Source organism: Myotis yumanensis, unplaced genomic scaffold (genome assembly GCF_028538775.1).
Source record: "Myotis yumanensis isolate MYYU_CA2020_CCGP unplaced genomic scaffold, mMyoYum1.0.hap1 SCAF_3, whole genome shotgun sequence".
Taxonomy (NCBI): Eukaryota; Metazoa; Chordata; class Mammalia; order Chiroptera; family Vespertilionidae; genus Myotis; species Myotis yumanensis.
In genome coordinates, this window is record NW_027223754.1 from 13180779 (window position 1) to 13324957 (window position 144179).

Here is a 144179-nt window from a genome sequence, read left to right on the forward strand (position 1 = left end):
AGAGAAAGATCCCTTTATTCTCTGAAAGCCGTTGCAGGCAGATCGAACAGCAAAAGACAGAGCTGAGCTTTGGAAGCACTCCTGAAAATTATCAGCAGTGGCTTCTGAAGATTTTAAGAGAGAAAACAGAGAAGTATAGATAATTATGTATATTCATGAAAGCTAAATATCCATGTGACATGGAAGTGGAAAGGACACTATAGAATACAGACTTAGTTCATGCTCTGTCACTGGCCAGGTGACCCTAGATAATTTTTTGAGGAGTCTTTAAGTTCTCTCTTTTTAAAATGAAGAGGTTTTGCTGTAAGAAGAAAAGGGTAGGAAGTATGTAAAATTACTATAAAGTAAATGATATCCACTTAGCTACAATTCCCTTGGCTATAATATAGAGCTCCTAGGCTGACATCCCATAATGATTCCAGGAAACTTCTGGATAGGAATTTGCTTAGTGAAGTTTGCTCAGACTTAAATTAAGTGACACTTTTATCACTTTTAAGCTTATTTAAACTACATGGGTCTGTCGCTTTAATTCTGAAGCTGCACTTCCCTAAACCAAGTGCAATGTACATTCATGTTTTTTAAAAATATCTCTTAGAAATGAGTTCACATTCAATTTTTTCCTTAACTGGTATTTTTCTGTTTTTTTATGAAGACATGAATCACAAGGAAAGGGTAAAGTGTTAATATTGCTTTGGGGAGTCAGCTGAGCTTGCAAGGAAATTAGTCATTAGTATTTTGTGCATACTCTACCCCATGTACTTCCCCAACTATCCAAGAAGCGTGACTTTTAGGGCCTGGGATACACTTTCCTGCCATTTGACAAACCTTGTAATTTTGTGTTGAAAGCTGAAAATGAGGGAGTGCCGGGCAGGTGGCAGCAGTAGATCCAGTGGAGCGGTCAGGGCTGTGGGAGGGGAGCAGGGGAGGTGTGTGGGTTTATTTCTGGAGTCTCTATTTTCCTTTATTAATCAATATGTCTATTTTTATGCCAATACCATGCTATTGTGATTACTATAGCCTTGTAGTATAGTTTGATATCAGGTAGAATGGTAATTTCAACTTTGTTCTTCTTTCTCAAGATGGCTGAGGCTATTGGGATTTTTATGTAAAATATAAAATTTTGGAATATTTGTTCTAGTTCTGTGATTGAGTTGAATATATAGATTACTTTAGGTAGTATTGAAATTTTAATGATGTTAATTCTTCCTATCCATGAACATGGTATATGCTTTCACGTATTTGCATCTTTCTCAATTTCTTTCTTCAGTATCATATAATTTCTGAGTGTAAGTCTTTTACCTTGATTAAATTTATTCCTTTTTTTGATGAAATTATAAATTACATTGTTTTCTTTTTCTGATAGTTCATTATTGGTGTTTAAAAATGCCATCAATTTCTGAACATTAATTTTGTATCCTGCTACTTTTAAAATATATATATATTTTATTGATTTTTACAGAGAGGAAGGGAGAGAGATAGAGAGTTAGAAACATCGATGAGAGAGAAACATCATCAGCTGCCTCCTGCACACTCCCCCCTGGGGATGTGCCTGCAACCAAGGTACATGCCCTTGACCAGAATTGAACCTGGGACCCTTGAGTCCGCAGGCCGACGCTCTATCCGCTGAGCCAAACCAGTTAGGGCTCCTGCTACTTTACTAAATTTATCAGTTCTAGTAGGTTATTTATTTATTTATTTATTTTTGTGTTTTAGAGAGAAGAAGGGAAAGGAATAGAGAGATAGAAATATTAGTGATGAGAGAGAATCACTGATTGGCTGCTTCCTGCATGCCCACACTGGGGATCAATCCTACAACCTGGGTACTGAGCCTGCAACCTAGGCATGTGCCCTGATCAGGAATCGAATTGTGACCTCCTGGTTCTTTGGTCAATACTCAACTGCTGCGCCTTGTAAGCTGGGCTCTAGTAGGTTTTTGGTGGGGTCTTTAGGATTTTTGTGTACAGTATCATGTAATCTTTAAATACTGACACTTTTTCTTTTTCCTTTCCAATTTGGATGCCTTTTATTTATTTTTCTTGACTGATTGCTATGGCTAGAACTCCCAGTACTCTGTTGAGTAGGAGTGGTAAAAGTGGATGTCCCTGTCTTATTCCTGATATTAAGGAAAATGCTTTTAGTGTTTACCCATTGAGTATGATGTTGGTTGTGGATTTGTCATATATGGTCTTTATTATGTTGAGGTATGTTCACTCTATTCCTACTTTGCTGAATGTTTTTATTATAAATGAGTATACACCATGCACAAGAATAAATTCAAAATGGGTTAAAAACAAATGTAAAACTCAAAATCATAAAAATATTAGAAGAAAACATAAATGGTAAAATCTTGGACATTTCTCATAGCAATATTTTTTTCTGAGCTACCTGCTCATATAAGGACAACAAAATAAAAAATAAACAAATGGAACTATATCAAACTAAAAAGTTTTTGCACAGCAAAGGCAACCATCAACAAAATGAAAAGACAGTCCACTCAATGGGAAAACATATTTGCCAATGATACATCTGATAAGGGGTTAATATTCAAAATTTATAAAGAACCCAACAACTCAAACCCACCCCCCACAAAAAAGATAACCCAAACAATCCAATTTAAAAAATGGGCTAAGGACCTCAATGGACACTTCTCAAAAAAAGAACATACAAATGGCCAATAGACATTTGGAAGGATGCTCAACATTACTAATGATCAGAGAAATGCAAATTAAAAACACAATGAGATATCACTTCACAACTATAATCAGAATGGCTATCATCAATAAATATACAAATAACAAATGCTTGTGAGGATGTGGAGAAAAGGGAACCCTGGTATATTGTTGGAGGAATGCAAATTGGTGCAGCCACTATGGAAAATAGTATGGACTTTCTTCAAAAAATTCAAAATGGAACTGCCTTATGATTCAACAATACCACTTCTGGAAATACATGCATTGAAGCCTGAAACACTGATTTGAAAGAATATATACATGCCTATGTTCATTGCAGCACTGTTTACAATAGCCAAGATTTGGAAACAGCCCAAGTGCTCATAATAGACTAGAGGCCCAGTGCATGAAATTCGTTTGCGTGTGTCTGTGTGTGTGTGTGTGTGTGTGTGTGTCCCTCAGCCTGACCTGCACCCTCTCCAATCTGAGAGCCCTCAGGGGATGTCCTACTGATAGCTTAGGCCCGCTCCCCATGGTTCTCTTCTCTCTGTGGGGCCCGCCTGCTCCACACCGCAGTGACTGCCAAGCAGGCCTTCCTGGGTGCTGCCTGCAGGCCAGACTTGCCTGCTCCCCAGGTGCCCTGGCGACAGCCAAGTAGGCCATGCTGGGAGCTGCCTTCCCCGGGAGCTGCCTGTGGGCTGCGCTAGCCTGCTCCTGGGTCGCTGTGGTGACAGCTAAGCAGGCCGTGTTGGGAGCTGCCTGCAGGCATGCTTGCCTGCTCCTGGGTCGCTGAGGTGACAGCCAAGCAGGCTGTTTTGGGAGCTGCCTGCAGGCTGGGCTTGCCTGCTCCCCAGTCACTGCAGCAATTGCCAAGCAGGCCGTGCTGGGAGCTGCCTGTGGACTGCGCTTGCCTGCTCCTGGGTCACCGAGGTGATGCCAAGCAGGCCATGCAGTGCTAGGAGCTGGATAAAAAAATCTGTTGTACATTTACACAATGGAATACTACTCAGCCATAAAAAAAAGAAATCATACCTTTTTTGTAGCATGGATAGACCTAGAGGGTATTATGCTAAGTGAAGTAAGCCAGTCAGAGGAATAAATACCATCTGAACAAAATAGAGACAAACTCTTCATAGAGAGAACAGATTGACAGCTGTCAGAGGAGAGAGGGTTGTGGGACTGGGTGAAACAAGTGAATGAATCCTATATAATAAAGAGGTAATATGCAAATTGACCATCATACCCTCGCACAAGATGGCCGCCCTCATGTGGTCAAAGATGGCCACAACAAGATGGCCAGCAGGGGAGGGCAGTTGGGGGGGACCCATCCTGTAGGGGAGGGCAGTTAGGGGAAACCAGGCCAGCAGGGGAGGGCAGCTGGGGGGGGACCAGTCCTGCAGGGGAGGGCAGTTAGGGGAGAGCAGGCGAGCAAGGGAGAGCAGTTAGGGGTGACCAGGCTGTCAGGGGAGGGCAGTTGGGGGCTATCAGGCTGGAAGGGGAGGGCAGTTGGGGGTGATCGGGCTGGCAGGGGAGCAGTTAGGTGTTGATAAGGCTGGCAGGGGAGTGGTAGGGGGTGATCAGGCAGGCAGGCAGGTGAGTGGTTGGGAGCCAGCAGTCCCAGATTGTGAGAGAAATGTTCAACTGCCTGTGGGATTGGGCCTAAACCAGCAGTTGGACATCCCCCGAGAGGTCCCAGACTGGACAGGGTGAAGGCTGGGATGAGGGACACCCCCCTCCCCAGTGCATGAATTTCATGCACCAGGCCTCTAGTTAAGCAATAAAAAAAAAAACCTCATAGACATAGTAGGAGGATTACCAAAGGTATAGGAGGGTAGGTCAGGTAGAAGAGAGTAAATAGACAGGTGATGTATTATAGAATTGTACACTTGAAATCTATATAATTTTATTATTCAGTGTACTCTAATTCATTCAATTTAAAACATGGTTACTTTTCTGCTCCCTGTACCAGAGGCACCCAGTGATTTTTTTTTTTTTGGTTTGTTTTTTTGGCTTTTCACTGTAAATACCTGGTGAGATTTTTAGAGATAAAGCCCATGAAAGTGTGGGGATGCCCCTAAGACTGCAGCCCTTAGGAGTCTCCCACTTCACACACTAGTCCTCACTCAGCCTCCAACGATTCAACAAAGTGACCATTTAAGTGTTCTCACCAGTTTATGCTCCTGTTCAAGCCTTCTGCTCCAGGTAAGCTAACCTCAGCTCTGGGTCTCTAGTCTCCTTTCTGAATTTGGGTGGTACTTTGCCCTGGGACCTCAGTTCTCTTTAATGGCTCCAAGAAAAATGATTAATTTTTAGTTTGTTCAACTAATTTTTCTTGTTAGAGACATGAATGATGACTTCCAAGCTCTTTAGATGTTGGGGCTGGATAAAAGTCCTCCATGCACTTTCTTCTAAAAACTGACAATCTGCTGAAGTGCATTGATTCTCAAAGAAAAGTAAACAAGTACATTGGTCCTTCCACCCCACTGAGTGTTGCATTTTACATTGCAACATAGAAACATAAATTTAGACCTAGATTTCATAGGTCTATAGTTTTTAAACAACTTTTGAAGTATAATGCATATATAAAGTAAATTTTAAAATCCTAAAAAAATACTAAACCCTTAACAATATCAATTTATGATTTTGTGGGTGAACCAAAGCATTTTTGATAGGCTTGGTGGATGATACTGCTTAGTGCTGATACTAAGTCTGTTTCTGTATTTTAACTTCAATAATATTTGTGTAGGAAACTTCTATTCATATAAGGTTATGTAAAATGTTACAGATAACATCAAGATTTTTCTCTTTTTCTATTTAGAATCATCAAAAGCTCTGCTAGGATGCAATTTTTCAATATAAATTTCAATGAGATATGTTTTGATAGTTACATAGTGCTTTATATTCACATAGAGATGTGTCTGTTGCAACATTATTAAAATGTTTAACTCACTATATAATCATTGCTTTGAATTCAGAGTATGAAAAAATATTATCTTTACAAATTTATCACATAAATACTTGGTATCATATACCTTACTAGAGGCCTGGTGCATGAATTTGTGCACCAGTGGGGTCCCTCGGCCTGGCCTGTGGGATTAGACTGAAACCAGCTCTCCCACATCCCCCATGGGGTCCCAGATTGTGAGAGGGTGCAGGCCAGGCCGAGGGATCCCACTGGTGCACGATTTGGGCCAGGGAGGGACACAGGAGGTTGGCCAGCGACCTCAGGAAGGCTCCAGGGTGTGTCTGGCCCATCTCACTCAGTCCTGATTGGCCGGACCCCAACAGCAAGCTAACCTACAGGTCGTAATGTCTGCCCCCTGTGGTCAGTGCACATCATAGTGACTGGTTGACTGGTCGACTGTCTGCCCCCTGGTGGTCAGTGCATGTCATAAGGAGCGGTTGAGCGGCCTTAGCATATCATTAGCATATTATGCTTTGATTGGTTGAACAGACAACTAGACACTTAGCATATTAGGCTTTTATTATATAGGATAACTAATGACCTGTTGCATTTTGGGGCATACAAAAGTATCTCTTAATGAGTGTAAAATATATCTTCCTTTGAGTTCAGAATGCATGACTTACCACAGTGAGCCCTATGAGACCCTAGTCAGTTCTTCCAATCCATTTCTCTCTTTGATTGTAAAACTTTATCTGAACACTGGGGATAATGTTATATAGCCTTCACTCTAGTCTAGACACATCTGTCCACAGGCAACAAAAACAAAGTCATTGGAATCCCATGGCAGTAACTGATTGTAAAGCCACTATCCCGATGATCTGGAATATGTCCATGTTTGTAGTTTGTTTTCAATATAACATTTCTGATAGAGACCCTCTAATAATGCACACACTGATCTTAGACTGAGAAAAATGTATATTTTTCCAAGATTTGAAATCAGACTTAACTGGGTTTGAATACTAGGTCCGATGACTCATAACTCTCTACTCTTGCCAAGTTTGCTTAATATCTCTAAGCCTCAATATCTTAATCAGAAAGATGACCTGGCAAAGTTTCTGTGAAATCAAATGAAACAATTAATATAAACTTCCAACTCCTTAGATATTCCCTCTGTTCTTCCAATTAATCATTAAGTTGACTTGAATATATTTTCTGCATGGTTACCTAGTAAGGTATCTTACATATAGAAAAACCTAATGGAGAATACCATGTAATATATAATACAATACATTATGTATTACTTTTACATACACACACACACACACAAAGAGAGAGATGGGGCTTTATAAATGCATAATTTCATTTTTGAAGAATGTGGAAGTAATCAAACAGAAGTGGTTAGCATTGTGAAAAGAAAGATATACACATAGCAACATTACAGAGACATGCTAGAAATATAGCCTACTCTGACAAAATTAACCCTCATTAGGCTAGAAGTTTGTAAAGTTGGTGCCTTAGCTTATTTTTCCCAGTCTGACTTTTCTAATAATGAAGTGTTGACAGGGGTATTCAAGTTTGAGGTTTTTCAAATTCCAGATTTTTTTAAAGACCCAAAAAGGATATTTTATATGTACATCTAAAATAAGATTTATACACAAATAATTATAAAGGAAATAGAGTGAGTTTGATGTTAGTGTAAGTTCCTCCTCACTAAGAATTTCGTGATAAACTTAGTGTGGTTAAGGAATAGCCCAATAGCCTACTGCAGGTCAGCCTTGATCCACCTCAGTGACCCTACTTCTTGTCTGAAGCTACCTGGCTAGCCCTCTCTCTCACAGCTTACCTCAGTGTCTCTGTTACTATTACTATTAGCCTTTCGCTTGAAACCTCTATAATTTTATTAACCAATGTCACCCCATAAATTTAACTCTTAAAAAGAAGAAAAAAGTGTATGGGACCTGAAGTTAAATGTTTGGATTTGAATTCTGGCCCAACAATTTACGAGGGCAAACCATTTAAACTCTGAGCCTCATTTTCCTCATTACTAAAATGAGGACACTAATAGTACCTATCTCAAAAAATTGTTGTAGCCAGGCTGGCCTGGCTCGGTGGTTGAGCATTGACCTCTTAGCCAGAAGGATACGGTTCAATTCCCAGTCAGGGCACATGCCCAGGTTGCGGCCTTCATCCCCAGTGTGAGGCGTGCAGGAGGCAGGCGATCAATGATTCTCTCTCAAAATTGTTGTAAAGATAAATAAAACTACAGGCAAACTTACTATGTGGTTCATGGGAAATATTTTTTAAAAGAATTTACTATTAAAATGCCAGGTGGATTTGAAAACAAAACAAAACAAAAAACAGAGACATGGATACATGGAACAGACTGACAGCTGTCAAAGGGAAGAGAGTTTGGGGGACTGGATGAAAGAAAGTTAAAGAATTAAGGAAAAAATATATATACATAACACATAAACACAACAGTTTGATGACAGCCAGAGGAAAATGGGGGGCGGGAGTAGGTGGAGGTGGGCAAAGTGGGGGGAATGGGACAAAAAAGACTCTTTGCTTGGGGGGTGCACGATGCAGTATGCAGACGATGTTTTATCAAGTTGTTCACTTGAAACCTGTATGGTTTTGTTAATCAGTGTCACCCCAATAAGTTCAATAAAAAAGGCCCTATCCAGTTTTGCTCAGTGGATAGAGTGTCAGCCTATGGACGCAGGTTCCTGCGTTCAGTTCCAATCAAGGGCATGTACCTTGGTTGCAGGCTCCTCCCTGGCCTGGGTCCTGGCTGGGGTGTGTGCAGGAGGCAACCAATCAATGTGTTTCTCTCACATCGATGTTTCTCTCTGTCTTTCCCACTCTCTTCACTCTCTCTAAAAGATCAATGGAAAAATATCATTGGGTAGGGATTAACCAAAGAAATAAAAAATAAAAAAGGAAGCAATTGAAATATTATCTAATCTTAGAAAAATAAAAATGGCTGTGTGATACTGTTACTTTCTCTCTCAAGCACAGTGCACTGTTCCTGCATTCTTTCTTGCAGGCATATTGTCTTTGGAGAAGATAGTATTCTGTGGTACTCAAGGACATGGCAAGATTATTTTGGCCATTTGTGGTAGAAAATATGATCTCTCCCTGTTTAGAGCACTAAGAAGTGCCTATGGAATATAAACTGAACACCTTTCCCCAGAAGAATTAGATCTAAAAATTAGCTTCATTAATGTAATGTATGCCTTTTATGTTTGTCACACTGGAACTTCTTAAATGTGATCAAGCAAATGAGATGAAAACTGCAAACTCAGGGTGTTAGAAGGTGAAGGACGTATCTTTCCTCCGACTCAATGCTTGAGACCGCCTTTCCTGCTCTCTTCTTCTTGGGAAATAAATAATTGGTTAGGTGCTCAAAAGACATCTGTAGATAATGCCAACATCAGTATAAACAGAGCCAAAGTGAGCATTGTTATATTATTACTTTTACTTAGTATCTGTTTCCTTTCCTCATGTGTTTTGTGTTTGAAGCAAGAGATAAGGATGTAGGGGTGGGAAAGGTTAAGAAAAACAAATCACTTGCCCAGCCTGCATGGCTCTGGTTGAGCGTCAACCTATGAACCAGGAGGTCATGGTTCGATTCCTGGTCAGGGCACATGCCTGGGTTGTGGGCTTGATCCCCAGTGTGGGTTGTGCAGGAGGCAGCCAATCAATGACTCTCTCATTGATATTTCTAACTCTCTCTCGCTCTCCCTTCCCCTCTGAAATCAATAAAAATATATATATTTTTAAAAAGAAAAACAAATCACTTAAACATGGAATTTTTCATCAAACTTACTTTGTATGAAAGAGGATATGAGGAGAATCCTCCTATCTAATAATAGAGAAACATGGTAATTAACCGTAACTTTGCTACCCTTCCCATTGGCTAATCAGCGAGATATGCAAATTAACTGCCAACCAAGATGGCGGCTAGCAGCCAGGCAGCTGACGCAAACAGGAGGCTTGCTTGCTCCAGTGACGGAGGAAGCCAAGGTTCCCCGCCTGCCGCTGCTGGGCTCTGAGCTGCTCTCTAAGAAACATTGTTGCAAATATTGAAGCTAAACAAAACCCAGAAACCTGCTTTCAATCAGCCAGGATATCAGAGCTGGAGTCGCAACAAAGTTTCAAATACAGAAGGTAAACAAAGCCCAGAAACCTGCTTTCAGCAGCTGAGGTCTCAGAGCTAAAGCCGGCTCTCAGCTCCAGTGACAGCCATAGAAGGTAAATAAATCCCAGAATAAAAAAAAAAGAAAAAAAGGAGAGGTTGGGAGCTTCAGTCACCCGCCAGCCTGAAAACGGCCCTCAGCCCCTCACCCAGACTGTCTAGGCACCCCAGTGGGGACCCCCACCCTGAAGGGGGTGTGACCAGCTGCAAACAGCCATCATTCCCTCATCCAGGCTGGCCAGGCACCCCAGTGGGGACCCACACCCTGAAGGGGGTGTGACCAGATGCAAACAGCCATCATCCTCTCACCCAGGCTGGCCAGGCACCCAAGCGGGACCCCCACCCTGATCCAGGACACCCTTCAGGGCAAACTAGCCAGCCCCCACCCGTGCAGCAGGCCTCTATCCTATATAGTAAAAAGGTAATATGCCTTTCAGCACCGGGATCAACAGAGCAGCGAAGCCTCCCAGCACTGGGATCAGCAGAGATGCGAGACCTCTTAGCACCAGAATCAGCTGAGCAGTGAGGCCTCACTGCCCCTGTGTCAAGCAGAGCCTCAAGGCCTCCCAGCACCGGGATCAGCGGAGCAGCGAGGCCTCCTGGCCTGGGATCAGTGGAGCCACAAGGACTCCCGAACCCGGGATCAACAGAGCAGCGAGGCCTCCTGCACCGGAATCAGCAGAGCAGTGAGGCCTCCTAGCACTGGGATCAGCGGAGCCACGAGGCCTCCTGGGCCCTGGAGCAGCATGACGGGGCAGCGCCCAAACCCCCTGATCACCCTGCGGCTCTGTGTGTGATGGGGCGGGACCACAACCTCCCTATCTGCCCTGCTCTGTTTGTGACAGAGGAAGGCGCCTCAACCCCCTGATCAGCCCTGCTCTGTGCCTGATAGGGGGGAGCTCCCCAACCCCCTGATCGGCCCTGCTCTGTGTGTGACAGGGTGCGGCGCCCCAACCCCCCCCATGGGCCCTACCCTGAGCATGACTGAGGGTGGCATTGCAACCTCCTGATCTGCCCTGCTCTGTGCATGACAGTGGGGAGCTCCCCAACCCCCTGATCGGCCCTGCTCTGTGTGTGACAGGGTACGGAGCCCCAAACCCCCTGATGGGCCCTGCTCTGTGCGTGACAGGGGGCAGCGCCCCAACCCCCTGATCGGCCGGCTCTGTATGTGACAGGGGTGGCACCACAACCCCCTGATCTGCCCTGCTCTGTGTGTGACAGGGGGTGGCGCCGCAATCTCCCCATCGACCCTGCCTTGAGTGTGACAGGGGGCGGCTCCCTAACCCCCCAATCGGCCCTACCCTGAGCGTGACTGAGGGTGGCATCACAACCTCCTGATCCGCTCTGCTCTGTGCATGACAGGGGACGGCGTCCCAACTCCCCAATCAGCCCTGCTCTGAGCCCGACCAGGGGCTACGGGGCAGGCACCTAGGGATTGGGCCTGCCCTCTGCCACCCGGGAGTGGGCCTAAGCCAGCAGGTCGTTATCTCCCGAGGGGTCCCAGACTATGAGAGGGCACAAGTGGGGCTGAGGGATACCCCGCCCCCGCCAGTGCACAAATTTTTGTGCACCGGGCCTCTAGTCCTATATAATAAAAGCCTAATATGCTAATTGTCTGGTCATCCAGTCATTTGTTCAACCAATCAAAGCATAATATGCTAATGATATACTAAGGCCACTGAGCTGCTCACTATGACATGCACTGACCACCAGGGAGCAGACAGTCTACCAGTCACTATAACGTGCACTGACCACCAGGAGGCAGACGCTCCGACTGGTAGGTTAGCTTGCTGCTGGAGTCCAGCCAATCGGGACTGAGTGAGATGGGCCGGACATGTCCTGAAGCCCTCCCACGGTCCCACCCTGGCTGGCCAACCTCCCGTGTCCCTTCCCACCTTGATTGTGCACCAGTGGGGTCCCTTGACCTGGTCTGCACCCTCTCGCAATCTGGGACCCCTTGGGGGATGTCAGAGAGCCAGTTTCGGCTCAATCCCACAGGCCAGGCCGAGGGATCCCCCTGATGCACGAATTCATGCACTGGACCTCTAGTAGAAGATAATAGAGAATAGGAATTTATAGAAGGCATACACATCATAAAAAGGGAGAATTAATCTTCCATATATTCTATTCCTTGTTATAATAACCCCTGTTTCTTTTTCATCTTACTTCTCTTTTTCTTTTGTAATGTCCTAGATGGGAAGACAGATTTAGATTTTGCAAACTTGTACTTTGGTGAGAGTATGATTGAAATGCATTGTTAAGAAAGATTTTCAACACTCAGTGTGTCATTTCCCTTCTTCATGTATCAGATGCTGAAATACTATGTGATAAAGATTTTACATTTCAATTGTAAAAAGTGGGAAGTGGATAAATCAGTTCAGCCGGTCCTTAGGACAAACAGTAAAGTAAGTTTATTTTAATGTTTTTCCAAAATTCTATTAATTATATGTGTCTCCTCTATGTCTGGGTGTGTGTATAGGATGTGTGAGATATATATATGTATATACACAAAATTAATCATTTCTAGTAGTTCTTTTATTGTAGCACTAATAATTTGGTTTGGTTGTTTCAATGATAAAAAATAGAAATTTGTGCTAGATGTTCCATGAATGGAAACTATATGTGTGTACATAGAGATATACATGAAATATACTAAATACTTTGCAGGTTAAACTGGTAAGAAATTTTGAGCATATAACCGTATATTTTGTTGAAAAATATTGGCTTTATTCACAATATGATTAAATTTTTTAATTAGAAACATTTCCTTAATTTTCACATTATACTTGTGGCTTTAATTTAATATCTTTTATTAGCTTTACATGATAATGTAAGAACTATTGGTTGTGTATCTATCTATGCACTTCTCTGGACTAGCCATAGGGAAATATACACTCAAAATATAAAATACAGTTACTATCTTCAGGAAGTTTATTATTTAACTTGAGCACCTTAATATAATATGATTAATGTAATATAAAATAATATAATTAATATAATATAATATAATAACATATAATTTGGGTACCTTGACTAGTGTGAAAGTGTACAGACAACTGCTATGGAAATATTGGAGAGGCCAAAATTACTTCAAAGAGAGAAAGGACTATTAAAAAAAATGTTCATGAATTTGTTAGAATTTAGATTCATCTTAAAGAATGTGTAAGATTTACACAGCATAAAATGGGGATTAGTGTTCTGAGATAAAAAAAAAAGTTATAGAACTGAGATTATAAATGCTTTATGCAATAGTTAGAAAGCTGATTTTCTGGAATACACACAAATCTAAGCTTCCTCACTCCTTAGTTCTACAACATTAACTAGTTATTCAAACCTTTTAGGTCTTGGCTTTCTAGCCTTGTAAAATGGAGACAATACTGCTCTAACTAATGGAGCTGCTGTGAGGATAAAATAGAAAAGGTACAGATAAAAAGGAATTGTTATTTTAAAATAAAGGCTATTCATTTTTTGATGGTTGTCTGTGTACCAGGCAATTTACAAAAATTATTTTAAGTCCTCACAATAAATCTTTAAATTAAAATTATAATCATATTTTACATATATATAGAAACTTCAATAAAATAAATTAAAATATTTGTCAAAGGTCACATAGTTCAGAAATTGCACAACCAATATCGAATCCTAGACTTTATACTAAAAAAATGATGCTATTTTTCCTTCACTACCAAGGATGAACTTCAGTCGTGCCCGGCACAATATAGTTATGTCCATTTCTTACCTTAATCCCTTCTATGAACACATTTCTTAAGTGTAGAGCTATTGGTTTCTCAAATATGTTAGTTATTTTCATTTTTTACACATTTTTTAAACTTTTTATGCAAAATCAAAGTTTTTTTTTTAATAATAAAAGTTACAAAGTTATTATTTACCCCAAATCTTAAGGATAAAGTTAACCTTAAGAGTTTGATGACAAGTCTTAATAGGAATGAGGGAACATTGGGGGGATAAGGACACATTTGTAATATCTTATTCAATAAAGGGAAAAAAAAGAAGTAAGTCTGCATAAAATATATATTGCATATAAAGAGTTTATTCATATCTATATAAAGATCTCCTGAGGATGTATAAGCAATTGATATGAATAAACAAAACCCAAGAAGAAAAATAGTTACATGGAAATATCTCTTACAAACTAATAACAAAAAATACAAATAACAGCCATGGTGAGGTATTAACTCTTATCAAAGTCAAAATGATTCTAAAGTAAATATTATTGCTGACTAGTGGTGAATTTGTCTTAATATTGTCATACTCATATTTGACTGTAATCTTTGTAAATTTGTATGATCTTTAAAAAGAGCAGTTAGGCAGTAGATACCAAGAAGTTTAAAATAGTTTTTCTGCTAACTGGTAGTTTTAACATATAGTGAATTATCTTAAAATAACATTTCAAAAGACGGCAGATATGCAAATATTTACATTATCTATATTAGTAAATATTGTCCCCTAAAGGAGGAGGGGAAAATTAAAAATAATTACATTATAGAAAAAATGACTATATAAATAAGATTCATATATTTAAAAAGTTATTGTGTAGCTCATAATTATAAATTAAAAATTATTTGAAATATAAAATATTGATTTGATTTTAAGGGAAATATATAAGACCAAATGATAATGTCATTATGAATCAACTAAGTAACATGGATATTTTATATAAAAGACTCAAATTTTATATAAAAGTATGAAAGTATATTTTTCTTATATTAGGACACAGGATGCTGGAAACTTCCCCCCACGATAATATTGTTATCGTGTTTTTATTATAAGTAAACAAAAGGAAAAACGTAAAAGGCATGTTTCCAAACAAGTTAACATTGAAATGCTTTCACATGGATTTCCTGTCGTAGCTTCTGTAAACTCTTCACCCACTTTACTAAAAGCTGATATTGCAGAGATGTGTTTCAGTTCTCATGAGAACACGCTTTTAATAGATAATACAAACTCAGAAGATTTCAGTCCTTTGTCAGTGCATTGACATTTGGTTGGACTTGTAACTCTATGTGAAGTTACTTTTTCTCTTAACCTTGAAAATAACATTTAAAGGCACATTTGAATTGTGTAAATTGTTAACTGGCTGCTAACTTCATATGTGTATGTTCTTTAAAATTATTTAAAAATTGTAATCATAATGCAGTAAAGAACTGAAGTAATCTAGTAAATCTAATGAATGCGTTTGAGGCAAAGTGGGAACTTTGAGGGTGAAATATCTTGTTTCAGTTTCCTATTTACACACGATTCAGAGAAAACCTTTTCATTTTCTAGTATATAAACGAAAAACTAAAAATTTTCACAATAGTGAAATACAAACTTTGCTTGAGGCATAACCCTATATATGAAACCTAGTCATCTTGCAAAAAAATATTCTTTCATTAATTTATGAAATTTCTTATAATGTATTTGTGTACTTAATTGGACTCTACCAAATGTAAGGAACTTTCTGGTCATTGAACTAAAGAAATAAACACTCCTGAATCATGGATCTAACTTGGGTGAAGGGAGACAGACAATAGACATGATGAATAAAAAAAATGTATTTCATTTCAGTTAGTGAAAATTTTTTTGAAAACCAAAACAAAAATTAAGCCAGGAAGGACTTGAGGAAGTAAAAGAGATATGTTGTAATTTTACATATGAGGCTCAAGAAATGTCAGTCTGTATAAGAGAGTGAGGTTTTAATGGGGAGCTGAGTGAGATGGGAAGGTGTTCACAGGTTTTGAGCAGTGGAGTGACATGATGTGACTTGTTTTGTGAAAGGAACACTCTACAGGTAAATGGAGAATAAATAAGGATATAAAATGGAAATAGTAAGAGTGAAGCTGAGAGAGAGACCAGTTGAGAAAGATGATGGAGCTCCAACCAGGATGGCAGAAGGGAAAGTGACAATAGATTGGATGTGGAGTATGAGATAAGGAAGACCCCTAGATTTGGGTCATAAGGAAATCCAAGTTGTGATGCTGTTAGACCATTGCATATGAGGTCTGGAGTTAAGAGGAGAGTTCTGTACAACAGACATCGGTGTTAGAGTCATCAACCAGCCTTTAAGTTTGTATTTGAAGCAGTGAGGCTAGTGAGAGCACCAAGGGGATGAATAATACAGAAAGAGGACAAGAACTGAGACCTGGCACAATCAATAAAACTTACCTCAATGTACTATCTCGGTGCAATCTTCAGTATCTCTTCTCAGTAGAAGAGCATGAACATGACCAGATTTCTGGTTTACACACTCAAGGCCTGTCATTTTTACACATTTACTGTTTCTTGGTTTCTCAAGAATTTCTTTCTTTATCATACCAAATTCCATGTAGCAAGCAGCTTATGGATGTCCTTGCATGCCTTGGAATACTTTGTCCTATTCCTTGACCCAGCTTTCTTCTAGTCTAGTGTCAAAAGTTCTTCCTTACCTTTAATGCTGATTCTTCTTCCTTTGATTGCTCATTAAATATGTTTGTTCTCAAGTTTATGTTCTCCATATTATGTTCTCCATTTTTTCCTGAAACTTATTTTCTGTTTGATTTTTTTCTCCTAGTATTTTTTAAAGTATTATATTTTGATGCTTGCTCATCAAGTCTTAATTTCCTTCTCTTTTTAAGTATCTCTTGGATTCTCCCCTTTTATTGCCAACTCTATTTATACTACCCAAGGAGCCTAGCTGTGGTAAAGAAAAATGAGCTTAAATGAAAAAAAAAAAAAAAAAAGCTGGAATAGAGTGGAAGGAAGGGAGGAGGAAGTCAGGAGTTGCCGTGCAATCAGATATGGGTCTGGTGGATGAGAGTGAACTAGAATAAACCCTGACCTCTGGTTGACATGACTGTGCTGGGCCAGCATCTCTATTTACCTTTACATTTGACTTTTCCCTGTGTGTCTCTCACATAAAAATAGAAATAAATGATTATAATAAACAGATGATATAAATAGATATATGCCAACACCAATAAATCTTGGAAAAATAAAAATTAGATTGATGTGGAAAACACACCGTTGTAGCTAATTATATTATTTTTTTTTTCTGGTAGCTGGTGGCTCTGGGGTGGGTCTAGGCTTTCCTATGAGCTATCCTAACCTGACAACAGCCTCCCTTTCCCATCCCAGACCTCTACTTTGTCCCTGAGGCCAGAGGTGGCTGTGTAGTGTACAGTTGCTGGTTATTTGTGAACCTCAGCTGATGAGGACCCTGGCTCTCAAGTGGCTCAGCCCTCAGGTCCCTAAGTCCCACAGTCAGGCTCTCTCCTTCCTCAGGTTCACATGCCATGTGCTCCTGAAGGGCAGGCGCCAGACTCTGCTCAGGGATGTACTGGAAAGAGCATGGACTGTAAGTGAATGCTCTACTATCTTGGACAGGTATGAGCTCTCTTCCTTCAGGCAAATTACCTGCCTTATGAACCCCAGTTTCCTCATTTATAAAAAGAAGAAAGTCATGTTGTAGTGTGAAATGAAAGGACCTATGAAGCAAAGAATTAGTCAGCCCAACGTCAACAGTGCTGAGGTTGAGAAACCCTGGTCTCTCCTACCATCCTGACGTCAGGGAAGTGGCGGAGGACTCTGGGGGTGCCTGGGGCAGAATTAAAACCTGTCTGGTTCTTTCTCCTGATCTTGATGTCTCACTATGTCATAATGGTATCAGTCCTATGCAGCAAGTGTGTGATAACCATCTCTCTGTAGAATAGAAATCTCTCCTAGATTAGGTATATATCTAACATTTCTTATTTCTAAATGGATGCTCATGAGGTAGCCACCCCTGCATAGTGAATTAGCCCCCCTGCAGAAAAATTATCAATGGTGATACTCAACGTTGACATTTGCTTTGAATCCTTTATCAGATCCACATAATTATTTATTTTGTAGTACAGTTTCTTAAAACATTTCTATGTATTGAGATTATATCCAGAAGTGGGATGTCTGTTCTATGAGTCATGTTTTGAATATTGTTTATAATCAGATGCATTATAATTTTCTTTGCTTCCCTGTGGAGGGTATATATTTTCCCTTAAGAACTTTTCCTTAGCTAAAACGTATTAATTACACTATGTATGGAACATAAGTAATTTGGAGAAAAAGAAAAAACACATATGTACCCTCCACCCAGTTCTAAAAACATTTGTTTGGCCATATTTGTTTCCCTAGTTTAAAAATGAATGTTAAAAGTATAGTTGAAGCCTCCCATTTTATCCTTCCACCCTCAAGTTCTCCACTAGGCCTTGAGGTAATCAGTAATCCAAGGTTGGTTTATATCCTCTCCATTCATGTTTTCATACCTTTACTATGTATATAACCACAGGACATATACTACTTATGTGTGTGTGTGTTTTAAAATTCACTCCCATCAACCATGAGAATGACTGAAATTAGAAAGACTGAAAAAACAAGTGTTAATAAGATACAGGGTGACGGGAGTTCTCATACGATTCTAGGGAAGCAAGTTGGTAAAACCAATTTGGAGAACTGGTTGGGAGTCTCTACTGAGAGTATGCATACTTCTGACCCAGTGACTACTAGCGAGTGTACCCCAAGGAAATGCATGCACAGATGCCCCAAAAGAAAAGTTCAAAATGGATCGTAGCGGCACTGCTTGTAACAGCCCCGAACTAAAAAAAGTCCCAAGTGCAGATGACCCATAGAGTGCATAAATGAGTCGTGGCAGATTCATACAATGGGACCCAGCAGAGCAAAGGGAATGGACAGACACAGCTACATGCTTCAATAGGAACATTATACATATCAGAAGCATAACATGAAACCAAAGAAGACAGACACTAAATGAGGACACACTTTTATCCCATGTACGTACATTTCAACAATCGGTAGAACCAATCTATAGGGTTAGAGGTTACAATAATTGTTACCTCTGGAGGGATATAGTGAAGACAGTAAAGAGGCCTTCTGGGGTGCTTGGTAAGGTTTGATCTTATTATCAGGGTGCTAGTTTCAAGGACATGTCGCTTTGTGACAATTTATTGAGCTAGTGTTTATGATTTGTATGTTTTTATGTTTTTACATTATTCTGCAGTAGAAAGTTACCTTTGCAAAAAACCTACATCCATGATATCATGTGATGATATCCTTCTACAATTTGTTTTTCCACTCAACAGTATGCTTTTAATATGTATATACCTTAGCTCATTTGATCTAGTTTGTTTATCTGTTATATCATTGTTGGTTTTTGTTATTGTTTTTTTTTTTTTAGGATTGTTTTAAATTTTAACTTTATTTTTTAATTGTTTTATTGCTTAAAGTATTACAAAGGGTATTACATGTCTCCTTTTTCCCCCCGCCCTTGACAATCCCCTGGCCTCCCCTACCCCCCAGTGTCTTATGTCCATTGGTTATGCTTATATGCATGCATGCAAGTCCTTCAGTTGATGTCTTACCCATACCCTCCTGCCCCCACACCCTCCCCGGCCTTCCTGTTGTGGTTTGACAGTCTGTTCGAGGCAGCTCTGCCTCTGTATCTATTTTTGTTCATAAGTTTATAATGGTCTTCATTATCCATGAATGAGTGAGATCATGTGGTATTTTTCCTTCATTGACTGGCTTATTTCACATAGCATAACGCTCTCCAGTTCCATCCATGCCGTTGCAAATGGTAAGAGTTCCTTCTTTTTTACAGCACATTAGTATTCCATCGTGTAGATGTACCACAGTTTTCTAATCCATTCATCTACTGATGGGCACTTAAGCTGTTTCCATATCTTAGCTATGTAATTATATTATGTAAAGAAATGATTCTGAGCTAGATCAGAAATAAGATCAGAGCTATTTTTATTTATAAAATAAATAATAATTTATCTGGTGATAATTTACATATTTTAGTCTTTTATATTGGTGCATAAGATATTTGGTGCTTGAAAATGTTCTATACACATTGATCTTGGCTGTCTAGTGACTTGCACAGTATGTGAGGTAATGGTACAATAATAATTTGTTGGACTAGCCTACATGAAGGAATAGGTATTTCCATCTTAAAGTTATTGATTGAAAAATATCCCAATACTTACTATCCTATCTACTAAAAGACAAACATGGCAATTGACCGTACCTTTGCCACACCTCCCATTGGCTAATCTGTGAGATATGCAAATTAACCCAACTAAGATGGCGGCTGGCAGCCATGCAGCTGAAGCGAGCAGGGGGTTTGCTTGCTCCAGTGATGGAGGAAGCCAAGGTTCCCCCCCTGCTCTAGCCTGGCTCTGAGCTCCGAAAGCAACAAAGTTTCAATTATAGAAGCTAAACCAGGGGTCTTCAAACTTTTTAAAAAGGGGGCCAGTTCACTGTCCCTCAGACCGTTGGAGGGCCAGACTATAGTTTTAAAAAAAACTATGAACAAATTCCTATGCACACTGCACATATCTTATTTTGAAGTAAAAAAACAAAATGGGAACAAATACAATATTTGTATTTGCATGTGGCCTGCGGGCCGTAGTTTGAGGACCCCTGAGCTAAACAAACCCCAGATACCTGCTTTCAGCCACCATAGCCTCAGAGCTGGAGCGAGCAGGAGCCAGCTCTCAGCTCCAGTGACAGCAACAAAGTTTCAATTATAGAAGGTAAATAAATCCGAGAATTAAAAAGAAAAAAAGGAGAAGCTGGGAGCTTCAGTCACCAGCCAGCCTGAAAACGGCCCTCAGCCCCTCACCCAGACTGGCCAGGCACCCCATTGGGGACCCCACCCTAAAGGGGGAGTGGCCAGCCTGAAAACAGCCATCAGCCCCTTACCCAGACTGGCCAGGCACCCCAGTGGAGACTCCCACCCTGAAGGGAGTGCGGACAGCCTGAAAACAGCCATCAGTCCCTCATCCAGGCTGGCCAGGCACCCAAGCGGGACCCCCACCCTGATCTGGGACACCCTTCAGGGAAAACCAGCTGGCCCCCACCTGTGCACCAGGCCTCTATCCTGTATAGTAAAAGGGTAATATGAAAACTGACCCTAACAGCAAAAAGACTGGGAATGACTGGTCACTATGACACACATTGACCACCAGGGGGCAGACGCTCAATGCAGGAGCTGCCCTCTAGTGGTCAGTGCGCTCCCACATGGGGGAGCTCTGCTCAGCCACAAGCCAGGCTAATGGCTGCCAGTACAACGGTGGTTGTGGGAGCCTCTCCTGCCTCCTCAGCAGCGCTAAGGATGTCTGACTGCAGCTTAGTTCTGCTCCCTGCTGGCAAGTGGACATCCCCCAAGGGCTGCCGGGCTGCCAGAGGGATGTCTGATTGCCAGCTTAGGCCCAATGCCCTGGGGCGCAGGCCTTAACCAGCAGGTGGTTATCCCGAGGGGTCCCAGACTGCAAGAGGGCACAGGCTGGGCTGAGGTTCTCCCCCCCCCCCCCCCCCGAGTGCACACATTTTTGTTCCCCAGGCCTCTAGTATATATATATAATGATGGAGCATCTAGTATTCTAGATCCACCTTTAAAAAGAAAGGGAGAAAAAAACGGAATTCTTTCTCCCAATAAAAGTTCTTTAAACCAAAACAGACCTGTAGGTTCTAAATTGCAAATTTATGAAAACATACATGTGGGAATTCTGAGCAAGTATATGGATAAAAAATAACATTCATTTTGACTTATTGAGGCCAAAATTAGATCACTGTATTATCTTTCTGGACTTGCTACATTTTTTCCTCTTTAAAATACACCTACGACCATCCTTTAAAAAAAAAAAAAACTGTCCCAACCAAAATGTTAGTAACATTCTCTTGAGAGCTACAATGGGATATAGCCATAGGTAGATGCCAGGTGGCCTGACAAGAGGAAAGTGATGCTTGTTAGGAACAGGTGATTGGCAGTGCCTTCATAGTGCATCACAGTCACCCAGCCCTAACATTTGGTTCATGTTTAAGGAAGCTATAAAAAGAATAAGAGTGTAGAATAGGAAAAAAAAATCTGAATTAATGTCAAAACCTATTTACCAAGAAATTCTCTATCAGCAGAAGCCCACTTTTTTGGTTCCCCTGTCTCCAAACTTCTATCTTGTTTAAAAAATAAAAACAAAACTAATATATGAGACTAATAACCTGACTAAACACAAATCAGATCATTTATTCAATAAATATTTATTAAGAATACTTTATATTCTAAATTTATCAATCAAATGAACTGAAGTGTTTCCCAAAAAAAAAGTAGTATAATTTATTTTCATGGAAAATGTTTTTAAAAAGTGATCCTCAGATTGCAAGCTGCAGCATTACTAGAGAGAATTAGTTGGATTTGCAAATTCTTGACTCCTCCACCACAAACATTGGAAACTCTGGGGGTAAAGCCCATCAATCTGTTTTTAATCAAGCCTTTAAAATGATTCTGAAGCATCTTCAAGATACATAGGCACAGATTGTATCATAGAATATGGATTGTACTTCAAATGGTACAAGGATAGCCCAGCCAGTGTGGCTCGGTGGTTAAGTGTAGGCCCATGAACCAGAAAGTCATGGCATCAATGTTTCTATCTCTCTATCCCTCTCCCTTGCCTTCTCTCTGAAATCAATAATTAAAAAAAAAGGTACAAGGACATATTTATGATGCTGCCAATGTATATAATGAGGAGTCCTGAAAAATAAGTAAATAAATACAAGTAAGAAAAGAAAAAACAAAACAAAAACAAAACTAATTTTTTTCTGCAATTCCTAATCTAGTGATTAGATTTTTTTTTCTGCCCAAAGTGATAAACAGATGCCTTGGCAAAAGAAAAACTGGCTCATCAAGTTCTGATAAAAGACCACAGGAAATATTTACTTCAAATTTTGCACAATTATTTTTTCTAAGGGGTTTTATATTTGTTGTTGTTCTTTTCAGCTAAACAACTGTTTTCTATCACTTAGAAAAATATTGTTTTAGCTAAAAAAGAAAAGCTACCTCTCACACACCTACAAACACAGATGTACATGTGTGCGTAGAAAGATATATGAGTAGGTCCTGAGTAAGCCTATCTTACTGTTACAATTAAAACTTATGGATAGGAATAATATACTGATATATATGGTAGATATGTAAATTTAGTTAATTATATTTTCTTGCTTAAATTGAATTTTAATTCTAAAATTCAGTTGGAAACATTTTGCCAAAGGGTCCTAACCATTTTGTATGTAACTAATGTTTTTCCATCTGTTTGACCGAGGTATGGCACAGTGGGATAGCTTTCCCGATCAAGAGGAGGACACGGACAGCTGTTCAGAATCTGTGAAGTTTGATGCTCGATCAGTGACAGCTTTGTTACCTCTGAGTAAGTAGAGGAAGGGTGGGATGCCCGGGGAGGTTGTCCTTAGAGTTATTGACACTATGTAAAATTGGTCTTGTAACCTATCTTAAATATGTATGAATGTTAAAATAAGACTTATTGGATAAACAGGTCTCCCCCTGTCTTGAGAGAGAATACAAAATAAATTTAAATTGAAGTAAGGAAACATTATAATAGATTAAGTTAATCCACAAGATTGATGGAGTTATCTGATTTCTCAGCCACTGGACTAGGTCCTGGAGAGGTCTATGATTGTAGCACCATGAGGGAAGGTGGGTGGGTGAGAAGAGATTAACCAAAGAATTTATATGCATATATGCATAACCAATGGACACAGACAATAGGGTGGTGAAGGCCTGGGGTGCAGGGAGGGGATGAGCTAGAAGGGTCAATGGGAAGAAAAAGGGTACATCTGTATAACTTTCAACAATAAAGATAAATTAAAAAAGAAACTCATAGGTGGTTGGTACTTGTATCAGTTTCTTGTGGCTGCTGTAACAAGTTACCACAAAGTAGGTGCCTTAAAACAACAAGACATTTATTCTCTGACACCTCCAAAGGCCAAAAGTCTAAGTCAAGGTCTCCGCAAGGCCATAGCCCTTTAAAGGCTTGAGGCTCACAATACTTTCTTGCCTCTTTCTAGCTTCTAGTGCAGCGGTTCTCAAGCTTCCTAATGCCGCGACCCTTTAATACAGTTCCTCATGTTGTGGTGACCCCCAACCATAAAATTATTTTCGTTGCTACTTCATAACTGAAATTTTGCTACTGTTATGAATCATAGTGTAAATATCTGATATGCAGGATGTATTTTCATTGTTACAAATTGAACATAATTAAAGCATAGTGATTAATCACAGAAACAATATGTAATTATATATGTTTTTTCCGATGGTCTTAGGCGACCCCTGTGAAGGGGTCGTTCGACCCCCAAAGGGGTCGTGACCCACAGGTTGAGAACCGCTGTTCTAGTGGCTCCGGGTTATCTTTAGCACCGCCCCTTTGTTTGTAACTTCATCACTGCAATCTCTGCCTCCATCTACATGTGGTCTTCTCCCCTGGGGTCTCCATGTCCTCTTATCCTAAAGACATTAATCAGTGGATTAGGCCTCACCCTAATGCAGTATGGCCTCACTTTAACTTGATCATATCTACAAACACCCTATTTCCAAATAAGTTCACATTCGTTCTCAACAATATCTTTTTGAGAAACACAATTCTGAACATAACAGTGCTGAAACAGATGTTTGTACAGGGTACTAGAAGACTTCAAAAGAAGCAGTATTTGACTGTATTTGGAGAGGTCCATTTAAGGTGTGAGGACAGAGGTGCTTTAATTCTGCTAATCCTAAAGCATTTATCAGGAGTTGAGGTAGGTGGGGAAGGAGCCATAGAGATATTTCAGTTAAAGGAAGCAGCAAATGCAAAGTTATAGGACCTTATATAAATTCATACATAGAAAAACCTGAAATACAGACCACAACTGCAAGACATGATGGATCTTATATGCTGTGTTAACAATAGATGGTGGATGAGACACCAATGAGACAAGGAAAAAAGATAACAGTAAAAGCTTTTAAAGGTGGAGATGTTGAGAGATTGACGAAGGAGAACAGAGTCAATGGGAACAGAAAAAAGGCAAAAAAAAAAAAAACACCCATGAAACACGCACACACACAATAACACATTTGAGGGTTTTTAAATTGCAGCCTACAGATAATTTGTGATTGTAAATTGGAGGTAAAGGAGAAGATGACTCCTGGGTTTCAGGCTTAGTCAATCTGGCAGATAGAATACCCCATCTTGCTTGTATTGTGGTTGTTCTTTTTCTTTTTCCTTAGATCTTTCCTTATTGTTTCCCTTTATTTTATTTTTCTTATATTTTTTTGTTTTGTTTTGTTTTGTTAATCCTCACTTGAGGAAATTTTTCCATTGATTGTTTTTTAGAGAGAGTAGAAGAGAGGGGGAAAGACAGAGAGAAATATTGATGTGAGAGAAACACATGGATTGGTTGCCTCCTGCACAAGCCCCAACCAGGGCCTGGAGGAGCTGCAACCAATGTACGTGCCCTTGACTGGAATCGAACCTGGGACCCTTTGTTCTGCAAGCTGATGTTCTATCTACTGAGCCAAACCAGCTAGGGCTTATCTTTACCTCTTAAATTTTTTTCTCCTTTTACTTTCATTTCCTCATAGAACATTATTGAGCAACTAGAGGCCCGATGCACAAAATTCATGCACGGGGAGGGAGGGGGTCCCTCAGCCTGGCCTGCACCCTCCTCCAATCCAGTGTCCCTACACCTTTTTCTTATCTAGCTAACCTCTTCACATTTAAAAAAATTAACTGAAATGCCACCTACTTTAGGAAATCCTCTTTGAACAAATCTCTTTACAATCTGTTTTAAGTATTTTCATAGTATACCATTCTTTTTCTTTAGCAGCAACTGAGAGTGGATGCAATCTGCTTCTCATTCTTGGCTCTGAATTCTTTCTTATTGCTCTTGTAAAAGCGAAGCTTATGCAGTTTACATTTGCCCTTCAAGGGCTTATATTTGGTTCAGTTTCTAGTTGGCTCCTTGCTTTTTTTTTTAAGCAATAAATTTGGGTTGTGATAGTAAACCTCACTTGCAATCAAGCCTGTAGGTCTCCCTATCTGAATATTTCTATAATACCTATCACTTTAGCATACCAGAGATTGTGTTCATTTATAGAAAATAATAAATGTCACCTGATCACTTGATCTTCTAGTAATATTTTATAGCAAGATGTATTATTTTAGTAATTTAACTATTACAAAACTTAGGCGTACAGAAATATATCACATTGAACAATAAAGAATGTCTCAAATATCAAAGCATAGTCCACTTAGGGCCTCCCTTGTTCTATGTCTCAAATATCATAGCATAGTCCACTTAGGGCCTCCCTTTTTCTGTGTCTCAAATATCATAGCATAGTACACAGTTCACATGGAACTCAGCTTCCTTTAAAATAGGGAGAGATGCCATACTCATGAAGCAGCTACTTCCACACAGTTTTTAATTTAATTCATAGCACATATTCTTTGTACTAATTGTTGGAAAATCACCCTAGCAATTGCCTCTGTTCCTCTCTGTATCCTGATTCATTACTGCGCTTTTATCATCCACTCGCTCTAATAAGATTGTGAATTATTTAAGGGCAGAGATCATGTCTTGAGCTTGTGTTTCTCTGTCATGGTGCTTAGATAAATACTCAAATGGCATCCAGTCTGACTGTGATGATAGAGGCCCATGGGATCAGTTACTGGAGACCTCAGATTTTTATTTAAGGGGCCTCACTTGTTCTGTGCCTTTACAGAGGGGTGAGTAGGGGCTGAGGGAATTCGGGGAAACCCAGACAGAATTCTCCTCCTGCAAGATTTTGCTAAGCTGGTGCCCGGAACTGGAGGCGGCTTCACCCGGGACCAGGGGTGGCTTTGCCTGGGCCAGCTTTGTCAGGAAGGACGTCTGGAAGACATCTGGTCTAATTAGCATATTACCCTTTTATTAGTATACTAGTAGCCTGGTGCACGAAATTCGTGCACTGGGGTAGGGGGGTAGAAGGGGCCCCTGAGTCTGGCCTTCACCCTCTCCAATCTGAGACCCCTCAGGGAATGTCCAACTACCTGTTTGTGCCCATACTTTTAACAGATAACAGCTCCATTGTTGTTCCTTTCTTATGCTTAAAACCATTGGAATTAGTAGGTATTCAAAGTGTGTATACATTTTGGGGGAACACCCTGTATATCTCTAGTAAGTTGTGAAAGAAACCAACAGTAGATTTGGAACCCCCAGACAGGGAACCTTGCTCATTCCCCACATGTCTCCCCACTTCACTTTCCACCTTCGTGGGCAGCAGGAGAATCAACATTTTCTCTCATTAATTCGGAAAAGCACGTCCTGTCACCCGTTGCCCGGCAGGAGTGCGCTAGGCCCCAAGCAAGCAAGGCTCAGTCAGGGCAGCCTTCACTCATGGGTGCTGGCACCCAAAGTGCACATTCCTCCTCTACAGTCGCCCCGACAATCCCACTGTTTCACTGAGAGGACAGGATTCCTCTCCGCCTCTGGGTTCTTGATCTTGAACGCTGACCTAAGGCACCTCAGAGAGGGCCGCCCGCGCCCACCAGGTGTGTCTATCTGCACCTGCTCCTGCCTCAGCACCTGCATTAACCCCCCAGAGGTGATCTCGTAGCTGCACTGGCCTCCATGGGAACAGGGCATCACCACTCCGCCCTCTCACTGTCATCTCACAGGCGCCCACCCTCAGCACCCAGAACACCCAGACACTCTCCAAAGGACGTGAGCGCATCAGAGGGGATGTGTGCACATCCTGTGGGGGTGTTAGGCATGCCGGGTTGATGGAAGTGCGTGGAGAGGCGGGGGGAACTTGTGCACACCTTGGTTTGCAACTGTTGCAGGCGTGAAAGGGTGACAGTGTGCTGGGGGATGTTCGCATGCTGGGGGGATGTGCACACCGGAGGCCTCTGGCTTTGCAGATCCGCAGACCCCTGTGGTGCGGCCAGGAGGACATCAGTCTGGCCCACCACGGTGGCTGTCCCTGAAATCCTGCACCTTCTGGGCCAGGAGGCGGATCTTACATAGTCACTCCTGGGCGCTGATGGCTGCCTCCACGCCGTGAAGGGTCACGGATCCGAGTCCCAGGACCGTGCACAGCCTCAAGTACTGACCCCCACCCGGCAGGGTCACAGATTCGGGTCGCGGACTGCAGACAGCCTCCCGTGCTGCCCCCCTGCCCACCAGGTCACGGATCCGGGTCCCAGGACCACGGACAGCCTCAAGCACTACCCCCTGCCCGGCAGGGTCACAGATCCGGGTCCCGGACTGCGGACAGCCTCCCGTGGTGCCCCCTGTCCGGCAAGGTCACAGATCCAGGTCCCAGACCACAGACAGCCTTGCCTGCTGCTGCCTGTCTTCAGTATGCAAATTAGCCGCCATCTTGTTGCTTCAGGGTGGGGGTCCCCACTGGGGTGCCTGGCTAGTCTGGGTGAGGGGCTGAGGGCTGTTTTCAGGCTGGCAGGCGACTGAAGCTCCAAACCTCTCCTTTTTTTTTTTTTTTAATTAAATCTTTATTGTTCTGATTACATTTGTTCCTCTTTTTTTCCCATAACTCCCCTTCTCCCAGTTCCCGCCCCACCCTCCGCCGTCACTCCCCACCCACTGTCCTCATCCATAGGTGCACGATTTTTGTCCATTCTCTTCCCGCATCTCCCATTCCCCTTCCCCGCCCCCCCCCCCCCCAAGAATAGTCAGTCCATTCCCCTTCTATGTCCCTGATTCATTGTAATCACCAGTTCATTCTGTACATCAGATTATTTATTCACTTGATTCTTAGATTCACTTGTTGATAGATGCATGTTTGTTGTTCACAATTTGTATCTTTACCTTTTTCTTCTTCCTCTTCTTAAAGGAAACCTTTCAGCATTCCGTATAATACTGGTTTAGTGGTGATGAAGTCCTTTAGCTTTTCCTTATCTGTGAAGCTCTTTATCTGACTTTCAATTCTGAATGATAGCTTTGCTGGATAAAGTAATCTTGGTTGTAGGTTCTTGGTATTCAGTACTTTGAATATTTCTTGCCATTCCCTTCTGGCCTGCAAAGTTTCTGTTGAGAAATCAGCTGACAGTCGTATGGGTATTCCCTTGTAGGTAATTGAGTCTCTTTCTCTTGCTGCTTTTAAGATTCTCTCTTTGTCTTTTGCTCTTGGCATTTTAATGATGATGTGTCTTGGTGTGGTCCTCTTTGGATTCCTTTTGTTTGGGGTTCTCTGCGCTTCTTGGACCTGTAAGTCCATTTCTTTCACCAGGTGGGGGAAGTTTTCTGCCATTATTTCTTGAAATAGGTTTTCAATATCTTGCTGTCTCTCATCTTCTGGCACCCCTATTATTCTGATATTAGTGGGCTTGAAGCTGTCCCAGAGGCTCCTTACACTATCTTCACACTTTCGGATTCTTTTTTCATTTTGCTTTTCCAGTTGGGTGTTTTTTGTCGAATCTTTGGTTTGATTCTTGTGCTCCTCTGGTCTGCTATTTGGTATAATATTCTTTATTTCAGTCCGTGTATGCTTACTTTCTAATTTCTTTATCGTAGCATCGAGGGTCTCATTAGTTTTCGTGAGGCTCTGCTCAAGTTTATAGCAAGCCCTCAAAATTGCGATTCTTAGCTCCATATCCTCCATTTCTGTCATGTTTCTTTGTCTCCGCATCTTTTATGCTTTCTTGGTGCACCCCCTTGTGGTCTTTGTGCGCAGTCTTGTTCTAGCCAAGCCTTAATTGTTGTAGTTAACACTAGAGGGATTTGACCACCAGGCCGACTGGCTGTAGGAATCAGCTGTGTGGAAAACGTCTGTCTTCTGGGGAGGCGCTAATCTAGCCTTTGCCTGAGGTAATCAGCAAATGGCTGTGCGCAGGGTTTGGGTGGGGCGGGATCAACAGGGCGGGCGGAGGGAGCAGCTATGGCCGCTCTCAGTCCCGTTCCCAGAGGCTCTGCTTCTCAGAACCCCAGCAGCCGCTGCAAACCTCGGAGAGAAAGCTGCCCTCAGGTTCCAACTGATGCCGGATAATCCCACTTCTCCCGTTTGAGTCTGGGTCCCTAGAGACTCGCCCGGATCTGGAGCCCAGAGTCTGAGACTCACTCCCGACCGAAAACGACAACCGCGCCCTCAGCCACCAGCCCGCTTTCTCGCGCACACCTCGGTACCTTTGTATTTTCCACACTGCGCCTCCTCTGAGCCTCGGTTTGCTGTTCTCTTTCCTTCTAGTTGTAGAGTCTCTCTTCAGCCAGCCTTCCTGTGGTTCTGGGTGATGTCCGTTCCGTCTTTTAGTTGTATTTTTGAAATCAAACCTCTCCTTTTTTTCTTTTTTTTTTTATTTATTCTGGGATTTATTTACCTTCTATGCCTGTCACTGGAGCTGAGCGCCGGCTTTCTCTCTGAGGCTCAGCTGCTGAAAGCAGGTTTCTGCCCTTTGTTTACCTTCTGTATTCAAAACAATGTTTCAGTCTTGCTGGCTGAAACCTGGCTGACTAAAGCCGGATTCTGGGGTTTTGTTTAGTTTCTATATTTGTTACAATGTTTCAAACTGCAAGCTCAGAGGCCGGCAGCACAGGCGGGGAAGCTTGGCTTCCTCCGTCACTGAAGCAAGCAAGCCTCCCTGTTCGCTTCAAACTGCCTGGCTGCCGGCTGCCATCTTGGCTGGCAGTTAATTTGCATATCTCACTGATTAGCCAATGGGAAGGGTAGAGGTCGTACGGCTAATTACCATGTTTCTCTTTTATTAGATAGGACTAGAGGCCCGGTGCACAAAAATTTGTGCACTCGGGGGGGAAGGAGGGGTCCCTCAGCCCGGCCTGTGCCCTCTCACAGTCTGGAGATAACGACCTGCTGGCTTAGGCCTGCCCCCGGGTGGCAGAGGGCAGGCCCAAACCCTAGGTGCAGCCCCTGGTCACGCTCAGGGTAGGGCCGATTGGGAGTTGGGGCACCGCCCCCTGTCACACTCAAGGCAGGGTCGATGGGGAAGTTGCGGTGCCACCCACTGTCACGCACAGAGCAGGGCCCATCAGGGGGTTGGGGAGCTCCCCCCTGTCATGCACAGAGCAGGGCCCATCAGGAGGTTGGGGAGCTAACCCCTGTCACGCACAGAGCAGGGCCCATCAGGAGGTTGGGGAGCTAACCCCTGTCACGCACAGAGCAGGGCCGATCAGGGGGTTGAGGAGCTCCCCCCTGTCATGCACAGAGTAGGGCCCATAGGGGAGTTAGGGCACCGCCCCCTGTCACACACAGAGCAGGGCGGATCAGGGGGTTGGGGCGCCATCCTCTATCATCCACAGAGCAGGGCCGATCAGGGGGTTGGGGCGCCGCCACTGTCACACTCAGGGCAGGGCGGATGGGGAGGTTATGGCTCTACCCTGTCACACACAGATCAGGGCCTGTGGGGGGTGGGGGGTTAGGACGCCGCACTCTGTCACACACAGAGCCGCAGGGCGATCATGGGGTTTGGGCGCTGCCCCCTGTCACGCTGATCCGGTGCCAGGAGGCCTCGTGGCTCCGCTGATCCCGGTGCTGGGAGGCATATTACCCTTTTACTATATAGGATAGAGGCCTGGGGGCCAGCTGGTTTGCCCTGAAGGGTGCCCTGGATCAGGGTGGGGCTCCCCACTGGGGTTCCTGGCCAGTCTGGGTGAGGGGCTGAGGGCTGCCTTCAGGCTGGCGATTGACTGAAGCTCCAAACCTCTCCTTTTTTTCTTTTTCTTTTTTTTTTATTCTGGGCCAGCTTTAGCTCTGTCTCTAGCTCTGAGGCCTCCGCTGCTGGTTTGTTTGCGTTCTATAATCAAAACAATGTATAACTCCAGCTCTGAGATCCCGGCCGGCTATATTTGTTACAAAGTTTCAAACTGCTGGCTGAGAGGCCGGCAGCGCAGGCCAGGGGAACATTGGAGTCTGCAGTCACGGGAGCAAGCAAGCCTCATGCTTGCTTCCAGCTGCCTGGCTGCCGGCCGCCATCTTGGCTGACAGTTAATTTGCATATACTCACTGATTAGCCAATGGGAAGGGTAGCGGTCGTACGCCAATTACCATGTTTCTCTTTTATTAGTGTAGATAGTAGGTCCGCGGGTTAGGTCGGAGATCTGTTCCTAGGGCACAACATAACGCGATTTTTGCCATAAGTCGGAACCCACCTAATAAGCATCTACGTCACTCACATGGAGCACATACACAGCAGTAATGAAGTGAAACAGTAAAAAAAAAATTAAAAGAAAGGTAACAATTCCTGATGTTTACTTGTGGTAAATAAATAATAAAAAACATAAAGCACTTATGTACATATATCGAAATAACAGAACTTTTTTTTTTTTTATATAAATAAATGGGAGATGGCGATGTAACCACGAAACGACATATGTCGAGTCCGACATAACCCGAGGACTGTCTGTAGATGTCTGAACTTTTGTTTTTAATTTTGGAGTTTACAATCTGAAAACAAAATTTACTTTTTTTAAAAAAATGAGCAACAAGGCAATGGCCATAGGAAAAATATTTTAATAAATGGTTTTATTAACTTAATCTGAGAAATTTCTTCCTCTTTTATTGAGATTTCTTCTACATCAATTTATCTTTTCCACAATTAGTATCCTTTATGTGAATCACTGTTTATTATAAATTAATAATACTGAAATGTTAATATGTTCTAATATATACAGTGGATGGACTTCATTGATTCATTCCAAAATTTAGTCAAAATGAATTTTTTAAAATTTCTTATTTTACATTTTATTCACATTGTAAGAGGTATCCAAATACAAAGTTATAGAGATTGGATTATTAAAATAAAATTGTATAATCATCATAGTAAATAAATGTTTCTCTTATCTGACTTAATATAAGAAAAAGATCACAATTACATAGTTACTTGAGGGTTTTTATTTGCACCCAGAATATATTCCCATATGAAACAGAAGAATAAAATTGTTTGCATATGTTGGTATGAATATTAAAATGTATCAACTAATGCCCACAAATGAGACAAGTACAAACTGTAGAAGATACTCACTTTTTCATGCACGCTTAGTTCATGGGTGAGTAAAACAAATGTCCACAGTGGTGCCTATATTGGCTTAGTCTGTGATTGCCCCTTCTTCCTACTGAATAAACAAGGACCTATCCCCTCCCCCCCTTTTTTATTTCAGTAGGCTTGGTACTTAAAATATAACTGCAGATCATAACAATTGTGATTAAGTAAGAGGATTATGTTTTCTAACTGTAGTTTGGGCTTTTGTTTTTTAGGTTTTAAAAATGGCCCTGCCTTTCCAAAGAAACTGAAGTCCGTCAAAGCTGCCCTGATTGCCCTTTATCTCGTTGTGTTTATAGTTCTCATACCCATCCTTGGAATAGTGGCAGGTACAGTATTCTAGAGTTCTGAAACCCAGCAGCTCAGCATGTGAATTAGTTACTGTAGAAGCAAAAAAGAAGCACTCAGTGTTTTCTATTTGGGAGATTCATAAGGTAAACTTTATATCACAAAGTGTTCCTCAAATTTATTAAATGAAAAAACAGATTCTTCACAGTTACTCAGTGAAAGAATGGAAACAATGAAATAGAATAGAAAATGAAATATTAAGATAAAATATAGCTGTGGAAAGGATTATTTCAAAAATATATTATCCTCTGAAGTCCTATAGATGTCTAGTGGTGGTCACAAATTTCAAGGTAAGTATTCTAGTTGCCAGTGTGAAAATATGAACATGATCATTTACATTAACAATGCCTAAAATATGAAAGCAAGCCAGTTGTTCAGATAAAGATCTACTCCTAGTATTGAGAGCAGAAAGATATTCCTGTAAGTCTTAAAAAAAAATAATGGCCTACACTTCAGTAATATCTTTACAGTTTATATGGCAACATATTTCATAAGGCCATTATTTAAAACATCTCTAAAAATTAGAACAGTTTACTTGGGCTCAACATAATGTTTTCCAGGTACATATTTCTTTGGAGAGTCTGACTTGAATTGGGGATAGATCTGAGGGTTTCTACAGGGGTGGCTTGCATATAACTCAGTGAAATTTGTAAGTATTATTCCCCTCAGCAGCATTTTTTATGTATTTGATTGGCATTTGCATTTATATATCTTGTAGCTCTCCTTTCTCTATGACTGACAACATGTCTGGGCATATGATCTACTAAGAGATAGGCTGGGAGTAAGATACATTTTTTGTGCACAGACTAATCAGCTTAAAGAGAAAATGTTCCTAAATACAAGGCCAAACCTTCTCTGCTAAGAAGCAATCTAAAGGAATATTCCAAGACAGAGCCAAAATTATGCTAAGAAAGAAACGATAATAAAACAACAATTGTAACTGTAGCTTTCGATTTTAGGCACTCACTATGTTCAGGAACTGGGCTGTAAATTTTCCACAGACTGTCTAAATACACCTTTCCAGTTACTCCTGATAGACATAAACTCACCCTCATTACTCACAAAAGGAGTTTGAGACTGTTCAGTAGTGGAGCTGTAGTGCCACCCACAACACTTGACTCCTAACCTCTGTGGTCTACTGTCTTCCAGGGTAATTGGGTTTTTAGCACAAAATATGATTGACCAATAAAAAACAAAAAAGAGTTGCTGTAATTTCAGCCAGGAAAATATTTTTTCCAGATAAAGATTAACTCCTATTTTGGCCATTAGAAACAAAATAAAAAACAAATACTAATAACAAATGAAATCAATCAGTCACTCAAACCAACCACGGCCATCTAAGGACCTGATTATCTCTCATGAAACTAACTTCCTGGTGAACTCAGGTTATCCGTATGCTGTTTATGTACGTGCTTATCTGTAGTTTCAAAGACGCAACTGAAAGATATTTTATTGTTTGGGATTATTAACAATAAGCCAGTTATGACTGGGTTAATTTAATTGCCTTTATACAAAACATGGTCTGTAGCACCAACCCAAGAGTGCAACTACTTTCTAATAGGCCAGTGCAGAGCATGGACCGAAGTCTGAAAAGAGCTCAGGGTTCTCAGCAAGTCCAGGATCTCTGAGCTATTAGAAAATACTATCGAGTCAACACATTTAATTTGGGGTTGACAATGATTGATCTGAAGTGGTTTTGTTTATTAAAACTATAATAGTACCTATTAAGATTGACAAGAAGTTTAAAATGTTCAAATCAAATAAGTTCATGTTAGCACCCAAATTTATCAGAATAGGGAGATCTTGCCATGTTTATCACTCTTGAATAATAAACAATTGATCATCCATTTACAACTTTAAGTTTTGGATCAGAATATATTCCAAAAAAAGAGCTAAAATGCAATACATATCTTTACTGATGCCAAAAATTGCAATTATAGGCCAAATATGTCCCTGGTAAAATAATAGTAATCACTTTGTTTTGGCAAATATGACTTGGTGGGTGAAGTAAAATGTTGTACATAAAACTCTGCTTAAATTTAAAGTGTCATATCCATGAAAAGATATTCCTTAATTTTAAAATCTATTCTATATGCTCTCTTTTCTTAAAGAACCTACTGGATCACGGCCTTAGTAGAACAGCATAATGTCTCTGGACAATCCTATCTAATAAAAGAGTAATATGCAAATTCACCATCACTCCAACGCACAAGATGGCCACCCCCATGTGGTCAAAGATGGCTGCTCCCATGTGGACACAAGATGGCCACTACAAGATGGCTGTTGGGGGAGGGCAATTGTGGGCAATCAGGCCAGCAGAGGAGGGCAGTTGGGAGGGACCAGGCCTGCAGGGGAGGGCAGTTTGGGATGACCAGACTGTCAAGAGAGGGCAGTTAGGAGTGACCAGGCCTGCAGGGGAGGGCAGTTAGGGGTGACCAGGCCTGCAGGGGAGGGCAGTTAGGGGCAACCAGGCCTGCAGGGGAGGGCAACTAGGGGCACTTGGGCCGGCAGGAGAGCAGTTAGGTGTCGATCAGGCTGGCAGAGGAGTGGTAGAAGGTGATCAGGCTGGCAAGCAGAAGTAGTTAGGGGCAATCAGGCAGGTTGTTGGGAGTCTGCAGTCCCAGATTATGAGAGGGATGTCCGACTGCCGTTTTAGGCCCAATCCCGGTGGGCCTAAATGGACAGTCGGATATCCCTTGAGGGGTCCCAGATCGGAGAGGGTGCATGCTGGGGTGAGGGACACACACACACACACACACCCACCCATGCATGCATTTCATGCACTGGGCCTCTAGTCAAATATAATTCAATATTAATATATATAAATTGTCACTGAAATACTGCATATTCTTTAGCTCAGAATAATATAGATTTTTGGTAGGAAAAGGTATTACCAACATGAAAGAGTAAATGTAATCCATGGAATCAAATATAACTCTCTCCCTAGGTCTTTACACAAGCCCTACAAGCTTGTCTCCTTTAAATGTAAATAGAAAAGTCAAAAAATGCCATCTCTCCAATGATAGTGAGAGAAATGAAGATCTGAAAATAGGAACTCTTGGATTTATGATACAGAGATAAACATTCTTAAAAAAAATAGGGATCAAATTAGTTCTCATTCAGAATTTGGGGAAACAAGAACTGATTTGTTTTTAAATCTATTAGTAAAATGTAACCTTTATTGTCAATCCATGTTGAACTTGATGTCAATTAAAAACCCTTGGTCATATGACATTTTGTTATATCAGGTGTCTCTTTTATATTGTGAACAAGAGTTTCTTTACCCATATAATATAGAAATTGTTTCCAGAATAACTAAAATTATATGGTTGAATAATTATATCCATATGCCTAGTAAAATAAAGCCCAGAGATTACTGTACTTATTGCAATATGGAACTTCCCCCAATTTTTTATATTACACAATATTAATTGCTCCTAATAATCAATGATGTGCATATAGGTGCACAAATCACAGATAGTGAATCCAAAATATTAACAATAACAAAAAATCTGAAACTTACCAAATGCTTATTATGTGCCAGGATATATTCTAAGGACTTCACATAAAATAGCTCATTTAATTATTTGAACACTGACTATTAGTATCCCATTTATATAGAAGTGAAATAGAAGCATTGACACCTTCATTTGCCCAAGGTCACAATTTGTAAAGGAAAGAGCAAGAATTGTTAACCCAAGCAGTTCTAATCCAGAACCTGAATTCTTACCTGCTAACTAAAATAATAATAATAATAATAATAATAATAATAATAATCACCATAAAAGGAAATAAGGGACACTTTGAATTTCAGTCTATCTTATTCCCAGTGTTTTATACTTAGTAGGTGCTTAATAAATAAATCATAGAATTGATGAATTCATAAATGACGCTGTCAATCCAAAAAGTGTTTCCCACACTTAATTTAATAAATGGGATACAATCTTAGTAAGAAATATACTTTTCTTGTACAACTTGTTGATAAATTAAGAAGTATAAAATTATGCACACTTAAAATGGCCTCTGTTGTGGATCATATAAAAATGTAGTCAAATTTAGCTTAATTCAGTTAAGCTAAATGTAAAGAGAATGTAACTAGGAAAATAGGTTATAATGTGTGTTTTTAAAAATTGGGATTTAAGTACATATATAATTTAATACCTATTATAATAATGTCTACAATAGCAACCATTATCAACAGCTTCTTTAAGTACTAGTAAAGGTGGTAAAATCTGTTTTCTCTGTAACTAACATAACATTTTTCATGGATAAGGCACTTAAATTTGAATAGAGTTTTCATGTATGCCATATGTGTGCTATGAGACTTATATGCCTTATCTCATTCATCCTTAGTACCACTGTTGAGATAGTTACTATTTCTAGATCTTTGTGAGGACTTAAGCAAGGAGAAGATAACTAACTTGCCCAGAGTAACCCAGCTAATAATGAGGAATAGAGCCAGTTTCCAGAATCAGGCAGCTTGACGCTGTGTAAACACCAACGTCTTATTTATATAACAGGTACCCTGAGCTATGGGTGGAAACTAAATGTTTTTCATGTGTATTTCATTTAATTCTCAAAAACCTATAAAGATGGTACTATTTCTATATCATCTTTACCCAGAAAACTGACAGGTCAGGTATAGCTGATTATATAGATATATTTTTAAACTATGGGAAGTTAATTATTTTTATTGCTTAGTAATGGTCAGATATGGAAAAACTTATATAATAAAACTAAGAGACATATACTAGTATATGTAGATAAAAGGTATAAATGATAAAGAAAAATATAGAGAGATATGGAAAAATAAGAAAATCTTAACCATCACTGATTAGTGGTAAAATAGTATTTAATGTTTTCTTTATTTTATATAAATATGTATTATTTTTATCTGCAAAGTTAATGATTTTGCTTTTTATTTTTTGAAACTGTAAACATATTATATTGTTCTAGATCATTTCATAAGGATAATTAGCTTGTTTAGAGAATATATGTCTATTTGGAAGTACAAATCAGCAGCTCTATATGTCCCCAAAATATAGTCTTGCTTTTGTAATAATAATATGATAGTGAAAACAGAGTCAGATTTGATATACGTTCACCAAAATGTTAGCATTTAACTTGGAAGAGATTAATGGTAAATAGTTTTTCCCTATTATTTACCTTCTCTAAATTTTCCCTATGAATATATATTTCATAGTAGACAAAGACCAATCTTATAAAAATAATATCTTTTAAAGTAAGAATATTATTTGCCCAATTTTTTGTTCCACCAACTATAAATTAGGCCTGTGTAAACTGAAAATGACAATTCTTTGCCAGCTTAATGATAGGATGAGGAAGATGAACCAACAATTTATTCATACAGTGGATAACACTAATACTTCTACTTTACTACGTATTTTATTATTATCATCATCATTTATCTTGATGAGAGCTAATATATCCAACATGCTAACTTCAGATACTCTGTTATCTCATTTTATCTTAACAACAGACCCAAGGAGTAGGGTACAGTGCACTTTATAATCTGTGGAATCTCTCCTACTGCAAAAGCCAAATGCAACGGTCCAGGAGATTCTTATACGCAGCAATTCAGAAAGAATGGCTTAATCCTGGAATAAATTCTAAAGTAAAGTGGGAATAGGAGACTGTCACCCTCTCAGCAACATGCTACTGTGGATCATACATTGTCTACTTAAAATAAATACCTGATTTGGGAGAGCATTCAGAATGTTAGACTGGGATGATATATGCATGTAAGGAGACAGGCCATGACTCTGCTTATTTTTTGCTTAAATATGCAGCTCAACTCCTAAAATGGGAAAGGAAGAATTGCACAGTTGGTTCAATTAATGCCAATGACTCATCTCAGAGTCTCATGGGAAAAGGAAATGACCGAGAAGAGGATATAAAATTTCGAGAAGTTGTCACAGGAAACCTGAGCAGCATGGAGAAAAGAATCCAGTATATTTCAGATACACAAGCCAATCTCATAGACTCAGAGCATTTCCAGAATGTCAGTGTAATGACTGATCAAAGGTTTGATGATGTTCTTCTCCAACTGCGAACCGTGGCTTCCTCAGTCCAGGAACATGGAAATGAAATAGACGGAATCTCCAAGTCATTAATAAGTCTGAACACCACATTACTTGCTTTGCAGCTCAGTATTGAAACACTGAATGGCAAAGTCCAAGAGAATACAATTAAGCAACAAGAGGTAAGAACTCTCTTATTAGAAGGCCGCATGCTGACACTGAATTCATTTAGCTCCCAGCTCCTCAGAGGAGCAGGAGAGCAAACATTGCAAACCCTGATTGAACATCATCCTACCTACCCAGATTCCTTTCAGAATCTTACCAGGTCTCAGATAGATTTAACTAGTTCCTTTTCCAGATTCCCAGCAAAAAGGAAAATACTTTTCCATTGGATATAGCCTATCAAGGTATTTTAGTATAATAAAACCTGGTATAGTATCTCTTGCGGCTGCCTAAACCAATTCCGAGTTTTAGATGACCTTAGCAGATCTGGGGAGGTGGGCACTCTGTAAATTTTACAATAGACCCCCCAATTTTTTTTTATCCGCATCCCTTACATGGATAACCTTAAAAATCTAGTTTAAAATAGTTTGTCACTCCCAGGAATTATACATAACTTTTATGTGTAAATTAACTATAACTTAAAAATGAAAATTTGAATAATGTATTACATGTATTATCATAATAGCATCAAATATAAAAGACAGAAGAGCAAGATATATTCTAGACCAGTTGTAAGCAAAAGTTTCTTTTTAAAGGGTCAGGTAAATATTTACCTTTGAGACTACATGGTCTATGTCAAAACTACTCAAATCTGATAAAAATAGAGCAGAGAAACAAAACATTATCAAAATAGATAAGGAGGTTTGGTACATCAGAAAGAGAAAAGGCCAATGCACAATGGAAAAAACAAGAAAAGACTTGAAAGGAAAAGTAATAAAGAAAATATAAAAATTATGATTTGGCACTTAACCTTATCATAGTTTGAAAAGCAAATTAAGTATCAAGAATTTATTGTGCCTACTTTTACGCTGCCAAGTTAAATATATTGATAGTGCCAAGAATTTAGGTGCAAAAAGTAGGCACTAATGTACAATTAGTAAGATTTTAAAATGATATCAAGTATTTGGAGAACAGTGTGAAAATATTGAACAAAAAATTTAATATTTACACCCTTTGATCAGATTCTCTTTCAGGACGCTGTCCTATAGAAACACACACATATATATAAAATGATGTTCAGCCCAGCCAGTGTGGTGCACTGGTTGAATGTTGACCTGTTGGCCTATGAGCTAGGAAGTCAATGATTCCAATCCCAGTCATGGCACATGTCTGGGTTGCAGGCTTGATCCCCAATAGAGGTTATGCAGGGGGCAGCTGATCAATGATTCTCTCTATCCTTCTCCCTCTCTGAAATCAATAAAAAATTTTAAAAGATGTTCATTATAGCATTATTTAAAATTGTAAAATATGCGCAGCTCAAAACTCTAATAAGAATCAAATAAACTATGAAAAATACATGCAGTATATTTCCATTAAATTATTAAATATAAGGCAGCCTCTAAGTATTATAATAGGTAGATATATTATTGAGTAAAAATTTAAATATATTATTGAGTCAAAAATTAAAGCATGTCCCAGATCAAACAAGTACTATCTCTCTTGTTCACAATCTCTCTATATATGCATATATGCATGCAGGCATATAAATGCCATTAAAAACAAAATAATAATGAAATTCAAATACAGAGGCAATAAAAATTAAAAATAAGATATTGTTAATATGCTAGTTGAGATTGTATTGAATATGAAAAGCGATCCTGAATGTTCATTTCCACCGGAAAATATGGCATTAAACTTTGTTATTGATATAAAACAATTATATATTCAATCTGTCACATTCACAGAATTGGAATACTAAATTTTACTATAAGTACAGTATAAAATAGTTTTACTTCAGATAATTAAAAATCATATCACAAGTGTTTTAAAATTATTTTATTAGCGTTTTGACATCTATATATTTGGAAATAGAAGAATACCTTAGATATATTAAACTAAGTGGGGAGCAGGGCAGAAGGTGTGAATATTCAGTTGTTCAGTCAAAAGAGGAAATGCTTCAAAACCAAATAATTAATCTTTTAAAATAGTTCTCTAATTTCTGTATTCTTATTCCATAATATTCTTGTAATGTTATATGTATTTTTTTTTAAACCTGGCTTCCAGGGTTTCTTAAGCTTACATATTTTTTAAATAATGGTGTAACAAAAATTGTGGATGCTTGGTTATGCTTCGCAGGAGATGAGTAAATTAGAGGAGCGTGTGCACAATGCATCAGCAGAAATTATGTCTATGAAAGAAAAACAAGCACATTTGGAACAGGAAATAAAAGGAGAAGTGAAACTATTGAACAACATCACTAATGATCTCAGACTGAAAGATTGGGAACATTCTCAGACACTGAAAAATATCACTTTAATTCAAGGTAAAATACCTTCTTTTCTTTCAGAAAATGATATATTAAAATGTAATGATACACATGAGATTTGATCTTCAAAATCCTATGACTTAAAATAGTTTTTGAGCATACATTTACTACAAATATCTATAGAAAGAAATCTTCAGATCATATTAGGACATGGTAAGCTAACAGTCTCCTGGTATCCTTTAAATAGAAAGGGATAAAAAAAAGAAATCTCAAGTTCTAATGAGTCATTGTTCCAAGTTTTCTGTAAGGCACAAAGTTCTCTATCTGTCTATAAATCAAGCTTGTTAATTCTCTTTTTCAAACTTCCAGATTCTTTCTTATGTTTTACACTATTGTATTATTAATTAGAAAAGTTTTTGAACTCTCCAAAAATAAATGAATTTGTCCATTTCTTTTTCATTTGTTTATAAAGCCAGGTGAATTTGCAAATTAGTATTTTTACACTAGCTTCTAATTATTTACATTTTTAGTATTTTTCATATTTACTTTCAACCTTTGGTATTCTTTTGTTTAGGTTCATCTCTCATAAAGAACAAGTCCCAGAAGACTATATAGAGTACATTTTTGTTTCCAATGCTTACAATTCAGAAAACGTAAATAATCTATATTTATAGATATATACATATGCAATAAGAAAGCTTATTTTTTAAATGCAGGGAAATGAGACATACAAACTTCATGTTATCTTTTTAACTATCTTTGAAAAGGAAGTAGAAGAATGAGTCTGGTAGAATGTAGATTAGATACCTATTTCTTGGATTGCAGGGATGTTCTCTTTATTACTGTGCAGTATAGCTTACTTATAGAGAACACGTATATATTCTTTAATAATTACATTAAAATAGATGATAAAGAAAATTTTCATTAGTCAGCTTTCGCTCTAACTACACTTTAGATTTCAAATAAAGATCCTAAACTTTACAAATCCAAATCTAAACCGTTGATTCTTGAGCATCTCACTCTATCCACTCCCAAATCTGTTGCTTTCCCGGTCTTATCTGTTGGTTGTATCATTGTTCAATTTGTTACTCACTCAAACATCTTGGAGACTATCTTTGACATTTTCCTCTCACTCCCTACATCCAATCCATCTATGAGTCCTGTTAACTCACAATATTTCAAATAAAATTCATTTTCACTATCTCATCTGCTACTATTCTAATTCAAGCAACTATACTCCAGTTCAATGTACTCCATCAGCTTCCTAATTGTTTAGCCCAGGGGTCCTCAAACTACGGCCTGTGGGCCACATGCAAATACAAATATTGTATTTGTTCCCGTTTTGTTTTTTTACTTCAAAATAAGATATGTGCAGTGTGCATAGGAATTTGTTCATAGTTTTTTTTTAAACTATAGTCTGGCCCTCCAACAGTCTGAGGGACAGTGAACTGGCCCCCTGTTGAAAAAGTTTGAGGACCCCTGGTTTAGCCAAACTGTACTCTTAATTCATTCTACATAATTTAGAGCAAAAGAGTGCTATCAAAAAATATCATTAGCCTGGCTGGGGTGTCTCAGTGGTTGATAGTTGGCCCATGTACCAGGAAGTTATGGTTCGATTCCAGGTGAGGGCACATTCCAGGTTGCTGGATTGATCCCCAGTAGGGGGCATTGCAGGGGGCAGCTGATCAGTATTTCTCTCATTGAAGTTTCTATCTCTCTATCCCTCTCCCTTCCTTTCTCTCTAAAATCAATAAAAACATACCTATAATAATCTATAATAATAAAAGCATAATATGCTAATTAGGCCAGATAGCCAAACGTCCTTCTGGACAACCTTCCGGACGAAGCCAGGGGCTGTGAGGGCTGAGGCAGCCGCCGCAGTTACCAGGGCTGAGCCCCTTGCACGAATTTCATGCATCAGGCCTCTAGTAAAAGCATAATATGCTAATTAGACCAGATGTCCTTCCGGACGAAGCCGGGGCTGCAAGGGAAGCCCGGGTTGCAGGTGCCGGAGGGTAGCCGGTGCCAGCAACCAAGGAAAGGAAGGCTTACTCTTACATGAATTTCATGCATCAGGCCTCTAGTTTAAAAATATAATTAGACCTTTCCTCTCTCAAGCAAAGATGGTCCAATATCTCCCTATTGGACATGTAAGAAAATCTAAACTTCTACTTGGTCTGGCACCCATCTCCTTATCTGCCCTTATTTTCTAATTTTCCCTCTGTCTAGCTTATAAATCTAGAAGAATGAAAATGCCATTAAAAGCTGTGAGTTAAGCCCAGACCCTGTGGCTCAGTTGGTTGGAGGGTTCTCCCATACACCAAAAGGATTCCTCATCTGGACACATACTTAGGTTGCAGATTCAGTCCCCAGTCAGAGTGTGTGTGGGAGGAAATCAATCAATGTTTCTCTCTCACACCCATGTTTCTCTCTCTCTCTCTCTCTCTCTCTCTCTCTCTCTCTCTCTCTCTCTCTTTCTCACCAATAAGAACATATTCTTATGTGAGAATTTTTTAAAAAAGTGTAAGTTAATAGGGAGGAAGTGCTAGTTTCACCTGTTGCTATCTGCAATCAGCACTAGACTCTCTCTGTCCACTCCTTCTTGGCTCCACTCAAAATCACCTTTTTAGAGATGAGTTCTCCCTTCCTCATTCTCATTCTCATTCTTCTCTCCATCTCTCTATCTTTATTTACTTTAAGTTCCTCATAGTACCTATGGCTATATGAAATTGTTTTCCACTTTCATTTGCTATTTGTTTATTATATATCTTTCAATAGAATGTGAGCTCCAGGAAGTTGGGTCTTGTCTCTCTTACACTCTGTCTTTTCTAGCACCTGTTAGAGCACCTGATATATAGTGGGTGAGCAACTATATGTGTATTGAATGACTATGTGAAACTAGAACTTTTGTTTTCATTTTTAGTACTATCTCGTCAAGTTACACTTTGTAATGGCAATGGCATTCTTCCAAGTTTCCAAGATAGAACATTTAATTATTTTTTATTCTTTCTCCCAAGGCAATTGGTTCTTATGTTCTACCCTTTATATTCTTGTGTAAACTGTTTTTATTACTGCTCTGCAAGACTATTGAAATAGTCTCCCAATCATTTCCTGCCTCAATCCTTCACACTATAATCCTTTCTACATTCTTGTTAGAATGCAGTGTTCCTGAAGGGAACCTAGATTACAAAAAGCCACTCACTGCCTCCTCATTAGACATACAGTATATGTCTCTTTTTAGCATTTAAAGTATTGTGTAATGTGTTTCTTAACTATTTTTTAATGTCTCATGCTCTCCTTTTCTCGTTTTGATCCAAAATATTTCAATTGATTTTACTGTGATTATAACATACCCAGTACTTTCATACATCCTGCCTCGGGTCTTTTCCTTCACTTGAAATAATATCTTTCCTCTTCTATTAGTATCTGAAAATATCTACCATTCAATGTCCATCTAATACGTTAGCTCTTACGTGAAGCCTTCTCTGGTTCCACCATAGTAATACTGCTGCTGACATTTATATTTTGCTTAATATTGAACAGTATTTTTTTCACAGGAGTATTCTTAATATGATTGTCATATATAAAAGTATCTCATATTACCTTGTAGTGAAATGTTAGATCTTCTTGGAAACAATAAGTTCCTTATAATAAAGGACTATTTCTATATTCTTTGTAGCATCTAGCCATAAAATACATTTATAAATAGATATTTATTAAACTACAACCCAGAAATATACACTGAGTGGCCAGATTATTATGACCACCTGACTTTTGTAGGCAAATTAGCTATAATTTCACACTGACGTTGCCAGAGGGCCAGACCATTATAAATAGGGAAGCAGGTTGTTTACCAGTAGAAGTGATTTTTTTCTGAAGATATGGGTAAACAATGCGATTTAACAGTCTTTGAATGTGGAATATATTTGAACGTGAGTGGCCAGATTATTATGACCACCTGACATTTGTAGGCAAATTAGCCGTACACTGCATCATATGGGATATGGAAGCCGAAGGCCTGTTCGAACGCCTTTGATGTCTGCAGTTACCAAGATAAAATGTCTCCAATTCACACAGGAACACAAGGATTGGACAGTCGAGCATTGGAAAAAAGTCATGTGGTGCGATGAATAACATTTCCATTTGCATCATGCAGATGGCAGAGTGAGAATTTGGCGGAAACAACATGAAAGCATGCACCCCACATGCATGAGTACAACCCTTCAAGCTGGTGGGGGCAGTGTTATGGTTTGGGGCATGTTTTCCTGGCATGATTTGGGCCCTTTAATTCGTGTGGAACAAAGTCTGAATAGCACCACATACCTGAGTATCGTTGCTGATCAAGTTCATCCTATCATGTTGATGGCATATCCCAATGGAGATGGCTTCTTCCAACAAGACAATGCACCGTGCCACGGTGCTCGTATTGTGCAAGAGTGGTTTCAAGAACATGAGGGAGACTTTACCTTGCTTAGGCGGCCCCCACAATCACCAGATCTCAATCCAATTGAGCATTTGTGGGACAAAGTTAAAAGAGCCATCAGGCAGCTGGTTCCACACCATCAAATGTCACAGAACTGGACAGTGCTATCCGTCAGGCGTGGTGTCAGATTCCTCACATCACTTTTCAACATCTCGTGGCGTCAGTGCCAAGAAGAATCGCTGCAGTATTGAAGGCAAAAGGTGGCCCAACAAAGTACTGATGGGGTGGTCATAATAATCTGGCCACTCAGATTTATATATCCTATGTTCAAAGGCTGTTAAATCGCATTGTTTACACATATCTTCAGAAAAAAATCACTTCTACTGTCATGGTAAACAACCTGCTTCCCTATTTATAATGGTCTGGCCCTCTAGCAACTTCAGCGTGAAATTATAGATAATTTGCCTACAAACGTCAGGTGGTCATAATAATCTGGCCACTCAATGTATATTTTATAAATTAATGAGTTCTTTATCATTTGTGGGTTGTAGGATCATATCATTACTTTCTGTCCTTTTCTTTATATTAACAATTGCTAAATAACTATAAAAATAAAAGAAATGAAAATGTTTTAATACATTTCTCAGCTAATTATAGTAATTAGAGTTTAAAGGACTAAATTATTAAAATGGTAAACAATTTGGTAGAGAGTGGGGGACAACATGACTTAAGTAGGTGAACACTGAGGCAGGAAGCTAAGAGAAATAAAATATGTCTCAGTAGTGAAAAAAGATAACATAATGCTCACTTGGGAAAATGTTAATGTATTTTTCCAGCACCTAAAAGCAAAATCCAAATATATATATTTCATGGTAGGGAAGAAGAATAAGCAATTGGTGGTATTTAAATTTGGATATTTGTGTGCAATTAATTATTGGAATTTAAAAATAGATTGATGTGTCTTTAGCCACTATAGAGGAAAAATTAATCTCAGGAATAATGGAAGAACAGATGTCAAAAATGAACTCAATTAAATTTGGAATACTATAGCCTAGGCCAGTGGTCAGCAAACTGGCTCACGAGCCACATGCGGCTCTTTGACCCCTTGAGTGTGGCTCTTCCACAAAATACCACGTGCGGGTGCGCACGTACAGTGTGATTGAAACTTCATGGCCCATGCACAGAAGTCGGTATTTTGTGGAAGAGTCACACTCAAGGGGTCAAAGAGCCGCATGTGGCTAGCGAGCCACAGTTTGCCAACCACTGGCCTATGATGTCAGGAAAGAAGGGTTCTAGTTTTGGTTTTACCCAATTAGCTTTAAGACCTTGAATAACTCACTTTCTCTGACCCTCTACAAGTATGTTTGACTAAACAATCTTTAAGGCTTTTCCAGATTAAACATATCTAAGTCGGTGAGCATGAACACTGGAAGAATATTAAAAAGGGGGCAGGTGTAAGTAGTTAGAGCCTACTTAACATTTGATCTCAATATGAGGCAAGATTGAGAACAAAATAAATAATTTGTTATCATAATGATTAGGACATGAAGCATAACTACAAATTTCAGCAGATATTGTTAGTGCTATTTTATCATCTGAGGATTTAAAATAATGATATGCCTGCATTGAGTATCTTCCCCCTGGTGGTCAGTGCATGTCATAGCGACCAGTCATTCCTGGTTGGTATGCCTTTAGGGTAAATTTGCATATTACCCTTTTATTATATAGGACTATAGGCCCTGTGCACAAAAATTTGTGCACTCGGCCGGGGGGGGGGGGGGGGGGGGGGCGGGGGGGCGTCCCTCAGTCCGGCCTGTGCCCTCTTGCAGTCTGGGACCCTTCGGGGGATGACCACCTGCTGGCTTAGGCCTGCTCCCCAGGGGATTGAGCCTAAGCTGGCAATCAGACATCCCTCTGGCAGCCCGGCAGCCCTCGGGGGATGTACACTTGCCAGCAGGGAGCAGACCTAAGCTGCAGTTGGATATCCTTAATGCTGCTGAGGAGGCGGGAGAGGCTCCCACCACCACCACTGTACTGGCAGCCATCAGCCTGGCTTGTGGCTGAGCAGAGCTCCCCCAGTGGGAGCTCACTGACCATGAGAGGGCAGCTTCTGCATTGAGTGTCTGCCCCCTGGTGGTCAGTGTGTGTCATAGTGACCAGTCATTCCCAGTCTTTCTGCTGTTAGGGTCAGTTTTCGTATTACCCTTTTACTATATAGGATAGAGGCCTGGTGCACGGGTGGGGGCCGGCTGGTTTGCCCTGAAGGGTGTCCCGGATCAGGGTGGGGGCCCCCCTGGGTGCTTGGCCAGCCTGGGTGAGGGGCTGATGGCTGTTTGCAGCTGGTCACACCCCCTTCAGGGTGGGGGTCCCCACTGGGGTGCCTAGCCAGCCTGGATGAGGGGCTGATGGCTGTTTTCAGACTGGCCACACCCCCTTTAGGGTGGGGGTCCCCACTGGGGTGCCTGGCCAGTCTGGATGAGGGACTGAGGGCCATTTTCAGGCTGGCCGGCGACTGAAGCTCCCAGCCTCTCCTTTTTTTCTTTTTTTTCTTTTTTTTATTCTGGGATTTATTTACCTTCTATAATTGAAACTTTGTTGCTGTCACTGGAGCTAAGAGCCAGGCTCCTGCTCGCTCCAGCTCTGTGGCCACGGCCTGCTGAAAGCAGGTATCTGGGGTTTGTTTAGCTTCTATAATTGAAATTTTGTTGCTTTCGGAGCTCAGAGCTGGGCCACAGCAGGCAGGGAACCTTGGCTTCCTCCATCACTGGAGCAAGCAAGCCTCCTGCTCGCTTCAGCTGCGTGGCTGTCAGCTGCCATCTTGGTTGTGTTAATTTGCATATCTCGCTGATTAGCCCATGGGATGCGTAGCAAAGGTACGGTCAATTACCATGTTTGTCTATTATTAGATAGGATGATGCATCTGGTTTGTTTCTTCCTCTTGGAGCTGATAAAATTGCTACGTGTTTTGCTTTAAAGGTAGGAAATGGTATTTTTGCCCTGTGCACTCTGTATAGAAGAGATAATACTAGTTAGGATACCTTTAGGTTCTAAAGACATTCTCAGCACCATCATTCTAAAGAAGTGATCACCACATATCTTATATCTGTTTTACTGGGCACAAAAAATTCAAATGACTGTGTAAGTGTTGCTCTAAGTCAATACTCAGGGACACCTTGGAAATTGTGAGGCCAACTAGTCATTAATATTCCCTGCACAGCCCCTCCAATCATATATATATCATACTTAATATTTTACTTGAAAAACTATTCCTTTATTCATTTTCACCTGCCTGCCATTCCCCACATCTCTCCCACTTATCCAAAATTCTCTTTCGTGTCATTCTATTCAGTGTTCAAAATATCCTGCAAATCCCACTCCCTCAATAAAGCCTTTTCAAATATTGCTACCCGTGCTGATCTGACCCTACCAAATATCTGAGTTTGTCACTTTCAACATTGTTTAGGTTGTCTAGTATGTGTGGTTTTGTTTCCCTTGAGGGTATCTGTCATGAGTTATAAGTCCTTACTTATACATTTCCCACACAGTATGGAACTCAATACAGTGAATTATGCCAAGCATGTGCATAATACTACTGTGGGTTTGTGCCATCATTGACTCATTGTCTCTTCTCTGCCCTCAGCTTCTGAGAACCTGGAAGAGTGCTAGGCACACATAAATACTTATACATAATTAGGTTGTCTAATTTAGGGCTGGCTCATTTTTACCAGTATAGGGCATTGCATTACTCAATATGGGTATGCTTCCTTCTTATTTATTCTTCATTATTGTGTAACAAATAACAGACTCTGGATTTACTTATACAGTTGTCTTAACAAATAAGTTCATTTTCCTATGTTTTAAAACTATGATCAGTAATTGTAATTTATTTTTTAAAGGGCCACCTGGACCCCCAGGTGAAAAAGGAGATAGAGGCTTCATTGGAGAAACTGGTCCACCAGGCCTTCCGGGTCCAATAGGTATGATAATAGAAACTACTTAGTCATATACACATCCATGTATGTGCGCAGTGTGTGTATACATTGAAGGGCACATTACCTGTTCCAGCAGCCTAATCACTATAATGTACTGAATGGCAAACACTGATTCGGAAGAAAGTTAAATGCTTTAGCCAGAGCAACCACATGGGGTGGTTCACAAACCTCATAAATGTAGGGAGTCTCTGTACCATGGGCTGAAGACAGTATATGGCAGTGATCTAGGTTTAGATCACATGTGAAAGAGAACATGAAAATCATCTTCACTTTAAATATATTTGTAAGTTATCTGGTTTTTGAGATACAAAAATATTCATTAATATAAGTCAAAAGCAAGTTCGCTTATATTTCTTGTATAGCCCTTAAGTGGAATATATCTGCATAAACCTATGAAATCCAAATGCAAATATTGACTAGAATGCAGGTGATTTTTTCCTGTGCTGACAGACATTCTCTGTATTTTAGTTAGAGCAAAACTGTTTCAAATGATTTTTCTCTGTCTATGTTATAATATTGAAAGCAATATTTTGAAAGAAGATAGTAGAAGACAGAGAAGGCGAAAGAGCATAAACTTTCTTCGATCTCAAGAAAATAAAGAAGACAGCAACAATAACATGATTGTCATGTTATTCTTGGCTAGAAATCAAATACCCACATGTTTTTTGAAAGTGGGGAGTATATTGCATGGTCTAATTATAACGAGATGGTTTGTGCTGACAAAAGTGTCTAAAGATCATGTACTTCATCTTATTTTTCTGTCTTCTGATTATATGAAATACTATTTTTTCCAATCAATGTATTGACCACCCCAGGTGACATCAGAAAAATAATTTTTAAAAATGAAAAGCATGGATTTTACACCTACCTGACCTTTACATCATTGTGTTTAAAAACTCATCATATGAGGTTTATGTGAGAAAAATTTTAAAAATCATTTCTAAAAAAAAATACCTGTGTGCATTTGAAAGTACTGTCAGGGAAGATTCTTTATTCAGAAAAGTCTTTCTACTTGACTAGCATTAAGCAGATCTTAATAATGGTGCATTAATGGCCTAAGCAGGTGAAGTAACCAGTAGTAGTCAGCTGCCAGAGCTGCTATTGTCAGAGGCCTGTCAGCTCCTCCATCACAGAGTACAATTGTCACAGCTTTATAATTCAGCCATAAAAGTGGAGAATGGGTTACAACTTGCCCTGCAAAGCCTCATCTGGGAGCATCTTCTGCAGCTCTTTCTGAACTATGGATGCATGAAACACAAAGAAGGATTTACAAGCCTTAGCTCTAGTTAATACCATAAACAAATGCCATGGCAAAGCTGCTTTGATTCTTGTAGTGAGAGCTTAGTCTGTTGCTGTTGGTACTGCTCATTTACCGGTACACAAATAGGCATTATACAGGCCCTCATAACAGAAAGATTTCATTTGTTGGGGTGATAAGTGGACTCTTTTAGATGGTTAGGTCTCCACTTGGTTTGGTGTACTGTCGCAGAAGTACCCAAGTCATCAGGCATCTCTCTTAATGAATTCCTCCTTCCTTAATTGCCGCATTCTGTTTTGTCCTCTGCCAAATTGCCAAACTGGCCATAGTTGGTACTGGAATAAAGAAGTTAAGAATATATAATGGACTGTCAGGATAATTCTACTTCCTGATTTGAGCAAGTTTATTAAAATTCCACCTACACATCTAATGAAACCCACTAAACTCAGCTTGACAAAGTCAAAGTCACTTAGACTCACACCAATAATATGAAAATCTGAGAAACTTAAGTGGTTGTGCTGGTGGTCTTAAGTAATCAATACCATCACAATTTTACTCATGTACGGGGTGGATATTATGCTAAAATATGCTTTACCTCAAAATAATATGATAGAAATTTATTCAGAGTGTCATTTCCTCGGAGTTATGCCTGGGAGAAGGACCTATTATTGCCTTTTACTCGAGATACTCTTCTTTCCCTGTGCCTGGTGCTTCACAGGCCTCTGTGGATCCCGTGCACAGAAATGCAGTTTCTGCCTTCACAGAACTTACAGTATGATAAGCAATTACATAAGGGTGATGAGTGTCATAATCAAGGATTCCTGATCTCACATGAGATTTTGGGGGGGCCACTTTTAGGGTTATTTCATCACATTGGGAATGCTTTGAAGAACACCTCCTAGTTCCTATAGAAACCTCTTGGTAGCCTTTCTTCCCATTATGGGATCAAAGGGGAGCCTGACCTGTAGGCACAGGAGGTACAACCTTCATAAGATGCCTTGAGGGAGAACCAAAGACTCATTGGCTGCAAAATTCTCATCCACTGGGGCTGTTGACTTTCCTTATGTGGTCTGTATTTTCCACCATGGAATCATGCCTCTGGAGGATAAATGAACCCTAGCCTCATGTTGGATATTGGAGTACAGGAACCATATGGTATCTGACTTTATTTCCAGGCATGTCTTTATTCCAGCCCACTCCTACTGCCGGACTGACCTACAGACGCCCCGCCTCAGGCTTCCTCAGGACAGTGCTTGCTAAATATACATGTTGTGCCAATGAATTAAAAAAATGGCACTGCTAACTTTGTACATATCATTAAATAAAACTAAATTTAGCAGTCTTCACAAAAGGCTGGTGAAGTAATAATTATATTACTATAAAGGAGGAGGAGGAGGAGGAGGAGGAGGAGGGCGAAGAAAGCATTTATCATAAGGCAGGCACTTTTTCTAAGTGTTTTACATGAATTAGCTCTTTTAATAATCACATCAAGCTTGTGATATAGGGACAAATAATATACCATTTTATAGATGCCACGAAGGTTAAGTGGCCTGCCAGAGATCAAGCAGCAGCTAAGAGGCAGGGCCAGTATTTGAACCCAGATGGACAGGACTACAGGTTCCGTGTTCTTAACCAGTCAGCTAGACCACAGAAAGAAGCCAGAATGGAGAGCTAGGGACCCAGGATGTGTGGCTCATGGTCAGACCAGCGTTATATAAACAACTGGATCTCTCTGTCTTCTGTTCCTGCCTCTATAAAATGACAGACTTGAATCAAATGAGGTGTAAGGCCCCTTAAAAGATGTCATAGCTGAGATTCTGTGTAAAATGTACTTGTGTTGCCTGTGGATTAGAGGCAGGTGCCAGATCCTTTCCTCTTGCCACAGATTATTGCAGAGAATTAGTTAATTGACCTAAAAGGCTCAGAGAATCTGATCTCTTGGAATAAAATTCAATAGTGGTGCTTATATGTAGAGGTCACATTTTCAGACATCATTAAACAAACCATTGGGCAATATGGAGTCGGCTTAAACATCCCATAATAGAGGCCTGTCAATTGAGTAATTTCTATCACACGTGCTTTTTTTGAGTATCACACGTGCTTTTTTTATGGATTCATTTGTTCACTTATTGAGAAGGTAACATACTCTCTGGTTGAACAGCTGTATTCTGAAGGTCACTCTGATGTACTCAGTGGGCCGTCATTGGAGAGGCTCTTTCTGATCCCCAGAGGCATTCTCTATTACATTTCTTTGTTTTCCTAAAATTTTAATCTCCAAAATTACCTCCAATGTTTATCTGTTAACTTTGGTACCATCTGTCTCCACACTGGAAGATCTGTTTGGATAAGAGCCTTTATAACTCCAGAATGGGCAGGGACTGGAACAATATGCATGCTCAGTATGTTACGGTTGGATTAATGGAGAAAATGGTCAACATGGGAGTCACCAGTGAGTGGCACTCTATAAAAAGTGAAGAGTGTTCTAAGATAAAGAAAAATAAAAAGTTCAGAGTCAGTTTTTATTTGTAAATTTGAGAGACAGATCTTAATACTTGCAAGTGCAAAGGTCTGACTGCCTTGCTTGGAGAATGAAGAAAGGTATAAATATTAACCTATCAGCCTGTTTTGAGAACTGATGTCAGGTCTTTTTTAGGCTGTATGCTATGTATACAACTATGTATATGCATACTGTGTATACACCATATATATATACACACACACACACATATACTATATATGAAATCTATCTATATATGTGCATATATATATACCAGTATATATACAATATACCAACATATATAACATAGTATATATTGTATAATTAAATAAAATAGAGATGTCCTGACTTTACTAATATTTCTAAACATATTTTATCATTTTATTGCTTTGAATATCTGCTTCATGCCTGTTGGAATTCAACTTTTACACAAGGTTGAATAATACTTCTAACTAATTATAATAATATACTTCTTAAACTGAATATTTCTTAGAGAACAGTTAGCCAAAATTTAGGCTTCTATATGATGAACTTTAAGAAAATATCTTTTAATGAATTAAATATGTATAAGCCCTGACTCCTGGAACTTGTAAACTGGTGGCAGTATATTAAGAGATTGACATTGGCAAAAGATTTATAATTATTTTTTCATAATATGCTTCCCAATGTGCTCTGGGAACTGATAAACATACCTAAAATGGTATTTTTACCATAACTTATCTCAAGCTATTTGATTTCAGATGGAATATTTTATTCGATAGGAAAATATTTGCTTTTATATGCAGTTTTTGTAGTCAACATAGCAGGTTAGAGTGAAAAAACAACTGTGTGTGTGTGTGTGTGTGTGTGTGTGGAGTTACATTGTTGTTCTGGATTATAATGGAATATTTAAAACAATTTCATGAGAGCTAGAGTAATATATTCCAAAACTAGGAGCCTGATTTTTAAAAATAAATACTCTTTGATACTTCTCATTGCTTGAGCTGTGCTTTTTCTGGGCCAAATCTTAAGACTTCAATTTTCAGCTTATACATTTAAAAGTTATCATTATAGTTACAGCAAATCCTGCCATTTGAAGGTTCCTGATTAGATAACATAAGCCCTCTGGTTAAAACGCCAAGACTTTTTCCCCCTGATATGCTTTTATTTGTTTATTGTTATTTATTGAAAACCTACAATGTACTAATAACGTTACTACCTACTGTTTAGATGTAAAATGAATGTTTCTACTTACTGTATAGATATAGTATATGGAATTTTAGGAAAGATACTATTATTTGGAGAGTCAGCTATATCGTATTCATTAATGAAACTATATTGTTTCATTATACTCTGGAGTCTAATTGAAAAATGAATTATTATTTATTTCTTTTTTATTCATTAACCATGCAGGTCCTCCAGGTCTTAAAGGTGATCGTGGATCGATTGGCTTTCCTGGAAGTCGAGGATTCATAGGACCAGCAGGGAAGACTGGGAGGCCAGGTATTACGATAATGTATTTTCTTCATAGAATATGTAAAATAAATACTGGATCATAGGTATTTTTTCAGCTTCTTACATAACAATGGTCATCACAGTATGAATAGTATCCCTCAAATGCAGTATATTTAGTGGTCTGAAACATTTTGAAATTGATTATTATTCTCTTGAGGAAAGTTTCTATGTCCCAAAGGAACATAGTTAAACAACAACAACAGAGGATTTATAAACTCCACACAACCATAAATCACCATGAAGAATGGTATCTATTTTAGAACAAAGAGAGGGGAAAGACTGGCAAAGACAAACAAGCAAAGTATAAATATTGCTTTAACCAAAACCAGCCAAACCCTCTCAAGGTATAGTTAGGAAAACACAGATGAGCCTGAAATCCTATCCTATGCAAGATAAACTGCCTGCTGTTACATATTACTACTTAATAATCAACATTATTCATGTCATTTAAGGTTTATATACATGATGATATTATTTCTATTCCTTACACTAGTCAGTAGCTTAAACTTGAATTATGAACTTTGCACAGACATTTAGACTTGAACAGGTTTATTTTTTCCTAATTTAAAGTAAATTATGACCAAGAGAATATGATCTTTATCATTTTAAAAAAATAGAGTATGTTTTTTAGAATAGTTTTAGGTTTCTAGGAAAATTGCACAGAAAATATATACTTTCCATATGCCACCTATCCACGTACAGTTACCACTATTGTTTTTATTTTTTAAATATATTTTTGTTGATTTCAGAGAGGAAGGAAAGGAGGAGGGAGAAACAGAAAAATCAGTGATGAGAGAATCATTGATCGGCTGCCTCCTGCACACCCACTACTGGGGATCGAGTCTGCAACCTGGGCATGTACCCTGACTGGGAATCTAACTGTGACCTCCGGGTTCATAGGTCAAAACAAAAACTGGCCAGGCCAGTTACCACTATTATTCATAACTTGCCTTAGTGTGGTGCATTTGTTACAAATGACAAACCAGTATTGATACATTATTACTAATTAAAGTTCACAGTTTACATTAGGGTTCACTCTTGGTGATGTTCATCCTATGGGTTTAGACAAATGAATAATTGCATGTATCCACCATTATAATATCACTAGAGACCTGGTGCACGATATTCGTGCAGGTGGGGGGGGGGGTCCCTCAGCCCAGCCTGCACCCTCTCCAACCTGGGATCCCTTGGGGGATTTTCGACTGCTGGTTTAGACTTGATCCCACAGGGGACATCCCTCTCGCAATCAGGGACCGCTGGCTCCTAACCACTCACCTGCCTGCCTGCCTGATCACCCCTAACCTCCTCTGCCTGCCTGCCTGATCGCCCCTAACTGCTCTTCCCTGTTGGCCTTATCTCCCCTAACTGCTCTCCCCTGCCAGCCCGATTGCCCCTAACTGCTCTTCCTTGCCGGCCTGATTGCCCCTAACCACCTCTGCCTCAGCCCCCACCATCATGGCTTTGTCCAGAAGGACATCCGGAAGATGTCCGGTCTATCCAGTCTAATTAGCATATTACCCTTTTATTAGTATAGATACAGAGGAATTTTACTATCCTAAATATCTTGATATTTAGGACATCCTTACCCAGTTCCTTCTGAACCACTGATCCTTTTGCTACCTCCATACTTTTACCTTTTCCAGAATGTCATATAATTGGAGTCCAACTATATGTCATCTTTTTCGAGTGGCTTATTTCACTTAGCAATTTAAGTGAATGCATTTAAAATTCTGCATATCTTTTTGTGGCCTGATAGCTCTTTTTAACGCTCAGTATATTCTATTATATACATGTACTATAGTTTATTTATCCATTCACCAACTGAAGAATATCTTACTTTCTTCCAAATCTTGGCAATCCTGAAAAAAGATGCATTAAGCATACATATGCACATTTTTGTGTGAACATGAGTTTACCTAGAAGTGCAATTGCTGGATTGCATGGTAAACTTGTATTTAGCTTTGTAAAAAACTGCCAAACTGTCTTCCAAAGTGTATGTACCATTTTGCATTCCCACCAAAAGTGAATGAGAATTCCTATTATCCCAGATCCTCAGGCATTTGGTGTTGTTAGTGTTTTGGATTTTAGCAATTCTAATAGGTACGTTGAGGTATTTTTGTCACTGTCAGTGTTTATGGACTGCCAGTGGCATTAGGCTTCGAGGAAAATCAGCTGGCCACAAATATGCAACCTACACTGTCTCTACCAGAGACCTGAGTCCCTGAACTGAATGGTGTATTTAGGCACCAACCATCTCTAAAACCATCCAGCTTTAATCAGGCCTTTTTGGCATCCTGGGAAGAAGTGTTTGTTCATTTGTTAACTTGTTGGAAGTTATCTGCATCACTTAGGAATTGTGAATTTCCTATATGACAAGTTGGGTTCAGTAGAAAAGTATTTAAAAATCTTGAATTTGACAAAATTTCAAAGCTATTTATAGATTCTAAGAAAATTCAAAATAATTCTGTGAAGTGAGAAAACATATTTTATCTGTGAAACGGAATTTTTGGACTGGAAAACGCAGTGCTCCCCCTGGGCAGAATGGTTCCTGGGCTCTTTGTCTGTGTGAATCGAAGAATGAAAACCATGGACGGAAGGTGGTATAGCAAAGGCAGAAATTTACTGAAGAACAAGTACAGACTCCCATGTGTGGAAAGGGAAAGATTCTCACAGCACAGACTCCCACATGGGGTTGGGGAAAGAGTCCACTGAGCTCCTTTTCCCTATGGCTTATAAAGGCTGCAGATCTTGGTCCCTTGATATCCCCTCTGATTGGTCACTATTTCCTTGGACTGGTTACTATAGTAACCTCTGAACTCAAAGGTCAACCTCACAGGGGACATGGGAGGTTTTCCTCTCCTCCTTCTTTATTATTTTCCTATTCCCTTTGGGGTTTCTTCTCCTTCTGGATAAAGGGCTTCCTTCCCTTTATTTTGTAAATATAGATCTTTTGCTGTTTCCAGCTCCCCCATTCTATGGAAATGTGCCTGTTGCAGCTTTTCAGCTCCCCTATTCTATGGAAATATACCTTCTGCTGCTCTGCAGCCCTGTGTTTCTTCCATGGTCCCCTTAATTTCTAAAACCTGCTTTTTTACCCCTAAAAATTCCTGTTTCATCTGTATTCTAAGTTTAAAATTAAAATGGTGTATTAGTCTGCTATGTATCTCAAAGAGCTGGTCATTTACTACTAGAGGCCCAGTGCACAAAATTCATGCGGGGGGGTTGTCACTCAGTCTGGCCTGCCCCCTCTCACAGTCTGGGAGCCCTCAGGGGTGGGAGGCAACCTGGCAATCAGGGGAAGGTGATGCCCCCATCACACCTCTGCTGCTGCCACTGCCAGCAGTGCAAGCCTTGGCCGGCCTTGGTTACCTGAGCCTCAGGCAGCCATGGGCAGCTGGGCAGCCAACATCCAAGGCTTGCCTGCGCCTTGGGCCAGCCCTGGCGGCTGGGGACTGAGGGGACTGGGGGCCTCCAGAGGCAGGTCTGCTGCCCCAGCGGGGCTGAGGGGACTGGGTACCACCATCTTGTGGCTGTGGGCACCACCACATTTGAAGGTGTGGCAGTCAATTAGCATATTCCCTTATTGGCTGTGGGCACTGCCATCTTTGCAACGGTGTGAGGGTCAATTAGCATACTCCCCCTTTATTAGATAGGATCCTTGGCAAACATGGTAATATTTTGTTTGGGACTCTTTCTGGTGCAGTGTATAATGATTAATTTTATGATGAACTAATTTGTCTTTCTAGAAATTTATACAAAAAGAGGAAATGACACAGAAATTTTAGGAATGTTAAAGAGAGCCGGACTGTTCTCCCACCAGTCTGTTAACTTTGCACAACTTTCCTCTGTAACTGGTCAGGGAAGAAGTTAGGAATAAACGCCAGAATAACTATAGCACAAATTGCCCTATTAAAGGAGAAATAGCTTACCTCATTAACTGAGTGCCTACATGGCCTCATATACTGTGCTTGCAGGCGAGGACACAAGACAAGCTAGTTCCCTACCCTTGAGAAGTTATCTTCCAGAAATTTCCTCACAATGACTACTCTTTTTAAAGTTTAATTAGCCCTGGCTGATTTGGCTCAGTGGATAGAGTGTCAGCCTGTGGACTAAGGGGTCCTGAGTTTGATTCCAGTCAAGGGCACATGCCCAGGTTGCGGGCTTGATCCCCAGTAGGGGACTTGCAGGAGGCAGCCAATCAATGATTCTCTCTCATCATTGATGTTTCTATCTCCCTCTCCCTTCCTCTCTGAAATAAATAAAAGAAATATATATTTTTTAAAAAGTTTAATTAAAATGATGATTCTGTAAAGTTTATGTGAAATATCTAATCTTAGATTGTTCATTTGGGGGGTTAAACATTTGTCAAAGTGGCTTGGTCTTGAATTTCATGGGAGCACATAGTTATTCCATATATAATATTTTCTTTGCCCTTTTGGGAAAAACAGGGGTAGTATATTATATATTTGTATCTTACAGAGATAGTACATATTTGAATCCTATATCTGAATCCTACCTCTCCACACAGTTAGCCTCTCTGTGCCTCAGTTTTCTTATCTACAAAACATTGCTAATAAGAGGACCCTATGTTTTAGATTTTCTATAAAAAACAAATCATGGTAAGATTTTGTTTGGGTCTCTTTCTGGTACAGTTTATTTGTAACTTCCTATTGACATTAAATCATAATGATTAATTTTATAAATGAATATATACTATAAACTATAAGTAATCAATAGATTCCTTAAAATGCTTCAAACAATTTTTATCATAAAGCAAGCTGTGTATACATGTTGGTTTTTAGCTATAGCTTTTACAAGTTTTAGGCATTTTTCTACTTTTAGAGCCCTAAAGTTAAACAAATGTCCACTAGCCCAAGTACTTGGAAGGGCATTCATTCATTCATGCACCCAGTCAACACAATTTTGTGAGAGTTTACTGTGTTGCGGATAAATATAGCATAGTTGCTTCCGTCAAGGATCAGGTGACAGAGAAATGCAGAAGCAGTTAGCTCTGATGCAATGTGCTAAGTCATAAGCCTGTAGGAAGCAGGACAAAATGCTATGGGAATGGAGAGTAGAGAATGATTGATTCTGTACAGCAAAACATGTTAGTGTTAGCGCAGACCTGAAATATGCATGGAATTTCTTTGGGTTTGTGGTTCTCAAACTTGAGCAGACACCAGAATCATCTGTAGGGCCTGTTCAAACAGCTTGCCAGGCTTGACCCCCAGCATTTCTGATTCAATAGGTCAGGGATTGCACTCCCAGAAATTCATTCACAGCCCAGTCTTTGGGATGCACCAGTCTAAGGAGAAGGAAAACAAGACAGATAAATTGTAATGGGAATAGAACAACACAGTTTAGACTGAGGTGGAAGATTCCAGGATTCCTGGGGTAGGGAGGAAGGCAAAGTCAAGAGAACAACTAAGATGAATAACCACCAGCCAGCGTGGCTCAGTAGTTCAGTGTGGACCTCTGAACCAGGAGGTCACGGTTTGATTCCCAGTCAGTGCACATGACTGGGTTACAGGCTCGATCCCCAATAGGGGCATGCGGGAGGCAGCCAATCCATGATTTTCTCTCATCATTGTTGTTTCTTTTTCTCTCTACCTCTTCCTTTCTGAAATCAGTCCTATAGAATAAAAGTCTAATATGCAAATCCACCTAATGGCGGAACAACCAGTAGAATGACCAGTCACTATGATGCGCACTGACCACCAGGGGGCAGATGCTCAACGGAGGAGCTACCCCCAGCCCGCAGGCCCCAGGCCAGCCAAGGAGGGTGCCAACAGGGCCCCCCATCCCCGGTTGCCCCGCCAGTCACCCCACAGAGGGAGGAGACCAGCAGCTGCTGTGGGGGGCCGGTCTGGCAAGTGGGTGGCGCCAGGCTGGCCAGGGTGAGTGCCAGCAGGGGCCCCCCAAACGCCCCCTGGTTGTTCCACAGATCAACCCTGATTGCCGGCCAGGCCTAGGGACCCTACCCATGCAAGAATTTCGTGCATCGGGCCTCTAGTAAAAATATATTTTTAAAAAAGAAACAGGAATATTTATTTTTTTTAAAAAGATGAATAAGCCCAAACCTAATTGATTATACCTTAGTTTTGCCTGCTTTTAGGAAAATGGACATTTAATGCCCTTGTACATTATTTAAGATAATGTATGTAAAGGATCTACCCAGAACAGTGCCAGGTTTGTAATAGGGCTTCTGAAATAATATAATCATCATCATCATCAACATTAACATTATATTTGAATTCTGTAGGTTGTTATAAAGTGATATTTTAGATTACTCTGTAATGTTCCGTCTCCATTTAAAGCAAGCATTATGAATTATCCGAATTTTTAAAGTGTCTTTTTTGTTTGTTTGTTTTCTTTTTCTATTTTCCCCCAAGGAAATCCTGGACAAAAAGGCCAGAAAGGGGAAAAAGGGAGTAGAAGCTTGGCATGTAAGTTTATAGTTTCTTGTTTCTCTTTTTTTTTCTGTGCACCTCTGTAATAAACAAGCTTTGATAGTAGCGGTCTGGGCTTGAGGCAACTGCTGAGGAAGAGCTTCAGCACTGATCCATAGAGAGTCTGGAAGTCAGCCCCCGTTTTCTACAATCACAGTGTACTAATTGGAGTAAAACAAGTAGATTAAAATTGTACAACACTTTGAATCTCATTACCCATTTGTGTTTTGGTTTTGTGATGAGCACTATTTTCTAAAAATTCCATGTAGAAAATTGTTCAATTTTCAAGCCAATTTCTATTTGTTGAAGGAACAATTACAGCCACCTTACCTGTTACCTCAGCTAACAGAAATATTAATATAGGAACCTGGACAATCTAAGAACCTTGACAGACTAATTCTCAGGTGGCTGGGGGTGTTTTGTTTTATTTAACTAAAAATGTGAAAAGTGGTATTCTATGTCAGAGTCCTTCAAAACTACAAAAGAAGAGATTTCACAAAAGGAATCTCTGTTCGATGGAGGCTAACCTCATATTGCAAGGTAGAGAATCTGTAAATTGGGCCTTCCAAACTAAATATTAGACGAGATCTTCCATATGCCATAGGCAATCACTGCCTTGGCCAAATCTACACAGATATAATGAAAGGATTATGAAAAGGAATAAGGAATCCCTACTTCTTAGAATTCATGGATTGCTCCCATGTATTCCCAATAGGAGCTACTTGCCATGTGTGTGTGTATGTCTGTGGGAATAGCTGGTACACATACACATGGATCATAATCTTTACCCATGTCAGTATATATGATTCTACATTTTTGCTCTCAGTGGCTATACATTATTCCATTGTACAGCTATACAACAATTACCATAATATATCATTCAATCCACTAGTCATGAGCACTTGAAGATTTTTGCTTGCTTTGATTTGGGTTTAATAAACTATGCTACATAGAGCATTCTCATACATGATCTTGTGGGAATATTTTTAATAGAGAATTTTCCAGAAGTAGAATCAATACACAGATTATGGCAAGTCCCTTAACATACAAACAGATCTAACAGTTTTCCATAATAATTATAATTTAAAAATTCAGTACCAGTTTCTCTGCATTAACAAAAGTAATTATTTTAACCTAATTCTGTGTGTGGATGCCATCTTTAGACAATTTAGCGTCATTATTGTGAATGCCAGGCATTAAAGTATGTGTAACCACATGGCCTTTCTATCAATGTTGCATTGTTGATCTCTTTGCCCTTGAATTGAGTAACACTAGCATTGTGTGGCTCCTCACAGTGCTTTAGTGTTATTCAATGATTATTGGTGTTGTTATTATATTAAGATAGTGAAAACATTAGTATATCTTTTTTCCTTTGATCACTTTGATCTACTGTATACTTTTTTCCCCTTTTTCCCCTTTCTCCTTGTCATCCATTTATTTTCAGTTGAGCTCCTTGTATAACTTACTCTTCCCTATCTTTATGTTTTTCTCTATCATTATCTCTACCTTTGTCTTTGGTTCTTCTTTATCTCCTTTTCTCCTTTCCTTGAGACTTTCTCTGAGCTACTTCACTATGACTGGTTAATCTTGGCAAATACAGGACTTCTTTATTTTGTAGTCTGTAAATCAAACACATTCACACAGTCTTCTGTTGCCTGAGGTTATCAAATGCTTTTTAGATGTGTTCAGAAATGTTTTCAATTTCAGATATTTTCTTGGATGTTTGAGGTTCATGTGCATTCTTTCTTTGAGAAGCATTAAGAGAGATATTTCTGTGTATAAGTATGTATAGCCTTCAGACTCCAGGGAGAGTATATAACTCTATGTTTCAAAAAGAAAGAATCATATACACGAACATCTATACAGTATGTTCTGCTTTTCACTTAAAGTTAATATGGCAGTCATCTGCCCATGTCAGTACATATGACTCTACCTTTTTGTTCTCAGTGGCTATACATCATTCCATTGTACAACTATACCATAATTATCATAATATATCATCCAATCCACTAGCCATGAACACTTGAAGATTTTGTTTGCTTTGAATTGGCTTTAATAAACTATGCTACGTACAGCATTCTTATACATGATTTTGTGGGAATATTTTTTAATAGAGAGAATTTTCCAGAAGTAGAATCAATAGTTCAAAAATAACATGCATTTTGCAATTTGATGGATTCTTGCAAATGGCTCCTAAAAGATTATACCTATTTATTCTATATGAAAGTGCCTGATTCCCCACATCTTCAATTAATTCTGATATGTGAAAATTTATATTAAATTATTTTAATATACAGTCTTATATTTTTTCAGGCATGACTTAAATATATTAAAAATAATAATTAATTTCCTCTTTTATATACGTGTCAGGACCAGTATCACTCCCTGATCATATTAGGGCAGGACCCTTTTAAGATCAGGTGAGTTGACAGGACACCTTCTGCTACCATCTCCTTAAAAGGCCCTTCACCTCTGGACAAGTCACCACTACAGCTGACTCCAAGATCCCTTTGTGGCTCCTCCAAACGACTTTGGTTCCCGCGTGATGCCCAGCTTCCTCACGGCTTCCTCTCCTGGTCCTGGGTGCTGTTTGGGCCTCTGTTATGAGCATAAGCTCATACCTCTCCCCACTCTAGTATCCCACCATCCCCTAGCATCCCTAACTGGTATCCCTTCCATTGTACTGACTGGCATGTTTTCCAACCAGCCCTCAGCGCCAGGCAAGGAATCCTCTGCCACTCACTCATCTAGTGCTTGCCGAACCAATTTAGCCCATTGGGTTCTAAGAGAAATCCCATGGGTACGGACTAAATGTGGGTTCTTTACTTTCAAAAACATGCCTCAGCCAGCAATAGGGATAACATAAAAGAAAATCCATTCATTCATTCATTCAACATATGTCTATCCTATACCTCCTGGAGCTGAACTTCACAGCTAATAAGTTTGCTGTTGTATCTGGCCTTACTGGGCTAATTACTCCTGAAAGACATAGACATGTAAATAGGCAATTATAAAATACAGTGGAACTGTATTGGAGGAAGAACAGGGCTCTATAGGAGTTTAGAGGAGATCAGGATTGTTTAATTCCTTAGGACATTAAAAAGATAAATTGATTTTGATTTGCTTAGTTTATCTTCTTGTCTTCTTACCAAATTACAGCATTTTTTTCAAGTTTTATAGTGAGGTAACAGTTCATTCAACACAATTGAATAAAAAACAAAACTTGTTTTCTTAAATTACCTGGCCATTTCAAGTAAGAATTTTTTTGTCATTAAAAAATAATGCTGATAATTTTTTTAATTCTAAAAAGCTCTTTATATCTTGTGCTATAAATATCCAATATAGATTCTGGAGAAAAGAAATATTTCAGTAGAACTGGAAATATTTTGTGTAGGTGAAGAAAGGGGCTAAAAATGAGAAAGGAGGAAAGGTTAGAAAAGGATGATCAAGAAAAAAGAATAGGAAATATGTAGGATTCCATGTCATTCTTGACTCTCTATTAATAGGTCACATTTTCACAACTCCTCCTTCCTTCAAGGTTTAACACAGAATCCCAGGACTCACAGCATTAGGATCTAGTAGAATTCTGAGTAGTGTGCCTGTATGTATCTCACCACTTCCACTCCCTTCCCTATGAAATGGACGTCTGAACACCTACCTCACAGGGTTGTTGTGAGGATCACATGAGACACTGTGTGTGTGTAGGTGCTCTATATAATGATAAAGTGCTTTAAATACATAAGGTGTAGTTCACAGTGTTCTCTTCTGAACTGATTGCTAGTCCTTGTTGGTATAATGTAGACATTTCAAATCTGTAATTAGAAGGAGTGAAAGCAAAATGAAAATTCAAGAAGCCAAAGAAATGTCATGGACAGAAAGAGAGATTCTAGAAAATAAGATAAGATTTCACATTAGATAGAGCAATGCAGGTGTGACCAGATCACAAATCAAGGAGTTTGAGCCAAGCAGAAGAGCATAAATTATAAATAAAAACAGCAACTAACCTGAGTGCATGCAAGGGGCCAGAAGCTGTCAGGAGAGGTCAGAAAAAAAATGTCAGGCTCATGAAACAATAGTCCAGGCTCTGAAAGACAAAGCATGAGCTCAAGACACTGCTGATGAGAAAGCTGCTGAAGTGTTGAAATAAATGAGGGTTGTCAATGGTACTCTGGGCCTGGGCCTACACGACACCGAAGTCTCAGAGGGTAGGAGCGGGAGAAGGAAGACGAGGGGAGAAATTAGCCAATTGTCAAGATAGTCCTAAATATTACTCGCCAGTTAGTACAAACATCTGAAACTGGTTGGATCTCTTTGTCCATGATTTAGTTGGACAGGACCTCCTCCCCTGCTCTGCACTGGGGAGCAGGTAGAGCCCAAGCAGCCTATTCACTAGCCAGCAGGCCTTGGTCCATGTTGGCCACAGAATGGCTCAGATCCCAGAGATCCCGGGAGACAATCCCAGGGGGGTCCGTTCACAAATTATCTGACACCTCCAACGACAAATAGATTCTTAGTTTGTGGAATACTCACCTGGATCTTCCAAATTAGGGGAGACGGGCTTCTCCTTTTCAGACGAAAATAGAGGCTAAATGCCCAGTTCAAATGCACAAATTATACCAACTTGAACAATGTCTAATGAAAAGAAAGAAAATCTGAACCAAGCTCGAATGCTAGTCACATGGTTTGTCTGCTATGTTCTCACCCTGACTTGGAAGGCTATGTGTTTCAGGCAAGCAAAAGAATTCCTGCCATAAAATTAAACACTGTGTGAGGCTCTGTCCTAAACATACCTGTTACTAAGATGTGGGTTGATAGTATGTTTTGCTGTGCTTCACTGATGCCCATGAGACTATAACTGGGATGTGACTTTGGATTATCTTATTTTGAAACTCATACAATGATATGAATCATCAACTTGTCTTTCACTTGATGTCTACTGAGGACTCAATTCAAACATAAATGAATTCTGGTCTTTCTCAAAGCATTCAAGTGACCAAAGTAAACCTTCTTCTCTAATCACTAAATAATTATAATAATGAGCATTTAGAGAACATTTGCTGTGCACCAGGAGCTTTTGGTGCATTACCTCACTTAATCCTCAGAAGGGTGTTTGAGGTAAGTACTATCATTATTCCCATTTTATAGATTAGCAACTGAAGCTTCCACTGCTAATAAGTGGAAGGGCAGAAACTCAAAGCCAAGTCTGTCAATCTCCAAAGTCCCTGTTTGTAACTACAACTCCATTCAACACTCCCACACTGGTTTTATGTATCCTTTAATGTCAATACCACACATATGTATTATGGAGGGTATGGAGAGAGGAAAGAGGAAGAGAGACAGGTTTGTCATGAGTGTAGTTTTCCAGAATGGGCTTAATAATTTGAAGACCTGAAGGGAATAAAAAGTCATACAGCATGACTTCCATTAGGTCAGATTCCAACAAGCAGTCTCAATGAATCTTTATTTGTGTATGTTTCCATCTGCATCTACTCCTCCACCCATTGTCTGCAGTTTCTCCTCCAAGAATATTACCGAGAAATACAGTCTCCTGGGATGCGCACAAAGCTTCCATTATCAGCAGTGAGAGTTACTTATGTGCAGGGGAAGGAGCCACCTGTTACTGTTCTATCTTTATTTCAGTTACTGGCTCAATTTTAACATTTTCCAATATAATTTGGCTGCTTTGATGTCCCTGTTTTACTGAGTCTCCTTTCCACCTCCTCACTTTTCTCCGTAGCCACGGTTATGACTTAGCACAGCAGAGTGTACCTGAATAGTAATGGCTCCAGGTAACTCAGACAGGTGCTGCCCATTCTCCACAGTTATGTAATGTTTAAAGCTTTATATGATTCTACAGATTGTTGCTAAACACATAGAGTGTTCCATTAACATAATAGACGTGTTCCCTGATGGTGTGTGTAACTAATACGTTTTGTAAGAGGAAATGGAGATTTCAATCAGTAACGGATCCAGCAGTTAGCACTTGTCCTGTTTAGTCCTTAGGCCAGCTGATTCCCACAGAGGCTCTCAACAGAGCCACTTAGAAGGGGGAAATTCATTCCAGCTCCAGCCAGGTCTCCTATACCAGCAAAATCTGAAATTCATCCAGTTATGTGCCAGAATGCAGTTGGAATAGAGAGACCCAATATGCCACTTCCCATTCCTCCACAACCTCAGAGGACAAGCAGGTCTCCTGCCCTTCAGAGAGCGGGGTCCTGCTTCTGATTCTGCATAAACATGTCAGACTAGCACAGGGTCATTCAGTTCATTCCAAGTAAAGCACAACCTGCATAGAGGTTCACAGCCTATCGCCCCCTCGCCCTGGCCTCTGGAAATGCACTGCCCTGCAACATGAATCTTAAGAACAGATTCCCTAGAACAACACGGTTACTTCTTTGCACATGAAGTGTCCAATAAACACCACCCACCTGCGGACTCCTGACCCTTTCCTGGGGTGCTACAGTTATCCCCACTCCTGGTTCCCCAAAATTCTTAACTTCCGGCTTCATCCCTTGCAAAGTAAAATAGGAGCATCCCAGCGACCTTTCAGATGCTCATTCCAGGGAACTATTTAGATCAGTGGTTCTCAGCCTTCCTAATGCCGTGACCCTTTAAAACAGTTCCTCATGTTGTGGTGACCCCCAACCATAAAATTATTTTCGTTGCTACTTCATAACTGTAATTCTGCTACTGTTATGAATCGTAATGTAAATATCTGATATGCAGGATGTATCTTCATTGTTACAAATTGAACATAAAGCGTAGTGATTGATCACAAAAACAATATGTAATTATATATGTGTTTTCCGATGGTCTTAGGCGACCCCTGTGAAAGGGTCGTTTGACCCCCAAAGGGGTCGAGACCCACAGGTTGGTGACCCACAGGTTGAGAACCGCTGCTTTAAAGGAATCCTCATAGGAATTTGTAGCAAAAGGAAAAACACCGGCATTTTTAATGATGTTTTGCGTAATTTAAACATTTTATTTTAAAATAAAAATTGCTATGCTTCTTGCCATGCTTCTTTATTTACACACCTAGCCTTGTCTGGGAAATAATGCCACCTCTTTTCCTTCCAAAGAATTCTTGTCTCTGCTTGGATCCTGAGTTTTTCCTTGACTAACAATTTTAGTGTCTAAAGAAGGGCACACTCATTGTCCTATCAGATGAGGTAAATGCCAAGTGATAGGATAGACAGGACCACCTCTTCTGAATCTCAGGGTGCAGGCAAAAGGACCCTGAAAACATGGATTAACCTCGTTGTGCTGTCCAATAATATTTAGTAATACTCCTGCTAATTGCTATTGGACAGCAATATACTAGGTGAATTTTTCCATAATGTGAAAGACTTAGAACTAAGTAACCATACTATGTTCTAGTATTGTTCTAGCAGCTATTCCCAGGCTATGGAGATCATCTAAATGACCTCTACAGCTTTTGTCATATGCAGATGGCTAGAATTACTAATAACATTCAGAAATTCTGATCTCAGAGATTTAGGTTGTGGTCAGATATATTTAATTTCCAAAAGCTCTCCTTAGGATTCTGAAGGGAAAAGTCATTAAGAAACTGTTTTTAATGTATGATTCTTTTGTGCTGCTATCACCCATCCCAATCATTAGGCCAGAAATCTAAATTATATTATTAATAACAATAACGCTTGTAACACAGAGGGTAACCCCTGTGTGCCAGGTACTTTGTATACCTCCTTCACTTAAACTTCACAGAAAACTATCACTTAGTTTTACCCATGAGGATTTAGTTAAAATCACACAGCCAATACTATATATGTGGTGGGTCTGCAGTTTGAATCTTGGTTAATCTGATTTTAAATTATATCTCTTGGTTCAATATCATATTTCACCATAACCTAACTTTTTCTCTCAAGCCTCTTCAAAGTACATTTGTGAACTAAAGCAATTCTCACAAAAGTCCTGAGAGGGAATTATAGGAGATATAATAAGAATGAAAGAAATAAAAATGAAAAAAGGCAAAATAGTACGTCCAGAGTCATACGGGAAGTTTGTCGCTCAGCTGGGACTTGGGCCCCGGTCTCCTGGTTCTAGTCTAGAGAAGCATGCCATTTTCTGATAAGGAGCCTGCCCCTTCTCTGAAGAATAAACCTTGAGACTCTCCCTTTTGAAATAAAATAGTTAGTAGCTCAACCTCACTAAGAACCCACAGGTTGAGAAATACCATATTTTACAAGTTTTATTTTTCCTTCTGTTATTACCCAAACAAGATATGTCATCCGTGTTTTCTTTTGAGTTTCTAAGAGTATCTAAAAAAAAAAAAAAGTCAAGATTTAAGCTAAGCAAATGGAAGCAATGTTTGCTGGAGCATTCTTTGCTGAATTTTTGTTGGGTTTTTGAGGCATCAAGTGATCTGTCCTTAAATACCTCTGGGCACAGCTGTTAGACACAAGTTATGGCCTCTCCTGTCGAGTGCAGAGGTAATAAAGACCACGCACACTATTGTCTTCTCACAATTGCAATAAGTCAACCTGGTAACAGCTCGCAGAGCTCTGGACAGTTACGAGCATAAACCAAATATAGCGCACAGTGCCGAGGAGAATGGGTACTGTCTTTTCATTTACTTTCCAGTCCAATTCAAGGTACAAACGCTGAGTTACTTTGGAAAATTATTTTCTCTCCATAAAAAGTCAGAAAATCTGTACTGAGTAGTCAGTCCTGCCAAGAACCGGACAGATTTAATGTTAGTGGGCCAAATTGGGACATTTTTCTCCACAAGATCCACAGCTCAAATCCCCTACAGTCTATGCTTTCACAGGTTCCTACAATAACATTCAGAATTAAACACAATGAATAATTCTATCACTACCGTTTACATAGTACTTTACAGTTTAAAAATACAGTTTTTAAAATATTGTCATATTTGAAACCTCAATCCTAGGAAGTAGGCGTTATGTTTGTTTTTATAAATGAGTAAATGAAACCACAAAGAGTTAGGTCACTTATATCTCAACAGCTTATAAAGAGGAACATGAATTCTTCCATGAGGTCTAGCTGAGGCCTACAGTTTCAGAAATCAGAAAGAATAATAATGTAATTTATGCTTCGTTTTTGATGTGAGTTTTCTAAATTAGCATTGTTTCACATATTGATGGATGGCTTGATTATTTTTATGACCTAGGGTTTTAAGTGAAGAGGAACAATTTAAATACCCTACAAATAAGTAAATAAAATTCCCCTTTATAAAGTTTTAAATATTCTCCTCTGTAACTCTAGAAACTAAGACTCACTTAGAAATGACATATTAAAAATAATAAGATTGATTTAAAATTATGACTAATATTCCAGTAAATGAACACTATCCCTTGAAGAAAGCAATGTGCTTTTTGAAATGCAGACCTTTTGATTTAATTGGCATTTTGAAAATCCAGTGGTAGGAGCAGCTTATAGCTCATGACACTCTGAGGAGAACTTACACCAATGACCATGCTCTGCTTTTCTGGTCTCCCTCGATTTTTCAGTTCTGTTTGTTTTTCACACATAAGCTTATTCTTAAACATCACATTCCTATGAGAATCTGTCCAACTAGAGAGGTCTTCTTAAACACCAAGTTCTTCTTTCATCTTAAATATTTACCACTTTATTAGCAATATCTTAAAGTCCTATGTGATGATTCAATTCAAAAACTGACAAATTAATATTGAAAATAATAGCCTTCTGCTATTTTTGAACTTCCATACGTTGAAGTAATACACTCTTATTCATGATTAAGTTCGATTTATTCAATATCATGAGTTTAGTACAGTTTAATTTGAAGCCACAAATTCTCAAACTTTAGTTATTCAGCGGTTGAACTATGGGTGTTCAGTATAATCATGGCTGACTTTGTTAACTAATTTGCAGTGTAACCAAAATATGTACTACCCAGCTATTCTGCAGTCTCAACTCTTAGGGGTCCGTTTGTGCTTTAATATTGAAATGAAAGTGTTTGAGCACCAGCCTCATGCTCTAAAGCAATTTGAGTGATTCCTGTCTAGAATAGTTTGATGAAAACATAGAAAACTTATATTCCTCCATATATCCTCATTCAAATCCCTGCCACCTATGTGACAGTGGGTGTATTAGTGCTTCTAAAAACTCATGGACACCTAAAACCTCAGAACGTGACCTTCTTTGGAAAGAGGGTTTTGCAGATACAGCTAAGTTCATATGAAGTCATTTGGGTTCAGGTGGGCCCTAAATCTAATGACTGACACCTTTATAAAAGGAGGACACACAGAGACACAGTGATGATCCTGTGAAGACAGAGGCCGAGACTGGAGAGTTGCAATTGCAAACCGAGAAGCCAGTAGGAGCTGGGAGAAGGCAAGGAAGGATATGATTTCAGACTCTGGCCTCCAGAGCTGTGAGAGAATGCATTTCTGTTGTTTTAAGCCGCACATCTGTGAGCATTTGTTACCACAGCCCTAGTTTCTCCGCTTTATTCTGTCCTGGGATTTCCAGAATGTTTGTCTCTCTTAACATCCAGAGTCAGATTCAAAATCTGTTACTTTCCTTTTCCAGAGAAATGTAACTTGTTTCTCCAAACCTCTGATATCTGGGTTGTGGCTTTCATCGCTAAGTAGCTCATTCAGATAATGATCTTAAATAGAAAAATCAGTTCCCTTCCTGGAGGAATCTTGCCATATTGCAAGGACGTCCAGGTCAACCTGCAACCATTGTTTTAAATGCCTGTTGCTTTTGGAGCTCAAATATAATAGTTACCATTGTAATATAGTTAACTCTAAATCCCAATTTAAATAAATGATATAAAAAGGACCACAAGGTTAACAATATCATAATTGAAAATGAATTTCACTCCTCAAGTCGTTTTTAACCTCAGTTCTTCACCCAAGCAGCAGTGATAGACACATGCAAAAAGCCCCAGAATTCACATTCTTACCAACTTCTCTTTTCAAATTAGAATGTTGTCTGTCTAATAGAGGTTAGCATATCCCTAATATCCTTTTCCTAACTTTTAAGGAGAGACCTACCTTTATAATTTATTTAGGGTTCATGTATGACTCTATCAACATCTCTGTGAATGTGTTGTCTTCTTTAAATAAAATATATTTCACACATAAAGGAAAGAAGGAGGAACATTCATAACAAATAGCTAATAAATAGTCATTTACCTGGGTTTTAGAGATACTGAAATTTTACCACACAAACTGTAGGGTGTTTTTTTTAAGATACATAATTTTAACTCACATAGTTGAAGCTCTAGTTATGTCTTGCCTCCCTTGCTTTTCCAAGATAAAATGTTATCTTGGAGTTCATATGTTTCTTTCCATTCAGGTTTTCATACATTTACTACATATGTATGTATGCATAAACAATAGATGGTATTGTGTTGTGCATTATCTTACATAAATAGAATTATCTGTCATTCTGGCATTGTTCTTTCCCCTCAATTTTATGAATTTCAGCTTTGAGTCATAGACCTGTTATAATAGTAAGCATTAATGAATACCCAGTCACTACTTATGTTATCAAATTAATCTTAGTTTTTAAAATAATACAATTATATACAATTAGACAAAGATTACATATTCAATTTCTGTCCCAGAATTACTGTTAATATGCTTAGATACTTTCTTCCAGTCTTTTTACACATAAATATTTTGCATAATTGAAATAAATTTTAAATATTAATATAGTCATTTAATATTATATTATCATCTTTTTCCCCATTCTACATGATCTTTTTGACAGTTGTGCTTAATGTCTCGAAAACTATCCATTTACTGTATAACTGCCTCCCTATTTTGAGATATTTAATATATTTCTGTTTTACTTCCCCCTTTAAAAATAAATCTGCAATAATAAAATAAAAATAACCTCTGAACTTGTTAACTTTTACTATATTTGGTGTAATTTCCTCAGATTAAGTTATAAACTGTCTTATAAAATATCTGCTCTATTACATATTTTTATTTGGTATCATATGGTCATAGAAATATGAATGTACTATTTAAATAAATATTTTATATACTGTTTTTATTTTATATACAGACTTTAGAAATTATCATACTACATTCTTCCCTCCAGAACCAGGAAGTAGGAATAGTAAGATTGCCTTTAACAAGTTAAATTGCAATGAATCAGAGCAGAGATAAATGTCAAATCACCTCACTTGATTGAATGTATTAACATATATAAAGGAAAATGTGTTAACCAAAGAGCTTGCTGTCCAGTCCCAGAGGCAAAATCTCACTGCTATGTCTCATTGTAAATTAATAAATTAATTAAACGAAGAATTCACTTATTGTAATTTGACTTCCTATAAAGATTGCCCATGGGGAGAAAATGGCCTTGTCAAGCAGATACAAATATTTCAGTTTTTGAGGCAATTACATTTCTCTTTATAAATTGAATTGACATTTAGTCCCAAGATTCTGTTTAACATTAGTCTGCCACTGAGAGATAAATCCTCTAACCCTACAAAATCAGGTTTTGGAATATGTAAGGCTTTTGATCAGACCTTCCCACCAGACCCTCCTGCCTTGGGGACTTTCAGTAGATAGCCATGTCGTTTTTCTCCATAAAAAAACCTCATGATTAATTCAGTTAAATCAATCTTTTCCTTCACAATTTCCCTTATTGCTTCTACATATAGAGACTATATTCCCTCTAGAGACTTGTAAAATACTAAATTTTATTGCTTCTATTGTTTGATATTTTAAGCATTTACCAATTTAATTCATTCAGTTAATGCAGTTTGCATATCAAGAAGAGCTCACCATTCATTCATCCATTCATATCATAACTCTTTATCAAATAATGACTAAGTGAAAATCTAGACTTTGTCAGGTGCTAAAAAGAATGGCAAGGATTTCTGTCTAGTATAAAATAAACTAGTTTACAGTGTTTTGATAGGTCAGCTGTGCTGTGGGAGTTGGAAGTTGGAATCTGTTCAAACTTGGGGGTTGAGGGGAGAATTGATAGTGTAGAAATGGGAGGTTTGTGTGTGTGTGGGAGGAGAAGGTGCACGGAGGTGGTGAGGGGGTTTGAGGGAACATTCCAAAAAGGGACCAAAGCTCCAGAAATTGAGGAGAATAAGGCTTATTTGGGCAAATTGAATGATATATATATATGTATATATATGCCTAATACACAAATTGTCCCCACGGGAGTTCGACCAGGAGACCGATTGCTTGCTATGACATGTGCTGACCACCAGGGGGTGGCTCAGAATGAAGGGAGGCCCCAGTTGGCAACCAGAAGGCCTTGATCAACCCTGATCGCCAGCCAGGCCTAGGGACCCTACCCCTGTACGAATTTTGTGCACCAAGCCTCTAGTTACATTATAAAATAAAAAAAGCAGAAGTGAGGGGCTGAAAGGTTCTCAAACGGTTCTATTAGAGAGGAAAGCAGAGATGAATCATGACCTTTATTGTTTCAGGGATCACTTGGCAGGAGTATCCCTACTGAAATCCTTGTCTATTGTGTTTTTAACTATAAGAGGGGTTGCCAAGCTTCTTTATAAAGGGCCAAAAAGGGCCAGATAGCAAATAAGCCAGAAGGTCTCTGTCACAGCTATTCAACTGTGCTGTTTTAGCCTGAAAGGAGTCCTAAACAACATATAAATGGGTGTGGTGCATTCCAATAAAACTTTATTAGTATAGCAGACAACAGGCTGAAATTGGCCCATGGGCCATAATTTATTCTTCACTGGTATAGAAGACTTTCTTCAAAATAATAGATAATCATGTTTGTATGTAACAAAGATCAAATAAACTTACATCTGAAACCATGGGGTAGGTTTTGTCTCTTTACAGAAGCTTATCCTAGTTGATTAAGAACTCCTCTTTGAGGAGCATACTCATTAAACAGGGAATTAGTAAAAAAAAAAAATTAATGAATAAGGTGATTAATATCACATATAACATATTTATTCCAATGCTTTCACCAGAAAATGATAACCTAAAAATTTTCATATCTTATAAAAATAAAAACTTTGTACTTGTATACCATTTTAAAGAATGCACTATTTCTTCCAACTTTCATAATGATCTCAAAAATACATGAATCTTGAAGGCAGGTTTTGTATATTATTCAAATTTTTCCAGGAACCTATTAAAATGCCTGGTACAGAAAAATTATGTGAAGACACATTTAACTAAGAGCAAATATCATTTTCCCTTTTAAGCAACTGAAAAATTTGGTCTTAGGTTAAATGTTCCAATAAGGCCCATAAACAAACAGTGTCAGAGGCAGAACAAGTGTCCAGTAACCTGCCTCCTGGATGTTAATTTCAGTTACACTCTACAGTCACAGATATGAAAAAGAACACAGGGCTAAACAGGTAGTATAATTAATATTGCATAAATACACAAAGATTATTAAAATGACTTTTATGGAATGAACTTACTGTCTTTGCTCGAAACTCCCCTTCAACTAGGAAATGCCTCTGACCCTCACTCCAGAAATACCATGTAAATGCAAGTGACACTGTCTTTGGCCCAAGCTATTAAGACTATATATGGGCAATATAACTCAAACTAAATCAGAGGAGGACTTCCCTGGACATGTAGAACAGTCACTGAGAAGGAGACTATAAAATAGAAACCTGGGCATTATTAACACACGTTTTAACATGTGGACTAGGGAACAGAGATATCTATATTGCAACAAAAGAAAAGAATGAAGCAATTTACAGAGAGGCTTTTGTATAAAACTAGGAGAGAGATTATTAAGCAGAGTCGAGTTAGTCCAGCTGTTCTAGATGCCTACATATATTCTTACCCCTGGGGTCATAGGAAATCCTGTGGTTCCTACATACATTATCATCTCCACTTTGGTTTGTGTTTCTGTTTTTAGCCAATTACCAAGTAATGACTAATACAAAGTGTCATTAAAGGGACACATGGTCAGTGTTTATCTGTGTTTACCTGATTTGAATCTGGAGAAAGTCTACATTGATAAAGTTAAGAGGAGAATTAAGACAGCTACCCAGAAAAAAAAAACAAAAAACAAACATTACTCTTTTCTGAAATCTTTAGGTGCAAGGTAACTATTCCCCAGTGGAGAAAATCTGTCTGACTAAATATGTTAGCTTGATAGCAAAGAAACCATAGCCATTATTTACTTCCATATAGTGAGCTGACGAAATTCTGACCTGCAGTCTGACAGAGAAAATGCTGATTGTGGATGTTCAGAATGACAAAATGGACTTTTCTCCATCAGCAAAGCAAAGTGGTTGAAAGAGCCTGTTGGCCTGCCACTTTTCTCTGTATTAGTGCATAGATGATCAAGGATTGGCAAAATATGGTCACACTTCGGTAATTGATTTATAATTGAAAAATATTTAGTTGACAGATAGGCATCCCAAACATATTTAGCCCAAAAATATTCATTAGAGGACTTAATCCCCTTCAAAATCACAGGAGCATAGGGAATTTGGAAGAAATATGCAGCCATTCTATTTGGAATAAATATACATTCTAAAGGATTCTATAAAAGCATCAGCAGGTGTGTCTGATTAACATGTCTCCTCATTTAAATATGTAATGTCATCTTGTAGGTTAGTGCTTCTCAAAGTATGGTCCCAGGAATAACAGCTTCAGCATCATCTGGGAACTTGTCCCACTCAAGACCTACTGAGTCTTGTGGGGCCAGCCACCTGTGAATCTAATGCTTACTGCTATGGACTGAATTATGTTCATTCATCCTCCTCTCCCTATCAAATTTATATGTTGAAGCCAAAAACACCATTGTGATGACATTTGGAGGTGGAGTTTTTAGGAGATAATTAGGTTTAGATGCTATTATGAGGATAGGGTCCTCATGATGGAATTAGTACCCTTAAGAGATCAGAAAGCTTATTCTCTCCTTTCAAAAATTGTCTGCTTTGTATCTCATTCAAAGAAAGAAAAACATGTTGGGACAAAATCCAGTAGCCTTATAATAAGAAATATCCAAGTTATCTTGTACCTCTTACTAGAAGACAGGATGGTTGGTCATCTATTTTTGTGTTTATGATATTATAAAATATCTTCTCCTCCACCTCCTATATCATTGAAAGTCACTGGATTGTGTTTTCCAATTTGTGTGTTAGCGTGTCAAGATAATAATAAATTGTTTTGTTATAAAATTTTCTAAATAGTATGAAAAATCTATATAACATTTAAAAACTCATAGCTGTTGAGTTTTAGAATCATTGAGATATAATCTTTGAAGTGTTCTCATATACACAACTTACATACATGTTAAAACAGAATAGATTTTAATCTTCACCTTTGACTAATGCCATGCTTGTAAGCTAAACTCTTAAGTGGGTGATGCTAGAAAGTTTAAAATGTATTCCAATAGTTGAGCTTATTGAAAACAAAAGTGCTAAAATGATTTTAAAGCATTATGAAATGGTGTTAATATATAACTAACGCCTGCTGACTTTTGTTACAGCTCCACCTCGGACAGTACGACTGGTCGGCGGCAGTGGCCCTCATGAAGGCAGAGTGGAGATTTTCCATGATGACCAGTGGGGCACAGTTTGTGATGACCACTGGGAACTACGCGGTGGACTGGTCATCTGCAGGAGTTTGGGATACCGAGGTGTTCTAAATGTGCACAAGGGAGCTCGTTTTGGAGAAGGTAATTTTTTAAAAAGTATATTTTATTGATTTCATAGAGGAAGGGACAGGGAGAGATAGACACATCAATGATGAGAGAAAATCATCGATAGGCTGCCTCTTGCATGCCCCCTACTGTGGATGCAGCCCAGGCATGTGCCCTATTGCATGTGCCATGACCAGGAATCTAACCCTAACCTCCTGGTTCATAGGTCAATGCTCAACCACTGAACCACACAGGCTGGGCAGACTAGGTACTTAAAAAAAATCATCATTATTGTTGAGAATATTACAGATTTTTAAAATGTTGCTTTTTAAAAAAAATGAAGCATAGGCATTCTCTAATATGTAGTAGCAAGTAGAGATAGAAACTTACAGCATAGGAAGAAAAATTGTGTGTAGGATTTTTTAAAATGGCCTTTCCTAGGAAGTAGAAATGAAGAGAAAGGGACATTAAAATCAAATGACATATGCTCTCAGACAACCTTTAATATGTAAATTTTATTTAGATTCAATTGGTTAGTTGCAGAGTACTAACATAGAGGAAAACAGAGTGATTGACAAAGCAGGACAAGTGAATTAATAAGGTGACTTAGAATCTATAAAGTGGACAGCTCATTCCTAATAGAAGGCATACAGCTGTCATCCATGCTGATTACTCACCTCATAGGTGATGGCTGAAAACTCTGCAGTTTTGGAAATACCAGCATGTGATAATGATCTGAATTCTTAGGATGTGTCTTTGTTGACAAAATGAAATATAGTTTGCCAATTGTCTAGATAATTCAGTTAATATGGACTGGCTGAACAGCTCAATCCAAAAAGAGAAAAACACTCTAAAATAGCTTTTATCAAGATGACTTACACTTTACATTATCTAAAGAGTTGACAACTCTGCATTTAATTTTGTATCTCTAAGAATCAAGCCTGGTTGTACAATTTATTAATTTCTTCTATCTCAGATGGTAAAATCGCCACTGTTTCAACATTGCATGAACCTTAAGGCCTAGTCTGACAAGTAGAATATTCTTTGCCCCACAGCTTTTATTCATTCCTGCTTATATCTCGAGAGAGTTCTGGTCTAATGCATGGGCAAAAAAAAAAAAAATAGTATAGAATACTGGCAAGAAAATGTTTTCTATTTAAATAAGTAATGAAACAATAGAGTTTAGTCTCATGTGAAATTATGATTTTTTTATTTTTTTTGGCTACATGGAGGCAATTTTCTTCAGATAACTGGCCACTTCTCTATGATGAATGTTCATTTTTACTGAGGCTGTGCATTTAGGGTAGTTGGTGGTGCTATACAGTATACTAGAGCTTTATTGATAAAACAGCAAAGTATGCCAGAATTTTGTTTTCTGCTTACATTTTCAAGCACCTGCTGTGTGAATCAGAAAGAACAGGCATTTGATAACGAAGGAGATATGAGTTGAAACTTTAGTGCTGATACTTATGTCACAGATTTCAATCTCTTATTTCAATAAAATGGGAATAATAATAATAATACCAAGCCAGGTTTATTTTGAATCTTAAAAGAGCTGGCATATAAAAAGTGTCAAGCCCTAACCAGTTTTTCTCTGTGGATAGAGCATGACCCGGCAGACTGAAGGGTCCGGGGTTCCATTCCAGTCAAGGGCATACACCTCGGTTGCAGATTTAATCCCTCGCCCTGGTCGGGGTACAGGAAGCAACCAGTCAATGTTTCTCTCTGTCTCTTCCCCTCCCTACCACTCTCTCTAAAAATCAATGGAAAAATACCCTCAGGTGAGGATTAACAACAACAACAAAAAGTGTCCAGTACAAAGCCTGCCTGGGGGCATTGCACAATAGAGGCAGAGAGCACCATCAGCTGTATGATTATAGGTTATTTTCCGTCCTCTGGAAGTTAGAAGGGCCAGATCTGTGTTGTATGGTACAGTGGCAGAGTGATGCTCCAAGGCTTACAGAGTTGGATGTGACTTCTTATTCAGCAGAGAGGAGTGTGACTGCATGTACTAGATAGGAACCCAGATAATCTCCCCGCTCCACCCAAGGAGACCCAGCTCTAGTCTCTGCTCACTGTGTGGAATCCAGCACCAACAAGTGAGGAATGATTGGTTATGAGAAATTTAAAATCGCAAAGCAAGATGAGCTGGGAGAGGTAATAAAACTCAGGTTATTTGTTCTGAAGAACAAGAGTCTGAGAAATAAATTTCGCGATCTGCTTCGTTGTATGTTTTATTTTAAGAAACAGGCTTACTTTGTAAGCTGATTTGGGATTAGACACAGCAAACAACCTTTTTATGTAAAGCTGCTTACACTCCCCCTTACTTTTCCACTCCACCTTAAATTTACAGTTTAACTGGGGGGCAGAGGGGGAGAAAAAGCAATTTTGAATGCAGCATAGAGACTGAAAACAGAAATATGAGTGCAAGGGTTGGGGAGAGAAAAGGATGCATTCGAATTTTAATTATTTGTCATTTCTTAGTAAAGTAAGAAGAATTAGATTAATACTCCATGTATATATGCCAGCACATTATTACCAACATTCAAACAGGAAGGAAAAACATTTGCATTTATCTTCTTTGTGTAATTCCTCATTAAAGAAAGAATACAATTTTCTCCATGCAGTTTCTCCCTTCTCTCTCTCTCTCTCTCTCTCTCTCTCCTCTCATCTTTTTCTCTCAGTTTTGAAATGGTAAACATGGCTTACCAGAGAGAATCCTTGTTAGCATTAAGAAGACTTAGTTTTGCAGCTGCAAGGAAAATGACTTATAGGAATAAAGCTTAAAGCATGCTCCTTTACATAGGTTCCTCCATTTGGATGTGTCTTTTGCTAAAATGGAATGTTCTCCCCCCCCCCCCCCCCCCCCCCCCCCCCAGTGGACCAAAAGGTTAACTTAAGGAAGCACTGAGAAGCATTTTGCCTGTCACTGCATGGGGTCAGGGAAGGGGGAGTGAGTCACACACTCCCTGTGCAGGCTCTCCAATCCCTTGTCCCAGTGGTCTCCCTGCAGCAAGCCTGGATGAGCTTTGTCAATGGTGGTACTCTGGGAATTTGTTCCAGCCTATCTGAGCCTGTATGCTAATGCGGGAAGCATAAACTGGGCCTGGAGCAGCTAGCTATCTCCTCTTCTCTGGTTTTACAGAAGTTTGTGCTGAAGCCCCAAACTTGAGAGCAGAAACAAAAGACAATCTACACTAATAAAAGAGAAACATGGTAATTAGCGTACCATACGACTGCTACCCTTCCCATTAGCTAATCAGCATATCCTTATGCAAATTAACTGTCAGCCAAGATGGCGGCTGGCAGCCATGCACTGAAGCGAACAGGGAGGCTTGCTTGCTCCAATGACAGCGAACTACAACATTCCCCGCCTGACTTGCCGGCCTCTCAGCTGCAACTCTAAGCAACTATGTACTATGTTGCAAATATAGAAGCTAAACAAAACCCTAGAAACCGGCTTTCAGTCAGCCCGGCTTCAGCCAGCCTGACCGCAACATTGTATCAATGTTTTCAGTAGCGAGGCCTCAGAGCTAAAGCTGGCCCAGAATAAAAAAAAAAAGAAAAAAAGAAAAAAAGGAGCGGTTGGGAGCTTCAGTCACTGGCCAGCCAGAAAACGGCCCTCAGCCCCTCACCCAGACTGGCCAGGCACCCCATTGGGGACCCCCACCCTGATCCAGGACACCCTTCAGGGCAAACCAGCCGGCCCCCACCCATGCACCAGGCCTCTATCCTATATAGTAAAAGGGTAATATGCCTCCCGGCACCGGGATCAGCGGAGCCACGAGGCCTCCCAGCACCGGGATCAGCATGACAGGGGGCAGCGCCCAAACCCCCTGATCGCCCTGCGGCTCTGTGAGTGACAGGGGGCGGGGCCACAACCTCCCTATCCGCCCTGCTCCCTCAACCCCCTGATCGGCCCTGCTCTGTGCATGACAGGGGGGAGCTCCTCAACCCGCTGATGGGCCCTGATCTGTGCATGACAGGGGGGAGCTCCCCAACCCCCTGATCGACCCTGCTCTGTGTGTGACAGAGTACAGAGCCCCAACCCCCCTGATGGGCCCTGCTCTGTGAGTGACAGGGGGCAGTGCCCCAACCCCCTGATGGGCCCTGCTCTGTGAGTGACAGGGGGCAGCGCCCCAACCCCCTGATCAGCCCTGCTCTGTGCGTGACAGGGGGTGGCGCCGCAACCTTCCCATCGACCCTGCCTTGAGTGTGACGGGGCGGTGTCCCAACCCCCCCAATCGGCCCTACCCTGAGCGTGACTGAGGGTGGCATCACAACCTCCCAATCTGCCCTGCTCTGTGCATGACGGGGCGGCGCCCCAACTCCCCAATCGGCTCTGCTCTGAGCCTGACCAGGGGCTGCACCTAGGGATTGGGTGTGCCCTCTGCCACCCAGGAGCAGGCCTAAGCCAGCAGGTCGTTATCTCCTGAGGGGTCCCAGACTTCGAGAGGGCACAGGCTGGGCTGGGGGACCCCCTCCCCCCTCCCGTGTGCACAAATTTTTGTGCACCGGGCCTGTAGTTCTAAGATAAATATCATCTTCTATTCATCACCCCTTCCCCATTTCATAATCAAATTTCTAAGTGGAATTTATAACAAATACAAGAATAAACTGAAGGAGATCAAAGATATAACTATACCTCTGAATTAAGCTTCAAAAAATAGGAGTAAAAATAAACTCAAAGATAAATAAAATATCTCAATGGATAGGAGCTCAAATTCTTGCCTACTGTACCTTGCATAGTGACAGCTTTAAAAGATGTTTACATGTTGGATCTTATGGAACCTGATATGGAGCCTATAGAGTTCTTAGCACATCTGTTTTGTTACTATGGTAACAAAGACAGGATGAAGTAGGAATAATATTGTTTAGCAAGTGCTGATTATATGATCTCATTTAGTGCACATTGTGCCTGTGAAAAATAAATATTATAGTCCCAATTTTTCACAGAGAAATTAAATAAAGCTGTCAGCTGTCACAAAATTTGCCCAAGTTTATACTGCTATTATGATAGTTTTTTTGGGGGGGAGTCTAGATTATTGTCATAACCTGTCTCTGCACTAGACAGAATTTTCTAAGTTCTTTATGCTTAAGAACTTTGTGTCGGAAGAGCTTGCTTCTTCAAATCTTAAAATCATAGATTTTGAGAGGTAAATGAAATTTTAGACGTACTTTAGCCATATCCCTTTATTTTGCATGTATAATAAAGTAGGGAAAATGAGTGGCTTCTTTAGAACCACAAAGCTAGACTCCAGAACTTTAGTCGGTTTCACCATTCTCTATTCTGATTCCCATTCCATTTCAACTTTGATCTGAGAGCACAATGATTTTCTTGAGAGGCTGTTGACAAAGCACTTCCCTACTAGAAGGCTTAAAAGGGATACAAATTCATGTCACTCAGCCATAACTGGATTTAATTCGCATTCATGCAGAGATTGCTAACTGTGTTTTTTACTTCCACAGAGGTCTATTCAGCAGCTAGTTGAAGAATCTCATCACTTTGCTATATATCTGGCTAATGTATAAAATCTGATTCCCTTTTTCCCCCATAAAAGTTGTGGGTTAGTGATGATTAGATTAAAGAAACTCAGAGTCCCTCAAAGAACATCACTATCTGCTTTCTTTTAAAAGAAGAGATAAAGGGAAAATGGTATAATCTGTCAAACATACTCTCAAGCATCACGAACCAAGCTCATCAACCCCAGAAGCCATGGACAGTGCCTTGATTATGTCTGCTTTGGGAACACCAAGTCGGTTTGTCCTGACACAGCCCTAAAATGTTAAAGGAATTGAAGCTGTGTAGATGATTAGGTAGATGACAGGCAGACAGAAAGATAGATAGATGATAGATAGGATCAGAGAATGAAAACATCTAAAACATACTCATCAATTTTGCATAAGTTCCCACTAAGTAGAAGGGATAGTTTGGAGGCAAAAAAAATAAAAATAAAAATGACAGCAGCAGCAACAAAATCCTCGAGTAACAGTTATTACCTGAAGAAATAAAAACAAATTTGCTTTTTTATCTTTGAGGTTCACATGAAGATAAAATTGTATTAATTTTATGCCACCTTAGCATTAATTTTTAATGCAGAAACCAATTTGGAAGGATACGGGAAATGTGTGCTAAGTAAATTTTTCCCTTAGGCTCAATAGTCCTGACTATATTAACATAAAAATAAAATGACAAATCTTTGAACATTACTTTTATAACTCTATTTGGGCTCCTATGTAGTCAATAAATATCTCCAAGCTATAAAAGGGCCTTATGTTCTGTTGCTGGCTCTGTTCTCTTTGAGAAAGCCATACATTCTTTCTGAGTCTCAGTTTATCTGCCCATGAAATGGAGATAATTGCCATTATTCTACAAGATTATTAGAAGAGTAAATTTTTAAAATCATATGTGAAAAGACTCAGTATGTTCACTGTGTCTGAGTTATTCCTACATAGAAAAGACCAGAGTTACCTGATAGCACGCACAATCTGCTTTTCACAATAGTGGGGTCGGAGTTAGGACTTCTAGATGCAAGTGTCAGCCCTGCCGCTAATTACGTATGTGAGCTCAGTTGCTCCATTTGCCTAAAGCATAGGTCCTCCCTGGGAAGTCAGTGCAAGAGAAAATGGATTTTGATTTTGTTCACTCATGTAGACGCCCAAAACATCTGCTGAACAACCCAACTGAATAATGCAGAGCATTGCAGTGAATCGCTGATTAAAGCCTGGCTCTAGGCAGATGCAAGGGAATGCGCCACCATGCATTAGCTACGTGACCTTGAGCAACGGTACTTATTGTCTCCGATTTTTACTTTACAGTAAAATGGCATATAGAAGCACTTAACATTAAAGGTTATTTGAGGATTCAATGAGATAACAGATCAAAAGTACTTTGAGTGTTTCTGCCTACATTATAAATTCTTCAAAGAGTGGGCTGAGATATTCATTATTATGACTCCAGAATGGTATTCTAACATTCATGGATTCCACTACTGTGGTTTCTAAAAACAGACAATCCCGGTATGAACATTTCAAGTTCACATGAGCTCTCCAGTTCCTTATCTTACAATTGATTAGTCCAGGATAGCTTTAGCTTTTCCAATAGATTGTTTGAATCCTAATGATTTAATTTATGTTATATGAAATGAAAAATACAATGTTCCTAGTTACCTTGGTAATGTAAACCAAAATATAAATTTGTCTTATATTTGGATCTTTCTAGTGAAGGCACAAATTATACAAAAATTAAGTGATTGCACCAATTTATTTTACATGTGGAAATCAAAATTTCTTGTCTAATTCAAAAAGTAAATAAAAACATGAGTCATCACAGAAAATGTCTACATCAACATCCTATTAACTCACAGACTCTTCAATTCAACTTTCACATTTCTACTAGACACGATTCTAAAATGTACTTCTGATTATGTCATTTCTTGTTGTGACTCACAATATAAAATTCAAAGTATTTTAGAGTGTGGTCCCAGCTTCCTATCAGTCTTCTTCCTCATTAATATACTTTGTGTTTGGATGCCAGGAGACTATTCACTACCCTAATACCTCCAGCATGTTCATGCTGCCCCCACTATATGGAATGACTTCTATTTTATGCATGGAAACCTCTATCCACTTTTTAAGATTGGGTCAAATTTTATCTACATTGTGATTACAAAATTCCCAATATCTGCTAATTTATTCTTATATTATACATACATGTGACTATATATTTATACACAAATAATCATGCACGTATTGTTAACTTATGAAGCTAACAGAATATTTGAAAAATCAGGAAGAGCGATGTCATTGTATGTGCTTTACATATGCCTCTGAAAAACAAGGTCTTATTTAACTATGTTTTACAGTGACCCAAAGATCTGTTTGTAAGTTGAATTTAGTATTTCTAAGTATGTTTCATATAGCTCTTGTGACAGAAAGAGGACCTTTTAACATATTGATCCAAATGAAAAAGCCCTCCACCAGTTTGCAAAGGTGTTTGCTGAAATTTAGATGCTAAATCAACAATTTCCTGGTGGCATGAAATTTTCTTGAAAATTCATTAGGGGGTTTGCCATATTGTACTAGTATGTTTAACAAAACCCAATGAAATCATTCATTTAGAAGTTTTCGAAGGTTCTGTTTCTAGCTGTCATAAGCATTAAAGAAAGGAGAACTTTAATAAATGAAACACTTAGGAAAATTTTTAGAAAATATTCTAAAGACATTTCCAAACCTTTTTTAAAGTTATCTTTTCTTGCAATGAATTCCTTCCAAAAAAAGCAGTTGTTTTCTTATTCATGATTAAAATAACATCCTTATCTTAAAAGTGGCAGTTTAGTTTGTTTATTTAGATGAATATCTTCAAGGCAGCCTGCTGCTGACAGCCATGGTTTTTCCTTCTAATGTGTTTGAGGAAGAATCAGAAAAGGGTGTGAGCTTTGCATTTTCTTGTTACAGTATTTGCCTGCCCTTGCAAAGAATGCAGACTGGTGCAGCCACTGTGGAGGACAGTATGGAGTTTCCTCAAAAAACTAAAAGTGGAACTCCCATTTGACTCAGTGATCCCACTTCTAGGAATATATCCAAAGAAACTAGAAACACCAAGCAGAAAGGATATATGCACCCCTGTGCCGGGCCAGCACAGCCCAGGGTTCTGTGAGCCTGAGGAGGAGCATCGAAGGGTTAAAGAAAAGACAAAGAGAATAAGCTGGGTCTAGTGGATCTCCTGTGCCTGGCTAAGGCCACAGAGAGAGATCCAGATGGCAAGCTGAGCCTTTATTTTATAGCCAGAGGTAAACAAGGTAGTGATCACCATAGTTACAATGTTCTTATGAGTTTCACTTGCTTTGGCAGCACTTGCAGCACCTCCCACAGCCATTAGCTACCCAGATAGGATGTAGGGAGCTTCAGAAGGTCAAGCCAAATGTTGCGGCCAAAGTCAGGCCCTGGTCGCAGAACTCAGTCCCTGGTCGGATGCCATATGTTGCGGCCAAAAGGTAAACTGAGTGGGGGCGTGAAAGGATTAAGGAAAGACAGATAAGAGAATGAAAGCTGGGTCTCGGTGGGACGCTGCTCCCTGATGAGGAGACAGCGCCCACAAGCCATGTCTTTATTTTATAGCAGATGTCACGAGGCAAAGCAGGGGCGTGATCACGTTGTTTACAGCATTTTCGTGAGTGAGCTCCAACCCTACTCAACTTCATGCACCTGAACTCTAGCACAAGGCACGTGGGGCTACGTGTTTGGACCATAGGTTCAAGCTTACAACCACAGCCGTTGGCTATAATTGTGCTGGGAGAGCCCTGACCTCCAGCTGGGACTTGCACGTGTCAATGAGAGGACCCTGTCCTTTCATTAGTCCGAGGCTTGAACCTGGCCAAAACACCATAACCGCGCCCCACACCTAATTATGCTAAGAGGGCTGTGCCCTCTAAGCTGGGACTTATTTGTGGCTTTGCCAACAGATCAGTCCGAGGCTTAACCCTATAGCCGCTCCCTACACACCCCTATCTTCATAGCAGCACAATTTACAATAGCTAAGTGCCCATCAGCAGATGAGTAGATTAAAAAAACTGTGGTACATCTACACAATGGAATACTACGCTGCTGTAAAAAGGAAGGAACTCCTACCATTTGCAAAAGCATGGATGGACCTGGAGAGCATTATGCTAAGCAAAATAAGTCAGTCAGAGAAAGATAAATACCACATGATCTCACTCATTTGTGGATTATAATGAACAAGATAAACTGATGAACAAGAACAGATCCAGAGACAGAGAAGCATGGGTCAGACGGTCAAAACACAGAGGAAAGGTAGGGGAGGGTGGGGGTGAGGGGGGGAGATCAACCAAAGGACTTTTATGCATGCATATAAGCATAACCAATGGACACAGACACCAGGGGAGTGAGGGCATGAGTGTGGGGAGGTGTTGGGGGGACAAGGGAAGGATAAGGACACATATATAATATCTTAATCAATTAAAAAAAATAATCCATGGTCTTCTTACAGGACAGTTTGTAAGACCTTCACTGGTAGTAGTGGTTTTAGGTTAATTAAAAATAGATAATATATTTGGGAAACTGGGCCCATCTAAATTAAAATACTAGGCTAAGAACTCCAGGATACCTTATGATCCAGGTCTACCCCATATCCATACACTTGAATCGTCAGGTCATTGCCTCTATCCATTACTACTGAATCTTATTTCTTTCCTTATTTTTAAAAATAAAAATAATTTGCTAAATGCTTAGAGGAAACCAACCATTCTTTAATCTGTAATTTTGTAGAACTGTGCACCTTTGTTACAGCTCTTACACTTTGGATTTCTGTATTTTACACATCGACAAAGTATAAAGTTTTCTGGGGCTAGGGATTGATTTTTGAATTCCAATAAAGAGCACAGAACTTGTATATAGATAATGATCAACACATTCTGTTAAATTAGTGAGTAAATAAATGGCTTTGTTCCACTCAAATATAAAAACTAAACTATACTTCCTAATAATGCAATTGTATCTGATTTCTGTAGGTACGGGTCCAATATGGCTGAATGAAGTATTTTGCTTTGGAAGAGAATCATCTATCGAGGACTGTAAAATCAAACAGTGGGGTGTGAGAGCCTGTACCCATGCCGAAGATGCTGGAGTCACTTGCGTTTTATAATGTACTGGTGACCCGTCGTGCAAAATTGTGCAAGACCCGGGACCCCTCCCCGCTTCCACCCCCTGCACCTTGGGACCACCCCGAGTCCCGGAGTCCCACCCCGCATGGCCGGCACACCACGGGATGGCCCCAAGTCCTGGAGTGCCACCCCGATGCCCCACCTCCGGGCCATGTGGAGCGGCCGCCGGGCATCACCCCTGTGGCGCACATGCAGGGCTGAGGAAACCCTGGCAGAAGCTGTGCGAAGTGGTGTCCGGGACCCCCGCCCCCCCACAGGGCTGCAGGAACCCTGGCAGAAGCCCTGTGGAGCGGCTGCCACCCCCACCCCCGCTGTGCGCACATCCATCTTGTGACGGTGTTACTGTGTGAGGGTCAATTTGTATATTACCTCTTTATTATATTGGATTATATTTCATTCACATTTATGAAATCGCTGCAAAATTATTTTTATTACTTCTATCCATTAAAATCAGTTTAATGAATATTTAAGAGATTAAGAATATTGCCCCCAAATAAGGAATATTTAAAAGTCACTGGATAAACATATTAACAACCTTCATACTTACTATATGTTTGATTTTGAACCATTTTAACATCTAAGTTGTCAAATGGAATTTTATGATTTATACATTGAATTGAATATACTGAAGTTTAAGGCTTCTAGATTACAAATGTCAGTAATATGGAAATAATTTCAATCAATGGTCCCAATTTATATCTTCACCATGAGATTGCAATTTTTGTCTTCTTTGTAATCTATTTAGTTGATTTTAATTGAATTCCTTTCTGAATAATGAGAAGGTTGAGAAAACTTCTTTGGTGCCAAGTTTGCAAAAGCTTTAATTTGTGCATATTTTTAAAAAAAGAATCTTATCCAGCCATCACAATGTCTGATGAGCAATAACTTGGCTGTAAATGGTAAGTTTTGGTCATGTACAATTTTTATCAGAAGGTTTTACAAGCTCATGTATTAACATGAGAAATGACACAGTTAATAGCATAGTTATCCTATATAATAAAAGGTAATATGCAAATTGACCAAACAGCGGAATGACCAGTCCCTGTGATGTGTACTGACCACCAGGGGGCAGATGCTCAATGCAGGAGCTACTCCTTGGTGGCAGCACTAAGGATGGCTGACTCGGCTACTCCCACTCCCCACAGGGAGCGGGCTTAAGCCATGAGTCAGACATCCCCCAAGTTCTCCAGGCTGAGGGACCCACCCCCCACCCTGAGTGCACAATTTCTGTGCACTGGGCCTCTAGTTAACAATAATAACGTGGTTGTTTTACATGGTAATGTATTGACAGTTTTTTTTTTTTAAGTATATTTTTACTGATTTCAGGGAGGAAGGGAGAAGGAAAGAGAAACATCAATGATGCAAGAGAATCATTGATCGGCTGCCTCCTGCACACTCCCGACTGGGGATAGACCCCTCAACCCTGGTGTGTGTCCTGACCTGGAATCAAACTGTGACCCCATGATTCATAGTTCGACACTCAACCACTGAGCCACATGGGATGGCTGTATTGACAGTTTTTACTGAATCATAAAATTAGTTGAAAGTAGGACGTAGGAGAAAAGGCACAGGCCCACCTTTGCCAGATTGTGTGTAAATAATTGATGGATCAAAAGTGTCATTTTTAACATGGAGCTCAGATTGTTATGCATTTAACTTAAGTTGAATACTTACCTGTTGGAATTCTAATATACTGTGTTTAAAATGTAGATGCATCTCCTTACTCCATCTAAACTAACAGCATGCTAATGTCTTAAGTGAAGAAAGAAGTGTCAACTATCCTGTGTTTTTCCATGAAGTCCCTGCCTCCCACCACTATGCTGGGTTTATTTTGCATCCACATAGCTATGCTCGAGCTACATTTTCCAACATTCCCTTTCCTGCATTATTCTTGCTGTCAGGGACCACAGAAGACATGTTGTGTGGGATTGAGAAACCGTGTGTAGCCGCAGCCATCGGTATCTTTACACTCAGAATGTTGGGCAGGGGCCGCAGAGCACCGACAGCACACACAGTTTGTCCCTGCTCTGCTGGCTGACCTGGTTTACCAGACAGAAATGCCTGTAGCTCCCCAAGTCCCCCAGGTGCCCCCTTCCGTGTCCCATACTCCTAGGCCAGGTGCATCTTTAGCTCCCTGGTGAATTCGCTGCCTTCTCCTGCGGCCACCGGAACCAGCAAAGCTGGAGGCAGTGAGAAACTAATGCAGGTTCCAGAGCATCCTCATGGCTTCCATTTTGTCCCGGCTGTCTCCACGTTCATGTCCATCTTCCTTGCTAAACTGCGACCCTGCTGAACTCGGAGGACCCAGCAGCAGGCATAAAACCAGCAAACATTTCTTAGACTTAGTCAGCAACCCACATGCACAATTGCACAGGACCTGATGTGTTGAAGGGAATAAAGGGAGCGCTGCTCTGCACCGGGAGACATGAAGGGCCTTAGACAGCAAAGTGGACAAGAGAACATGGGGCATCCAATGACTGCATGAGCTTGATATTGAGACTCTTCTAGTTTATAAAGAAATGAGATTATTTTTAATTATTTTGGCTGTTTAACTGTGCTTTCTGAGATTGAAACACAGGGCCCAGATTTTTAGAATTACATCAGGTATCAAACTCTTCTACTGTAGGTTTTTCTACAAAAATGTCAAGTACACAAGTGATTTTTAAAAAGGAAAGATACTATATTATTGTTAATAACTCTAGAATTGAATGTGACCCTTAAAGCTCTTTGAAGTTCCCTGAATGAAAAACTCTATTATACTCCCAGCTAGAGTAATTTTAGGTAACGGAGGAAAAAAACAGACTGAAATACATTTGTTAATCACCCATTAAGAATCTCCCTAGGGCCAAGTAAGTTCAATCAAACCTGTGAAACATTCCAATTACCTTCAGAAAAGTCTTTGATGCTTCATACTTACCATAATTCCCTAAAAAGACTGATGCAATTAATGACATAAATTATTCTTCTATTTGCTTTTGTTAAATTCATAAAACAATCCTGTTCTAAAGGTTCAATGAGTAAAGTGAAAACAGCCACTATTCTGAATTAGGGCTTATAAGGGAAGGCAAGCTGGCTTTCAGAGAACCAATTTGTCTGATATCCAGGTCAGCTGCCAGAGTGATCAGAGGGTGAAAAGGAATAACCTGAGAGAGTTCAGATTAAAAATAAAAAATAAAAAAACAGGAAGGGGGAGAGAAGGGAGACGGGAGAGGAGGAAGGCGGGAGGAAGGAGGAGAGGAAGAAAGGACTGGAAAATGGAAGAAAGGAGATTCAAGGAATAACCAATTTGCTAATTGTCACTTTACCATGCGTCACAAGTTCTGCATTAAAAGGTAGGCCAGTTTGTGATATTTTTAAACATCTTATACTGAAGAAGTGAGGTAGCAAATTAATTGGGGGAAAGTGACTTGGGATTGTAGTAGGGTTAGACAGTTCTTTTTATGTTAATAATTCAAATTCTAAAGTTGACTTCCTACTCAAAGCAGAGTTTTATTTTGTATCACAGGTAGTAAGGGAATCAAGGCATTTAAGAGAACCGGTTGTCGTTTAACTGGTTCCGACCGGTGGCTGTGTACTCGAATTATAACTGAAGTTCACCGCCTGTAGACTTATGTTTATGTAGAGACAACAGACCAAATATTCCCTGTGCTAGGACACGTCTGCCTTATTTTTCATTTTCAAATAGAATCACAATGTTATCAGCTAATCATTAACATTGAGAAAAGTTATATTAAGTTAAAGCAAATGTATAACATTCTGTCTGTGGATTATGCTTTTCCTACAGAGACAAAAACACACACAAAAAACTTAAGTAATTCATTCTTATTTCCTTTTTTAAAATATGTTGTATTGATTTTTTTACAGAGAGGAAGGGAGAGGGATAGAGAGTTAGAAATCTCAGCTGCCTCCTGCACACCCCCTACTGGGGATGTGCCTGCAACCAAGGTACATGCCCTTGACCAGAATCGAACCTGGGACCTTGAGTCCACAGGCTGACACTCTATCCACGGAGCAAAACCGGTTAGGGCTCATTCTTATTTTCTAAGTATCTTCTCCATGGACAGGAGAGCAGCGTCGTTTCACAAAAAGGCTAATATTGATCAGACAGCCATGGGAGGCGGTCAGTGTTCTGCGCAGGCGGCGGGAGACCCGGGTTTCTGTCCTGTTTGCGCCTCTCGCTTGCTGCGTGTGCTTTAGGGAAGTCATTTTACCTCTAACCCTCAAACCCTAGCAGACAACATGGGAGCGTGACTTAGTAACCCAGGCGTAACGGCGAGGACCAGAGGTGAACGTCAAGAACCAAACAGAAGTCAATTCATTTTCTCGTATCCGTAATATTTACTAGCCACGCCCACATTTGATAATGTCAATGCAAGTAAAGAAACTGAATTACGTTGAAGTTACTTTTGTTTTCTAGACCGTGTTCTTTTCATTTTGATGTGACTTTGAGGCCCTCACACATTAGAGCTTTATTGGGGCTAAAAATGGGATAGTGCTCTCTAAATTTCAACGGGAAGGTAATTGTGTATCCAGAACTTTTCATTGACCGGGGTCCTTAGGGAGGGAGCATGCTGTGTCACTCGGGGTAGTCTGTCAGTGAAGAGATGATTACCTTTGTAAGCAAAAAAACATAAAGAAACAGTAAGGGGGGCATTCCCAAGGCTGCCCGGGGTACGTGGCTTGTCCAGTGCGGACAGCAGCTCTCGGCCTCCCTGGGCGTTCAGAGAAAGGAAAGAGGCGGAGGGAACCAGGAACGTTCACAGACGGATCCTAAGTGGAGCCGCAGCAGAAATCTCAGGTCAGAAAGCAGAGGCGGCCCAGGTGAATCCGCTTCCCTCCGCCTCCCAAAGCTCCAGTCCTTTACTGGGTGCTTCTCTCTCTCTCTCTCTCTCCATCAATGCTCTCCTGTCTGCACTGAGTTTTGTTTTGTTTTCCTCTCCCCTCTCACTTCCCAAAAGGCCGGGGGTTTCATTTAGACGCTGTTAGGTGACACCTGTTAGGTAACACCTGTTAGGTAACACCAGCTGGTCCTGGAGAATGCCAGCCAGGACCTTGATGCAAACCCCTTGCTCGTGCAGCCCGTCAGCCATACCTGCCACAGCACCATCCTGGTCGGTCAGGCTGCGGAGTGTTACTGACAAGCAGGAAACCAGAAAGAAAGAAGAGAATCCTCGGCCCTTCTTGGGAAGTGGTTATGACCCAAAGAGAGAGAACGTGGTTTGGCCCCGAGGGGATTTTTATGTCAGCGCCACAGAAGGATGAAACCAACAGTTTGTAGAAGAACAGAAACTCCAATATAGGAAGTTTTAATTGGATTTAAGAGGCACCCTAACACCATAGACGGGAAAGTAGTATCTAGCGAGGAGGGTGGCTAGAGAAAAGGTGGTGATCTGCAGGCTTGAGGGACTGGCGATGCCTAATACCAGGCAGCCGTTTAGCTGGATAAAGGGCCTCTTTCAGCTGAAAAGGATACTTCTCTTGATCCATAGCAATTTAGAGCAGGTCACAGAGTGAGGATTGAAGGGTCAGGATGCCCCTAATGAAATTAAGCAAGCCAGGAACACAGTCTGTGCTTGACGATGTCATCTTTAAAACAAGATATTTACATCTCAACTCTCTTAGTTCACAGTGTCACTGTTGTGATAAAATTAGATTGATCTGAAAATCTGTGTAAGCTGCATAATCTAATGTTTAAGTTAGATGTATTATTATTGCTATCTAGGAAGAAAAGGTGAGAGAGAGGCTGAGGAAATGCCTCTAGTTTATACTCAAGGAATGAGTCTGGCTTAGTATAATTTTGACTATGGAATTAGATGTGTGTAGGATGAATTTTAATATATGGTAATATGATAAGTTTCTTAGTAGTTTTGATTAATCATTTGGGCAAAATTGCCTTGCTTTATTGTATAATTCATGTTATGACATTGCCAGGTGCCAGCATAGTTAGTAATAAAGTCTCTGCTTTAATTTCCATATTTTTCTTAAAAGGTTTATGCAAGGTGCACCTTGGCGTGTAAGAGGCACAGTGTTCCGAGGAACATTTTAGGGAAAGAATTTGGGGCACAGGCTGGACTCCCCCCTCACTTACCGGTCACTCCTGTTCTTAGGTCTCCGGGGCAGGTGTGAGTTTGGTGCTGGTTCCACCACATAGAAGTTTAAACTCCATAAGCATCAATCAATGATCATCAATTTTCTCATTGTGTATGTGGGAATAACAAAAGTACTTACAGGTTTGTTACTAAAATTAGTAAAATAATTTGAGGACAATTGGAGGTATGCTGGTGTTATATAAGAATCATTCAGAAGGGAGGCTTTCTCAACATTGAATGGCAATACTTAGGGGAGCTTTATTATAAGCTTTAGTGACGAGGACAATGGGCAGAGTTCTGTATGCCCAGTTTAAATCTTGGATGTTGAAATTCTAGCTCCCCACTCCTAAAGTCTTAAAAATATACTTTTAGCCCTGGCCGGTGTGGTTTAGTGCTTAGAGCATGCCCCATGCACTGAAGGATCTCGGTTCAATTCCTGGTCAATTCTGGGTTGGGGCATGTCGGGGAGGCAACCAGTAAATGTGTCTCTCTCACATCAATGTTTCTCTCTCTCTCTCCCTCCACTCCCTTCCACACTCTCTAAAAAGCAATGGAGAAAAATATCCTCTGGTGAGGATTAACAATAAAAACAAACAAGTACTTTTGTAATATGAAAGTCCACCGTAGAATGCTAATTTAAGAAGTTCATCACTTTGAAGGATTATAAATGTATCTTTGTAGTAATCAGAAGTTTTTAAAGATCCAGATATATATATACACATATTAATGCCAGATCCATACTGAATAACAAAGTGGGAAGATAAGCTGCGTAGAGAATTAGAGAATTGTTTTCCCTTATGGTCTAGAACAGGGAAGTCTTGTAAAATTAACAGATTCCTTAAATTTACATTAAACAGATTGATTTCTCTCTCCCCTCCAGCGAAAGAGGCCTAAGACCCTTCCAGTCTCTCCAAGAACTTCCCTGGAGTGAACAGTCAGAACAGAGGGTTTAACCTGGTCAATCTGAGACTCCCGTTCCTCCTCCTCTACGTTAGTTACATTTAGGGTTCATACTCGTGTCCCAACTATGAACCCTAAATGTAAGTTTCTTTTCCTGCACTGCCTCTTGGGCACTGCTGAAATTCCATTATGCCCAAAATACCACAGACACAAACCGAGATTCCCAATAGCATGAGCATCTCAGGACCAAGTATTAAATGTCCTGTTGTCCACCACGGGAACAATCTCATTGGTTGATTTTACTTCCCCTTTGCTTCTCAGTTCCCTACCTCTCCTCAACCCCTTCCCTATCCTCCCAGGCTGTCAGTTAGCACCCAGTGCCTAGTAATTGCTTGAGCATCACAGGTCTTCATTTTATGCTTTTCACTATGTCCATGACTAAGGAGTCTTACTTTCCTCCTTCAAATCTACCAACAGACCGTGACCTAATAGTTATCATTCTCTCTAAGAAGATCTGTCATGCGCAACTAAAACAGTATTTCCCCCCATCTTATGGGCTCGTTTCAAAAGGAGAGCATTATCATACATTCACTAAGAAGTCACAATAGGCAGGCATATAGCTACATACTGTGGGAAAAACAAAAGTGAATAAGATATAACTGGTAAATAAGAGGTGAACAGGAAGAACCACCATGGATCAAGAGCTATTGAGTTTATGATTCATAATCTGCAGAAGGCTCTGGCAAATAAACAGTCTCTGTTATTTAATGACTCATTCTGGTCAGTTCTTGAAACAAGAGTGAACCCGTGTAAGAAACCCAATCCCCACCAAGCAGGTGTGATCTCAAATCATGAGCACAGCTGTAATCCTGGTATCCATCCTGTTTCCTGAGAATGCTGCGTCCCTGCGGCTTGCAAAGCTGTCTTCTTATTACTCCTGCTGCACAGGTAGCCAAAGCACGGGATGTTTGCCTCAGTCCTGATTGTCACAGGGCTTCCTGCCTGCCTGGAGGGCTTCCTGGGACCCTGTCCAGCTTGCTAGTGTCTTATGGTCCCAAGTAGCCCATGCCAACTGGGTTCTCTGGTCCAGTAAACCCCAATGTATCTCTTCTCATATCAAGAGAGACCAAGAAAAACTACGCCCCCTTCTGGTGTTGTGACTTATTATTTTACCCAATTAAAGTACCAGCCCTGCTTATGTGCCCTAGTCAGCAATCAGAAGGGGTGGAGCTCTCTTTACCCGCTGCCTGTCTCTCTTACGCAGCCAACTCATCGATCCCATAGCATCTCTCCAGCTATCATTCCAACATAGTTCAATTCCTTTATCACTTTATTCCACTGGTAATGTGAGGCATATTATTACAGCCCAGTGCTTCTGAACAATGCTCCATTTAGAAGGTAATGCGAATAACTGCTACTTCATGCACAGAATTGTCAATAGACCATAAAAAGGTATTTGTTCATATAAAGTATCAGTCATTGCTTTCCTATTGTACCCTTTAAGTACCATTTTGATATCCCTGTGCAGTAATAATTTCATTTTTGAACTTTAAAATAAGTCTTTAAATGACTTGTGCATCTGCTTAGCTTAGGAGGCATAACCTTCCCTGAGTCTTGATGCCAGGGCATGTGAGCTGAGCTCTCTGGACATTTTCTGACTTTTCAAGACACATTTTAGAAATTAAACCTAATGGAAAACAATTTCCAACTTAAGTAGTTGAGAGAAAATATGATAACGTAGTTATAAAACATTTTTTATAGCTAAGTATTCTCTCAAATAAGAATGATGGCATCCCTGAATCAGTAGCTTTTATAGACTGCAAATAGAAGAAACTGGAAATTTAAAAAAATGTTGTAAAATAGAGAAAGCTGTTGATTTTCCATCATTTGTAATATTAGAGGATTTATCAAGAAGGAAGAGTAGGAGAAGGTGAAGGACACCTCCCCTCCCGACGACGGACAGGGCACAAGGGACATAGAATGGGGCTGGCTGAGAGATTTGTCAATATTTAGTTACACACTGTGCTGAGGCATCTGAAATGATGCAGTAAGATGGCCCAGCTTGCAGATTGAACATAGAAATGAGAATTTAAGTGCATGCCATGCTAGGAGAAAAGGCACAATGGGAGGAACACAGCATCTGGGTTCAAATCCTGCCTCTGCATTCAATGAGTTTACTACTTGTAATCTTAGGTAAATCAGTCAACCTTCTTGGACTCACTAGTCTTATCTATCATATTAATGTAATAATTACCGAGAAGAAACATGGCAGTCTTCTAACTCATTGGCAGCCTCGCTAAATGTGGTACAGAGCAGACCAGTGATCCGCATATGTGCTCATCAATAATAGGATTGAGGCCTCCAGAGCAAAGGGAAAGCAGAGAGGGGACTAGCAAGAGGATAGACCTGTTGAAACTGGTGTTAACAGTGCACTAAAACAGATGACTCTGGGCCACCTTGGATTCAGGCAGAATCCAAGTGGAATGAGCTACGTCACCCCAAGTGTGGGGAGCCACCTGGGGTGCTAGCCTTCAGCCTTGGGACAGGATGAGATACAGAGCTCTGCAGTCATGGGGACTGGACGCACAGCGCCCCACAGGAGCCAGGAGTTGGAGCTGCTGCCGTGTCCCAGCTTTAACCTAACAGAGGCAGCAATCAAATTCTAAGAGATTTTTCTCTTCCTCTGCCTGGAGGTTAGGTTGGTGCCCAAACTAAAAACTGTTTTGTCATTAGGAAGAAGAAAGAGATACTTACTCATTCTTGATTCCCCTCATAGATAGATGAACAAACTCATCTGATAGTTCACCACATCCTTGGAAAAGGGTCTCCATGCTTAGGGGCCCACTTGTTAGGAGGTGCCTCCTAGACTCTGTTACCTGCAGTGGCTTCCTGTTCAGACAGCTAGGTTGTGCTGAAGCTCCACCTCTCGAATTTCAGACATGTAATTCAAAGGCTCCGTCTCACTATGATAACTCTCAAAACAAGGCTAATATGTTGAGAAGCTGAGAGACTGGCTCTCGAACTGTGGTTTTTTAATTCCAGGTTTACTAGATTCATTTGCCATCTCTGAGCTCAGTGGTTCTATTCATTTCATTCCTGAGTGTCTCTCTGCAGGCAGGAGTCTAGAGTCCTGCTATTTCCCATTTATTATCTCTCCCACCTGAACCTTAGCAATGGAGGGTGATGGAAGATGGCCAGTGTGGTTCCCTATATCCAGAGGGAGTATAACCCAGCATGGTCATGATACTCACTCTTTCTGCAGCTTTTCTATGTATACATTACATAGGAAATAGCATGAACAATTAGATCCTGGAGTAGTCCAACACGTATATGAAAGCGTGATATATGGTTGAAAGTTAGAAAAGATATTCTCTGTTATACTGAGAAGACATGGTAAAAAATGAAATCAGTTCCTGGTGTATATCAAGCACAAAAATCAATTCCTAGTAAATTAAAGCTCAAATGTTTAATGCCAACCTGTAAAACTAGGAGAAAAAAATAACACAGGAGGATTTCCTTCTAACTTCCTTACAAGGAAATATTTCTTGAATGGGACAAAATACATAAACTACAATGAAAATATTGATGAATTTTCTACATTAAAAACTTTTTAAGAATCTAAATACATAAAACAGAGAAAAGAAGACAAGGTAAAAATTGAAATAGGATATTGTAATACAAATAATAAGAAAATAATTAGTTCTCATAAAACAAGATCGAAATAAAATAAAATAGAAAAATAGACTTAATAGAAAAACGGGCAAAATATATGACTTAGCAACTGACAGAAAGCAAGCCAAGTAGTAACTAAGAAAGCTAAACCACAGTAAGGAATCATTTAACTGTTTCCTGCCTTGTATGACTCACCTTAAAATGCCTCATTTCTCCCAGCCCCATTTCTAAAACTCCATAAATATCCTTCCTTGCTTTCTACCTTCTAAAACACTTTGAAAACAATGTCAGTGTTGTGTTCTTTTTTACTGCAGTAAGTTAATAAACTCTACTTGATTAGCAAGTTATTCAGGTGATCTTTCGTGCAGTCAGCTAAAGTATATTTCATTTTTTATATATTTATTTTTCATTCAAAATTGAAATTTTATTGGTCTGAGGATAAGTACAGATATTTCAATTTGTACACAATTCTTAACAATGAATATACTATATTTAGACTAAGAGAAATACCCTATTGCCATATATACCATTATAAATAAATCTCACAAAAATATGATTGACTTAAAAACAGTAATACTAAACAAAAACTACTATAGAGAAATACAGTTTACCTCCATTTATTTAAAATTTAAAGAATGCAAGTAAATAGAAGTTATTTAAGAATTTGAAAAATGGGGATTGAGAAAAATGGGATTGCAATCAGAAAACATTAAGGAAGTTGGAACTATGTTTTTAATGTTTTAACTTGGAAGATAGATGTTGGCCTCATAGGTGCTCATCACATTATTTAAACCTTTTTGCAATTTTAATTATTTTCTAAATTTTAAAGATAAAAGTAATATAGGGGTACACTATTTGAAGACAGTTGTTTTCAGAGGGGATGATAGTGTCAAATGGTGCAAAGTGTTCAAAATTTAAAAAGTAACATGTGTCCTTTGCATTTTAGGACCTAGTAAATTTTTATAGACTTGGAGACAGGAGAGTGGAGTGGTAGGAATGGAGGTTGAGAATAGACCGGAAATCGTGGAGGTAGAGACAGGGAGTATAGACAATGTTTATGAAAGATATGTTTATGCCAACTGAACATTGTTAAACTGTGCCCAGTCCAAAAGCAACACACCATGAGAAGTGTATCTTGCATACTTTTCTTTGTGTATTCTCCTGTCACGCTTCAAGCCAACAGACACTGTAATCAGTTCCTCTGCTGAGAAGCAGCAGAAGCACAGGAATTTGTAGTCATGCAGTTTGCATTTTTAGAGACCTTAATTGCCTTGACTACAGACTGCTTTACATAACTACCAAACAGCCAGAAAAGGTCAACCGGATGCGTACCGTGGAATACATTTACCAAAGCGTTTGCATTTGTTGACTCAGCTTTAGGGATAAGAGGCAAAGGAGAGCTGGAGAGAGAAATATCTAGGAATCAAAGAGACAAGAGAAAAATGGGAAATAAAACCATATGAGAAGAGAGGATTAGGGAAAGCCTTCCTCAATTTGCAAATACTGACTCATGAGAACATATTTAATACTTCCATTGCCTTCAATAAGTACATTCACAATTAAAAATGCCTTATCTGTGAACAACACATTGTAAAACTACATGCTCTCTTCTTGAAGCAGCCAAGCTCCAGTATATAACTTAATGCTGATGTTACTGGCCATGTTGGCTCTCAGTTCTTGAGTTTCTTATATATTTTGGATATCAGTGACAGGTGATTAATGGAATTAGTGGGGTGATAACATTTTAAGGTATAAACATTTGGAACCACTATATTGTACACCTAAAACTAATATAACTAATATGATATTGTATACCAATTATACTTAAATTTTTTAAAAACTAGAAAAAGCAGGGGAGAGGGGGACAGAGATTGAGTGTTCTTCATGAATTTGCTCATGAGTACTCTATATGAGTTTTATGGAATAACAAATGAAATGTTAGGTATGACATGGTAATCAATCTATATCCACCACCCCATAAAGACAATAAGAGATCCCTTTTGGCCAGATTCCCTTGGGTGTAAATCTGTATCAAAGGTTGTGTTCTATTTAAGTGTGCACTAAGGGAGGGTGAGAATCCATATCAGCCAAATCTCCCACCTGCATTCCTAACAGTTTAGGACTAAAGAGTTTCTATACTAGTATCTCTAAGGACAATATAAACAACACCTCCTCAGTACTTGGGCAGAATATTAAAGTCTGCAGGTTCAATGAAATCTTAAAGCATCATCTTGATATACTGTTCTGTTGTCTGAGTCAATTAGTGCCAATATTGGCTGCTGCCCCCAATGCAAAAATAATGGTAGGGTCCAATGTCTTATTTCTAGGGAGTCCTGTCAACTTATAAATCTTTGTATACTGGTTTGTACATGGGAATAATGCAATCAATGTTTGGCAATTAAGTGAAAACCATGAGTGAGAATTATTTCTGGAATTCAACTTTTAACACAATATCAATTTATATGAGCGTATAATTTTGGATGCAAATTGGTATCTTTGCTGGCAGTTCCTTAAATTTTAGAAGCCTATTGCTCCCCTAAACTCTATTTTATTCTTTAAAAAAATCAATTTCCCTCCCTTAAGTTATGCTAATATTTTAGCTGGAAATAAGGTCCAGAATAATGGACCACGTTCTGCAAATTTTATAAAGTGTGAGAATACTAGCTATTGAAAGAGCTAAAATTTACCTGACTGGTTTGAATGATATTGAAACACTTTCCTTATTCTTCTGTAACTTGGAAAACATGTTTTCAACTTTTTATAGTTGAAAAATATTGACATTATTTAGAAGAAAATTTTAAAGGTATTTTTCTCAGAAATAATACCAATTCCTTTTATATATATATTTAAATGTTTTTATTGGTTTCAGAGAGAGGAAAGGAGGAGAGACAGAAACAACAATGAAAGATAATCATTGATCAGCTGCCTCTTGCACACCCGCTACTGGGGATAAAGCCCACAACCCTGGCGGCATGGGAATCAAACCATGACCTCCTGGTTCAAGGATCAACGCTCAACCACTGAGCCACCTGGCCAGGCTCAATATATATTTTTTGTCTTACCTGTATGCTTTTCTTATTTCTCTAGTATCTCTGATTGATTTATAAGGTTTTATTTATAATTTATAATTACTATTTTTTAGTTCTAGGGTTACGGAGGTAAATTTTTTCTTCTTTAGGAAGAACATATTTGTTGGTTTCTATCTCTGTATAATCAAAGCTCACTTTTAAATTTCCTCTAATTTGTTTCAGAACTTACTCCTTTCCTATAAGAGTCAATCCTTGAATTCTTTAAAACTGCTCTCATCAGAATGAATTATTTTTTTCTCTCTCTTTCCTTCTTTCTTTCTATGCTGTTTTGCTCCACTTTTAATAGCATTCGTTTCTTCTCTCACCTATGCTTCTGTGTATTTCCCTATACTGCATTATAATAACTATTTGAAATATAGCCCTCTTTGGGGCAGATCACCATTTATATACTGGAAAATATGATTTATGTTTTAATCTACTTTCCCATTGTTTCAGGGAGCTATTTAGCTCCTCCTATCACATAAAATTGAAAAGTTTCATAGCAAATGAGAATAGAAATTACAAGAGAAATAAGGAAATAAGATAGGTAAGCTTATAAGAAAATCTACTTTTCTGGGTTATATATTAAATGTATTAAAGGAGTAGAAACACATTTCTTATCAAAATACTTAACCTTGATGGGACATTTTTAATAATGAATATGCCAAGTAATATCTGAGGGCTTGGGGAACTAGAAAAGAACAGCATACATTTCATGCTTCCTGAGTGCTTACAGTTTACTTGTGAGAAAACCTACAACACAAATAATTGCACCAGAATATAAGATATAATGCAAGGTCATATTTGATTAAGAGGCAAATAAGTAGAGTAACTTATCACAATTCTAAGTCTGCAGAGGAGAATGAAGTTTTATTACAAAGATTATAGCCTTGATACTATTGCATTAATATATTGTAAAAACTCTCAACATAATAGTGCAAACTGACCTATAAGTTAAAAAATTTATGTAAATTTTGGAGCCAATAGCTCTTATTGATTATTAAAAACCAGTCATCTGATACAAAGGGAGATTGGAATGTTTGCAAGAAAAGTTTGAAATGTTTGCAATTTAATCGTAGACAAAATAATCACAAAATATGTGTGTAAAATGGCAGTCTTTTTTAATTTAAACTTTTATTGTTGAAAGTATTACATAAGTCTCCTTTCCCTCCATTGACATCTCCCTGTCTGTTCCCCACCCCCAGCACATGTCCCCACGTTCCTACTGTCTGTGTCCTTTGGTTATGCTTATATGCATGTATGCTTATATGCAGTCCTTTGGTGGATCTCTTACCCTCCCTCCCTCACTCTCCCCTGCCTTCCCTCCAAGGCTCTACAGTTTGATCAATGCTTCTATGTCTCTGGTTTATGTTGTTCATTATATTCCACAAATGAGTGAGATCATGTGATATTTATCTTTAACTTAGCATAATGCTCTCCAGGTCCATCCATGCTGTTGCAAATGTTAAGAGTTCTTTCTTTCTTTTTTTTTTTTACAGCAGCATAGTATTCCATTGTGTAAATGTACCACTGTATTTTAATCTACTCATCTGCTGATGGGCACTTAGGCTGTTTCCAAATCTTAGCTATTGTAAATTCTGCTGCTATGAATATAAGGGTGCATACATTCTTTCTGATTGGTGTTTCTGATTTCTTGAGATATATTCCTAGAAGTGGTATTACTAGGTAAAATGGGAGTTCTATTTTTAATTTTTTGAGGACACTCCATACTGTTTTCCAGTGTGGCTGTACCAGTCTGCATTCCCACCAGCAGTGCACAAGGGTTCCTTTTTCTCCACATCCTTGCCAGCACTTGTCCTTTGTTGATTTGTTGATGATAGCCATTCTGACAGGTGTGAGATGGTATTTCATTGTCGTTTTGATTTGCATCTCTCAGGTAATTAGTGACTGAGCATGTTTTCATATGTCTCTTGGCCTTCTGTATGTCCACTTTTGAAAAGTGTCAATTTAGGTCCTTTGCCCATTTTTTGATTGGATTGTTTATCTTCCTTTTGTTAAGTTGTATGAGTTCCCTATAAATTTTGGAGGTTAAACCCTTATTGAATGTAACATTGGCAAATATGTTCTCTCATGCAGTGGGCTCTCTTGTTGTTTTGTTGATGGTTTCTTTTGTTGTGCAGAAGCTTTTTATTTTTATGTAGTCCCATTTGTTTATTTCCTCCTTAGTTTCCATTGTCCTAGGAGCTGTATCGGTAAAGGTATTGCTCTGACATATCTGATATTTTGCTGCCTATAGATTCTTCTAAGATTTTTATGGTTTCCTATCTTACATTTAAGTCCTTTATCCATTTTGAGTTTATTTTTTGTGTATGGTGTAAGTTGGTGGTCTAGTTTCATTTTTTTTGCATGTATCTATCCAATTTTCCCAACACTATTTATTGAAGAGACTGTCTTGACTCCATTATATACCCTTAAAATGGTAGTCTATAATAAGTATTTATCACCATTTAGAGCCGGAGATTTGGATATGTACCTAACTGCTCAGTACCTGGTAGTCAGGGGTGAGTAAATACTCAGTTGGGATGCCAGACGCAAGGGGCCAGTCTTCACGCAAGGAAGAAAATCGAAAGCGGAATTTAAGCCATTGACTAAAATTATAGATTAGCAGAGTTTGAGGCAAAGGTCGTCAGTAAGGGTAAACCATTTCTACTGTTTTCTTTTTTTACAATTTTCTGCAATTTTCCACTTTTTCTGCTAAAGCTGCCAAAGAGATGACTGCAATTTTGTATGTGATGTGCCACAGTTTTTGTAGGGAATTGATTAAAACTCACTGGCAAATATTCTGAGCTGCCCCACGTCCACTTGAAAATGGACCACAATCACAACAGAATAACTGAGATCTCCCTCAAGAAGCAGCGGGATGCCCTTAGGAAGCATGCACAGATTCAATGCCTTCATTCTGGTATTACTTTAGATCCCCCCACTTGCCATAACAGGTTTTGATAACACAAATTGGATGCACTCAAAATATATGCTGAAGAGAGGTGACTGGACCGTTGAGCAGATCCTTGCTAGAGGCTCAGGACCAGCTGTGACTGGATCCCCACAGACCACCCATCTCCTCTTTGATCAGTGCTGGGCACACAGCCTGCCTCCAAGGGGTAAGCAGTCAGCACCCTCCTGGCAGGAGATGCTCCTGGGTTCACAGTTTCAGGCTATTTGCTTATGAAATTATTTGAGAAGGGATCATAGATAAGAGTTTTTGTTGATAAATTGCCTTGAAGGGTCTGTAATCCACTTCTATGATAAATGACTTTTGGAAATAGAGTAAGCCACTCTGTTGACTCTCTTGAAAACCCTGTATGGAGTTCATTGCCTGTAACATAAAATTCACAGTGCCTACCATGGGATGGAGGGCCTTTAAAAATCTTCCCTTACACCTGCTTCTTGCCTGCCACTTCCTCTCTGTCTACTCATGATTCTACGAACACCCCGAGCATTTTCATATCTCTGTACACATTTTTATTTTCCCTCCTGCTTGAAATGTCCTCCTCATTTCTCTGACAGACTCCTAAAAAATTAATACTTGAACATTTTCCCAATTCTTCCCCTCAGTCCTTTACCCCTCTGAGGAACTGCCCCCTTCTTTCTCTGGGTTTTCCTGTAGCTCCTGTACACATTCTGCTATTGCCTTATCAGAGCAGCACTGTTTTAGTTTGACCTTCTCATGAAAGAACTGTGCTTGTGCTACTGGAACCAAGGGTGACTAGCATAGAGTGGAAACTTATTCAATAATTATAAGAAGAAGCAACCTAAAGAAAGGATAATGGAAAGAGAGAAGGAGGAAATAGAGAAATGAGGAAAAGAAGGAGGAAAGAAGAAAGAGAAGGAGTGAGAGAGGAAAGAAGTGAGGAAAGGAAGGGAAGGAATAGGGGAACTGCAAATTAGAAAATAACTCACCAGCCATTTGAGTGAAATAAACATGTGATGACTCATCAGAAAATAAAAAACCCAAGCTCAAAATGTGTTGACTTATGAAGTAGAGAAATCGGAAAGTAGTTGGTAAATACCTACAAGAGATGTCAGGGCAGGTGGTACCTAGTCAATAAATGTGAGATTGACTTTATGAAATTTGAATCCAAATTTTCCTGTAGTCAAAGGGACCAATTAGTAATTAGTTAAGCTTTTGCCAACATTAATCTACTTTTATTAGAATCCAAAGTAAAAATTGGGCCACTGTCACCAGAGACAAAGAAAAAATGTGAATCCAACTAATTCTGAAATAAACAACCTTGAGAAATATCTTGACAACTTGTATCCTTGACTGTCTTGTAAGACCCAATTATGTATATTCTATGCCAACCACTTTTTAGAATTTTCTGCCAAACATGGAGTGATGAAAATGGAAATAATAGGGTATAAAAAAGGAATAGAAAAGGAAAAAGGCAAAGATACATTACCCTAATATATGTACATCTATAAGTTGTTTATTTAAAGTACTAAATATATGAAACCTGTATTGGTGCATATCAGGAAAGAAAAATATGTCAAGTCCATTTGGTGAATGCAAACAATTTGCATCAGCATATTTATTGTATTCCAGTAAGTTTTATTGTATTCCAGTAGCTTTTATTTTCATTGCCTTGGACTGAGGGCTTTATAGTACTACTAGAGGCCTGGTGCACGGAATTTTAGGCCTGTGGGATTGGGCCAAAACCATCAGTCAGACATCCCTCTTGCAATCTGGGACTGCTGGCTCTTAACTGCTCACCTGCCTGCCTGATCGCCCCTAGCCCCTCTGCCTGCTTGCCTGATTGCCCCTAACCACTCTGCCTGCCTGATTGCTTCTAACCACTCGCCTGCCTGCCTGATCACCCCTAACCACTTCTGCCTCGGCCCCCATCACTGTGGCTTTGTCTGGAAGGAGGCCCGGAATGACGGAAGGTTGTTCAACTATCTGGTCTAATTAGCATATTATGCTCTTATTATCATAGATAGTGTCAGATTAACAGAAGAAATATATTTGTCTATCAATACAGATGATTACTTATGGATTAATTTTGTTAAAATAGATTTATTTTTTATTGATTCTTTTAATCTCTAATCTGCAGTCCCCTTCTCAGTTTTTATCTTAGGTACCAAAGTGACACACTTTATAGAGCTTGATTCACCAGGGTGTGTATATCTTTAACCTTCTGTCTGTGGTTAATGTGGTGTCTTAGTCCAGCTCCCTGCAATGGGTCTGGTCATATTTTCCCACTCTACCAAAATATAATGACATTTTTGCTAAGTTGTGGTCATATTTAAGAAAGGAAAACAATGAAAGGTGAGTGATAATGCTTGTTTTCCTCCTTTCTTCTCGTTCAGTTCTTTAGCCTTTCAGTAGGTTGGGTTGGGAACAGGCAAGACTGAGCCAGCTGGAAGAAAGAAGCTTGACAGGCAATCTGAGCTACGCAAGGGGAGGGAATTACTTCTAAAACACCTTGCTGCAATTTTCTGCCCGGCCAACACAAACTTCTGTTTAGAAGCCTATTTAGGAACCACATTCTGTTTCCAACATTTTCAAACAGCTGCCTTCTTCTTTAAAGAAGCCGATCGCTAACAACCAGTTCTGGAAACTGTAATAGCTTATGACTGTCACTGGAATCGCTGTTAGTGGACCGTTGATGGCAGGTTTTAGACAATTCTCAGGGACCAAACAAAGCAATACCTTAAGTATTATTTATAACGCTTCTGTGGATATCTCTAAATTCAATCTGTTCTTTGTGACAGATGTTGCAAATAGTTTTATCAAATTATACTGTGAAAAACACATTCCACACCGGCAAGGTCTCCCTGGGAATTAATTATTTTAATAACAATCTCATTTTTAAAGTTATATTGTACAGTGAACTGCAGATTCTTTTATTAGAAGCCAGTTATAAGCAGTATGCACTTGAATTTGTTTCAGTTTGATGCCTTCATTTATGGTTTAAAAAATAATCTACTCATTCAATTCTGATAATGTTTTTTTTGTTGTTGTTGTTTTTCTCCATCTTAAAATATCTGGGTTAGCAGACCTCAGATTGATGGCAGGTCTATCATTTCTGGAATTTTTACTTTGTCTCTACCACTCACTATCCCATTAAATTAAAACCAACCAACCAACCAACCAAACAATGTTTTTAACATGGAAACAATTCAGTATATTTGAGACCATTACAATTTTTAACATAAAAGAACAGAAAAAACATAAAATCCAAGGCAAGTTGTCATGTGCCCATGAAAATCCTCCAACTTTATTACCCAGGGCAATGGTGTGGGGGGGAGAGGGAGGAAGGGAAGTTGGGCTGAATGGTCATCAAATGACTCAATCACCTAATTTTTTCAGTAGGCCAGCTGCTTCCTCACCACTCTTACTCACGGGGCTACTAAAAAGTAGAAACATTGAGGGACTTGAGTTTCATCTTTTTCATTTCCCTGTCCTCTCCTCGCTGCTGCTGCTAATAATTAGCGAGAAGGTTCTAAGGAACAAACATGTGGGTTGTAAGGTGAGGGAATCTCATCAAACTACAAAGCTAGGTAATTAGACCCTGAATAAATGGGCATTCTGGCCTCCCATTGAGGTCTCCACAACCCTTGGAGCTGAATTTAATGCTTTTATTGCACATTTCTTCTTGTCAGTGGCAGTTAAAGGCTGGAGAAGAAAATGCCTTTTGGACACAGTATTAGCAGAAAAAGGACCTCATGGTCTCTGAGCTGCTCAGGGAAAAGACTGCCTTTTGTTAACTAGTGCCTGACTTTTCAGGTACTCGAATGAGTGATAAGTGAATAAATTATTGACTAGGGCAGTGGTTCTCAACCTGTGGGTCACAACCCCTTTGGCGGTCGAACGGCCCTTTCACAGGGGTCGCCTAAGACCATCCTGCATATCAGATATTTACATTATGATTCATAACAGTAGCAACATTACAGTTATGAAGTAGCAACAAAAATAATTTTATGGTTGGGTCACAACATGAGGAACTGTATTTAAAGGGACAGAAGGTTGAGAACCGCTGCTCTAGGGCAATGAGCAGCAATAAGAATTGTACTTTCTCTGCATGGCCTTGGATTCTCTAGGTGAACATGAACCTGCCATTTCACTTACTTGATACCAGTCTTGTCATCTAAGAAATAGTAGCAGACATATGAGTTCTGGCTATTTAACAGTTTTTCTGAGCATCACATGACATGATGGATGTACTTAGCACTTTTTAACCCAACCATTACTATCAGAATGTAAAAAAAAAAAAATGTACCTTTTCCCTCAGGACCTGCTTACATGATTTACACAGATACTCTTCTCTCCATAATCCTTTCATTTACCTTGAGCCCAGCAGCCAAGCAGGATCGGCTTGGCCCTTATTGAAGCCACAGTAAAGTCCTGCAAAGCCAGTCTTGAACGCCCTCACCGTCTCCTAATCTGTAGGTCTGTTATAAATGGCCTGATACACCAATTGATCAGAGTTTTGATGAATGTGTCTCATTCCCCTCTGCTCTGATAGTTGCATCCCCAACCTCTGAGCAAATCTCTGACAAGTAGCTTTGGGGTCCTGCCCTAGAGCTGTTCTAACTGTGGATCTTCCCTCTATCTTTGCCCTCAAACCCGACTCACAGCTCTGACTTCTTTTCATACCTACAATCTTGGGCTGGCCACCACCTATAGCATTAGTGCCCACAAGTGGGACCTCCAGAACCTGGGTCTCAGAGCCTTCCTATGGCAATCCCTCTGTAGTGGGGAACTTCAGATCCCAGAAGCCATCCCCATTGGATCTGAAGTGGTTGACTTGGAAAGCCCTGGGCTGCCTCTTCTTTAAGAAAAAACAACTTATTTTTTGTGTAGGTATCTACAAAGTCAAACACAAAAATCTAATTTTATGCCTTACACCCACCATCTTCCTCTGTCCCTTATAAATATTTTTGTTCGTTTACCTTTCCAGTGTTTCTACTCAAATACAAGCAAATATGAAGATCCAACACCTATTCTTGTTTCCCCCACATTCTGACATGAAAGTCACATACTCTTAACTTTTCTTCCCCATGAATTTTCACTCAAGAATGCATACCTATTAGCATATGACTATCAATACATACAAAACCTCGAAAACTTTTTTCAACTGTTTGATCCATCAGTTTCCGAAAAGTAGGACTTAAAAATCCCAAAATACATTGGGATTCATTTATTTCCTTCTGGAATTTGGTCAGGTGTTCCTTTTTATGTTATCAGACTATATTTTCTGTTGTAAATGTTTATGACTAATTTCTTCATGGAATATCACTTTTTTTTAGTATGTAGCTTTCCTTTTTGTTCCTTAGGATTTTTTCTATTAGCTCTATTTCACTGGCTACTAGAATAGCTGCTATAGTTTCTTTTTGTTTATGTTTGCTTTTCATATAAATGTCCACATACATGCACAGGGACTCCAAGGAATCAGGACAACATCCGCTGTAGCATTATAATGGATCCTGGTCATCTCTGTTTCAGGAGGTCCAGGAACTCCCCAGTGAGACAGCGGTGTAGCTGGGGTAGTAGGGAAAGGTGATTTCCTTTTTTGTTTGCCTTTAAATCATTTGTTTAAATTGTTTATTTTGGGATCTTTCTCTTATGGTCCTTATGCTTCTCAGGGACTTTTAGCTATGTAGTCCCTTGCATTCATATTCTGTAATGTGTTATTGGAGGGAGGGAGGTGAGAGATAGGATGAGGTGAAAACCCAGGTCCTACCTTCTGCTCTTTCCAAGTATTTGGAGATTGTGGTAGAGTTTGTTTTAGGGCAGAAAGTTTCTAATATTTAATATATTCCTAACACTTTCCCCATTACACTTTCTCTTCCACTGACCAATCTTGTCTTGCAGGGACTCTGTTAATATCTCAGTTCTAGGCAATGCTCTTTGCAAAGGGTTGATTCACCTAGGGGTGGTAGATGAAGACGAATTCATAGTCACCCACATATGAACACAATGTGGAGTTCTCTTATAATCCACTCATTAGTCAGCACGTTGCTGATGCTACCCCAGTGACTCCAGTCAGCACTGAACTGCTCCTGATGATTTTCTGCCCTCATACAGAGCTGGGACAGTAATTGATCCAACCAGGCACACAGAAGAGCTGCCAATGGATTCTATTTGGTACCCATTCCTTTCTACCCAGACCATTATTTCCTTAATTTACACGAGAACTAGCTGATCAGCTGTTTCTTGCCATTTAAATACTAGGTTCTGAGATAAGCCAAGTGTTCTCTTGCTTCAAAATACCAGCAGGGTCATGTTTGGGGGTGGTAATCGGCAACTGTTAGTTCACCCTCTTATCATGAAGTGAACTTTTCATATCCTCTCACCCTTCCTAATAAATGCACATAGCAGTTTGCAGTTAACGCCACAATATCCACCCTGAAATCATGGTAGAACGTATTTTTTAAAATCTCTAAGTCTTTACTGCATTTCTATTTTATAAATAATTCAAACACATAGGCCTCTTGAAAATTGAGGCCATATATGATTGATTATTGCATATTTCCAAATTTCTGCCAAAGTGCTTAGAGACCAATAAGTTCACTATAAAAGCTATTTGACTTAATGGGCACTTCCAATGTAACTGAAATTTAGAAGGATAGCTTTCACACAAGAATAAGAGGTATGGGAATGTATGGCATCTTAGATAATTTTGCATATGCGGATATTGCCCATCATGTGGCTTCGGAATGAAATGTTTCCATGGAGATTACAGCTTGAATTAACTCCATTTCATTAGTTTTAAAAGCCCAAAGCAGAAATCTGGTATAAATATTCTTCACTGCTTAAGATCTGTATTCTCTTTTTCCTTTGTGATCTAAAACATAACCTAATCACATATTGAGCCCGGAAAATGCAGGTCATAAACTTGGCTTTTGGAGAAGAGGTTATATTACAGAATGTTAAAATCATAAGTTTTAAGACAGTTATTCTGTGATTGTATTTTTTCTTTAAGAAAAACCAGTGGAGGGAATTTCAGCTGGTAGGGGGAAATCCAAGATAATGGATTAAAAATGGGATGTGAGAGAAAAAGCAAAGTTCAGGATAATTCAAAGGTTTGGGGCCATTTGTAGTATTAAATTTTAAAAAAATGATTGAACACCCCTGTGTCAGTGGGAAACCTCCAGATCATAGAAGGTGAACAGCAAACAGAATTGCTGGTGGAACCCTAACACTTAGCATTACTGAGAAGTCAAATCTTCTTTGACAAATATGATACTTTCTTGCCAATAATTTAAAGTCCCCCAATACTTAATCCTTTATTCAGGTCTGGCCATAACACATCTATAATAATAAAAGCATAATATGCTAATTAGACTGGACAGTCGAACGACCTTCCGGACATCCTTCTGGACAACCTTCCGGATGAAGCTGGGGCTGTGAGGGCCGAGCCCCTTGCACAAATTTCATGCATTGGGCCTCAAGTTATTGTATAAAATCATTGTGTACATCTTGGTTGCAGTGTCTGGGTAGCTAAATACAACTAGAAAAAATTATAAAAGATGAATTGATACCATTATAAATGCATACTTATTAGCTCTCAAAACTGCTTACTATGTTTATCTGGTTAACTCAATCTTATGCTGCTTGCTATGACAATTAGAAAACTTTTTGTAATTTCCTCTAAGTGGGTTACCTACCATTCTGGGCTACCACCATCCACATTTATAAGCCAGGAAGAGAGCTCTCACCAGCAACAAAATCAGCTAGCACATTTATCTCATACTCTTCAGCCTCCAGAACTGTGAAAACTAAATTTCTGTTGTTTGAACTACTCAATCTATGTTATTTTGTTATGGCAACCTGAAGAGTCTTGTGAAGTACTGTGCCTTTAACTTGTGGGGTCTTAGCTATTTCTGGGTAGTGTCAGAATTTAATTGAACTGTAAGATGTCCGGTTGATATCAGAGAATTGGTGTTGGAATACAGCATCAAAGGTGACAATCTTAAATTTTCTTTTTCTAATAGTTTTGAAGTAAAAAACAATACAATCAATAATATTGGACCTCTAGACTTCCTATCTGCTAAAGCAGGGGTCCTCAAACTTTTTAAACAGGGGGCCAGTTCACTGTCCCTCAGATTGTTGGAGGGCCGGACTATAGTTTTTAAAAAAACTATGAACAAATTCCTATGCACACTGCACATATCTTATTTTGAAGTAAAAAAACAAAATAGGAACAAATACAGTATTTGTATTTGCATGTGGCCCGCGGGCCGTAGTTTGAGGACCCTGTGCTAAAGAATAAATATCACATGGGTAACGTTTCAGGCTGCTTTAAATTCCATTGTTTGCATCAGTAGCTATATCCCTGGCACCTAGGACAATGATGACACATAGTAGATGCTCAGTAAATACTTGTGAAATAAATGAATGAATAAACTAATAGCTTTTCTCCAGAAAATAAACACCAGTGCTATCAGAGGCTTTAAATATTATTTTTTTGCCTACACATTTTTCTAAAATAGATTGTATGCTTGCTACTTAGGTTTAACCAAGCTGTAATATGGGGTCTTCTCAGTTCATTAAATCTAGATAGGATTGCCTCAAACCCCAATTTCACAGTATGGCAAAGCTGTAAACTCCTTTTCTCCCTAAATTGTACTAATTTATAAAAGTATGTCCAAAGTTCCCTTTAATGTCTGTCTCATTTTCTATATCCACCTTCTCTGTTTTTTGCTGATCCTTCCACAAAGCTTAGTCCTGTTTATCAGGATACACGCACACCCGTGTCAAGCGTTTTGTAGGGTAGAGGTCAGAGGCGGTCACATGACACAGCAGGTTATCCTCTGCCTTGTGCTACTGCTCCCCTAGATCCTCCATCTCTGAAGTCCTAATGCCAGGTCATGTCCATGCCTTGCAGACACTCATTTACCCAAGTGGCCCAATCAAGGCTTGCTCCAAACCAAGGCAGCTTGATGCCTAAGTCGTTTTTTCCTACCAGCTATGAAAACTCAATTTTCTCCCTCATTACATTCTCCTGTGAGCAAAACAGTTATAGCTCCTTACAAATTTATTTCATAAATTCTCTCTTCAAACCTTAGGTGAGTAAAAGAAAAGAAGTACAGGGACAAACAGTCCCGCTGTCTTCATCCAGCCTTTCTTGTTTCTTTCTAATCTAGGTTTCTGCAGGGCTCTTCTTTGAGGTCTCAATAGAGTATTACTCCCAGCATTTTCCTGTTGCTCACTAACTTCCTCTTTGGGCATTAATTACCCACAATGAATCTCCTCTTTATTGAAGCCCAGCAACCGGTTCCCCTCTCCCTCTGCAGCAGCCTGGTGGCCTGTAGGCTGCTGCAATCTGAGAATTGTTCAGATGTCTTTCGTTCAAACAAGAGAGAGAGAGCCTTTAGATTTAAGTGAGAAAGAAAAAAAGATAGATTCCCATTTAGAGTCTTTATTCCTAAAGCAAGGCCCCAAATCCCTGTGTCCAACCCCCAGATGTGAGGAAAGTATATCAGGACTGGGATCCTCCAGCCAATAGGAACAGCAAAGACCAGCTTTCCCTGACCCATCTTCTGTCTCCAACCCCGCCATCTAGATCTCACAATGGAGATTTACCACGGGAGCCCCTCCTCTCTGTAACCAGGGCCCCTGGTCTGTGCTTTTCCTTGCATCTGCCCCACACGGACTGTAGCCTGCTGGATGCCAGGACATGTGTGTCTATTGTTCCTGAAGATTCTGTGCCTCGTGGTAGTCTCCATAGGAAGGCTAATCAATGGGCATAATCTCAGACCAGGCCCCAGGGCTCATTCTAGAGAGTTCTCTGGTTGGAGGTGGAGAGCTCCTTACTTTCACTATCTGGATCTTGCTGGTTGTCAATTGAACCTCAAGAGGATGAATGTATCCATCATGTCCAACTCCTGTGTCTGAGTGAAGTCACCGCAGCCCCAACTCTACTCAGGGTCTTTTCCTGTGTGGAAGTTAATGTTGCTTTTCTTCCTTCTGCCTCCTGAGCTAATTTCACTAATAGGTGACTCTGCATATGATTTATTGCAAAAGTTTAATTTAACCACATACAGATATCTTTTCTCATAGAAGAGAGTGGTTAGAACCTAGGTGTCTACCAGGTAAGTCCCTGGGAGCTTCCATAATTGATACCAGTGATAGCTGGCCAGACATTCTGCTCAGAAAGAGCTGGACACATTTCTAATTTGTTACCGATCACATGACTCTTAAGCATACTTTCTATCAACTATCTTTATTCTCCAACTCTGAAGCCTGACATTTCTGTAATATTTTAGTAGTATGTTCTTCCCAACTCAAAACTTCTCTCTCCAATCTTTGACATAGTGTGAATGTCCCCGGTTTCTCATAGAGAAATGTAGAGGATGCTGAATAAACAGAACCATGATAGGCAACAGTATTCCAGGGGATTCTTTCTTGTCTTTAGAGCTGAAAAGGGACCATTTGAGACTCTTATACAACAGCCATAGGCCGTCTTTCTTGAACAATAAACACATATTTTCCAAAGAAATAATTATGTATCTTGATGCACAATGCTTCTTCACCTGCTTCTTCATGGGAAAACTTCATGAATTTTATCACTCTTATAAGTTTGTGTAGTACTGACCTACCATATGTATATCCCATGTTCAAAGACTGTTAAATCACATTATTTACCCCTATCTTCAGAAAAAAATCACGTCTGTTGTGGTAAACAACCTGCTTCCCTATTTATAATGGTCTGGCCCTCTAGCAACTTCAGCTCAAAATTATAGCTAATTTGCCTACAAACATCAGGTGGTCATAAAAATCTGGCCACTCAGTGTATATCTATAAATCCATCTCAAAGCCTGCAGATCCAATAGGCAGTATTCTCAGAGCCATAATAGCCTATTAAGCACAGATATTCCACTGTTTTGGAGTCGTGCTGACAATGTTCTTCTGCTGGGCTGGTGTGGGGATTTCATCTGATGCAAATCAGGAAAGTGTACTTGAAGTTTATATTTCCTGGAAGAGCTTCCAAGCGCATGTAGGGGTGGCTGAGGCCCTTTCAATCTTGAGCAGAAGAGAGTGCCTCGAGCCACTAATTCTATAATGTGGGGAGATTCTAATCTTCCCCACCATTCCGCTCCATCCTTGTTCTTGTGTGTCTCCTTCAGCCTTGGCTCTGGAATCCTCATATGTTGCTTCAGGTTCACCCCATGGAAATCCAAATGCACAACTTTTCCTTCTTCACCAGTTTCTACACACTCATAATCCCACAAATAATTCTACCATCTTGATGGCGTGTTTCAACTTCTGAGAATTCACAAGGAAATTCATACTGTCGCATATGCAATCTTCGGAGACAATGCAAACCAATTCCTTCTCTTCCCTCACTCCCGCGGCATCCCTTTTATACCCTTCCTCCTACTCCTACAAGCAAACAAGTGACTGTCATTTTCTTAAACCAAGTCATTTTGTTCTCTTGTGTGACAACCATGATCAACACCTATTCTCAACACAGCATTTTCCAAAGTCAATTCACCCTTTATATTTTAAAAATATCAATCATCTATCATAGGTAGAAAATACATTTATTTATTATCTATAGAAAAGCACAATGAAGAAAGTAATTATTAATAAAAATCCCACCAATCAGCATTAGCTAAAGTTAACATTTGGGCAAATATATTTTGGAATTTTTGAAAAAATACATCTTTCCACTATAAATTCCACTATATCTATGTATTTAATTTAGCTAACAAGTACTTAATTTTTGCACACTTGTTTTTTATTCTAAATTGCTATAAGCAATGCTATGGAAAGTAATGACCCCATAATTATAATTTTCACATCCAAAGACACTTTGACGGTGCTCTTTTACATTTAAGCTGAAAAAATCAGCCCATTTGGTTTACTATAAGCAAGAACAGATAATTCAAAAAGTAACATTAGAAAACAATATTTACAAGTTGAATATCTTCAGTATGGACTGAAGGAATGCCTATGTATTTTTAAGAAGCCTTTTTTTCTAAGTACAGCTGAGAAAGTATCAGAAAACATGATGGATTCACTGACAAATTTTATTTGAAGCGTGACAACTAAACCATCTATAGATATTCACTGCAAACCAGTGGCAGAATTTCATGATCCTTGTTTTAATAAAACAGGAGACAAGATTCCCAGAAGCAATTCTTTTCTGAACTAAAAAAGGTTCTAGGAAAAGATGATCTTTCTAAAACTACCAGAGAATTCACCATTTTAGAGAATCTAAACATTAAAATCTTGGAGAATCTAAGGATTGAAAGAATAGGGCATCCATATTCTCTGTTTATAGCCACAAAAATGTCGCCACCCTAAACACCTTTAGAAAAACCACTGAAAAATAGTTCACTAGTTACTTTGGGGATTTTCCTCTATCTTACTATAATTGACTGATATAAATTACTTTCTTCAGTGTGGGAAGACAAAATACAATGTGTGTGTGTGTGTGTGTGTGTATGTATGTATGTGTACTGCCCACATTAGAGGCAGATGTTAAATATTCACAGACATAAGTATGATTGCAAAAGAGCAATGTAGAAAACTTGAAGTATCAATTCTTATGTAACAGGTTTTTAGACTATAAATGTATGGACAATTGAAAAGTATATTTATAATATAAACTATGTGGAATGATATTTTGTAAGCATTACGTACATAAATATGCACAAAATATCTTATTTTTCTATATTAAAAGGAGATAGTGAAGATCAATTATATATATTAAAATTTTAAGCTATTTAATTTTTACCAAGGAAGAAATAACATTTTAAAATAATTTTAGGAAAGTTTAACATTTCTCTAAAGATTTGGTTTTCTTTTTCTCTCCCTAATTGAGAACTTTAAAACAAATCAGGTTTCCCTTTGTGTAATAATTTTGAGGAAGCTCAGAGCTAAATTTAAAATTATTTTGAATTTCATGGCTAGCATTTGTATCCCCATAGTCCTAGGTTACAATTTTCTATTTCAGTTGCATTATTACTTGTATGTATCTTCTATTATAAGCCATTTAAGAAAACTTTGTAATTAAGAATTAGAATCCTATATAATAAAAGACTAATATGCTAAGTGTCTGGTCAACTGGTTGGCCGTTCAACCAATCAAAGCATAATATGCTAATGATATGCTAAGGCCTAAGGACGCTCAGCTGCTAGCTATGATGTGCTCTGACCACCAGACCACCAGGGGGCAGATGCTCTGACTGATAGGTTAGCTTCCTGCTGGGGTGTGGCTGATCGGGACTGGGCAAGATGGGCTGGACATGCCCTGAAGCCCTCAGGTGGTCCCTCCCTAGCTGGCCAACCTCCTGTGTCTCTTCCTGGCCCCAATTGTGCACTGGTGGGGTCCCTCGGCCTAGCCTGCATCCTCTTGCAATCTGGGACCCCTTGGGGGATTTCAGAGAGCCAGTTTCAGCCTGATCCCACAGGCCAAGACGAGGGACCCCACTGGTGTACGGATTCGTGCACTGGGTCTCTAGTATAAAAATAATTTCTTTAAACAACTAAAAAAATTGTAATTATGTGAATATGTATTTATATATATCTATAATAATAAAAGCATAATATGCTAATTAGACTGGATGTCCTTCCAGACGACTTTCCAGACAAAAGTCGCCATGGCTGGCGGGGGCCGAGGTAGAGGCAGCTGCTGTGGTGGCAGGGGCCGACCCATTAGCATGAATTTCATGCATCGGGCCTCTATTATATATAAAATTTCAGTCATTTAAATAATATTTATTAATCTTCTATTTTGGAAATGATCCTATTAATAAAATAATTATTAATAAGAGAAAAATCTATGATAGCCCTCCACCTTTTCTCCTTACCTTTATCATATAATCTAGAATAGAAGCATTTAAATTAGCAAATGGTATTATTTTTCTTCAATCTATTAATATGTCTGAAAATTCTACATGATTTTCACAGAACACTTCTATATATTTCGTATTATGAATATAGGCCTCATTTGTCAATAAATTTGTAATCTGAAAACCTGCACAAATAAGAATTTACACTTGAAGTTTTCTACATAGCTCTTACTGCAGTCATGCTCTCTCCTGTGGTTATATAATACCTACATCTAGTCTAGTGATGGCAGGAACTGCATCTACCTTGTTTACCATCAGTTTTTATGCTCCTTTAGAGTAGGGGTCAGTGAACATTTTTTTGTATAAAGTTAGATGATAAATATTGTAGGCTTTGCAGGCATAAGATCTCTGTCACAATAATGCAACTCTAGTGTTCTGGTGTGAAAACAGCCGCAACAACTCAACTCTAATGTGAATGAATGGGTGTGACTGTGTTTCAATAAAATATACTTTACACGTGCTAGTGACTGGCAGGCCATAGTTTGCAGACCACTGCTATTGAGTACAGTAGGCATTCAATGTTTTTGAAACCGAATGAATGAAAATCAAAATTAACATGAGAAGATCTGGAGAAAGGATAGATTTCATGTTTCACAGTACTAATGGTGGAATAGCTATTTTTATTGCATATTTTTCTTGAGTAGAAAGCAATATTAAATATTCCAACAGAAATTAGGGCCAAGGTTAATATGCTCATTGTTGGCTAACTCTGGATGGCAATATAATCTGAAGAAATATTATTTCTGTTATTTGTAATGTAATTTCAGTGGTTTGTCATGCTTTTTCCCTAGAAGAACAAAAAATAAAATTGTGTATTATTAAATATTTTCAAACTTCAGAATTTTGATTTATTTTTGCTTTCAATTATACCCTCAAGCTATAAACATCATATTTAAAAACAGATTTAGCAAGCTTTAAATAAACAGTACTTCTCTTAAATTATTCTTTCTCTTCTAGTATATTTGTCTAAAATAAAATCTATAGTTGCAAAGATATAAAAAACAAATAGTAGAGCTAACACTGTAATCCCAATAATTTAACCCAAAACAGCACCTCAGCATTTTGTGAGAAAATATTGCTTGGCCTGATTTATCAATGTAATAAAGTCAATGACTATCTTTTTTCTGCTATATTCAGAGATAGTGATAAAACATATACATATTGATATACAGGGTTGGTTAAAACTAGGTCTATAGTTGTTTGTATAGAAACGAAGTTAATAATTAATATATAATAATACAGGAATAAACTCTGTTTTGTGTACTCACAAAGGAAAACCTACTTTGGCCCCACCCTGTATGTAAAGAGTGTCATCAAATCAAGAAATCACCGTAGTTAAATGAATTTTAACAGTGAAACTTCTTGAAGTACCAGCTGTACTACTGAGCTGTGTTTCCAAAGGGGGAAATAGATTTCCTGGAAGCATAGCAAAAGACATTTCAGACAAGGCCTCGTGGATAATGGATGCATGGTAGGACAAGCCTTAATTGTCCACTAAATTTTTCTAACTTAAGGCCTAGCCTAAATAAAGAAGTATTAAATGAATACTTCCAAGTCATTTAGCTCTTAAAAGTAAGGCTAATTTGTCCTCAGACACACAGCTTTCCAATAATTCGCCTAAAAGTAATTTCTGCTCCTCTCACACAGACCATAACATACTATTGATTTTTGTAAGCTTTGCAATTTCTGTTGTTTCTGTCTACCATCTCTTTCATGCTCTGGTTTGGAACTTATCTCACCTGCTGGGCACACTGCTGGTGGAAACATTTAATCTAAATTTCAGCCATTTTCCATCGAGATCTCAGAGAGGAAACGAGTTTTTTTATCTCTGTTTTATTTATTTACTGGAAAAAAAATGTTAACGCATTGCAGAAAGAATTAACTTAAACTGAATGGTGATATAGCAAAAGATCTTGATGCGGTACCTACCATGGTTCTAGCTTCATATGTTTTAAGGACTGTATGCACAAATCTGTTCCTTTGCAAATAGGCCTGTTGGACTTACAAACAAGAAAAAAATTGAGATTTTTGAGAGTTAAACAACATTTACTTTGAAAGAATGAAATTTTATAGAACTAGAAAATAATTGTGTAAAACAGTTAAAAAAAAACAGAAAATGAACTTCGATATTGACCTAATTTCTGAAGGTTGTTATATGATGCAACAGTGAAAAGAATCACCTAAATTTTTTTCATATTAAAGTAAGAAAACTCCCCTGGCCAGGTAGTTCAGTTGGTTAGAACATTGTCCCAATATGCTAAGGTTTTGGGTTTGATCTGTGGTCAGGGCATATGCAAGAATCAACCAATGAATGCATAAATAAGTGGAACAACAAATCTATGTTTTTCTTTCTCAAAAAAAAAAAAAAAAAAGAAAGAAAGAAAGAAAAGTAGAAGAAACAGACTGGAAAATACCCTTGTAGATAAAACAAAAGTAAATGCATTTATTGTGTTCTTTTTTAAAAAAAAAATCTTGGTTAACCAAAGGACTTGTATACATGCATATAAGCCTAACCAATGGACACAGACAACAGGGGGGTGAGGGCATGAGTGGGAGGGTAGGGGGGAATGGGGGGATAAGGACACATATGTAATACCTTAATCAATAAAGAAATTTTAAAAAATCTTGGTTATTGAAGGTATTACATATGTCCTCATTTTCCCCCCATTGACCTCTTCTAGTCCATCCCTGCCCCCTACCCTAGGCATTTGTCGTGTTCAATGAGAAGTTCTCTGTAGAGAGAGAGAACCAGGTAAGAACCAATATATAAACAAAACAAAAAAAGGAAATAAATGAACAGAAAATGTACAGAAGACAAATAGAACTTGATAGCAAATATAAGGACACATTTCAACACTGGAAAGCTAAGAACAAAGATTGCCATGTAGAATTATTTGGTCAAACTTATTTATTCATTTTATGGGCACTCCCCAATGTTGGTAAAGGTGGACTAAAGCTGGTTGGGACTGAACATTGCTGGTGGCACATAACCTTTCTGGAAGCAAAACGATATTTGGTACTGTCAAGAGGAGAAGAGATGTTAACACCTGCGACAAGTTATCTCTCTTCAGGATACTCATGCTAGAAAAATTATCTAAATGAAGAAGGAACTCTAAAGAGTTCCATAGCATTTAAAAATAATAAAGAGCTATAAAGAACCTAATGTGAATAATGATGGCACACATTTAAATAGCAGTTATCAGTACCATATACTGCAAGAAAATGCTTTTGATAATATTAAATAAAATCTGGATACTAAATTATATGCACACTAGAGGTCAGGTGCAGGAATCTGTGCACCAGTGGGGTCCCTCGGCCTGGCCTGTGGGATCGGGCCAAAACTGGCTCTCCGACATCCCCTCAGGGGTCCCGAATTGCAAGAGGGTGCGGGCCAGGCCGAGGGACCCCACTGGTGTGCACTCAGGGCCAAAGAGGGATGTGGGAGGTTAGCCAGCTGGGGAGGACCGCGGAAGGGCTCCAGGGCATGTCCGGCCCATCTCATTCAGTCCCGATCGGCCAGACCCCAGTAGCAAGCTAACCTACTGGTCGGAGCTTCTGCCCTGTGGTGGTCAGTGCACATCATAGCAACTGGTCGACCGGTCGACTGTCTGCCCCCTGGTGGTCAGTGCATGTCATAGCAAGTGGTTGAGTGGCTTTAGCATATCATTAGAATATTATGCTTTGATTGGTTGAACAGATGACCAGATGACCAGACAGTTAGCATATTAGGCTTTTATTATATAGGATGATTATACATCATATATAGCTCAATAAATAATATCTAGTAGGGTGGGAAATGAGTGATTTAAAAATTTTCTCACTCTATTCAATAATAGAAAAATACAATAAAAATTTAAACTTCAATTAAGATTATGCTAAGAAATAGTTATTTTCAATATAATAACAGAAGCATTTAATTGAAACAAAACTATTGAATAAATTTTTTTCCCTAAACTCACATTTTTAAAAGTTGGAAAAGAAAACATCTCTTATTGGTATAATTGCTTTTATTTCTCCAGGGTTTATTTGGAGTTGCCTCATCTGACAAATTCCAAATAAGCCCAGTGTCTGCTTTGGGTTGATGACAATAACAATGGAAAAGTATTTTGGTGAAATTAAGATAATGTGGATTTCTATGCCCAAAATGACCTTGATTCCTTTCTGGAGAGCACTAATGAATGTGGAATGTGTGAAAACATTGTGTAAATGTGGTAGCTTGGCCTGTTTATTTAATCTGGAGCCTTGGATTACTAATTCATAAAATGAAAATAATAATTTCTATTTTTCAAGATTCTTGTATTAAATGAGATATACTTAGCTCCAGTAACATACATTTATTTCTTTTGCTATTTTAAGTAATAAAGAAAAATATCCTGAAAGTATATGATAAAATTCCCTGCCCTGAGAAACAAGAGACTTGATTCTTACTTCAGGTCAGTTAGAATATTCTAAATGTGTGCCTCCTAGCTATTGAACCAGTTCCAACCTCAGTTGTGTGATCTATAAAATGGACCTGGTCTGGATGATTTATTGAGGTTCTGTCTAACTTTATTGCCCTCTAAAACTGAAAGTTATGCAACTACATGCGTAATTAGACATTTTCCCCATATTTCATCTTGATGAAAGTTTTACTTTTAGACACTAAAATATTTGTCTCCATTAGAAATATTCTCAACCTCCAGTTTTATACATTTTTAAAGACCCAGATAGCCAGTTAAAAATTAAAAATAGTCCCTGCCTAGATATAGTTTAACTTTCATTTGTTTATTGGACATGAGTTATGAACTATGCTGAGTCAGCTCAGACTATGCTGAGTCTGCATGGACTCACAGGTGGAGATTCATGTGAGGAATCCCTGGCCACTCCTCCAAATTTACCAACTACATCAAAATTGGATTCTTTATTTAAAACCATTAATTTACCATATGTTACAAATTATATATTTGCATAATTGTTCCCATTATATTAAGAAATCCTCTATATGACCATGTTAGTGCCTTCAAAGTCCCCATAGCTTTAACCACTCTGCCCCTGGATTTGAAGACAGGCTGTTTTATCTGGCTGCAAACACGGGAAAATTTTAAACTGAAAACAGGAGAAAACGAAAAGGAAAGCAAAACCCATTTTTATAAGAGAGACTCAGCAACTTGGACAGTAAACACTCCACTTGAACGTCAAGCTTTCTCTCCTCAGTGGGAAAAACAAAGATCTGAAGAGGGAATGAAATGTAAAGAGAAGGCTGAGGACTCACTCAGATGCCAACATCATGGAAAGAGAGAGGGGCAGAGAGCACCATCCGGCTGACCTGAGCTCTGAGTGACCATGTGGTCACACCCTTACTACAGAGCCCCACAAAGAAGGCTTTGTGTTATAAAGGAAGATAAAGATTAAAAACCCATGGAAGCTTTAAGAATACTTTCCATGTTATTGAGAATGAAATAAAAAAGTAGGACTGAAGAGAATGTGCAGAGTGGAATGGGAAAAGGGGATAATCCATGTTTTTTTGTGTGTTGTTTTTTTTTAACTTAATCTTCTTTTCGGGTACATCTTCGTGGATCAGCAGTCTTGCAACAGGAGACCTATCAGTGCAAGGTCTCCCAGAGTGCACAATATTATGTTTTTATGGTTTCCTTTTTGACAGCAGATATTACCTAATTAGGAAAAGAGATTTTATTTTATTCTAAAAGTCAAATGAATATAACATTTTCCCAAGGTGCTTGGCTACATGAGAGTCTAAAAAAAAAAAAGGCAACTGGCAAAATCTTCACCTTTCCTGTGAATGATTGGTGAAAAGAAAAATAATGGAATCATCTTCTGGCTGAAAACATAAGTACCTGTTCATGTAGATTAAATCTCTGGTATTAGAAGTTGTATGTTACAATTATCAACCTTGACAGGAAGGGCAGATTTGAACTTATACATTCATTCAATCTTGATTATCTGTGATGCACAGCATTGTGCTGGATGTGACAGATTCAAGGTGGCTCCACTAACACTACCCCTTACTCCATTTCAGTTCTGAACCCAGTAAGAAATATATCCCCCCCCCTCCCCAAAGAAAAAGACATATCCCAGGAAACTGATCCATTAAGATATCCCATCAAGATTCCTTGCTCAATTCATCAACATTTATCCTCAGGAGACTACCAACGAGAAGTTCTAGTACCAAGTGTAGACCATATTTTTTAAAATAAAGATACTATAAAGCAACAGGAAAGATAAGTGATTATTATAATTAATACAGTAGGAAGGATTACAGAGAAAGGGAAAGAAGATTATGGTAGAAAAAGTCTCAAACTTCAGGGAAGCTCTTCAAGAGTTCCTGCTGGGTTGATAAGTGTTCTTTCCTGCCCATTAGAAGTCAAAGAAATGGGCTGTATTGGTATGCCAACCATGCTCAGTCACTGGCTTGGATCAGCCTGGGTAGTAGCAAAGCCTCAAGGAAAACAAGCATAATGTCATCCAGAGGGCACATTGGGGCTGAGGTCACAGTCAACTGTGACCCCTATAGCAGGAGATCAGGGTGTTGGATTTTCATGGCCAACATACATAGTTTGGTGATGATAATATTTTTCTTCCTGACTATGGCCTAATGAGTATCCTATCTAATAAAGAGGAAATATGCTAATTGATTGACATCCCCTCACAAGATGATGGCACCCACAGCCAATAAAGAGGGAATATGTTAATTGACTGCCATGCCCTCACAAGATGGTGGTGCCCAGTCCCCTCAGCCTCATCTCATCCAGCCTCCGTCCCCCAGTCCCCTCAGCCCTGTACGGGGGCAGCAGGATCTGCATGCCTCATCCAGCCAGAGTCCCCCAGTCCTGTTGGGGGCAACCGGGTCGGCAGGGGAGGGCAGTTGGGGACGATCATGCCGGCAGGGGAGCAGTTAGATGTCAATCAGGCCAGCAGGGGAGCAGTTAGGGAGCTATCAGGCTGGCAGGCAGAGTGGTTAGGGGTAATCAGGCAGGCAGGCAGGTGAGTGATTAGGAGCCAGCAGTCCCGAATTGTGAGAGGGATCCCAGATTGGAGAGGGTGCAGGCTGGGCTGAGAGATACCCTCCCCCGCTGATGCACAAATTTCATGCACCGGGCGTCTAGTAGTTATATATTGTTTGAAAACTCTTACAGATATTTATCTGTAAGTATTTTTGTTTCACCTTCATGCTTTAAGTATATTCACTGTGTAACTCTATTGACAGATATTACTTCTCGGTTCTTTGAAAACGTTATTGCATAGTTTTCTGGCTTTTATTTTGTAGCAAGAAGTGAGCTTTTCATCTAATTTCCTATTTTCAAGTAAATTATTTTCTTTCTGGTTGCTTTTAAGGTTATTGTCTTTGGTATGCTTCAGTTTCACTACAGTGTGCCAAGGTATTGATTTGATTTATTTTACTAACTGAGGTTTGCTCACATGTCTGAATCTGGGCATTTATTTCTCCTACAAATTCTGGGGATTTTTCTTTTTCCACCTCTAATATCTCTTTCTGCAATTCAAATTAGACTCATACTCAACCTCCTCCCTTCAATTTTTTGGGAGGTGACTGGGTAAAGATTTTGCTCAAACAATAAAGAGCTGATTAAAAATTGGATATTTCTAAAAATATCCTACATTGCCTTAAGGAAATAGTGAGGATTTTGTTTTTAGTACTAGAAATGTATGCGTCGAGTATGGGATGCATGAAGAATATTTTATTGATGATATTTAAATATGATAAAGGTGAATTTTTAAGATGATCTTTAAGTTCTTCCAAATCTTGAAGTTCTATTATTATTTCAAAGAAATAACATTTAAATAATTTTACATCTAATGCCTCAAGGGTTATTAAATGCAGTATTTTAACCTAAATACCATAGTAATATGTACAAAAAGGGTCTAGCTCGCCATTCTTTCCAGAATCTTGAAATTAACTTAAAATGTTCTAGACAGTTGACCTTGATGTTCAGTCAGCATGAGTAGTAAGTTACCTGTCAGAATTATTTTAGATTGCCTCTGTGTTCTTATGAAGCTTTAATCATTTTAAAAGCACATATTAAAGAAACATTTCTTCTTTGGCTACAGTTTACATTTATTGTTCTGTAATTTTATTTTTTAATTCTTGCCTATAGTGTCTTTGAAAAAAAAGATACCAAAAAACAAACAAGAAAAGAAAACAGTTGAGATAATATAAATGAACTATTAAGTAAATAGGAAGAACAAAAGCTACTCTGTTTGTCCAAATGCTTGCCTCCAGGAAGCATTTCTACCACCACCTCCCCAGATTTATTGTGAATTACTTATGAATCTAAGGATTGCATCAGCCTACTTTCCCCCATACTACTAAATTGTCTTTCTTATCAATCAAACAAAACAAGTAAATAAATCTATATATATAAAAGCCTAAGTGACCATTATGACCAGTTGACCACTTGACCAGATGCTATGATGTGCACTGACCACCAGGAGGCAGAGGCTCATCACAGGAGCTGCCCCCTGGTGTTCAGAGCGCTCCCACAGCCAACCTCCCATGGCTGGACAACTTCCGGTGGTCCTACCCCCTGGCCGGCTGGCCCCAATCGCCCCCATTGCAGGCCAGGCCCAGGGACCCCACCTGTGCACGAATTTGTGTGCCGGGCCTCTAGTTAATATATATGTAGAACATTTAAAACAATGTCTGCAGCATAATAAGAGTTTAATAAATGTTATCATTCCACTTTAATAGAGCCGCAGTGTCACCAGACTCCTGGTGTAGCATGGTAAAAATGGCATCCCATGGTTAGGTAGTACACAGGCCATGGCTGCAGAGATTGGCTCTGCGCTTTAATGGATCTGGCAAAAAGCTATCACATTTTTTTTTGTAGAGATGAAAAAAATGTTCTCATTGTACTGGTCATAAAGAAACTCAATACCCATTATGACCACTCTGAAGCACTTCCCAGGAACACTAATTATTATTATACATCCATTCAAATAGATATGATCTTATTGATATCTGTGTGTATAGCGATTTATAACTTTAAAACTATGAGTCAAATGCAAATACAGAAAAACAGAAGTCAGCAATTTTATTCAATTCAGAAATTAATGAGCAAACTAATAAGATGCAAAAATTGACTTAAAGAGAATTTGAAGAACATATATGCACCTGTGTGTATGCTGAAATGAATGTTAATTGATACTAAACAGATTCCTATCCTTTAGGGCAATAAAATTAGATATTTGTGGTTATCTTTTCTCCACAACAAAAATTACTTGTATCTCGCTGAACAAAATTCATGTGTATTACTATGGACAAATATTGCTTGCATTACCAATTGTTCTGTACAAATTAATTTATAACCCACAAAATTACAAAATAGCCTACAAATAGAAAATCAATTAAATGTGCACTCTCATATACAATGAGATAATTTCTGGAGAGATTCCTAGACAATGTGGTCATTTCCAAGTCCCAACTCAGAGAACTGCCAGATATATTCGGGATATGAAAAAAAAGAATATGGTTGAAGATACATGAATTGTAGTGGCCTGGAGCTGTTTTTTTCTGAACATATAAATGAAGGCCAACTCTGCTTTATTACTTATTTATATAGTTATATTTATCTTCGAGTTAAGTATAGTATTTATTCTTAAGGAACAATTTTGTTTTCTTATATAATCTTTCTGAGTTAATACTTTATGGGATTTTTTGTGTGTTTACTTGTATCTTTAATATATTGCATGTAAAAAATTTAAGATGTAAGATCAGTGGATATAAGTAAAAAGTCTTTTCCATAGAGTCCAATGTTATGTTTACTTTAGAAGCATCTCCAAATAAGCTTATTCTCCATTAGTCCCATCTGCTGTGATAGTTTATGTAATGACTTCCATGACTATTATCTCATCATTGGGAATTTTTTTCAGACATTTAACGAGTAAATTTATTTGCACATTTTACCCATAGAGTTTAGACATGATTCATACTAGTATATGTCCTTCCTGCTGATTGAGCTTGAATTCTTTTAAAGCTGTTGTAAAATTTTGATCTTGTTATAGGATGAGATGCTCTCTGTTCCTTTCTCTGATCACTTCTTTCATTCCCTGATTATATTCAAAGGCATTGCTTGGCTTGTATTTATTAATGGGTGGAGTCACTGCATGCTGAAGCTCCCAGCATTGTTGTACCCTCATTCCGGCTTCCTCTCACCTCCAGGTGAAATTAGTAAGCCAACCATTTTCCCCTTCATGCACTCTTTCCTTTGTACACATAGCTAATGCAGACTGGTTATCACTTTGCATTGTGCAGCCAGGTAGAAGGAAGTAAATCCATAGGACTAGCATGTATGCTTATGGGAAGTGACCTGTTCCCTTCTCAAGGTTGTAACTCGAAGTGTGTTTTATGAGGACGCTGAACTCGAGGTACTCCACACTAACCCAGCTAATATGGGGTGGCTGCTTTCTGCCCAGCAGTGTTGCTCTGTTTCTTCCTGTACTTAGCTCCCCTGGGAAGCCTGTGCAGAGAAACAGTGATTGCTAACTTCTCTCATACACCTAACAGTGGTCAGTATTGATTCTTTCTGCAAAATGTGTATATTGGTTAATACTTGGTAAAGGCAGTGCATGTGACTATGTTGATGTAAAAATATCCGTGCATTGAAAACATTATAAATAAGATTGAAAAACAAACATCAAGTTGAGAAATATGCCACATGGAAAAGACCCCGCCTGTTGTTGCTGACTTTGAAGGTGCGGGAAGGGAGGACACATCAGCCAAGGGTACAGGAGGCCCCTGGAGCTGGAGAGGGAAGGAAAAGGATCCTCTCCTAGAAATTCCAGGAGGAATACAGGGCTGTCAACACATGGTTTTAATCCAGTAACGTCCATTCCAAACTCCTGATACAAAGAACTGGAACCTAATAATGTGTGTTGTTTGAAGTCACTAAATTTGTAGCTATTTTTAATAGCAGCGATAGAAAACTAATATACCAGCCTAACTAAATGCATTTGCTATTTTGATCTCATCCCTAAAAGTAAAAAACACATGCTCTAAAGAGAAAAAAATACAGAAAAGAAAGAGTCCTACCATATCTCTGACATAACCTTTGAGGCGGAGACCACAGAATGCCATCTGAAGGGTGTCCCTCATTAATACCACTGTTGTTCAAGGAAGAGTCTATCCATGGGGAGATGGCTATGAGGGAGAAGCAAGAAAAACATCTTTTTGAATCTCAAACTCATTGGACTTTTATTTCAATACTAAATTTAAGCCTTTATTTTTGTATAGTTATCTTTTAATTGCCCCTTTTGCTATACCTCAGCAGGGGAGATATAATGATAAGGTGTGATGTGAGCATTTTTGTTTTTCTTTTTATTTATTCAGTGACAGAGAATGGTTGAAAATTGGTCTCTTATTTTTCTGGTATAGTTTTCAGATATTTAATATTATTTGAATAAGACTGCAATAGGGTTTCTGAGCAATTACTTGCCTCACATGTTGAAATCACAGTCCTCATTAAAATATAATCATCAAGTTCTATTTTATACAAGAAAGGAAAAACACAACGCATTTGTTGTCAATTTACTCTATAAGAAAAAAGAAATTTATGGGGAAAAACTTGCATTTAAATTATTTTTGCCTTCTAAATGTATGTATGACAGTACCCTAACAGCTATTGTAGACTGAAAAGGTTTAAACTGAAAAAATTACAAATGACTCAGATTTACTTTCAAAACATCATACCTTTTTGCCTGCTTAACATTCATAGGCATATACATTCTTGGGAAAGATAATGTTTTGAGCATTATTGATGTGGGTAATATAATAAATATGGCCCATTTCATTTGCTGAAGTTTGCCAATATAGTTCATGGATTGCTTATTTTAGGTAATATGCTAGACAATTCTAAGAACTCATAGCACTGTGATGAAAGATGTCAAGCAAACATGTAAGTGTTCTGACATTCTTGCTGTCAAAATCATAGGTTCTCACCAGATTCCTTCAGTTGCTTCAGACAATAGGCATATATATATATATATATATATATATATATATATACACACATATAAGCCTAATATGCAATTGTCCCCACGGGAGTTCAACTAGGAGACTGATGGCTCACTATGACGTGAACTGACCACCAGGGGGAGGTGCAGAATGAAGGAAGGCCCTGGGTAGCAGCCAGGAAGGCCTCGACCGGCCCTGATCACTAGCCAGGCCTAGGGACCCTACCCATGCACGAATTTCGTGTACCCGGCCTCTAGTAAATATATAACTGCATTTAGTCAAATTTAACATTTTTAACTGGAAACTTCACTTCAGTAAAGACCATTGAATATACAAATTTATGTGTTTACATGTGCACATATATATATGTGTACACACACACCACACCACATATACACACAAATTCCTCACTTAAGATGAAATGTGATCTGATGGGTTGCTCAGTGGTTGGAGCATCTTCCTTGTAAACAGAAAGTTTGTGGAGGTGGGATTGTGAGGGTGGGGGAGCAGGTACAGGAGGCAACCAGTGGATGTTTCTCTTTCTCTCTCTCTGTCTCTCTCCCTTTTCCTTCCTTTCTAAGATCAATAAAAACATATTCTTGAGTGAGGATTAAGAAAAAAAGATGAAATGTAATTAAAATAGTTTTAAATCAAAATGTATTCTTGTCATCAAAGTTCTATAGTTGGAGGGCAATAAGATTATACTACAGATAACATTCTCATTCTATAAAAAGAAATCTCAGAAACCAAAATGTTCAGAAACCAAACTGTACAAATCAGAGCTAAAACTCAGGATTCCTCATGCTTATGCCTGCAGTTTTTCCCTTTGCTTTATTCTTGCTCTACAAATCCTATCTAATAAAAGGGTAATATGCAAATTAACCATCACTCCATCACAAAGATGGCAGTGCCCGGTCCTCTCAGCCCCGCAGGAGTCCCCCAGTCCCAGGGGTCAGCCACTGAGAGCAGGCAGCCTGAGCGGCCTGGCGGAATGCTTGCTTTGCCGCTGCGGCAACCAGGCAAGTGTTCCGTGCCCGGCTGCGAATGGGCCTCTGGGCCCGGGAGAGCCTCTGGGCAGCAGGCACGGAGTGGTCAGGCCCTGCAGAGAGCTACTGGTGCACGGATTCATGTGCAGGGCTACTAGTAATATATTATATGTCTGGATTTTATAAGTATGTACATGTTTTACTTTTTTTTTATAGGAAGACATCTGGCTCATAATCTTTCATATTTTATCTGTCACCATTCCTTCCTTCTTTACCTTTTTTTCTTCCTTCCTTCCTTCCTTCCTTCCTTCCTTCCTTCCTTCCTTCTTTCCTTCTTTCCTTCCTCCCTTCTCTTTTTCACACTCTCTTTCCTCTTTTTCCTTCATCCACATGTTAAGTAAAATTTAATAAATTCACATAATTGTAGAACTTATGCAAATTAATGTTTAAAATATTCTTTTATCTGTTTAAGTGTTTTAAACAAATCTCATCTAAGGCACATAAAAAATTGGATATTTTCTAGTGTGCTTTAAAAAGCAAGGCAAAACCAATCTTTCCTGATTTTTTTTTTTTTTTTTTTTTTTTAGAGATAGTACACCATGATGGATAAGTTTCTGTGCTCCAGAGGGAAAGACACAATATGCTTTTCTGAACCTCTTTCAAAAATTTTCTTCTGGTCTTTCTGTCCCTTCAGAATCCTTTTGATTCTGTCCATGTAATACCCAATCTCTAGAAGCATGTTTTTGTTCCCTAAATACCATAGTAGATGCATATAACTACAGATATGTACCTCGCTAATTTTATGTTCATTGAGGTTGTCTATGTCTGTCTCAAATGGTTTGAAACTTTCAAAATTAAATCTGTGATTTAATAATGTCACTGTATGAAAGTTTCTTATTAGCACTAGTTGATTACATATATAAATAAAATGTCTTTTTATTTTTACACTTAAAATTATATGCAAACTACATAAAACAGTCAAATCAGTTTAATTGTATCGGTAGCCTCCTGAAGCTGAAATCCGTGAGGAATGTTGTTGAGACAAAGAAACAAGAACCTCAAGAAATCTCAACATTGTTCAGGCGCTTTTTGACATTTCTTCCTTACACATTCTCCACAGCAGCATCCCTTAGTCACTCTTTCCACCTCTGTCTTTTTCTCTCACTCTCTCACAGCTGCTCTGCCCTTTTCTTCCCAAACTCTCCTCATTCCTTAGTTCATCAAACTTTCCAAAATATTTATGGAACGCATACTATCTATGTGCCAAGCACTGGTGAGAGAGCCCTGAACCACACAGAGTCTTGGCTCTCAGGGGCCTTTTATTCTGGTGAGGGGATAAGATAACATACATCTAAATGAGTGACCTAATAAAAATAAAGCAAAATATAAGATTATAGAGCAATTAGTGAGCCAAATGACTTCTGAGGGCTAAGAGAGATCTGGGTACTTTTTGGGTTCAAGTAATGAGAACTCCCTTACCTTTGTAGAGAACTGATCTTCCTCACCCTAAGAGAGCCATGAAGAAGCTGGAGAGGTGGATTGCTAATTAGGTTGCTCTCAAGGCCTGGAGATACAGGGAAATCCACATTCACTCGACTTACCCCCAGGGGCCTTTGCAGGACACGACAGTCGTCTGCTTCTGTACTGTCCCTTCTAGGGTAGAGATGGTGTGGACTTCTACTTGTGGGACTGTCCCCATGAGTGCCTGAACCTCAGCATCCAATAAAAGAAATTTAGTAACCTGTCTGAAAAAGAACAACATTCAAAGAAAGAATGGCTAGAACTAGCAGAATACATATCCAGAGAAGTAACGCTACTGAGAGATAAGATGATAATTTGATGTCAAATAGCAAGAATATGTAAAGAGATTCCAGTATAGCAAGCACCGTATAAGAGGATATTTATAGATTAACAACATAATTTATCAACCAAACAATTCAGGAGATGAGTTGAAAGAGAAGATGTTTATTACTCAAATGTGTGTTCTGGAAAATGAAGTGCAAGAAATAGTCCAAAGCACAGAGAAAAAGTAACAAAGAAATAAAAACAAAATCATGAGAAAAAGAAAAGAATCTTGGAGGACCTAAGAGGAGACTTAATATACGATTATAATAAGTACTAGGAAGAGGAAAAAGACAAATGGTGGGGAGTCAACAGAAAGACAAATGATAGGAATTTTTTCCCGGGAACTAAAACCTGATGCCACAGATTAAATGGGCTTTTAGAGCTCCAGGCCAGAGTGATGAGAAAAGGCACCTAAAGACATCCTGTAAATTTCTGAACTCTCAGGGAGAAAAAGGAAAAAAAAAAAAACACCAAAAAAAAGTAGGATTCAGGGCAAACAAAAAGACAAAAGGGACAAAAAGTCAGGATCCTCATCTACAGCAGTGGAAGCCGGAAGAGCAGCTACCAAACACTGAGAAAATGGTGCTATACTCCGTGAAGATCCCATTTCATTTCAGGGTTAAAGAAACATATTTGAGACACTACAAGGGAAACTTTCATCCAAGTACTCTAACTGAAAAAACAAACAAACAAGAAAACACCCCACAAAGTGTTTTAACTAAACAAATCAGAATAGAAACCTAAAGATGACAGACCAGGAAGAGCCAGTGGAAAATAATCAGGACACCCTTATGTGTAGACATAGACACATACACATAGCAATACGTGCATGGATGAATGATACTAGGTCCAATGTATGATAGTTATTTTCCTCTTTTTAATGCTATCTTGAACCTAGTTTTGAGGCCCTAGCTCAGTGATGGCGAACCTTTTGAGCTCGGCATGTCAGCATTTTGAAAAACCCTAACTTAACTCTGGTGCCATGTCACATATAGAAATTTTTCGATATTTGCAACCATAGTAAAAAAAGATTTATATTTTTGATAATTATTTTATATATGTAAATGCCATTTAACAAAGAAAAATCAACCAAAAAAATGAGTTCACGTGTCACAGGTTCGCCATCACTGCCCTAGCTAGTTCCTCTTCTTCAGCTGCTGATTAAGTCTATAAGCCAAACACTCTCCTTATCTGGCTCTCACAGTCTGGACCACTATACACACCTGCCCTAATTTCCCCAGGGCCAGGTACTAGGCAATTAGGGACAGCCCCTATGCCCCAGAGCCCAGATAAATGTTCTAAGTGGCCAGGCGCCACAGGTACAGCACAATCTGGGTAACCACTTGCCATATATAGACTTCTGTGTGTTGTTCCCCGGGCCCTGATGCACCCCCGAGTGGCACTACCTCAGAGCTTTCTCCCAACTGGAGCTGCAGGTAACAAAGGGTCCTGCCTGCCTTCTGAGTGTCATGGTGTCCTGTCCTATCACCAAAAGAATCTTTCAATCTTGTAGAGCAAAGGATGAAAGTACAATATATTTCTGAATAAGAAATCCTTAAGTGGGCGAAACCGGTTTGGCTCAGTGGATAGAGCGTCGGCCTGCGGACGGAAAGGTCCCAGGTTCGATTCCGGTCAAGGGCATGTACCTGGGTTGCGGGCACATCCCCAATAGGAGATGTGCAGGAGGCAGCTGATCGATGTTTCTCTCTCATCGATGTTTCTAACTCTCTATCTCTCTCCCTTCCTCTCTGTAAAAAATCAATAAAATATATTAAAAAAAAAAAAGAAATCCTTAAGTGAAAATGATGTACAGCATAGAAAATTCTGATAATATTCTAGAACTAAAAATCTGAAACTAGCCGAAACTGGTTTGGCTCAGTGGATAGAGCGTCGGCCTGCGGACGGAAAGGTCCCAGGTTCGATTCCGGTCAAGGGCATGTACCTGGGTTGCGGGCACATCCCCAATAGGAGATGTGCAGGAGGCAGCTGATCGATGTTTCTCTCTCATCGATGTTTCTAACTCTCTATCTCTCTCCCTTCCTCTCTGTAAAAAATCAATAAAATATATTAAAAAAAAAAAAGAAATCCTTAAGTGAAAATGATGTACAGCATAGAAAATTCTGATAATATTCTAGAACTAAAAATCTGAAACTAGCCGAAACTGGTTTGGCTCAGTGGATAGAGCGTCAGCCTGCGGACTGAAAGGTCCCAGGTTCGATTCCGGTCAAGGGCATGTACCTGGGTTGCAGGCACATCCCCAGCGGGAGATGTGCAGGAGGCAGCTGGTCGATGTTTCTCTCTCATCGATGTTTCTATCTCTCTCCCTTCCTCTCTGTAAAAAATCAATAAAATATATTTAAAAAAAAATAAAAAAATAAAATAAAAATCTGAAACTACCTAAAACCTTCAAGTTGAGCATGGTGAAGGAGTGGAAATTTTGTCACATGATGGTTGTAGCGATGAAGGGAAATCAAGGGTTCTATTTTAGGTATATCGAGTTTAAGCTACTTATTGGACATCCTACTACATATGTCAAATAAGCAGGTGGATTTTTTAGTCTGGAGCTCACACACTCTAAGTCTGGGGAGTCATCATTAAGGAGCTGTAAGACCTGAGATTACCCAAAAGTGTCACATGAAAGCATGACCCTAGCCATGGTCGGCAAACCACGGCTCGCGAGCCACATGCGGCTCTTTGGCCCCTTGAGTATGGCTCTTCCACATAATACCATGTGCGGGCGCGCACATACAGTGCGATTGAAACTTTGTGGCCCATGCGCAGAAGTCGGTATTTCGTGGAAGAGCCGGTATTTTGTGGAAGAGCCACACTCAAGGGGCCAAAGAGCCTCATGTGGCTCACAAGCCGCGGTTTGCTGAGCTGCAGTTTGCCAACCACTGCCTGGGGTATGCCAACATTTAAAGGTGGAGGAAGGAAGAGACGGACTATCTAATTAAAAAGAGCAATGGGAAGATACTGAGAGATAGGGAGAAGCTTGGAGAATATGGTCTCTCTAGCCAGGCAGAGAAGTATTTAAAGGATGAAAGAGAGATTAACTCTACCAAATGCTGCAGAAAATTGAGTAGGACAAACACTAAGAATTGAGCAATACATTGGAAAGTATAGAGGTCTTCAGTGGCCTTGGCAGAAGTTGTTCGAGTACGGTATGGACAAAATCCAATAGGGAAAGTTTCTAGAGAGAACAAACAGTGAAAATGGGAAGCGAAAGAGGCAGTAAACATAGATAATGTTTTCAAAGGGTTTTTCCCTGAGAGAGCAATGAAATCAGGCAGCAGCTAGTTGGCAATGTAGGTGCTAGGCAGATGTTCTGTTTTAAGATGAGAAATAGTTCATCATCTTCTGATTTAAATGATTCTAGGTGGGGTGTAGGGAGAGATGCTGAATGAGAGAGAGGATTTTTGTAGGAAGAAAACCTTGAGTGGGAAACAATAGATAATGTTCTATACATAAATAGAAGAATCAATGTAGACAAACAGAAACCACTCATTATTATAACCTGAAGAAAGACAGACTATCTGTGTCCAGATACAAGTAGGTAGTTTGGTAGAGGAAAAATGAAAACATTCTTTTTTAAATAAGAAGCATGTTCATCTGTTGAGAGCGAGGCTGTGAAGAGACTGTTGCTGGTTTGAAAAAGAGGGGAAGATGTTAGCACAGGTAGCTAGTTATTGATAAAGGAAGGGTGCATCTGAAATCAGACCGTAAGCCTAATAAACTAGGGAGCCGAATCAGACATTAAGCTGATTCCCTAGGAAGTTGCAGCATTTACAGGCTCTCTTGGGAACTGCTGAAGGGACTTAATCCCCGAGCAATCCCCAATCCTGCAGGAGGAATCAGTCTCCTCAGGGGACAACTGGCCTGGTAGCAAGATTATGGGGAGAGGAATAAAACAGTGGGGGGAATTCCTTTGCTGGGCACATGCACAGTAGAAGCCAAGATGGCACCTGGGAAGGTTAACTGGTTATGTAGTAAAACCAGATAAGGAGGCAAAAAATTAGAAGAACACACAGTAGGAGCCCAAAATGGCAACACAAAGGGGTGGAGTGAAGGCAGAGAAAACCTGGGAAAAGGTTCCGATTGGATAAGGTTCATGGAACCTTAGAAGATCCAGGGGGAGGACCCAGCACAAGCACTGGGAGAGTCTGTGTGGATCCCTGAAATGCTTTTCTCAGTGTAAATCTTATTCCACCAGCAACAAAGACGTGAGAGTGGATGAGTTTACTGACTGGGGAAATGAGTGGTTGAAGGGCAGTGTTGAGGCCCAACTGGAGATTTGTGGAAAACACTGAAAACGAGATCGGTAATTAGGACTGTTTTTCTGCAGCACAGATTGGGTTAGTCAGAGTTGGGTGTGGCCAGGACACCACAGTGAGGGAGATTCAGGAGTCTGTGCTGGGGAAGATGAGAACGGAAGGCACCCCCAAAGCTGCTCTCAGGACCTTTTGTCCTTATGTTGCTCCTCCTTCCCCCCAACTTCTCCAAATTCGTTCTCACAAGAGTTTAAAAACTGCCAACATTTTCCACAAAAGGTAGAAAACAATAGAAAACTGCCAGACAAAACCAGAAGCCTTTTGAACAGACAATTGAGGAAACAGTCTGGAACAGTATATATGGCTTAATAATTTTCTGATTTGTCTTTTTCTTCTTATTTAAGCCTGAGGAAAGACAGATTATATGGGTCCAGTTACAAGTAGGCAGTTTGGTAGAGGAAGAATAAATGCTACACATTATTATTTATAAATACAATATAACTATTTTTGGTAAGTAACTAATTAAAATAGAACTTTAATTAGTTAAATATAAAACAAATATTTCCTAGCTTATGACCTGGCACTGTACACCCCGTGGATTTAGAACCCAGGAAGGAGTTGCATATGAAACTATTGATTTGGCCATAATAACGCATAAATATATAGGCAACACTTGTTGTTGTTTGTGAGTCAGGGTTTATAAGAAGGTCTGGGCTGGAGGACCTAGATAGATAAACTCAATATACTCAATGTTACCTTCCTAAAACATACACTTACCTCCTATTTGTTTTAATGTACTATTTATCACCAGGAGTCTACCTGACAATCTTAAGTATTACTTTTTATTACTTTTTTTAAAACATCTAAAATGGGGAAAATTAATAATCATCACTACAGGGCACTGAGAGCTGTTTTAATAACTCAGTAGATGACATATGAAGACATTTTAGTAGGAGTGTGTGTTTTTTTAATCCTTGTGGCATTAAGAAGTAATATACAGATTATTTTTATTTAGGTGTAAGATAAACAAGAAATAAGGAATCAAAAAGGTAGCCAGAGCCATTTACAACAGTCAAGCCAGGAATTTAAGAAACAAAGGCTCTATATACAAATAAGTAGTTCAACTCTTTTATTTGAATTAGCCTGTCTTCTTTAGGATAGAAACTCTTCTAAAAACTCTTTACTAACATAGGAGACTAGACTACTTGTCTCGACCATGTTCCAATCCATTGATTGCTTATCGTGATTTAGCCAACCTGACTACCTGGCAAAGAAGTTTTCACCTTCTGCTGCGTTCTTTGTCTAGGAAAATGAGCTGTCCAAAAAGACAGGACAGCCTTTTCCAGCAGTGTGCAATAGCTAATGGCTCTTCAGTCATAATCTCCAAACACCCCAAAGTAACCAACAAACAGTGCAATGAGATTTCAACACTGAAAAATTTTTTGCCAGGGAATTAAACTCAAAATTAAATAATAACATAATAAGATATGTAACGATGAGAGGGAAAGATACACTGAGATATTGTGATTTAGGTTAATTTAAATTGTTCTTGAGAAGAGAAAGAGAAACAGGAACCTGTCCAAATCCATTTCCGTGGTCATAAACACAGCATGAAAAATGTTCCACCTTCAAGAAAACATCTTGTGCTGAACTTTTCACCAAAATAGAAAGGAGCCTGCATGGTGTGGTCCTCCTCTTCCCCAGCATTGTGTATTCACAGACCGTCGTGCGCTGGGTGTGATTGATGCCTCCATTAAGGTGCCTTGTGCTGGCACTGTGTGTTCCCACTCTCACCTACACACACAGTAGACTTCTTTTAATACAGAAAAGCAGAAAGAATAGAGCATGTAAATGATAGTATCTTCCCTAAACTAGAGTCCTTCCATTTGTAGACAAGCTGGATACTTTGGCAACGCCCCCCTAAATTTGTGTGGGTGGGGAAAAGAGAGAAGGGAACAGACAATGCCAAGTAGCCCTTGGGAACCATGTCGTAGGTCCTGTGTTTTACAAACATATGAAGCAGTCGAGTTCTTTGCAGCCTTCAGAATTCATCCCTCTCAAAGGAGCTGCTTGGGCAGGTATGACTCTCTGTGACACTTAGACAAGCCCTCGTGTCCTTCCCACTCTGGGGCTTCAATGCAACCCCCTCAGCGTCTCCCCATCACCAAATCTCCTCTGACTTTGTACGAGTCCAGCTTACTCACTGAAATCAGTTCCAAAGCAACAAAGCCTCTTTAGAGGTTTTCTTCTGGGAAATCTATATGCCCTAAACTTTCTCTTTTCTGACAACAAATGCACAAAAAGACGTGTGTGTGTGTGTGTGTGTGTGTGTGTGTGTACTACATAAGTAATTTATTTTTAAAAAATCTTTCTTGTTGCAAGTATTACATATGTCCCCCCATTCACCTCTCCCTGCCCCCACCCCCCGCCCCCCCACACACACACGCACACACACATGCCTTCACCCCCTATACCCCTGGAATTAGAGACTTTCAAGATGAAATGTCCTGGGGAAGAAGGGCAAAGCAGGGGAGATGTGGTTTCCTCAAATGAATCACCCTGTTGCATTAGTATTACGAAATGTGATCACAGGGTAAACATGAGTCAGAAGTTAAAAACTTCAGAGCTCTGCGTTATAGAAGAAGAGTAGGTTAGGGAAGATGTTCTTACCCATTGCTAGTTGAATGTGAGTCTCACACACAGAGCCATGGTCATGGACCAGCTATGATTTCTGAAACATCACGTGTTGGGGTTTAGGTGTCGTGGTACCACACACAGTGCAATAGAATACATCTTCCCGTTATACTCAATTCCACACCGATTTGAAGACCAACTTTATTCTGTGCAGTGTGAAAGATAATCATTATTTACCATAACAGAACTTGTAGTAAATTAGATGGATAAGAAAAGTAAAGGAGTTTTGTTAAGAAAAAGGCAGAGAATGGTAAATACCCTAAGAGAGATAGCATGTGCTTCTGCAGAGAGAATCCCAGCAGTTTGAGAAGAATGAGAAAAGGCAAGATTTGTCATCAGTTTTAAGTGAATTTCAAACTCTAGGTCTTGACCCTTTTGTGGGAGAGAAATCAATTAATGGAGTATGTGCAGTATTTTAAAGAATCAAATTGAAAGAATATAAAATGTCAGAGGGTATTACCAATAGGAAGTATATAATCAGATAAAAGTGAGGTATTTCAGTCCTGGCCAGCTTGGCTCAGTGGATAGAGCGTCAGCCTGTGGACTGAAGGGTCCCAGGTTTGATTCTGGCCAAGGGCATATGTCTGGGTTGCAGGCTCAATCCCCAGTAGGGGGTGTGCAGGAGGCAGCTGATCAGTGATTCTCTCTCATCATTGATGTTTCTAGCTCTCTCACCTTCTCTCTTCCTCTCAGAAATCAATAAAGAAATATATTTAAATTTTTTTAAAAAAAATAAAAAAATGAGGTATTTCAAACAAGTAATGTCTTAAAACACACACAGAAAAAAGGTTTAGGTTGGGCTACACAGGTCGTGAGTTGTCTAATTTATTGAAATTGAACAACTGAGAACAAAGAGAGTTAAAAACATGTAGCTATCTTGAGAAAATAAAAATAAGCATCTAAACCTTAAAATATCCAAAAATAGACACTTTCTTCCAGCCTCCAATCTTTTCTTCTTTAGTCTTATAATCTTGAATAATCGACACTCCCCTCTCATTTGCACAAACTAAAACACTAAGAGTCATTTGTGGGTCAGTGTGGTCTTTCATTCCTCCCCCACATGAATTCACCAACAAGTCCTATCAACAAAGTCCACCAGGGCCCAGGCCTCCACTGTTTTTTGCCCAGACTGTGTCAGTAGTTCCCTAATTGGCATCTCTGTATCCATTTTTGTGCCTTTACTTCTGCCCATAATTTATTCTTCACCTATCAGCCAGAAAGGTCTTTCTAAAGCTCTGCTGCCCAATATGGTCGCAACAAGCCACATCTGGCTATTTAAATTAAAATATTTTAAAATGAAATAAAATAAAAAATTCAATAACTTAGGCACACTGGCCACATTTCAAGTATTAATAAAGAGCTACATATTGTGTCCTCTTTGGCGACAACACGGGGCAGTGCAGAGAAGAACATTCTGGTCATGGTGCAGTGTTATTGGATCAGGCCAGATCAGGCCATCCTCCTGCACAGACACCTCCACTGATTTCTCATTACAGCTAGAATAAATCCACAGATTCATCCATCATTCCGACTGTGGCCCACAAAAAAAGAGAGAGTGAGAGGCACTTTGTTTCTGCAATTAAAGTGTCACAGAATGACCAGAGCCTTATGTAACCAGGACTCAATGTTCATATCGGAACTCACAGTCTCTGAAGGCAACCAGGAACACTACCAAAAACAAGATAATAAATAACCAGGAGAACACACTTCCTTGTTTTGTGCTGGTGGCCATAGCAAATGTGTTTGGTGTGTTACCTGCATCTGTAACACTCTCCATCCATCCCATGGGATCTTCAAGGGGGTTCAGAGACATTTCTGCAGAGCTGGGTTTGATAGGCTTGCATCCAAACCGGATTTTTAATATACACAGACACCTTTTAGAATTGACTGTTCGTGTAGGCACTTCAGTCTATCTTGCTTTGTGCTTATAAAAGAGATCACTGAAACCATGTTTTGTTAGTCAAAATATATTTCCAGTGGATTGTTGAGTTACTTTCAAGAGTCAAACTGTAAGAGAAACTGGTAAATGAAGAGAATCCCAGTGAAATGAAGAATCTCTTCTTAATTCCTCTTTTGTGCAAATGTAGATTTGTGTATTTTAAACTTTTTTTATATTCAGTTAGATGGAATTTAGCTGTTCTGTACAGTATAAAGAGTCTGTGTTCGTGATCATTATACCATACTAGAGGCCTGATGCATGAAATTCATGCAAGAGTAGGCCTCCCTTCCCCTGGCTGCTGGCACCAGCTTCCCTCCTGGAACCGGGCTTCCCTCCAGCTGCCAGCAGGCACCTGGGCCCAGGGCTTTCCTCGCAGCCCTGGCTTCATCTGGAAAGTCATCCAGAAGGATGCCCGGTCTAATTAGCGTATTATACTTTTATTATTATAGATCAAATATTCTTTCTCCTGATGTTTTTCAAGTTGCTTCATTCAGAGTAATTAGAAGGTTTTTAAAATTATTATAGATTGCTCCATCTATAATAATAAAAGCATAATATTCTAATTAGACTTGTAGTCCTTCCAGATGACCTTCCTGGATGAAGCCAGGGCTGCAGCTGTGGGATCGAGGCAGCCGCCATGGCTGTGAAGGCCTACTCTTGCATGAATTTTGTGAATTGGGCCTCTAGTGTTAAAATAATTTCACGTGTAAAATAACCTGTTATCAGGTATGTAAAGTTAAATTCTAAAGATAAAAATATATGAAAACTTTTGAAAATTCAATTAAATTTTTTGAAGTACAAATGAATCTGTGGTTCTACATTTCCATAAAGTAGACTTTTATGAAAAATTATATAAATTTTTACTTTTCCTATTTGTAAAGCAAAACTATGCAATTTTATAAGAAGGTTAGCCAAAAGTGCAAATGCATTTGGATATTCTTTCTCCTAATGTTTTTTAAGTTGCTTAGTTCAGAGTGATTAGAAGGCTTTCTGTTTAGTATAAAAATCATAGTCCCACTGATTGCAACAACCCTAAACTAACCTGTGTTATAAGGAGTAATAGTTTGCAATTGTGTTAGTTAACCACTTCAAGGCTGAATGTGGACGGCTTTAAATTAGTTAAAAGATAA

General features: G+C 39.2%; 1 protein-coding gene across 2 annotated transcripts; it reads left to right on the forward strand.

Annotated features, from left to right (window-relative positions):
* The first annotated feature begins 12092 nt into the window (after nucleotides 1-12092).
* MSR1 (macrophage scavenger receptor 1) lies at nucleotides 12093-89231 on the forward strand. 2 transcript variants are annotated; one of them, XM_070408296.1, is made up of 10 exons: nucleotides 12093-12177; nucleotides 22900-23004; nucleotides 32832-32945; nucleotides 38775-39187; nucleotides 41304-41490; nucleotides 49753-49833; nucleotides 54996-55085; nucleotides 61490-61543; nucleotides 77963-78151; nucleotides 88645-89231. In XM_070408296.1, the coding sequence occupies exons 2-10, from the start codon at nucleotides 22902-22904 to the stop codon at nucleotides 88776-88778; spliced, it is 1365 nt and encodes a 454-aa protein (XP_070264397.1). In that variant the 5' UTR covers nucleotides 12093-12177; nucleotides 22900-22901; the 3' UTR covers nucleotides 88779-89231. The 2 variants fall into 2 exon arrangements, with proteins under 2 accessions (XP_070264397.1, XP_070264398.1); XM_070408297.1 differs by lacking the exons at nucleotides 77963-78151; nucleotides 88645-89231 and adding an exon at nucleotides 63917-65299.
* The last annotated feature ends 54948 nt before the right edge of the window (nucleotides 89232-144179 follow it).

Excerpts from the sequence above, each read along its gene's own strand:
- MSR1 (XM_070408296.1), top strand. The coding sequence starts at position 22,902 with ATGGCACAGTGGGATAGCTTTCCCGATCAAGAGGAGGACACGGACAGC. Across the intron at positions 32,946-38,774 it reads CATCCTTGGAATAGTGGCAG|CTCAACTCCTAAAATGGGAA; the intron begins GTACAGTATTCT and ends TTAAATATGCAG. Across the intron at positions 55,086-61,489 it reads AGGGAAGACTGGGAGGCCAG|GAAATCCTGGACAAAAAGGC; the intron begins GTATTACGATAA and ends TTTTCCCCCAAG.